The sequence below is a fragment of the Lepidochelys olivacea genome (genome assembly GCF_965140295.1).
Source record: "Lepidochelys olivacea isolate rLepOli2 genome assembly, chromosome: 2".
Taxonomy (NCBI): domain Eukaryota; kingdom Metazoa; phylum Chordata; order Testudines; family Cheloniidae; genus Lepidochelys; species Lepidochelys olivacea.
In genome coordinates, this window is record NC_140412.1 from 193868665 (window position 1) to 194005599 (window position 136935).

Sequence of the window (136935 nt, forward strand, 5' to 3'; positions counted from 1 at the left end):
CTAGGTTTTGCCATCCCCGCAACAGCAGCATTTTAGGGCTGCTGGCAACTACAAACTAATAATAACATTGCACTTGCATAGCGTCTTGCAGCAAGGTTCTGACAGTGTTTTACTGACATTGCACCTGTGAGGTGGTGGTGAAAAAACTTTATTTTACAGAGGAGGCCAGGGAGGCACAGACAGCTTAAATGGCCTGGAAGCAAGTTATTGGGAAAGCCAGGATTGGCACTCAGGAGTAGAGCTGGACAAAATTTTTCAGCTGAAACTATTTCACAGAAAGAAAGAAAGAAAAAATGCAGATTTGGGTCAATTGCAACATTTTGTGACTTGTGTTGACTTCTAATTGTTTGGGTCAAAATGAAAAAAAAGAAGAAAAAATTGGAAATATCAAAATGAAACAATTTGATTTCTTGGGCTATATTCACAATGGAATTCCAAAAATGGTGCTGGTGGTTCCCCCTTACCCCCAAATCCAATAGTCCAGCTGCTAGCAGACTCCCCTGGGCTGTGGGAGACCCAGGTTTGACTCCCCATTCTGGAGCAGGGGCTTGACTGCAGGTCTCTGCATTGTAGTGGAGTGTCCTGACCACCAGGCTACAGGATATTCTGGGGTGGGGCACTCTCAGTCTTGCCTCCTGAAGCCGTTCCACCTTGTAATAGATACTTGAATAGTCACTAGGCCAGAGAGAGAGCATGAGATTGTGCTATTGCTTGTTTGTTAGGGCTCTCCTGTAAGAGGCAGACACCTGAGTTCCAGTCCCTACTCCAGTGACCATATAATTATTTAACCCACATCCCAGGTGTGTGCCCTCTGACCACCACCATCACCACGGCCTCCTCCACTTTTGTGACTCTAGCCCTTTATTTCATTTGCTTTTATTAAACATCAGCCCAAAGGACACATTTTGTTTGCGCTGAAATGAATTTTTTTTTTCAATTTTTTTGTGAAGCTGAAAATTCCAAAAAGGTTTGGTTTTGGTTTGACCCGAACTGACATTTTTCCCCCTGATATTCTTGGAACGGCCAGTGAACTGAAAAATCAGTTAGTCACAAGCTTTCTTCTGCGTCACAATTCACCCCTCTAACCTCGAGACACCACTCCTCACACCTATAACAGCCGAGCTGTCAGGAGGCATTCATGAGCCTGTATGTTTGTAAGATTTTTTCCTAGACCTGATCAGATCTTTGGGGTTAAGTACCACTGTACAGTTGGGTCAGTGCCTATATTTTTTTCTGTCCTGCCATAGTGCTGACAAGGAGGTTTTTTGCCCTCATTTTCCTAGTGGTATCATGTAAAATATAGCAGCTCTGAGGTCAAAACCCTAGCTTATGCTAATGGCCGCCTTCCAGACCAGGATTTCAAAAAGAAATAGACCACTTAGTTTTTTCTCTCCCTTTTGTATTTAAAATGTTATTAAAAGGTGTTTATTTTCCCTCTGTTATGTACAATCCCACTGATTGGAGCTGGAGACTTGCTGAGATGCATGGGAAGTGTGTTCTTGCCTGGTGCTTACTTGGCAGCGGGGCTATTGCATTAGAAGTGAACTTTCCACTGTTCTTTTGCACACACAAGCATTTAGCGGCAGCATGGTGTCTCTGAAATTTAAAAGGCCGTTGAGACCAGCAGGTCACTCTCACCTTCTAGAGAGGCAGAGCATGAAGCCAATGAAAACCACTGTGCCATCTGTGATGCTTTTTGAAATCTGGGAGACACTTTAGGATATTACGAATACCAATATTGTAAAATTGCAATGAGTTGTGCCAGATATGCCATGTAAGGTATCTGCAAAAAATGTTATAATTTGCCAGGCATGATAATCTTGTCTATATGTGTTGTGACAAGATGTCTGATGTTAGTCTGGTGGGTCCTGTGCTTTTCTTGGCGGGGAGCTAAGATGCTACCCCTTGCCCCTGTTCTTGGGGCATCAATGGCTCCACTAGTGGCCCAGGAAGGTGGTAAAGGAGGGAAGGGTCTGGGTTTGCTCCTCACTCTGAGCCCCAGCCCCTCTCAACCCCTGTGGGTTCTTACCCTCTTCCCCCTTGGGTGGGGTACCTGCAGTCCTTAGATGCTGGGGAAGGGAGTCTCCCTCCCCTACTGGGGCAGGGTCCCCCTTACTTTCGTTTTCTGATTTTCCAAGTCTCACAGCACACATCCGAGCTCCGGTCTTTCTTTCTTTCTTTCTTTCTTTCTTTCTTTCTTTCTTTCTTTCTTTCTTTCTTTCTTTCTTTCTTTCTTTCTTTCTTTCTTTCTTTCTTTCTTTCTTTCTCCTCTCCTGTCTGCCTGAAGCAGGGTGGTTTATTAGGTTCCTAACAGGGCCTTAATTGACTGCAGGTGCTCCAATTAACTTGCAGCCACCTTCCCTAGTCTACAGGGAATCATGCCTTAGTTAGCCTTGATCTTATATATTTCCCCTCTAGCACTCTCCCACTGCCCTGTATCACAGTGTGTATCACTTTTTTATGATAAGTTATAGATATGTATTTCCAAACTTGTGCTATGTCTCTGGGTGACACCCCCAGAATGGCATCAGCACTAGGCCTGCTTGATGGCCCATCAAGGGACATCAACTGCACAACAAACCCATTGAAAGGGCCGGGGACTACATTTTATGACTCAGCCAGGCATGTAGGGACAGAACACTAAGGTTTTTCCATGCCATGTGCTGGACAGCTTGTGTTTGGAACAAAGGATGCACAGGCTGCATGGCAAAATACTATAAAAGGCAGCTGCATCTTCTCCATTTGGTCTTCATTCCTGCTTCTTTTCTTCAAGCTTGCTTCTTGTCTTCATTCTTGCTTCTTACCTCTGGAGTAACTTTTCTACAAATGAAGCTCTGAACAAAGGACTGAATGACCCATCATCAGCTGGACTTTCAAGCCAGCAAATTCACCAATACGGCTAAGAACCTGGTATATGGACTTTGAAGTCTTTGTATGTATGTTACTGCTTTACCATTTAACATCTGTCTGCTTGTTCTGTCTTTTTTCTTTATACTAAACCTTTAGTTTGACACACTAAAGGATTGGCTGGTCGTGTGGTATTTTGGGTAAGATGCAAACCTCTACTGACCTGGTAACGTGGCTGGCCCTTTGGGGAGGAAGGGGAGGTTCCAGCACTCCTGCTGGAGTGTCTGGTTTTTAAATATTACAAAGTTAGCAACCCTAGCTCAACTGGGCTACGCTGAAACTCTTTGGCTGGTTGCTGTGGACGGGGCATTGTTTAAAACGTATTCCAGCCTAGATCGCTGCTTGAACTACAGCCTGGTTTTTAACCCTGTGTGGGACCATCCAAACCCAGTTTAGTGTACTAGCTGGCCAAATGATGTTATAAACTAGTCTGGCTGCAGCTGTGCATGAACCATGCTTTACCCTGGTTGTACATACAGTAGCACCGGAGGGAGCCAGTAGTTATAGCTGTTTCCTGTGGAGCCTGGCCTCATTCCAGGGCATCGTCTAAGGTGTGCATAGAGTCAGAGAAAGCATGTTGCCTCATGCCGGGCCATATCCTCAGCTGGTGCAAACTGGCACAGCTCCATTGACTTCAGTGGAACTACTCTGATTGACGCCAGGGGAGGAGATGGCTGTCAGAGTCCCTTGGCTTCCGCAGTTGAAAACGTGTATGTGCCCTGCTCCGGAGGACGTGGGGAGCCAGAGATTGTATTACATTTCCACTCTCCTGTCATGAGGAACCCCTTGCTTTTTAAAGGGAGCGCCTGGCATGTGACTCTGATGGAGCCAGGCTTTCAGGGAGCAGGGCCAGTGTTGCTGTGGAGGCAAGGGCACTGGAACAATTGGTATAGTGAGGGTGCTGACAGCCATTAAACCCTGAGCATGATGGAAACTGCTTCAAGCCAGGGGGTGCAGCAGCAGACCCAGCACCCCTAGTTCCATCACCTATGTGTGAAGGGGGCAGGCCTAGCATGGATGCCTCTGTGCAGGGTTTGTGGGACAGACCTTGCTTTCTTCTGCAAAGGGGGGGGAGGGGGGAGGGCAGAGGGAGAATGGAACCTTTCCTCCCTTTTCCCAAAGAAGCATGAAAAGAAAATTTACGGAGGGTATTCCCGCATGGGGGTATGAACTAGCTCACAATTACTACACAAATGGATCAGGCAGCTGTGAACAAAAGAGAGGGTGAAAGATTTAGGACTCCCACTTGGGCAAGTTAATATTCTCAGTCAGTGCCTTGGGGAGGTGAGAGCTCATGCTGTCAAAATTTTTCTCTCATAGCAGCTGCCTTATCTGGGTTAAGTGCTGTGGCCCTCAGGCCCTAAAAGCCTTTGACAAGTACTCTCTAGCAACAAGACCATCAATGTCAAGCTGAAGTATAGCCTGGAATGCCAACATGCAGTAATGTTCACAATGAGTTCAAATGTAGTTGAACTTGACCTGTGCAATGCACACTCGAAATAGGGCTAAACTGGGACTTGAATTGTGTAGAGGCCCTCTGCATGGGGTGATTTTCACCCCTTATGATGCATCTGCATAAGAAATACATACAAAATATTTAAGTGCTGTGCTTGGTGCTCTGCTTCTGCCCCAGAGAAAGCACAATCAATGACAGAAGTGGTGAAGGCAGGACACACTAAGAAACCTAGAGGAATAACAGCTCATATTCTGTTCACTTTTTGTGGGCATTGTGAAATAAGTGATGAATAAGGGGCTGGGGACTTAGAAAAGTAGCTTGATACACTGGTGTGGAGATGCCCGGCACAGAGGGGTGGCATGGAGAAGGGCACAAAGGGTTATATATCTTGATTGTGCTGCCTACAATATCTTACAAGAGGCAACCATTTCAAAACTGGTTTCCCAATATGGCAGAAAACATCACACACATGCGATGGGCGAGAATCACTTCTGGATGAAGTTTCAGGTGGTTTCTAAAGTAGCTCACTCACAGGAGGAAAATTTTGCAATGTGATTGAGACAGATATATAAAATCTTGTCATTTTAAAAAATCATACTCATTGACATTGCCACAGCTTGCACCCTGCAAAGACTATTTTGTGGTCAGAAAAGCAGTACAGTGCTTTTAGTATATACTCTAGGTTTGAGCTATAAGAATAAGTAGGTACCCCTGAAAGGCTTAATAACTCTGTTTTGTCCCTTTCTCTGTATGTTTGTGTTTGAGTCATAATGATAACCAGGGGGCAACAGAAACTTGTGGGACATGTAAAAGCTGCAAATGCTGAGAATATATGGCCTTCCCACAGATGTTGCTGTATTCTCCAGAATCTTAGGTTTCATTTAAAAAAGTATTCTAGCCTCTCTGGTTGTAAAGATACCCTTGAGGATGTGAATTCCCCCTCCCCTTTCTTCCGCTTACCCCCCCACTCCCCGGCTGCTTTGTCTAGAGTCCAGATCTGACTGACTGAAACAATAGCATCAAGGGAAATGTGAATTTACACCATTCATCTCAAATGGGATAAGTTCTTCAGCATGTTTATGGAAATTTAATAATTGCTAAAAGTGACTCATAAAGGCAAAAATAAAAATACATTTGTTTGTGATGTATAAAGAAAACCTGGAGAAAAATCTGCCACATGCACAGCAAAATCAAGTTTTTTCTCCTCTTTGTTTTTTACATTAGAAATTCAGGTCCTGTCTGCCGTGAAAAAACCCAGAGAACTTGGTTGGTGGTAGGGTTGGTCAGAATCTGAACCCAGCTTCAGAGCTCAATTTTTGTGACAGGCTGACAATATCCTGTAAAATCCTGAACAAACTATGGAATTAAGCTAAACCTTACTGAATTAGGGTTAATAACTTTGGGGCACATTATATTAAAATGCAATTGTGTATGTGTTATTGTGGCATTGTACATATTCTTCTCTAGTAAGAAAGGGATGCAAACATACTTTCTCTGTTATCTGCCCCTTCAAAGCCACCCTTTGGAGAGATGTGCATACACTAGTTCAAACTAGATTTTCCAGGGAACAGCACAGAAAGGATTTTTGGATAAACAGCCTGGTTTTAAACTGGTTCGGGGCCTTCTTCCTGATCCAGCAAGTGGACAGAATCCCTGCTCCACAGATGGCTCCCAGCATTTGGGAAGGGTTGAAAGGACATGGGTCAGCTGAAGCCCCATAAAACTGTGTGCTTGTGCTAAGCTAAAACTGTGATGGACTTGTAACCATAAGGAAATCCCTGGAGCTGGAGGTGTGAAGAACTTGTAATCACTACTCCTGGGGAAATTCTGTGCCACTGTGCACATGCAGAATTCATGTCCCACACAGATTTTTTTCTTCCACAGAAAATACATTCTGCTGGAGAATTGCTGCAGTTATGCCTTTCACCCACTAAGGGCCATTGTGGTACCAGAACAGAAGGCAGCCACTCACCAGACATAATAGCCAATAGTGAGAGAGCAGAATCTGCATTCCTTACAGTGCCCTGCCTGGGGGCCAGGGGAGTAGGCACATATGGAGGGGACAGACAGAGCAAGGCATGCGGGGCTGCTGTGAGGGCTCACAGACTAGAGTTCAGCAGGGCTAGTTGGGGGGACAGACTGGGGCAGGGGCTGAATGGGAGTGGGGGTGCAGGGCCATATGGGATGGGGTGCATTGGGACAGAGAGGGGTGGAGGGACACATGGGGATGGGGGGTGGGGTTCAGGACACATGGGGACAGAGGGGAGAGGGGTGCAGAGACACACTGAGATGGGGGAGGAGGGGTGGCTGAGCTGGGTGCAGGGACACATGGAGATGGGGGAAGGGGGGTGTAGGGACACATGGGGACAGGGGCAGATGTGCCTGACTGACAGGGAGAGGCAAGGGGTCTGTCAGGGTCTGCAGGGCGAGACTCCCTAACAATCCCTTCCCTGCCAAAAAACCCTGTTCCATACTTCTCCCACCTATACCCAACAACCCTCGAAGTTCACTCTTAGACTCCTTCCCAGCAAATACTTCCCTCTCCTTCAGCTCCTCTGTTATCCCTGACTCCCGCAAGCCTTTGCACTGATTCTAAGTGGTGCGGGAAATGCAGTTCTGTATTATAATTTAAATGTAATTTAAATGTATTAATATGCCTAGTAAGGAAACTATTTGTCAAAAAAAAAATCCTGAATCTTTTCATTGTCTGTATTGTTACAAACATACTTGTTGATAGGTATTTTGAAATAAATTACCAAAATAATTGAAACTGGTGTGATTATATGGTGTTATTTTGACAAATAAAATATGCAGAATTTTGAAGAATTTTAAAATATTGCATGCAGAATTTTTATTTTTTTGGCACAGAATTCCCCCAGTAGTAAACCACAAGGAAACCCCTCGAGGGGGACCAGAGCCCATATTAGAGTTGGGGTGAACTTTAATAAGCTTCTTAGTATGCATGTAGGTTCTTTTATAGTTTTTAATATATTTTTTCAGTAGTACTTTTTACCTTAAAGTAATCTTGCACTGAAAGAACTGTGTGGTTCTTATAACTGTTGACAATCACTCTATCAGTCTGAAGAGAAAGCAAACAGTTGTGCTTGGCAACCTGTCTCTGCTGGGAACAACACAGTTAAGGCAGGAAACTGTGCACTCTGGAAGGGGGAGAAAGACACAAGTCTCCACCCAAGAAAGGTTGGAAAGCTGGAAGTCTGAGAGGTTGTTGGACCACTGAGGGGGGTTGCCCTAAACTGTAGTGGTGGTGGGAAGGGTTGGGGGGGTTGCCACAATCTGAACCAAGATCCAGATCTCAATTTTGCTAATGGAGCAAACTCTGAAGCTGAACACCCCAAACCACTGGGGTGTTTGAAATCCAGAACTAAACTTTGCAAAAGAGACCCAGCTCTAACACTATGTTGCTTCTTCCACTCTTTCCATCTTTCTCTCTTTATTTTGCTTTCTTTCATGCTAAGAAAGGCTGCCATAGCAAGGCTGTTCATACAGCACCAAAAGTTATGATTTAATAAGGAGTCTAGGACCATTACTGACAGATGTCATAGATAACTAAAAAAAATGAGACATTCTAAGAATTTCTAAGCAGCTAATTTGTAAGCAGTGGCTGATAGGCAGTGATTTATGTGGGTAGGGTTCAGGCCTCAAAAATCCATTCAAGCTTATAATTACCTTGGTGGATATGGGAAGCTGCATTCGTAGGCCCCCAAACTCATTATAACCTCACATATTTCCAAATGAAAAAGAATAATTCAACTTTTCTTCTCCTAGAAGCAAAAATGGCTCTCTGTTCTCTGTAGGTTTCTTTGAAGTCTATGCCACCCATTAACTGCCTTAGCCACCCAAGGCAATTAACTGATTCAACTTCACAGTGAAAGAAACAGACCAACGAAGTGTAGTTTGAAAAAATCAACAATATATTTCTCCCTTTTCTGTCTAGCTTTTCCTTTATGGCGAGGTTGAGTGCCAGAGATGAGGGATGAGCCTGTGGCACGAGACAGACTGGGGTTGGGTCTACACTAGACGTTTTTCCGGTAGAGTCACGTGGGATAGGAGTGATTTTTTGGTGATATTGCTACACCAGCAAAAGCTGTAGTACAGAAACACTGCCATAAAAGTCCCTTTGCCAGGTTAGCTTATTTTGTTCAGGGAACTGGTATAAGCTATATTGACAAAAGTGTTTTTTTTTCTGGTATAAGCGGTGTCTGTCCTAGCAGGAATTTGTCAGTATGGCTATGCTGGCTCTCCTGGAAGTGGGGTCTCGGTCTGGGACTCAGGAGGCCTGATTCTCTGTTGCCCTATGTCTTGTTTAGACATTTACGTCAGTGCAAAGAGTGTGTAAAACAGCATTGTACACGGGCTTTGCACTGGTTTAAACAACTTAACCAGGGGCAGGGCAATGGGGAGTCAGGCCCGGGATATTTGCTGTCTAATTCCTGGCTCTGCCACAGACTGGCTGTGTGACCTGGGTCTCAGGTTAGCAAAGGCACACAGGAAAGCGAGGTGCTCAACTTTCATGGAAAGTCAATGGGGTTTGGGAGCTTAACTCCACTTTGTGCCTTTGAAAAGTTCCCTCCTCCTAGATATCTTGCTTTCTGATTTTAACATTCAAAGCTGGGTTTGGGTGTGCTCCTGTTAATTTGGTACAGCGCCTTTTGTGAGAGAACAATCTGCCCTAAGCTTTAGAGAGGTTCCTGTCTGCTTGGCTAACCCTTACTTATGATAATCTGCCTTTGGGTTGTCCATTGTGTGCTATCACCAACCACAAGATGGCAAAAGCAGAGCTGCTCCTCACCTCCCACCCATTGGCATCTCATTGCCACTTTGGTGAATGTTTTTGGTCCTCATTTGAACTGGCTGCTCAGGAAGTCAGTACTGAGAAATGTGTGGATGAACACAGTTCTTCTGCTTAAGTTTGGTGTGCTTTATTGAAAAGTCCTATAGAATTGGCTATGGATGCAACCAACAGAGTTTCATACAGTATTTAATGGCGTCATCCTTCCTGAATAAAATTTAAACCTCCCCGTAGAGTTTGATAGAGAATCTACCCCTGCTATAGAATTCTGCTGGAAGTATATCACGCTCTAGTATATTCTGTCAGACTCAGGAAATAGATCATCTTCCAAATGCTCATAAATTACTTGGGAAAGCTGGGGAGTGGGTGCCCCACCCCCAAACTCAGACCTAAATAAACCTTGAGGCTGGACTGTTGTAGAGCACATTTCCTGCTTACCAAGTGATCCCCCTCTTTGAGCATGTGGGCAGAGAGGGGCTGCGAATGGGTGGAGTCTTTGTTCCAGTTCCCCTGCTTGCTGGTTAGATGCAAGGCGGTGATATAAACTGCTCCCTTTCCAAGGGTTGTTATAACTTATTTCGCCTGCCACATCAAAGGAAAGTGAGTGTGGAATATGGCCCCTCAGAGGGCTGTCTCTGCAGCACAGTGCCTCCTGGGAGACTGCAGCTCATGGCTGTATCTAAAGGAAAATGTAGCTCACCGTGAACAGTGAAACCACTGCAGTGAAGCCAGCAGCAGCAGCTGCTAACAGTTCCAAGCTGTGAGTCTGACGATGCCATTTCTGAGTGCCTCGGCGCATGGAAATAGCTTCGACCCTCTCGTATCACTCAAGAGTGAGTGTGAGACGAGCCTGTTCCTGCAAAGTCAATCTGCCTCGAGGAAAGCAGAAATTAGTTCTATGATAGCTGGTCTGCAGGTGTCAGGAAACTTGATTTACTGTATCCAGTAGATTTATTGAAGGAGGGGTGTGTGTGTCAGGAAATGACTGTTTTCTACATGACTTGCCCTCCATCCACCCAGCACGTACTCAGAGCTGCTGATGGATTTGTGACATATATTCTCAGTGCAGCAACTTCTGAACACCTCTGGTCTATAAAGTGAATGTATCTGGCTACATTCCCAGCGTGCATATCTACCCTTCTAATTTTCAGTTCAAAGGCTGTGATGTTCATAGATCTCCAGGTGGATTTCCTGATAACATTTTCAAGCTATTGTGTAAGAGCTGGGGCCTGTTCCCGTTCCCACAGAAGCCCACAGGAGTGTTGCCAATGGACCGCAGTGGGAGTAAGATAGGAGCCATTGGCATTAGTGGTGGGAGTTTCAAAAGCTGCTAAGAGACTTAGGAGCGCAAAGCTCCTTTGGCCCTGATTCTCTGTTGCCTGGCACATTGTGTAGTTGTTCACAACCATGCAAAGGCATGGCGAAATGATACCAAGTCAGAATGGAGCTGGGCACTGGGGGACTGGGCCCTTGTTTAGTTGGCTTGATAACTATGGGCCATTGCATTCCGCCCACTCATTATTATCTTGTGCAGAGGGGATGACAGGCTCTCACAGGCAGAGTAGGGAAGCCCAAGCAGCATAATCCTTCCTTTTCCATCCATATCTTACAGAAGTCCCTCTGTGTGAACTTCAGGGGTTACAGAATGTGGTGGCTATATCAGTGGTTAGAGCGGAAGATTAGCTGCTCCACACAGCACAATCCACTTCCAGACCTGTGGAGATTCTGGTTGAATTCCCAAGGACAGTTAATCACTATTTCAGCTTGCACCGTTTTAGTGCTAGTGTGGACGGAGGACTCACTGGCATAACAACGGTTTCAATAGTCCTGCCGCCACAGTCCCACAATGCTCTAGGCAATGCTGACATTTCTCACAAATTGTGCTAGGAATTGTGGGATAGGTTCGCTTGTGGCAGAGCAACTGCAACTGTGTGGATGTGGGGCAGAACTGTAGCAGTTCAGACTACGAATCAGCATGACTAGCATGGATGCACCGAATTATGGTCAGAGACTCTGAATACACTCACCAAGAGAAGCTAGTGAATAAACTGCTGAAGTATGATGCCTTTCTTCTTTGCTTTAGAGTCCGTAATTAAACAGAGTCCTCCCATCCTGGGTCTGAGTCTGAACAAATCTGCCAATTCTGCTCTCTGAAGGAGCATGGGGTGGCCAAGGTTAAGGAAAGTCGTTCTATCATCAAGTTCCAATGAAAGTCTTTGATGGTGCTGCATCTGCAGCTCTGCCAGCCACTGCTGGATTACGGGCTGCTATATATCAGCATAGAGCCCAATCTCTGAGCCTCCCTGGGTAGCACCTTTGCAGAAATCTTTATTCTCCTGTATCACTGGATTCTATCTGATTTTTATGCTGCAAACCCAAGTCAAACCTTCCACATAAACAACACAAGCTTTCAAAATACTGGGAACAGACTTTTACTAGGAGCCCAGACCGTCAGGTTTGCCAGACAAGTTCAGCCCAATGATCCCTCAAGTCTGCCATCCTGCTTCCAGCAGTGGTCCGTGCCTAGTGCTGACAGCAAATTCTTCAGATGTCAGGCATGCATTATAAATGGTTATTTGCATGCAGAGGGAAGCTGGAAAGACGAGATGGATCACCTGGCACGTCAATCACAATTCACAATGCCAATCCTCCCCACAGAATAACCGTGTTCTCCCAGCCCGAATCATTGTGATAGGAAATTGCATATAAATAGAAACATTTCAGAAGAAAAAAAAAGGAAAGGCAAGTAATTGAGTCCAAAAGGAAATGAATGGTGAGGCAAACAGATGCAGCTCAGCTAAAATAACACTGCAGACAAATACACTTCTATTTGCCTCCCTCCACCCCCAGATAAGAAATGTGTGGAACTGCCTGTTCTCAGTATAGATGCTGTGGTACCCAAAAGCCAAGGCTGTGGTACCCAAAAACTACCTATCTATCTAGGGCATGGTGAGGGGGGAGGAGTTTCCCAAGGGCCCAGGCCCACCCTCCAGGCCACCTGACTGGAGCTGGAAATTTGTCAGAGGGGCAGCTGGGCCAAGTCTGAGTGGTGGTGTGACCCCATGCACCTGCTTGCTCCCCCCACCTTTGCAGTCTCTCCAGCACCCATGGGCAGTGGGCACCTCCAGCCCCTGGGAAGAAGCAGAGCAGGGAGCACCAGGAAAGCCCGGTCCCTGGGATGGTGGGAGGATTGGAGCCAGGCTTTTGGTGCTTTCTGGGGAAGTGGAGCTGCAGAAGCAAGATGGGGTCTGGGGCTCCCCAAACTGCCTGGACCTTGGTGGGGGAGGTGCTCTCCAGTTTTACTGCCTCTCTGGGTAAGAGCTGGGTGCTGGGTGTGGGGCAGGGAGATCGTTCGGCTGAGTGCAGAAGCGAGAGCTGGGAGAGGGGCAGTGGGTGTGGAGCTGGGTGCAGGATGGAAAGTGTGGGTCTGGGTCTGGGTGCTGGGACAGTGTGGGGAGGAGTGTGTGGAGCTGAGTACAGTGGGAGAGAGCTTGAGGCTGGGTGCAGAGCAGTTGAGGGAAAACACTGGGCCCACTCATTAGGAAAATTATGGTTGTGCTCCTGTTATCCATTCATCCATCCCTCCCTCCCAGTAGTGTCTAAGCACTGTACTCCAGGGGACTTATTTTCTACTGTCTTGCATGTTGTGCATGACTTGACTTCTCTTGATAGAGAGTGCAAGGTTGGTGTGAAAAAATGGTACCATCCTGGTTTGGTAACTTAGTATGCCCATGTTGCACAGGTGTCAAAGACTACACAAGGGGTAAAGTAGTGGAGTATCAGAGCCAATGTTTGTTCTTTATTAGATCCCAGGTAGATAAAATACAGGGAGATAAGACAGACATATCTGGAATAATTTAGGTTTCTGCAAATCCATAGTTTGGGCTTTCTTTCTTTTTTTTCCTGTTGGACCCTTTCTACAGCAGCCAGCAAGTGTTTGCAGGGGGCAATTTGATTGAAAGGGCAATTCATCTAATAACCTGGGGGCCCTCAGCCATTGGAAGGTCATGTACAATGTTAGTGAATATTTAGCTATTTTCTTACTTGAAGGGTGAGAGCTAAAAATCAGAAAGAGCAAAGTGTATGATATTACCCTGCTACGTACTACTGAAGATAGCATCCACCCTACTGCCAGCCATTCTGAACAGTCACTGATCACAACAAGGGCCATGTGGCCTAGGAAAGGTCCCATGAACTCCATGTGTATGCACTATCATGGTAAGCTTGGCCACGCCCATGTGTGGCTTGACGCCTTCTTTGTGTAAACTGTGTATGTTGACAGACTGTACATCCTTTAGCCAACTTTTCAGTGTGGATATTGATGTCTGGCCACCAGACCTAACTTGTTGGCAACGCTTTCATTTTAACCCCCCCTTGATAGTCTCAATGCAGCTCTTCCAGCACTTCTGGTGCAGCTTCCTAGGGATGACTGCTCAAATACTCCATAGTAGGCATCCATCATTAATGGCTAGCTATAGAATGCGGGGAGAATACACTTGTGTTTGGCCCACAATTCTTTCTCAGTAGCCTCATACAGCTGTGCTAGAAGGGGATAGTTCCAGTTGCTTTCTTCAGCATCATACAGGTTATTGGTAAGGTATTGCTTTGAAATATGTTACAAATACATCTTTTGCGTCTGACCTGCAGGTTAATTCTCCACTACCCAGCAACAGTGGAGGTGCTATTAGCAGTTAAAACAGTTCCTGTATTCACTTTACATTGAGGATAAACCCTACTCCTCACCACTAAACCCCGTTTACCTTTTAGGGACAATTTTTAAGGCAGCCTTTACATTTGTACATCCAGTTTTATGTGTTTGTACATGCAAACCCTCTTATTTGGACACACACATATGAAACCATCTACCCATGCAAATAGGTGTGCATAAAAGTTGTGGAACAGATCCGAAGCTAGTGTAAACCAGTGCAGCGCCACTGGCCAACGAAGCCACTCTGAGTTAGACCAGCATAGATGCTGAAACTAGGGGTGCTGGGGTGCTGCTGCACACCTTCCCCCTCTGCCCCTCCCCCCAGCGCCCTCTGGCTTGAAGTAGTGGTTTCCATTCTGTGCAGGGTTTACAGTTTGGTTCAATGGCTCTCAACAGACCCACGATAAAAATTGTTCCCGCATCCCTGGACACCAGCTAAGGATCTGGCCCACATGTGTAGGTTTTAGAGGCTGGTTTGATCACTTCAGCATTTGTATGCACAGTTGCCTTTTTGCACATGCAAATGCAGTTTTTTGAACATGCAAGTGCAGGGAAACCCACTGACTGTTAAGGAAATGAGCACATTGTGGAGGGGACCAAAATATTTACTTGTGCCTCAGGAATGTTGTAAGTTTTAATTAATTAGGTCTCAGTCCTGCTCCTACTGAGGTAAGTGGAAAAATTCCTATTGACTTAAATGGAAGCTGTTCCAGGCCTTAATAAGAATGGTTTTAGGGGTATATCAGTATACAGCTTTACCACTAGATGGCAGTGTAGGCAAGCATCATTACAAGCAATATGGGGCTTCCACTGCCACAAAAGCATCCCAAACATTTAATTAATAAAAATGATGTGATGGGCCAGTAAAAAATAAAACTCCTGCCATATCAGTAATGAAACCAAGAGGCAAAAGGTGACCTAGAGTGTTCTCAGAGCCCAGCTGGCAGAGCTCAGTGCTTGGTTTAGTTGATTTACTTCGCTAGCTGGCTTATGCTAACGTGCGGGTTATAAATCATGCTGCGTGAGTGCAAGTCAGACTCATTTCTTTTATGTCTGACCTTTAATTCACCTCGTATCCTAGTTATTATTTGGAGTTTGAATAGCGATGAGGGATGTTAGGAGCCTCTCTCTCTATATATAAACAAGAGTCCACGAAGGAATTAAAAATCTCTGGGCCTGGAAGGACTAAGTGCAGTGAGAGTCAGGAAGCATTATATTGTGACCTTTACTTATAACTGTCTAACTCTTTGTGTAGCCTTACAAGACATGCCAATGAGGCAGTGTGGTCAGTGAATTGGGCACTAGACAAGGGCTCAGGGAACCTGGGTTTTAATCCCATTGTGTAACATTGGCCATGTCACCTCTGTTTCCTTTTAGCACACATATAGTGCTGGGTGGGAAACCGCTTTCTCATCCCATGAGCGATTTTTGACATTTCAAATTTTCCATCCCAAATTGGGACATTAAATTAAAAATGTCAAACAAATGTCGCAAACCAAAAATCCAAAAAAGGCTTTTGGTTCAGGTCAATCAGAATGGTTCATTTTGATTTCAACCTACCTCCGCCCATTTATCCGTGAAAATTCATTAACATTTCAAAACAAAAAGTAACTTTGACTAAAAAAAAACACCAACATTTTTCCGTTCTACAATCTCAAAACTTGTTTTAAAACCAAAAATGTTTCAATTTGTGAGTTTAATTGAACCAGATACTATTTCACAAACCATTCTGGTTTTGACAAATCAGCATCTTTTGGCTAAAAAAAAAAAAGGTTTAATTGAAAAATTCACGACTGGCTCTGAACACAATCTCAGTTGAGGCCTTCAGATGCTACCGTAATATAAGTAAATAATAATGTGTCTTGATCTTGTTTATTTCACTGGTTGCTCACTGGGGTAGTACGATGTAATAACTATAAGGTGCCTGTGAACGGGGCCGGCTCTAGGCACCAGCAAAACAAGCAGGTGCTTGGGGTGGCACATTTCTAGGGCGCCATTCTGGCGCCGGTCCTGCCGCCCCTAGAAATGTGCCCCCGCCGCCCCAGCTCGCTTCCGCCTGCTCCCCTGAGCGCACCGCCGCTGCTCCACTTCTCCACCCCCACAGGTTTGCCGCGCGAAACAGCTGTTTGGTGCGGCAAGCCTGGGAGGGAGGGAGGGAGGAGAAGCTGAGCTGCGGCGTGCTCAGGGGAGGCGGCGGCGGCGGTGGAGCGGAGGCGAGCTGGGGCGGGGAGCGGTTCCTCTATCCCCTCTCCCCCGTTACTTCCTGCGCTCGCCTGAGAGGGAGGGGGAAGAAGCGGAGTGGCGGCATGTTCAGGGGAGCAGGCGGAGCGGAGGTGAGCGAGGGTGGTGGGGGGAGTGCAGGAAGTAACGGGGGAGGGCGGTAGAGGAACCACAGGAAGCAATGGGGGGGAAATGCGGCACGCCCGGGGGAGCAGGCGGGGCCGGGGATTTGGGGAAGGGGTTGGGAAGGGGCAGAGTTGGGGCGGAGCCAGGGGCGGGGAGGAGGGCACACAAAAAAAGCAGGGGCGGCCAAAATTTTTTTTGCTTGGGTCGGCAAAAATCCTAGAGCCGGCCCTGCCTGTGAAGGTACTGGGGCATCAACCATACAGTCATAGTCCAACACAGCATAAAAGGGCCAAAGAATGGCTGCCCTTCTGTGGCTGTATAAAGGGAAGGGAAAGGAAAGGACATGGGCAGTGGTGAGCTGGAGCCGGTTCGCGCGAACCGGTTGTTAAATTTTGAAGCAGTTTTAGAACCGGTTGTTAACCTGCTTCCTTGCAGGGGGCACTGAGGCTTTGGTGGGCTCCAGCCAGGAAGTGATGTAATTCCTCCTTCGGCCGCCGGGGGCGCTGCGCTGCGGGAGTCATGTGGGCTGCCACCTGGCCCTGGGCACGAGCCCTGGTTCTGCTGCTGCTCCCCCGACCCCTGGCCCTGGGGCTCCCACTGTTCTGCTGGGCCTGGGCTACATCCTGCTGCCCGGGCTGCTCCGAGCCGCTCTCCCCGTGAGTACCCACCACCCTGCCCGCAGCCAACCCGTCTCCAGCCACCCCCCGCACCCCCTGCCCTGCCCAGAGCCAGCCCCACATCCCCTGCCCTGTCTCCAGCCACCCCCACACCCCCTGCCCTGCCTGCAGCCAGCCCCACACCCCCTACCCTGTCCCCAGCCAACCCCTGCCGCATGCACCCCCTGCCCTGCCCGCAGCCAGCCCTGCACCCCCTGCCTCCAGCTAGCTCTGCCCCATGCCCCTCTCTGCAGCTGGCCCCTGCACTGATGCCTTGCAGTTCCCAGGGCAGTAACCCTGCACACCTGCTTCAATGAGGGGTGCAGGGAGCAGCTGGGACCCACACATGTGCACACCCTAGGGTGACCAGACAGCAAGTGTGAAAAATCAGGACAGGGGGTGGCGGGTAATAGGAGCCTATATAAGAAAAAGACCCCACAATCTGGACTGTCCTGGAATTTTAAAAATTTCTCCCGGGAAAATACGGAGGTGTGGTAACCCTATTGATACAAAAAATACATACTGTGGCACATCCCTTAAATCAGAACTTTTTATAGGGAACCGGTTGTTAAGATTTTGGCAGCTCATCACTGGACATGGGGCCTCCTTCCCTCAATGCAACCATATAGGAGACAGACTTATTGCTGGGCAGCAAAATCCACTCCTTCCTCATAAAGCCCAAGAGTTCTGAATTTATGTGGAACACCTTTGTGCCAGTGGCACGGGGTGCTGAGCCACTGTGTCCATCGTAACCTTCTAAACTGAGATGCCGGGCTGGCAGGGACACCCTTTCCACAGGGAACTGGGTCTGTGTGGGCACCCTTCTGTGACCACTGGGTCTGCTGGCTCTTCTTCCCCACTGTGCAAAGTTTAAACAGTGTTGAGAGCCTCGCCCTGTTCCTCTGCACATTGGTGAATTTCACTTCCAAGTTCAACAGAGGGCCCACTAACGGAGCTGGCAATGCTGCAGTCCCCAAAGGGAACATGCAGAGCTCAATGGGTTCCCTCTTGGAAATACCCTCCCTGCCATCTCTAAAACTCCTTCCTCCATGATTTAACTCTGGATTGCACTCTGCTTTCCGCAGTATTCCCCCACACACCCCAGCAGTATCCCCTTCCCTCTGGCCATGCCCCCAGGTTCCTCCACCTCCATTAATACCCCCGTGCTGAAGCGGACAGGTGGATCACTGCTGGTTCACCAGTCCTGCTCTGAGGACTCAGAGGTGGTTCATTGGTATGAGATTGTCAGACTTCAAACTGTGGTGGTGTCATCTCTCCATGAACCATCTGTGGTTCACAGTCTGGGGCTGTAGCAGAAGGAAGGGAGCTGGAAGCTGTTCTTCTCATAGCCCTTCAACTACCAGCTCCCTTCTCCTGCTCCTTCCTAGCCTGACGGGGCAGGAGAGCTGGTAGCCAGGAGTGGTGAGGAATGCAGCGTTCACCAGCTCCCCTCCTGCTACTCCTGTCCCAGCTGGTCATTTGCTCAGTTGCAGAGCAGGGCTATAGCCAGGGCATTGCTGGGCAATTGCAGGGCATGTGGAGGGCTGTAGCTGGTAGAGGGGATACTATAGAGGGCTATAGCTGGAGGGAAGGAGGCAGAGACTGAGTGTCTTGTCCATAGGGTGACCAGATGTCCCAATTTTATAGGGACAGTCCCAATATTTGGGGCTTTGTCTTATATAGGCACCTATTCCCCCCACCCCCCATTCGCTGTCCCGATTTTTCACTCTTGCTGTCTGGTCAACCTACTTGTTCGGGAGTACAGTTAAGGACCTGTGGAGCTGGAGTGGGAGAGTATTTCTGGGGATGGTGATGGGAGGGAATAATGGGCACCAGGGTGGGGGTTTAGGGTGTGGGGCTGAGAGGACAGGGGCACTTCTGGAGAGCAGGCACGTACGGTGGGAGTTCTGGGGGAAGGGAGATACTGTGGTGCATAGGGGGCAGTTTCACCTGGTGAACTCAGGCGTTTGCTGCCTGAGGGAGTTGGCAGAGAGGAGAGCTGCTCCAGCTAACAGCCCACACTTTGGGCCAGCACGTTGCATCCACGCTGGCCCTCAGTCAACCGAGCCTGCACTGACTGGGGCTCTGTTGGGGGTTACCCTACAAATCACAGGAGGGCTAACTAGCACTAATTGTTGGCTCACTGAAAGTTATATGACTGCCAGAGGTATTTCAATTGGCTGAGGGGAAAAAATGCTGTTTACCCTTGCAAATGCCTCCAGTATGGCGCAGGCCGTGCCTCGCTGAACAGGAGTGCGTGTGAAGCGAGCTACTTCTCTGAAGGGGAGGCAGAATCCAGGCTTCAGTGAAATACTGTTTATCAGATGCTTTGAGCTCCTGAGCTGATGAAAGCCGCTACAGTAGCCAGGCCAAAGCATTATTTTTTTGATAATTTTATTATCAGATTGTATAGAAGTTTTGTCCCAATGTCCCAGTATGCTTGAACACGTATAGCACTATATGACACAGCCCTTTGTTATGTCATAATGGAAAGCAAAAATAATTGGATAAAAAGCAAAGGATGTCTTCTCAAGCATCTCTGCAGTTAGTTATCGTTTGCTTTCACTAGTCTGCTATTGAAACTCTAGGATAAATACAATCCCGCAATGTGTTTCCTATGGTCTGTGCCACTGAAGGCCGGGGTAGCTTATTTCTTCTAGCTTTTCTTTACCTGTGTGTTTTTTTGCTAAATGTAGCCTCAGTGTTTAAGAAAGCAGGCAGGGCTTTTATTGTGAAAAGAGCCTCTTCAAAGTAGCTGGCAGCCCCCCCCCCTCTTCTCCCCTCCCCACAGGGAGGTGGGTCTGGACTGCCGGGCTGTTATACACTTTAAAACTAGCAGTTGAAGTTTGCCAGTTGTACACTGTGGATATGCACTAGCTATTGAAGTGCATTTGGGCCCATAATACCAGATTATACTCCTCACACTCGTGCACCCATCCAGCACACGGCTAAGAACAGTTCCAGCAAGGAAAAAATAACACACACTGGACCCTTCTGTAAAGTTTGATGACAACTTACCAGCAAGGATTTATGAAAACCAAACACTCTTTGGAATAATTAGCAGGAGGTAGAAATTGCAAAAAGCCCCGGCTGAGCAGTGCATATTGGTTGGGATAGGCACCCTGGAGTGACAACATCTGGTTGTAATTAAAAAGGAGATAAAAATGGAGAGAGGAGACATTGATTAGTAGATGAAGTTTTTTTTAAAATTTTTGTGTGTGTGTGTGTGGTTTCTTCTGCAAACCCCGTGCAAAAGCCCTGCAAATGGATTATGCCTAAGAACCGCAGGGTTTAGTTTCTGAAAAGGACAAGACTACAGTGTGCAGTGTCTTCTGCAGGAGATGAACATAGAAGGTGGCTAAGGAAGAAGAGGAGGAGCCCCTCTGTCTGCATTGCAAAGATATGGTATGATTTACATGCTTTACTGCAAAGCTTGTGGCGTAAAAAGGTGTTCGGGCTGTTAAGAAGCATTAGCCATTCAGGATAGTCATAGAATCAGCCAGGCAGGTCATTTTATTGTCCAAGGTGGTACTGAGAAAATTGGGCTTAGACCTGTTTAGATGGTTTGGTGCACAGGTAGGCAAACAAGAAGCTCATCTTCCCCCTGTTAAATAAACGTTGTCTGGATTCATTCTTTATAATTTTATGGCTGGACAGTCAAGAAACTGCAAAGAGGCTTTGAAATACAATTCCCCAGAGATCAGTGGATAATGCTAGTCTGGTATATCTGGTTATTCAGAAGCACGCTTGCGCCAGTTTGCTCTGTTGGTCAGCTAGGTGAAACAGGGAACATGTCAGCAGAGAGGGTTTAAAAAAATAAGTGTATAAAGAAATAAACTATGCAATCTCTGGTGACATAGTAATAAATAATGAACTGAATAATTGTTGGCTATACAGACTGAAAGGGGATGGATAATGAGCCTGGATAGTGAATAATGGAACTCTGCTACCGTTATCATATCTGTATGTACAAATTGATGAAAGGAGTGGGAAAAGAAATCTAAATTGAAATTCCTAAGGCCACACAATCAGCTAGTTTGCTGGCTTTTCCCTCTCCAGACTTCCAATTATAACCCCTCATGATCCTCGTTTTCTTTCTCCCACTCTGATGTGCCTACTTGAAAGGATGGGGCAAACTTAGAGCCATATGAAAATACAACATTCCTGTGGTGAAATGTTCTACCATTGTGTTTTGTCTGTTTTCACACTCATGACACACTGTTTCCATTACAGTTTCACCAAAAAATTTTTAATTTGGCTGCATAAAAAGTGCAAAATTGAGAAATGCCACACAGTAAACCCAACTTTTCTACAAATGGTCCTGTTTTAACATGAAGATTTCCTGAAAACCAGACTAGTTTTAACTTGCAAAAAAAAATTGCTCAGATTTGTGGCAAATATTTTGTTACCCACTAGTACAAACATGTGAGCCTGATATGGAATGAAACCAGTTTTCTTTTCTCCCCTCAGTATTGGGTTTCATGTTAAAGGTGAAGTGTCTGTCTCTGTTCAAGATATTTGTGGTTCCTGTAAAACCTGCTACTTGTGGAGATACCCAGCACACATTACAGAACATGTCAATTGTCAAAGTCTTAGACTCCCTGTCCACTGCATGGATTTGTAAACTATTATAAATCAAACCCTTCGTTTCTGTTCTGCCAGTCAACACCGTTTATTCCCAACTAGCCTGAGGGCATCATAGGATGGCGCTGATGGTAACAGTGCCTCAAAAACCCTGGCACTAGCTAGCCACTGACTAGAGAATTATATAATCAACAGCTATGCAAGAGTCTTTTGGAGATCAAGAATGCAGAGCTTTGTGTTTTTAAGGTGAGAGAACAATAGGACTTCAAAAAATGTGAAGTATTGCTGAGTTGTGCATTGACAAGTGCACATACTGAATAAACCCATACAGTTCATGGTGCAGCTGCATGGAACTACTGCTGTGGTATGATCTGTGTAGCTGAATGGTTTTGGTTAGTAGAGAGCTCAGCTGTGAATCTGACCAGTTCTGTTATTTTCAGCATCCAAGAGGTGATACTCTTAAGGTCTGATTCTGCAAACTCTTGGCATATGAGTAGTCCCACTTTTAGCCATGACAAATCACATGAGTAAAGTTACTCATTGGTGTAAGGGATGGCAGGACCGGGCACTCCATCATGAATGATCCAGATGGGAAAGTTCTACATGGTAACAAATGAGGATTAGGCACTGATTTCTCATTTTTTAACTAATTAAATTTAGCAGCACTGGTGAGATGTTCAGGATTGTCAGCCCTGGAGCTGCTGTGTGCCAAAGAGAAGTTCCTCATGCACAATGTGGGGACAGACATCACTGATCTGTTCAGGCGATATATTAAGATACACCCACAACCGTGTATTTTATCAGTTAAGGCTTGTGTCTTGGCACCTGAAATGAAAAAAAGGCAACCTACTTCTCTAACAACAGCATTTCTCCAGTGGCCGTACTGTCATGTCTTATGCGTTAGTCTAGAGGGTTGTTATTTTTTTTTTATATAAAGCAAATAGCAAATCCGCCTCCCCACCCCAACCATCAGGAAGAATATGGATCAGTCTGTTTCCTCTCCTTCCCTGTAATCTCACAGGTGCTGGTTGTTACCATGGAGAACTTTCCCCTCTGGATCATTCATGATGGAGGACCAGATCCTGCCATCCCTTACACAAGTGAGTGACTTTACTCATGTGAGTAGTCTCATTGACTTCAATGAGACTTCCCCTTCTGTGTCTCTTTGCCTGTGTCCTCTTGCTCCCTCCCAGTCACATGAAGAGAATAGAGCATTGGACCTTTGGAACCTGTCTCCTTTTGTATCAGAGTCTCAACTATAGTTAGGTGAGAGCAGTCTCCCTGAGGAGTTTCACTGACTTCAATGGGACGATTCACACAACGAGAGTCATCCCTGTGTAAGTGTTAGCAGCACTGGGTTCTAAGATGGCTGGGTGTTTCAGCCAGGACCTCCATGACAACCAACACTTCTAGTTTCTGTTTCCAGTCAAATGGCGTTGGGTTTGCCCTGCTGGACCGCTCAATACCAAGCAAGCCTCCCCCAGGAATTTGCACAGTACTGTATAGCTGTGGCACGGGCTTTTTTTAAATATTAGGTATGGATCATCCTTAATAAAGGATGCTTGACTTCTCACACAGCTACTTAGAATAGTAATTATAATCTCATGAGCCTTGAATTTGCCTTTTTATTAACACTCCCTTCCCCCCCCCCCCCCAAAAAAAAAAGCTGATTTCCCATGACAAGCAGCCAGACACATTGCTGAGACAAGGTTGGGTTCCGGAATGGCTAGGCTGGGCGCTACATGAGGAGGTGGTCCGAGCTGCCAAAGGACTTGCAGGCAGAAACCATGTGCCTGGGGGCTTGGCTTGTTTCACATTTATGGCTCCTCCACTGATGAGTTGTCATTTGGGAGCATTGTGGAACAGGAAGCTCCCGGGGACACTTACCCTAACTGAAGTAGAGCCTAATAAAAGTGGAGCCTGGTTCTAAAAGGTAAAGGGTCTGATGCATGTTCTTCACTCTGGTGAATGGCTGGGGGCTGGAAGATGGGGTGGGGGGGGTTGCACAGGTGCAGCATGCTGCTGGGTAAGGCGAGGGGCCAACCCAGCACTGCGAAGGAACAGGAACACTGAGTTGATGCCCACCCTTTCTCCTAGAGCTCCAGAACTGCTGGGTTTGGAGGCTGTGGTTACATGTTCTAAGGAACCTCCGGGTATATCCTAAACCCTCTGCCACCTGTGGGGGCAGGGGAGGGGGTTATTGCCACAGGAGGCTGGGATAGAAATTGTCCTCCATTTTCAGCATAAAAAGCATTTACTGGTATTTCAGTTTAGAAGCTATGGTAAGATGAGCTTCATCAGGGTCATAAGAACCTAGGATCCACCACGACAGTTCAGACCAATCGTGTGACCAGTCTGTTACCCTGCCCTACCCAGTGGGTGGCCTATTCTGAATGCTTAAGAAGGTAACTTCTCACTTGCACCCCCCGTACCCCTCCCCAATAATGTATGTGGAAAGTGGGAGCTCGGGGCTGGCCTCTAGCCTTACTTCAACCATCTGAAACCATGGAGCGTGATTACCCCTAAAACACCAGGTCAGACTACAAATGTAATTACGAATCACAACATTATAGCCAGACACTTAAAATCCGGCCACCGTATGTGACTCTCTGACCTCCAGCAGCAGTGAATTCCATAGGAGGACTATGTTCAGACTTATTTCCTTTCTTATGGTTTTAAGTTTACCAGCCTTTAATTACAAGTGACTCACTTATTCTCTTATTGGGAGACAGTGTGAATAGGAGGGGCGATCAGATATTATTAATACTTGTACATCCCCAAATACTTCAATAAACTCCTCTCCTTCCTAGACTAAATAATCCCAGGATGCAGTTTAATCCCAGCACTGGACAGGTTTTTGCCTTTTTTTTTTTTGAGGGCTGGAGGAGTGATTTAAACTGGGGAGGAGGATACCTTTCTGAAATCCATACGGAAACAATTCTGTCTGCTTTCAATAAAGTCATCTGCGATGCAGGGCCTTCCGTATTAATTCCCTCCCTTTTCATCTGGGGTGCCTTGGAATGCTATGAATGTACTTCCTTGTTGTCCAGGAAGAAAAGATTGAAGAGATCTTTGCCAAACTGCTTTTGAGGGAACCTGACACTGTCCTCATTAGGCGAGAACTCTGTCGAAATGAGTGCACTGCAAGCCCTTTTGGAAACCGAATGATTGCTCTAAATTTTTTGTATTAATCTGGTGGTTAAAAACTAAAACTGAAAATAGGCAAATAAAAAAAATACCCCACAGAAAAATAAATAAAACTACTGCCTCATTGGATTGGGAGCCAAAATCTTAAATGATACTTAGCGGCTTTTCAGGCATTCATAGCAGAGGCTGGTAATCCCATCAAGATGGAAAAATATAAAAGAGGATATGGTTTTATGTAGTGCCCCTCACACACTGTCTACCCCAAAGTGCTTTGCAAAAAGTGCAGGCAGTGATTTTCTGCTACCTTGAAACTTTGTTCTGTGTCGTACAGACAGATGGCTGTCAGTTGGCTGCCTTGCAGTAGAGCAAAGATTTGAGTGGGATGAAGACAAAGGTACAAGCAGGAGTGTCTGTTCAGGGTGGGAGATGCTGAGAGAAAGGGAACCTTTCCAGGGTGGATCCAAGGCCCACTTAACCTGTTAGTTCACCAGGTGTGGGATCCTGGCTTTGATTGGTTTTGTGAGAAAAACTGAGGAGATGCCACCTATTGTACTTGGAAACGTATCATGTGGCCATTCAACATCTTGAAAGATGAAAGGAAGCACGACGAAGTCAGCCAGTCAGTCAGTCAATAGTGCTTGATAGTGGTGTGAGAGAAGATCCCAATGCGCGAGCGGCAGACTTTCCACAGTGGCACCAGGCCCGCGCGGCAGATGGAGGTTGGAGCACACTCTGCTTTCTGGCTCACCTGTGGGCCTCAGCCTGGGCTCTCTGATGGTTCTCCATGATGACTGCACCAGCCTTGACTCTTTTTCTCCAGACTGAGCAGTTGTGGGCAGGCTTCTCCCAGCTGTCAGTGGGAATGCTGAACTTCTTGAGATCTTGCTTGACCGTGTTGCTGTATCGGAGCTATGGCCTTCCTCTGTGCTGCGAGTAGTTCTTGAGTTGGCCATAAAGCACAGCCTTCCACAGACAATCTTGAGGCATATGCTCCAAGTGTACTAGCCAGTGAAGCCTGCGAGCATCCAGCATGGTCTGCATAGACTGTAGGCCGCTTCTCTAAAGGATCTTGTTGTTAGTGATCCATGGATCCCAAGTGACTCCAAGGGACAGTGAAGGTGGAAGCTGTTCAATCTCCGCTTCTGCTTGGAGTACCTGACCCAGCTTGCACAGCCATAAAGGAGGGTACTGAGGACACAAGCCTGATAAACGGACACCTTTGTGTTCAGGGTTAGCAGCTTGTTCCAGACATGTGAGGTACGTTTTCCAAAGGTGACAGAGGCTTTGCCAATAGTTGCATGAAGTTCTCTATCAAGGCTTACTGAGCTGGTTTAAGCTGAGCCAAGATAGCAAGAAGTGTCCAGAGTTTCATTACTGACATAGAGGTTAGGTGGGATGTTGGTACCCTGTGACATGACAACTGTTTTCTTGCTACTGATGACCATGCCAAACTTGATACATGCATCAGCGAATTTATTCATCATGATCTGCAGTTCATCAGGTGAGTTAGAGATGAATGCAGCGTCATCTGCGAAGAGCAGATCCCAATAGTGCGCTGGGTGACATTCCTTTTGCTCTGAAATCGTCTGATGTTGAACAAGCTGCTGTCTCTCCTCGATTCAATTAGTGTGCCAGATTGGTCATTTCCAAAAGTGTACTGAAGAAGAATAAAGAAGATGCCAAAGTCAATAGACACTAAGACGCAGCCTTGCTGCATGCCAGGATCTATGCTAAACTCAGACAATGTTTCATTTTCATACTGGATAGTTGCCTTCATTCCCTCATGGAACTCCTTAAATAGGAAGAGCACTTCTTGTGGACAGCCAGTTTTTGACAGGATCTTGTATATGCCATTCCTGCTAATTGTGTCAAAGGCCTTTTGTAGGTCAACAAATGCTACATAGAGAGGTGCCTGTTGTTCACACCTTTTTTCTTGCAACAAGCGCATTGTGAAGGACACATAGACAAGTCGTAGAATGTCCTGCTCTGAACCCACACTGGCTCTCAGGATAAACTCTCTGAGCAAGCACTTGGAGTCTTTTCAGCAGGACCCTTGCAAGCACCTTGCCCACCATGCTGAGCAGAGATATCCCTGGGTAGTTGTTGCAGTCTGCTCTGTCCCCTTTATTTTTGTACAAAGTAATTATGTTTGCATTTTTCAGATCCAGGTATGTGGCTTTCTTCCCAGCAGGTGCAGAGAAGTGCATGGATGTTGCTCACAAGCTTTCTCCCCCCTGTCTTTCCGAGCTCCGGAGGGATCTGATAATTGCCTACTGCTTTCCCAGATACAATCTCTTTGATACCCTTCTCTACATCTTTGAGAGTCGGTGTTTGATCCAGCTCCTGCATCGTTGGAAGCTGGGGAATGACAGCTAAGGAGGTATCACAGATAATGGCATCCTTTGAGTAGAGTTCTTTGTAATGCTCAGTCCGTTGGTCAGGATGGTACCATCTTTCGCTTTGAAATGTACTAACAGGGAAGCAGATTCTTGATTCCTGTGTGGTGGGAAAAGTCTGCCTATCCTCACAAAAGAAAAGCAGACATTTAGTGGCAGGTTGAGAAGAATTAGAAGCAAAATCTGGTGAGCTGCCAAATATTCCCCTTCCCCCTCAGGCAACTTCAGTGTAACTCATCACAAACAAAGGGAATATTGTTGAGTGCAAATGAAAGCAGGAGACACAGATGCTACACAAAGGAAAGAAGCATGTTTCTTTGGGGCGGGGGCCTGTTATTCCTTCCTCTTCCAGACAAATATAAAGGCTGATCTGAAAACATCTCGAGGTAAGCACACCGGGCAGGCAGGAAAGTGGTGGTGGGAATAACAAGACCATTCAGAGATCTGCAGAGCAGAAACAGAGAGAGGAGAACCTGAATGATAATGGATGTAACTGTCACTGGAGTGAGAAGTTGGACTGACATGCGCTGGTGTCCCAAGTCCCACTGCACTCTTGGAAGATGCTTGTATAGGAAAACATTCCCCAGGCAGGCACACACTCGTCAGAGCACTGATTTACGTCCTTCTTGGCAGAGGAAATAGGGAAAGGTTTTGAGAAAAATCCATGTACATTCTGAATACTCAGATTGAAGGATTCGGCCTGTAAACCATTGCTATGTTTCTAGACTTCGCTGTTTGGTGTTTCCAGATTCTGCCCTTCTTAAAGGGCTCAGGGGCAACTGAAAAAGCCAGGCTGGGCTGGTTATGGGGGGAGAGAGCTGGGGGACAGGACTATCCCCTTCCTTCCACCTGGATGATGGTTTTAGTTTCGTAGTTACCCTTTCAGGGATGTTTGGATGAGTTGATGCCTAACAATTGTGAAGTGCTGATTTGGTCTGCAAAGCCGTAAATTGTGTGCGTCCAGGTTATGGGATCTGGTCACCTCACTCTTCATCTGAGGCATGGTGGCAACAGAAATCAGCTCAAGTGCTGGTTTGAACAGACCTTCTCAGTAAAGACTCCTTCACTGTGGAACTTCTGCTTCCCACCATCCCTGTTCAGTGGGCCAAAACATGTAGTTTTGGGTCTTCAGGGCATGCTGCCACAAGACACCTGTTCTCGTAGGCTTTTCCTGCAGAGGGGCGGGCCAATTGTGATTTAGGAGTGGGGGATGGGAGGACAGAAGAATCCTTCTGTGATTTCTTTGGCCTATTCAGTTACTTTTAATCTTTGTGTAGAGCAGCGTTTCTCAAACTGGAGTCCATGGAACCCTGGGGGTCTTCGAGGGTACTCCAGGGGGTCCGCGGGTCCCACTGATCAACTCCTCTCCCTCCCTCCCTCTCTCAACTCCTCCCCCTTCCTCCCAGTGCCTCCTGCACACTGGGGAACAGCTGTTCAGCAGTGTGCAGAAGGCACTGGGAGGGAGGGAGAGGAAGGGGGATGGGGCGCGCTCAGAGGAGGGGGCAGATAGAGGCGGGAAAGAGGAGGGGCAGGAAGAGGTGAGGTGGGGCCTTGGGGGAAGGTTAAGGAATTGACAGGTCTAAAGATTTAAATATCCATCAGAAAATCCCTCAATAGAAAAACTATCATCTGCTGAAGCACAGATCTCACACCCCATTTGTTTAAATTCATGACTGACTATTGGTGTTTCTGAGGAAATCCCAACCAAGGTGGGTTACTGAAAAGGCAAGCCCACTGCTTCCAGGAACTCTGATTACACATGTGATCCTGGAACAGAAGATGTTTGCTTGTTATGTTTGCTTATTTGCTTATTATTTCAGAAGAATACAACCCACAAATAAACTGCCAGAATATGCAGCCTCCGCAAATGGGTCAGCATGGATTGCTCGAATTGTTGGCTGAGTCAAACTGTCCCCATCCAACCCCACTAATGCTCTCGAGTGTCACCTGTCATGAATCCATATAGCCACATGCACAGAGACTTCATGGTCATCTGCTAAACTGCACAGGGAATAGAACCCTGCACATTCTTATCCAAAATCAGCAGCCCGTGCCCTTTGCTCTCAAGGAGACACTCCACTAGTTGCCACTGTCAGTAGTAGTGGGGCTTATAGGTTCTTTGAAGGCCAGCCACTAGAGAATGACATAAGCACATAGCTGAGCCCATCCAGGAGACAATTGTGTTGCATATACACATGCACACCACCCGTCAAACAAATCTGGTTTGTACTGGCCCAGGAAGGAGAAGATTCCTGAGATGGCTTCTTATCCTGGGATTTTCTGCATAGCAGCCTGCTGTTGCTGAACTGGAATCAAGATTCCTAGATTTCAGAGCATCTTATCCGGCTACTCTCCATGTAGCCTGTGAATTCAGTGCTTCTCAGTGTTGTTTGCATGAAGCATTTGCTGCAACATTTTACCTAAAATAATCTCTCTCTGTGAAATAGACAGACGGCAAAGCTAGTCTCCACAGCCCATGTAAAGATCCTAACCCTGCATTTGGGAAAGAGGGCGAGAGGGCATCTTAAAGCTATTAATGTCAAAGTATGGCATGCAGGAGACAGTTTATTTCTGTAAGTGATTTATATTAACTTCCGGGATTAAATCTGTGGTTTTTAAGTTGAAGTATACATAGCATCTGAATGAAAAGTGCCCTTTCCATGAATCACAGGCATCACTATGAACTCCCTACAAGCTGAAAGATTTATATAGCAGGGGTGAGGAGAGTTAGGGAGTATTATGAATTCTTTATTTTCATAAGCCAAAGTCACAAAATTAACTGGTTAGGCCACTCTACAATCACCAGCTAGGAGCAACCTATAGCATTTGAGCTGAACAGAACTCTTATGACTAATATTTATGCTCTCATTATCTGTTTCCCAATACAATTCTATAATTAAAATACATCCCAAGTGATGTTTTCCAGCAAACATATCTAGGTATTTATACCGTGCTTATCGCCATGGTATCTGAAGGCCTAAGCCATGGTCTACTGAACTCAGTGGAAAGACTCACAGAGACTTCAATGAACTTTGGATCTGGCCCACAGTGGTTTATGACTTTACAGAAACAATAGAGCTACTCATGTCACTGACTGAATGTTTCTTCAACCTGCTCCAGTTTACAAATAGCCAAAGTGCTGCCCTTTGGGAGGAAAAAAAAAGTGTCTTCTCTGCAGATTTCTACTGATCTATGGTCCCAATTCCCATGCTTAACATAAGGCACATTCTTAAGTTCCACCGACTTCAATGGAATTAAACAGCTTCTTAACTGGGAGGGGCTGCTGAATCAGGCCTACAATGGGAGCAGAATGCCTGCCATGCTGAGGCAGTGCTTTGTTTGGGAAACGCATAGAGCGGTGAGCAATCATGCAAACAACTTGACCAGAGCAGGGCAAACTATTCCTGGTGACCAATCTAGTAGGCAATTAACCCTTTTTTCTTTTAGGAAATCAGCAAGCAGATGTCACGCTATGAATTTTGTCATTATTCAAAATTATTCATCTGATGTTTAATGAGAATGTATTTCAGCCTCTGGCATGCTTATGAACTATTTGTTCATATTAAGGTTATAATGAAATCCCATCATGGAATTTGGATGACATAAACAAATGATTTGAGGTGTACTTGTTTGGTTTATAATGTAATCAGAACCAGTCAATGTAATGGCAGCCTTATTATTATGTACAATTGCTGGAATTTTCTTGCTGACATAAAGCAGTTTTTTAACTTTGGAAAATGAGGACTTGGGCAGATTTTGTTTTAAACTTTCTTCTTAGTAAAGGAATGTGCCATACGGTATACAGCCCATCATTCAGCAATGATGTACCTAGAATGGGAGGGACATCATAGGAAATATGTGAAACAGACCTGTGACTGCGAGGTGACAATAAGCATGAGAAATGTGATTCCCTGTCTTCAGAAACAGAAAACCCAGGGTGAGTGGAACCCTGACATGAAATCAATGACATAGTAGATTAATAGTAACGAGGATCCTGTCAAGATAAGAAGGTGCAGAATTTGCTTCTTCTTTCTCCTCCTTCTTACACCATTTTGTAAAGCCTATATCATTTTTTGTATGTACTGTATTTACTCCCCCCCGCCAAATGAATAAATACTTCAGGCCCAGTGATGGGAGGGGGGGAGAGAAGGGGAAGGATGGGGGCACTCATATCTTGAGAGCTTCCTAGCAGCTGGGTGTGGTACTGCACTCTTCTTCCTGCTCCTGGCACCCCCTGTAGGTTGCCAACCTTGCTAGCAGATTTTCAGCAGCTCAGCCCTCTGATCAAGTCTCACAGTCAACTGGACGAACCCTTCCCGGGATAGCAAAGGGTTCAACAAACTGTCAGCACTTATCAAGGTCTTCAACCCTGTTTCTAGGCCCTTTAAATCCCACCCCTCACTCAGGCTTCCCAAAAGAGCCTTGTCCCCTTCTTGGGACTTAGGCCACTTTCCCAAGGGGGAACGCAGGCCTGCCTACTGCTCCAGGTCCCAACCCAGGGACCCTATAAACAGCAGCCACAACTGCTTCTTTTAATTAGTTGCTGCTATTCCCTGCATAGGCACTAACTTCCCCTCTTTCCTCAGGTGCTCGACCCCCCCCCCTGCCCCTAGCCCCATCCCCACTCCACCCCTTCCATGAGGCCCCACTCCTTTGCACCCCTTCCCTAAAGTCCCTGCCCCAACTCCACCCCCTCCTTGCCAATATTCCAACTCCTTCCCCAAATTCTCGCCCCGGCCCCACCTCTTCCTCGCCTCCTCCCCTGAGTGCGCCACATTCCTGCTCCTCCCCCAACTCCCGGAGCGTGTTAATGCTGCCAAACAGGTGTTTGACAGCGGCGTGCGGGAAGCACTGGGAGGTAGGTGGAAGAGCAGGGACGAGGTGTGGTCAGGGTGGGGAGAAGGAGGTGGGGTGAGGGGGAAGGGAGCTTGGCTGCTGGTGGGTGCAGAGCACCCACTAATTTTTCCCCGTGGGTGTTCCAGCCCCGGAGCACCCACAGAGTCAGCGCCTATGATTTCCTGGGTAGGGTGACCCTATTTCCCAAAGGGAAAACAGGACACTGTGCGGGGCTGGCCCAAGACCCCCCTTCCCCTCTGTGGGGCTGGCCTGAGCTGCTTGCCCGAGCCCTCTCCCCACCGGGAATGGGCCTGAGCTGCTCGCCCAGCCCATCTCCCTACACGAGACTGGGGCTGGCGTTGCTGCTCACCCAAGCCTTGCCTGCCTTCCGGGTGAGGTGGGTGCTAGTGTTACTGCTCGCTTGAGCCCTGTCTGCTCCCCCGCCTGAGCCCAGCCTCCCTTTCCGCATGGGGCTGGCATAGCCACTCCCCCCTCCCATGGTCCTCTGCATCCCGCTTTTCTGACAGAAGTGGGCATTTGTCCTGTTTGCTTTTGCTTAAAAAAAGGACTGTCCCAGCCAAAACGGGCCTTCTCCCCTATAGCCCCTTTCTCTTCACCCTTATCTCAGGGCTGAAGTTCTCAGATCCTCTTCTACCTCACTGAATGCACAGGCCGCCAGAACCTGTCTTCTGGTTCTTCTCTGCTTCCAGCCAAGAACTGAGCCCCAGCAACTCCTTTTATCTGATCCTGCTGGGCTCTGATTGGCTGCTTCTATGCAGCCTCTCTAGGCAACGCTGGAGGACCCAACCTTCACTGCTCCTTTCTTGGGGCAGGGTGTGATAGGATCACAGATCCTCCAGTAGAGAGCCTTGAAGGGCTGGGTACACCCTGTACACCCTGTTCAGAAAAAGCATATCAGCACGTGCTTAACTCTGAGCATGTGCCTAAATCCGATTGAAGCCAATGGGATATTAGCATAAGCTTAACTTCAAGCACATGTGTAAGTGTTTTGCTGAATTGGAGCCTCAGTGATATTTTCTAAACCTAAATAAGTAAAAGAATCCTGCCAAAAACAATGCCAGCCGCTCAGCACATGAGTAAGGCAATCAGAGTTCAGTTTCAAGCTCCCAAGAGGACATTCCCTCCTTTGGGCTTCTTAGGGCATTCTGTCTTTACTGTCACTGTATTTTGCAAACTTTTGGGAGCAAAGTCTGTGTCCATATCACATGCAGCTCCAGGCTTGTTGTGTTTAGCCAATAATTCATACACTGAAACATGTCTGAAGTGACTACTCATGTGGCCAACCAAAATCAGTTGCTCAACAGGGGTGGCTTTCTAACAAAGATGGAGAAGGATCGCGTTCAATATGTATCTGTATTAAAAAGCTGTACAGTGCTTTGCACAATAGGGTCCTGGTCCACCTAGGTGCTACTACACTACAAATAATAATCATAATAATATATTTGGGGATGTTCTGCAGTGATGTCTCAAAGCAGAAACTTCCTGAATAAGGCTTCAGTCCTGCAAACACTTACATATTGGAGTAAATATACACATCTGAGTAGTCCTGTTGAGTTCAGTGAGATTCCTCACATGTGTTTTCAGGATCAGAGGTTTAGCTGTCTTTTTACATCTCACAAAAATAGCTGAAAGGTATTTCGAGCTTTCATCAGCAATGAAAAAAAATCACCGTTGAGCAGGATATACTCATGGATAATTCCAGTTTGAAAGGAGGTTTTGGGGGGAAATTTGTAACACCCAAAAAGAGGGAGTTAGAATTAATTTTAAAACTTCTTGGAACCTTAACTATAGCATTCCATACTTGTCACGGTTCCTCCCCCACTCTGAACTCTAGGGTACAGATGTGGGGACCTGCATGAAAAACCTCCTAAGCTTATCTTTACCAGCTTAGGTCAAAACTTCCCCAAGGTACAAAATATTACACCTTGGACAGGCCGCTACCACCACCAAACTAATACTGGTTACTGGGGAAGAGCTGTTTGGACGCGTCCTTCCCCCCAAAATACTTCCCAAAACCTTGCACCCCACTTCCTGGACAAGGTTTGGTAAAAAGCCTCACCAATTTGCCTAGGTGACTACAGACCCAGACCCTTGGATCTTAAGAACAATGAACAATCCTCCCAACACTTGCACCCCCCCTTTCCTGGGAAATGTTGGATAAAAAGCCTCACCAATTTGCATAGGTGACCACAAACCCAAACCCTTGGATCTGAGAACAATGAAAAAGCATTCAGTGTTTTACAAGAAGACTTTTAATAAAAAATAGAAGTAAATAGAAATAAAGAAATCCCCCCTGTAAAATCAGGATGGTATATATCTTACAGGGTAATTAGATTCAAAAACATAGAGAACCCCTCTAGGCAAAACCTTAAGTTACAAAAAAGATACACAGACAGAAATAGTTATTCTATTCAGCACAATTCTTTTCTCAGCCATTTAAAGAAATCATAATCTAACACATACCTCGCTAGATTACTTACTAAAAGTTCTAAGACTCCATTCCTGTTCTGTCCCTGGCAAGCGCAGCATACAGACAGACACAGACCCTTTGTTTCTCTCCCTCCTCCCAGCTTTTGAAAGTATCTTGTCTCCTCATTGGTCATTTTGGTCAGGTGCCAGCGAGGTTACCTTTAGCTTCTTAACCCTTTACAGGTGAGAGGAGCTTTCCCCTGGCCAGGAGGGATTTCAAAGGGGTTTACCCTTCCCTTTATATTTATGACACGCCCCCCAAATCTCAGCTAGGGTGAAACACTGGCTGGGATTTCTTCCTGGAGCTCTAGGAAAAACAGAGTTAATAAGACACATGCATCTCTAAATATACTACCAAGTACATAAAGACTAACAATATTTTCCACATCTCAAGGACGATTTTAACCAGTTGATTCTGGGAAACTTTCACGGGAGAGTGCATCAGCCCCTTTGTTAGAAGCTCCTGAGATGTGTTGGATGTCGAAATCAAAATCTTGGAGAGCTAAACTCCACCGAAGAAGTTTTTTGTTAGTTTCCTTGACGGTGTGAAGCCACTTCAGTGCAGCATGGTCGGTTTGCAGGTGGAAACGCCGTCCCCAAACATATGGGCGTAGCTTTTCCAGAGCGTAGACAATGGCGTAACATTCTTTTTCAGTGACTGACCAGTTGCTTTCCCTCTCAGACAGTTTTTTGCTGAGAAACACTACAGGGTGGAATTCTTGATCAGGTCCTTTCTGCATTAAAACTGCTCCCACACCACGCTCGGATGCATCTGTGGTTACTAGGAACGGTTTGTCAAAGTCTGGGGCCCTTAGTACAGGGTCAGACATGAGTGTCGCTTTAAGCTTGTTAAAGGCCTTCTGACACTTTCCGGTCCACTGAACAGCATTTGGCTGTTTCTTTTTGGTTAGGTCTGTCAGTGGGGCAGCGATTTGGCTGTAGTGCGGTACAAATCGTCTGTAATAACCGGCCAAGCCTAAGAAGGATTGAACCTGTTTCTTTGACTTTGGGACAGGCCACTTTTGGATAGCATCCACTTTGGCCTGTAGGGGGCTGATAGTTCCTTGACCCACCTGGTGTCCAAGGTAAGTCACTCTGTTTAGGCCTATTTGACACTTCTTAGCCTTAACAGTTAGTCCTGCCTCCCTTATGCGCTCAAGGACTTTTTGTAGATGTTCCAGGTGGTCTGCCCAGGAATCCGAAAATATGGCCACATCGTCAAGGTAGGCGACTGCATATTCTCCTAATCCCGCTAGGAGACCATCTACAAGTCTTTGGAAAGTGGCGGGTGCATTTCGCAGCCCGAAAGGGAGTACATTAAATTCATACAGCCCGAGATGTGTGATGAAGGCTGACCTTTCCTTGGCAGATTCATCTAGCGGTACCTGCCAGTACCCCTTGGTTAAGTCCAAGGTAGAGATGAACTGGGCCCTTCCCAGTTTCTCTAATAGTTCATCTGTGCGTGGCATGGGATAGTTGTCTGGGCGAGTTACAGCATTTAGCTTACGGTAGTCCACGCAAAAACGTATTTCCCCATCTGGTTTGGGAACTAGAACCACTGGAGATGCCCATGCACTTTCAGAGGGGCGGATTACACCCATCTGTAACATATCCTGGATCTCCCGTTCTATAGCAGTTTTAGCTTGAGGAGACACCCGGTAAGGGTGGACCCTAATTGGGTGAGCATTACCTGTGTCAATGGAGTGGTATGCCCGTTCAGTCAGTCCTGGGGTGGCTGAGAACGTTGGCGCGTAGCTAATGCACAGCTCCTGGATCTGCTGTCGCTGCATACGCCCAAGGGTCATGGAGAGGTTCACCTCTTCCACACCACCAGCACATTTCCCTTCGTAATAGACACCTTCAGGCCACTCAGCGTCGTCTCCTCCCTGGGCTGTAAACTGACAAACCTTTAATTCTCTGGAATAAAAGGGCTTTAGAGAATTAATATGATACACCTTAGGCTTTCGGTTGGAGGTGGGGAATGCTATGAGATAATTAACAGCTCCCAGGCGCTCTTGGACCACGAATGGCCCTTCCCACGATGCTTCCATTTTATGGGCCTGGAGCGCCTTTAAGACCATGACCTGGTCTCCTACTTTGAAGGAACGCTCTCTGGCATGTTTATCATACCAGGCTTTTTGCTCTTTTTGAGCAACCTGTAAGTTCTCTCTAGCAAGGGCTAAAGAGGTTCGGAGGGTGTTTTGTAGGTTGGTTACAAAGTCCAGAATGTTAGTTCCTGGAGAAGGTGTAAATCCCTCCCATTGCTGCTTCACCAACTGCAATGGCCCCTTAACCTCACGGCCATATACAAGTTCAAATGGGGAAAACCCTAAACTGGGATGTGGTACAGCTCTGTAGGCAAAGAGCAACTGCTGCAATACTAGGTCCCAATCATTGGAGTGCTCATTTACGAATTTACGTATCATGGCCCCCAAAGTTCCATTAAACTTCTCCACCATGCCATTTGATGATGGTAAGGAGTGGCAACCAAGTGATTTACCCCCATGAGCTTCCCAAAGGTTTTTCATAGTTCCTGCCAGGAAATTAGTCCCTGCATCTGTGAGGATGTCGGAGGGCCAACCTACCCTGGCAAAAATGTCTGCTAGTGCCTGGCACACACTTTTAGCCCTGGTGTTGCTTAGAGCTACTGCTTCCGGCCATCGGGTGGCAAAATCCATGAAAGTCAGTATGTACTGCTTTCCTCTGGGTGTCTTTTTCGGAAAAGGACCCAGAATATCCACAGCTACTCGCTGAAATGGAACTTCAATGATGGGGAGTGGCTGGAGAGGAGCTTTGACCTGGTCTTGGGGTTTTCCCACTCTTTGGCACACCTCACAAGACTGGACATAGGTAGAAACATCCTTGCCCATTCCCTCCCAGTGGAATGACCCCCCCAAACGGTCTTTGGTCTTGTTCACCCCAGCATGGCCACTAGGGTGATCATGGGCTAAGCTCAAGAGCTTGGCCCGGTATTTAGTTGGAACTACCAACTGTCTCTGAGGATGCCAGTCTTCCTGGTGTCCCCCAGAAAGAGTTTCCTTGTATAAAAGTCCTCTTTCTACAACAAACCTGGATCGATTAGAAGAGCTGAGAGGCGGTGGGTTGCTCCGTGCCGCCGTCCAAGCTCTCTGGAGGCTTTCATCTGCTTCCTGTTCGGTCTGGAACTGTTCCCTTGATGCTGGAGACATCAGTTCCTCATGGGATTGTGGACCTAGGCTTGGTCCCTCTGGAAGCGATATAGGGGATGGAGCTGTTTCTGTTGACTGTGAACCGCTCTCCGCTGGTGCACTATGTTGGGATTCAGGCTCCGGCTGAGCCTCTTGTGTAGGGTTATCGGCTGCTGCCAGTTCAGGTTCGGTGGGGCCCTCTGGTGTTGAGGTTGCAAGTACTGGATTCAGTGCTGACACGGGGTCTGGTGTTGGTTGTTCGGCTGGTTCCGGTTCTGGGACTGGTTCCGTCTGGGTCTCTGGGACTGGATCCACTACTGCTGTTGCAGACATTGGCCTGGGGTCCAGGTCCATCACCTCTGACTGGGTCCTGATAGAAGTTTCCGGAACAGAGCTAGGCCTCACGGCTTGTTTAGCCTGGTTGCGGGTGACCATTCCCACCCTCTTGGCCTGCTTCACATGATTGGCCAAGTCTTCCCCCAACAGCATGGGGATGGGATAATCATCATAGACTGCAAAAGTCCACATTCCTGACCAGCCCTTGTACTGGACAGGCAACTTGGCTGTAGGCAAATTGAAAGAGTTGGACTTGAAGGGTTGAATCGTCACTTGGATCTCTGGGTTGATTAAATTGGGGTCCACTAAGGAAGCATGGATAGCTGACACTTGTGCTCCGGTGTCCCTCCACGCGGTGACCTTCTTCCCACCCACACTCACAGTTTCCCTCCGCTCCAAGGGTATCTGGGAGGTATCTGGGCCTGTGGACCTCTGGTGTGATTCCGGTGCAATGAACTGTAATCTGTTGGGGTTCTTGGGGCAGTTGGCCTTTACATGCCCCAGCTCGTTACACTTAAAACATCGTCCAGCTGACGGGTCACTGGGGCGAGTAGGGTTGCTGGAGAACGGGGTGGTGGGACGATAAGGGGTCTGGAGGGTTCTTTGGGAGGTAGGTGGGGCTTTGGGCGGCCCCCGGTAATAGGGTGTGGTCTGGGGTGGTCCCTTCTGGTCTCCGCTCCAACTGCGACCAGTTTTCTTCTTCTCTGCCACCTCCACCCATCTGGCTCCAATCTCTCCTGCCTCAATTACAGTTTTGGGTTTCCCATCTAGGATGTATCTTTCTATTTCCTCAGGAACACCCTCTAAGAATTGTTCCATTTGCATTAGGAAGGGCAAATTTACTGGAGATTCAACACTTGCTCCTGATATCTAGGCATCCCAATGTTTTACAATGTGGTAGGCATGTCGGGTAAATGACATGTCTGGTTTCCACCTTAGGGCTCTGAACCTCCGACGAGACTGCTCGGGTGTTATCCCCATTCTGACTCTCGCCTTGGATTTAAACAGTTCATACTTGTTCATGTGTTCTTTAGGCATTTCAGCTGCCACCTCAGCTAAGGGTCCACTGAGCTGCGGCCTCAGCTCTACCATGTATTGGTCAGTAGAGATGTTGTACCCAAGGCAGGCCCTTTCGAAGTTTTCTAAGAAGGCCTCAGTATCATCACCTGCCTTGTAGGTGGGGAACCTTCTGGGATGGGAAGTGGTACCTGGAGAAGGATTGCTAGGGTTTGTTGGTATATTCTGCTGGGCCTTTATCCTCTCCATCTCCTCCACATGCTTCCTCTCTTTTTCCTTCTCCTCCTCCACATGCTTCCTCTCTTCTTCCTTCTCCTCCTTCTTCAGCCGCATGAGTTCTATCTGTCTTTCATGTTCCCTTTGTTTTTCCTCAGCCTGAAATTTGGCTAATTCCAGCTGTAGTCGAGCTGAGGATTTGGCCATTCTAACCTCTTTGTTTTTAACTAACTTTACACCCGAGGTTTAGAAATAAACAAACAAAACTTGGCTGTAAAATTTTGCTGTGCTGGAATAGAATACCTATTCTCTGATAGTGATTGTCAGCCTACAGAAAAAGACAATTCCCTTGTCTCTGCTCTGGGCCCAAATTAAAGCAAAAAACCTCCAACTACTTGGAAACCTGCTTACCCAGCCCAAAGAAGAAAAAAAAATTTCTTTTCAAACCTGTGCTCCTTGTAAAACAAAAAAAAAATCAAAATCCTAAAAAAAAAACCCCTGCCACTTTTGTCTCCAGGCAAATGGGTAGAGCACACCCCCCCTATTTACTTTTAGGAAGAAAAGAAAAAACCTCTGGGTTGGAAGACTGTGAATTTCCCTGCAGGAGTTAAGTACCCTGCCTCCAGGCAAAGAAAACCTGCAATTCACAAGATAATCCCCTTTTGTCTCTGCTTGGCCACAAAGCAGAGAGAAACCAAGCTGCTTTCAGTTTCAAAGCTGCCTTCTGGACTTCCTAAAAATTCCTTTTTAAAATCTGTATTTCTAGTTCAAAAAATCTCAACTGGATCTCAAAATGATTTCAGGTTAATCCCACCACTCTGCCACCATGTCACGGTTCCTCCCCCACTCTGAACTCTAGGGTACAGATGTGGGGACCTGCATGAAAAACCTCCTAAGCTTATCTTTACCAGCTTAGGTCAAAACTTCCCCAAGGTACAAAATATTACACCTTGGACAGGCCGCTACCACCACCAAACTAATACTGGTTACTGGGGAAGAGCTGTTTGGACGCGTCCTTCCCCCCAAAATACTTCCCAAAACCTTGCACCCCACTTCCTGGACAAGGTTTGGTAAAAAGCCTCACCAATTTGCCTAGGTGACTACAGACCCAGACCCTTGGATCTTAAGAACAATGAACAATCCTCCCAACACTTGCACCCCCCCTTTCCTGGGAAATGTTGGATAAAAAGCCTCACCAATTTGCATAGGTGACCACAAACCCAAACCCTTGGATCTGAGAACAATGAAAAAGCATTCAGTGTTTTACAAGAAGACTTTTAATAAAAAATAGAAGTAAATAGAAATAAAGAAATCCCCCCTGTAAAATCAGGATGGTATATATCTTACAGGGTAATTAGATTCAAAAACATAGAGAACCCCTCTAGGCAAAACCTTAAGTTACAAAAAAGATACACAGACAGAAATAGTTATTCTATTCAGCACAATTCTTTTCTCAGCCATTTAAAGAAATCATAATCTAACACATACCTCGCTAGATTACTTACTAAAAGTTCTAAGACTCCATTCCTGTTCTGTCCCTGGCAAGCGCAGCATACAGACAGACACAGACCCTTTGTTTCTCTCCCTCCTCCCAGCTTTTGAAAGTATCTTGTCTCCTCATTGGTCATTTTGGTCAGGTGCCAGCGAGGTTACCTTTAGCTTCTTAACCCTTTACAGGTGAGAGGAGCTTTCCCCTGGCCAGGAGGGATTTCAAAGGGGTTTACCCTTCCCTTTATATTTATGACAATACTAAATGAGAATATTAATATATAGTTCAAAAGCTGCATGGTTATCTTCTTTTTTCATCAAATATGATTCACTAGGCCATGACAAATGGAGGCTGGGTATGTTGTCTAGTTCCGCATCTAATCTTAAAATCTATGAATCCACACACAGGGTAAGAAGGATGTGTTCTAGGAATTATTTTGGGGAAGTTCTATGGCTTGTGTTATACAGGCGGTCAGACTAGATGCTCACAATGGTCCCGTCTGGCCTTGGAATCTATGAACCTATGAAAGCTGACTCAGACTCCAGACAACAAGGTATTCAATACTTCATAAAACAAGCAGTAGTGTTTCAAGCCAGGGCTACCTTTGACTCTGGCAGTCTTAATTTAATAGCCAGCTGTACTACATTCCCTCTGTACAAGTCATCCATCTTTTCACAGCAGAATGATATAGCAGGACACTGAGTACTTGGCTCACAGAAGATGGACTCTGCCAAGGATTTCTACCAGTACACATGCTCAGAGAACCTGTCTGAAAGGTATTGAATTAGGTTTGAAGAAAGGGAACCTTATTGTGTGTAACAAACCTCAGTTTCCACACCCCTGCGCCTTGGGGCACCGTTCAAGGATCAGGGCCGTAGGCGTGCAGTAAAGAGACAGTCCCTGCCCTAAAGAGCAAACACTTCATAGTTTTAGCAGAAAATGCCACTAAATTTGAGAGTCCCCATCGCTAAAGAGATGCATGGAGCAGATGTTTATTTTTCTGAAAGGGTGTGATTTTCAATGCATAGTAATAGCTGCTGATTGTTGACTCCGAGTTAGGCCAGTGCAAGCTTGACTGTGACGCTGAATAGACACTGATTACCATTGTTACTGAGCATCATGGTGTATTCTCTTTCGTTTCTTCGATTCCTCTCTCTTGGGATAAGCTAGGAAATTTAGTGCAAAAATGACTGAATGAACCAAGAAAGAAAGAAAGAAAAAGACATTCACATGCCACATTATGGTTGCATTGGAAAAATTCAGGAAAGGCGAAAGGTGAGAGCCTGGATCCTGCCCTGTGTCAGGGCAGTCTAATGGCACTCTGCTGGTGCAAAGCAGCCCTAAAGATGGCTTACCTAGGCCCTGGAGGATTTCCTCAGCATTTGGGGATCCTCAGGTTGTGTAGAGTTGCTTTAGTGGGTCCCATGTCAAGTCCCCACCCCCACCCCCACTTTGGCTCCTAGCATGAGGGGTGTAGCTGAGGGAAATCAACATGGTCAGGGCTTCCTTAGGTCAGCTGATTCCCCCAGCTGATGGAATGGTCCCTGGGGGCTGTCAGCAGCTATTGGAACTAACAGAATATCTGCACTGGGGCTGGAAGGTGTAATTCCCAGCTCACAGAGACATACTCGCACTAGCTCTATCAGTGCTAGCCTGCTAAAAATAGAAGGGCAGTTGAGGCAGCACAGGCGAGCTGTACCCAGTATGATCCTGCCAGAGATGCTTGATGTGTACTTAGGGCAGCTAGCCCCTCGCACCTCCACAACTACACTTTAACATGCTGGCTTGGTCAGAGCTAATGTGAGTGTGTCTCCTTGAAGACATACTCTGTGAGCAGCGCTGATGTTGCTCTAATGTATTCCAGGCATCAGTCCAGTGCCAGGATTGCGGGAACAGAAAGATGGCTCCTCCTGAGCTGCATCAAGGTCTCATCAGCCACAGCTCTGGATCTGGGCTGAGTATGTTTCCCTCACAATCTTAACTCTGCCATGTTATCATTTATAATTTATTGTCATTGTGCCCAGGGGCCTTCTGAGAAGAGGGGGCCCATTGTTCTAGGCTCTGTACAAACATAGAATTAGAGACAGTCCCTGCCCTGAATTGTTTACAATCTAAATAGACAACATAACTAAAAGGGTAGGGGAAAGGCATAGAACATACAAGCAGAGCGAACAATACAGTGGCTACAAACATTATGTTCATTTCACAATTTTGTATTCATTTTTTTGCATTCGTTTTGTTATTTAAATACTTGATGGGCTTCTGGCCATGCAGCAAATGCTATTTATTGGACAAGGCTTTGGAGAAAGTTAAGTGTATGTTCCCAGAATGGTAGGGGGTGGAATGAGCTTTTCAGCTGTTTTGTTTTACCGGCTAGCTGAGTTAATTTGTTAACCTCTATGGTTGTCTAATGCTATGGGTGAGCTAAGTTGGTGTTATCCATATGGATTTATTTTTAATGCTGCTGGGTGGTCATTATTGTGTTTTTGTGAGGCAAATTAATTGTCAGATTGCCTAGAGCTTTTTGCATAGGTGTTTTTTCACTATGATTTGAATCATACTCTTAATCTGTTTACCCAGTGGGCTTCATCTGAGCTGGAGTCCTCTGAGCAGGGAGGAAACTGTCCACTTATTTCCATGGAAATCTTTAGTGGCGAGGGCTTTTGCCCATTATACTTCAGGACTGTGGAGTTCTCTCTGTTGAGCTACCAACAATGCCAAATTGTTAAATTTGGTTTTAAGAGAGAAATTGAAAACATACTTCTTTTTTAGTTTGAATTCTGCCAAAGTTCAAGCCCCCTAGGAGTTAAATTTCAAAGATAAAAACTCTGAGCCACACTTGAAAAAATGCAACCCTAGTGATCAAACTGCATTCACAGCTCTTCAAGATGCTTTGTGTGAGCCGTGTTCTATCATATTTGCAGTTGATCGGTGAGAATTCATAGTGTTGTCTTATGGTTATAAAAGTCTCTTTTGAAAAACCAATACAACTTTTCACATCTTTTATTGGTTTTGTTGGTAGTATGCCTGCTGAGAACTGAACTTAATTTCCAAGAAGGACACACTGTACCTGCCAGTTTGTCAAACTGGCAATACAGAGCTGTATGTATGGTTTTCATTTCAGACTGAATTGAAGCCATAGCATAAACTGGAGCAGTTTTACAGCATGGACCTGAAGCACGTATCTTTGGAAAACTATTTACACTGGGCTTGTAAATACACTCTTCCTGTAGCATTATATTTATTATCATCATCCCCTGTTAAGTATGCAATATTCAGCTGCCAGAAATAACATAAAGAGTATAATGAAATGATGGGTTCCACCCTGTATTTGGCTGTGACACTCTGAGTACCTGTAGAAGAGCTCTGAGGAGCTCAAAAGCGTGTCTCTCTCTCACCAACAGAAGTTGGTCCAGTAAAAGATAGTACCTCACCCACCTTGTCTCTCTCATAAAGAATGTACTTTCTTCCAGTTTGTTGTTGTTGAGGTGGAAGGGAAAACTTGTCTCCCTGGTTAAAGCTGGGAAAGGGAAACTGGGAGAACTCTTGTTTTGATTCCCAGTGCATGATTCTGAGCCTAGAGCAGGAGTGAAATAAAGCCAGACTGTGCATGCCCAAACCAGCGCTTGCTGACAGAAAAGACAAAGTGGTTTTGGAAACAAACAACGCTCCGACTGTTTGGTCAGTAAACCAACTCAAGGGGGAAAAAATGGCTCCCGTCTATGTCCATCTGGCTCCCACTGGATTTCTGTGTCTAGCTGTTCTACTACCCCAGATGAAATGAAACTTTTCAGACAGTACTAAAGCTATTTAGAGAATAAAACCAAGTATGGCTTGGCTTGATCTTTTTAAAGCCACACATATGATACATGGATTTTGTTGGCTATGCTCTTCACACACAGCATTTTCATCCTTGACCAAGGCCGGTAACAGCAATCCAATGAAGTAACTATAGTACTGTGCATTTCAAGAAATGCTCTGGGCCAGATTCTCAGCCCACCTGTGCCAGGTGATGGAGGGCTGCTTTCGTGACCCATAAGATGGCCATGTTCCTGCTGCCGAGACAGCACTATAAACAGACAAGATACAACCAAAGAACGGGGGAAGGAGACAATGAAAAGAAATAAAGTAGTGCTGGAGTTTGGTGTGTATCAAACCTGTTAGTTCCAGATTTTTGTGGGTGTCTTTTCTCTGTGGAGGTGAATAGTTCACGGCTGGTTCCATGGAAGAAGCGTGTTTCAAGAAGGGACCTGAAGGAGTACATGTGGGGAAGCTGAGACTTATGGGCTGATTCGGATCCCACTTAGACAAGCATAACTCAGGAGTAACGGCATGGGCAGCAGTAATATTGCACGGATGTTTCTGAGCTCACAGGGCCAGACTTTGAAGCCCATACTCCCACTGGTGAGCTGCTATTCAGTGTCAGGACCACAGGACAACTCATGTGAGTAACTGCTCAACAGACTGAGTAAGGGGTTGGGGCCAGATGCAAACACTCGTACTCACACTGAGCAGCAGCTTACCCCACAAGAGGTCCCACTGAAGTCAATGAGACTGTCTGTGGAGTAAGATGCTACCCAAACGGAGAGAGGGGATCAGAATCTTAATACCAAGCCTTAGTTTTTTTAGTAAGGGTTAGACTGTGACTCTGGGAGTAAGAACTTGCAAGCCTGTGCAGACATCCAAAGCTTGGGTCTCGGTGCATGGGAGTAAACACGTGCTGTGTGCCCGCTTCTCACCCACCTGCTCCAGGTAGGGGGTCATAGGCAGAGCTTTGGCTCTGCCCTTCCTGTGTCTCAATGGCCAGGGCATCTAAGCCAGCACAGTGTGTGTTGGGTATAGGCCTGCAGAAAATTCCTGCCCCACTGGAGCAAGAGAGAAGCAGGGCAGAAACTGTGAACAGAGCACAGAGGTGTATTTGAGTCATACTGCATCCTGGGGTACTTTTGGGCTCTGGCGGTGTATGCATTGTTCCTTGCTCCAGACTGTGCTCACATCACAATATAGGCCTTTAATACCAAGTTTTGGGCAATTAATTCAAGAAGCTGCCAGTAATCTAGGACGTTACGTTCTACTTTCCAAAGCGATGCGCTCTGGAATGGCTTACCCTGAGCCATATTCCTCTTGGAAAGGACAGGGCAGAGATTCATCTCTGGAACGAGTCATAAGCATTTTGCTTCTTAAGCTCTGTCTGCCCTCCAGCTTATGTCGGCAGAACTTGTTGCTCCGGGGTGTGAATAAACCACCCCCCTGAGTGACATAAGTTACACCAACAAAAGCGCTCGTTTGTACAGCTGTATGTCGGCGTAGCCATGCCCTTATTTTCACACAATAGGTAGATCCCCAACTGACGTGAACTGGTGTCACTACATTGTAATAGAGCTATGCTGATTTATTGGACCAGATCCTCAGTCGGTGCAACTTTGCTTTCCTTTATTTTCCACTCCTCCATCCCAACTACTGCTTCAAACAAAAAATAAAAGCCCATATTCAGATCTGATATGAGTACAGGCAACTCCGTTCAGGTCACGGGAACTTTACCCCCTTGCAACAAGTTTCAGATATTAAGGTGATGAGTGCTGTACAACCCCCAAAGATAAATGGGTCTGCGTGTGGTCTAGGAACTCTCTTCATATGCAGTTGTTGTTCCTGTTCCTGGCAGCTTTAAAAAACTGAGTTTGGAGCTCAAAAGGAGCTGAGAAATGCAGGTGTTTTCATTTTTATATTTAAGTTTTTCTGAGGGTTCTGAAACGCACCAAACAACATCTGCTTTTCCTAGTAGAAAGTGCGTGGAGCTACTAAAACTGTCTCCTTGTCCTGTTCCCTTCAGACTGAGGGCCTGTTTTTGCATTCAGAGGAGGACAGGAATTTCTGGAATGCATATAGTAGGCCCAGTCCTGCAAAGTGCTGAGCCTCTCTTTGCAGGATGCTGAGTGCCTCTATTCTATTCTATTGGGGGTTGGACTAGATGACCTCCTGAGGTCCCTTCCAACCATGATATTCTATGATATTCTATGATTCCCTTTAGGAGCTGAGCGCACTCAGCACCTTGCAGGATCAGGTTTGCTGTGTGTGTTGCTGTTTCTGTGTAAGGGCTGTAACAGCAGGAGAGTTATGAGATAGAACTCAGACACTAGGACTGCATCAAAACCAAGAATCAGCTGTTTCTATTCAGCCTGATTTGTGCAGCAGAAAAACAGATGGTTCTTACCTTCAAAAGGCTTTTTTATTTTCCCGTTGTTCCAGATCTTTTCCATGTGTGATTGTAAAGGTGGGGCTTGGGTATAGCATTGAGGCAGCCTTGCATCTGGGCCTCTTCCCTTCTTTCCTGAAAAAGTACACTACTTTTCGTCTTTGTTCTCCAAGTAAGGGGATTGGTCCTGCTTTTGGGGATTGGTCCTGCTTTGAGCAGGGGGTTGGACTTGATGACCTCCTCAGGTCCCTTCCAACCCTGATATTCTATGATTCTAAACGACTTACAGATGGGAACCCAGAAGGATTCTGATTGAAGGGTCAATAGCACCAGGTCCTGCCAGGTCCTGGAGACTTCTCTGCCCCACTTTGTGTGTGGGTCTCTATGTGGAAATAATCATTCATTGATAATTGCATGGCTCTTTCTAAAGAGTGGGCCTGATTCGCCTCTCACTTGCACTGGTGGAAATCAGACTGAAGTCAGTGGAATTACACTTACGTCAGACTAACGGAAATGAGCGAAGAACCAGGCTCCACAAGTACCTTTTGCTGAACTAAATGATATTTCTATACGAGAAGCCAGGGGCAAGGCCAAAATTTGCCTAAGTAGGGAGACCAAGAAGTGCTGATTTTTTTTTTTGGCGCCTGGGGGCTTGTCTCCCTGGAACCAAGCACATGATGGGTGGGCTCAATGGCACCTAGGAGGCACTCCCATCCCCAGGGGCACAGATGGAAGCTCCCTCCATTGCACACAGGCATGGGGTCTTCCCCTTCTAAGGAACATCATCTCCTCAAGACCCCACAGCCCTGGCCTCCTCCCACCTCACCCAGACCAGGGGCCCTGCCTTGGGCTGGGTGGTCCCCAAGCTGGATCAGCGACCTGTAATGCCTCAGCAGCTCTGTGTTGCAGACTCAGCCACGCTCGCAGCCACGGAGGAAGCTCAACAGGTTGGCCTGGCTCTATGGCTTCATGCTGGACTGAGGCAGATCCTGCACACACCAGCCACCCAGCTGGGGGAGTAACTGGGGGGTTGCTGAAGGGAAAGGGGATGTTCTCTGCAGCCCCTTGTGGCGTGTAGCTCTCAGGGGTTCAAACCCTGGACATGCAGGCCGGGGGGGGGGTGAGGAGGATGGACTGGGCCCCCTTATTGCACCCCGAGAGAAGCAATTAAGTAAGAGCTCTAAGGTTTAATCACTCCAACTGTGCTCTCACTTGTTCTTGTCAGCAGCAGGAAGTCTGCCTAGTTCTTGGTACGGAGACGTCCAAGGAAAACTCATGGTGCTGCTGGAAGTGGTGGTGGTGATTCTGTAGCTCCTGGAGGTGAGCACTGATCCCATGCCCCAGGATAGCATGAAAGGGTGATGTGCTGTCCTTTGGGTGTGACGTAAAACTGAGGGCCTAAGTGCTTGTGTTCAGTGAAGCTTCCACACTACTTTTCATATGAGTAGGGTTACATTAGCCCCAGGACCCTTACCAGAGTCCAGCTTGAGGAATTACGAGTGCAGAACAGCAGCTTCATTCCACCCCAGAAGTGGCTGCAATTCAGAAACGAGTGCTTTCCTAAATGGAGAGTACTTTTAACATAGCTTTGCGTGAACATTTCAGCTTTTTGCCACATGAACGCCTAGAAGCAGAGCCAGCTGCTGTCTCCAATGCCCTTAGCTTATTAGCTCCGATTTCAAGCTTTTCTTCATATAAACCGTTTCTTATCTCTACTCTGGCTCTGTCATGCTGTTATGTTTGCCGCGATAGGATTGTGTTTCCAAAATAAATAGTTCCAAAGACAGAATACAACCAAAACCCATTTTCTGTCCATGTTATGCCATGTCACATCACAGTAAGAATTCTTTGTCCCAAGCTTTATAATTTGGCCTTGTATCATTTCTTTGCCTAGAGTGCTGATCCCTGGCTTCAATATCAGATTTATGTGAAAGTTTGGCTGAATATGCGAAAGCATGTTTGTTTTAAAGTTGATTTTGTTTCCAGTATAGCAATTTGTTTCAAACTGTCTAACTTTTCCCAGGCAAATTGAGTCAGGCTCTCTTTTACTGTAACAACACATCTAAACATATTAGACTGTTTCAAATGTCCGGATTTCAATGGCTGCCCTAGTAGGGTGACCAGATGTTCGATTTTATAGGGACAGTCCCGATTTTTGTGTCTTTTTTCTTATATAGGCTCCTATTATCCTCCCACCCCCTGTCCCGATTTTTCACATTTGCTGTCTGGTCACCCTATGCCCTAGCAACAGTTCATAGTGTTGCCTGCTTAAAGAGTGTTGGAATCACTGCCATGCTACCTACAGGCTTGTATGTACATTGCTTCCCTCTGTTCATTGGAACCAAAGGTGCTCAAGTGTCTCTGAGTGCCCAGCTCTCTAGTGGCTAGCCTATGAAAAGGCTATTTATGCGCACTGGTTTTGAGTCACAGGGGTCCATGCAAACCTTTAAAAAATGTTGGTTTCTATATGTTTTCACTCGCCCACCCCTTGTACTCCGAGATTCATTTGTTGCTGTCGTGTTTTGTCTGTTTTTTTGCACTCCCCATGCAGACCCATTGAGTTTTGCTTGATCTCCATTCAAAACCATATACGAACTCAGATTCATTTGAAATGTAGACCTTGGTTTGCCAAAAGGTTTGCTGAACATGGACCAGCTCCAATTGTTAGCCCTACTCCTAGTAACAACAATGGAAATTCTCACTGATCTCCTATGTGAGAGGTCTGTGTTTGGAACAGTGAGTTTTGAGTTCTATGCCACGTGGATGTGGTTTAGCTAACAGCTGTGGTTTCTTTCACACAAAGTAATATGGTTTTCTTTTGCATGTTTTCCATATAGCGATGGCTTTGTAGAACTGTAAGAATTTCTGCAGTTCATTTGAGTTCTCAGTGGATTTCAGGGGTTGTTTTAGATTATTATTATATTTTGGAATTCACTTCTGAACCATTCCCAGGACCTATAGGTTGAGATTTTCAAACGAATTTCAGTGGGGTTTGCTTAACTCTTTTATAGTCTTTTGGAAATCATTGCCACAATACCAGTGCGCTGAGCTACTCCTAGAAAATCTTTCTTTCTGTAGGAGGGAGAAATATGGTGATAAATGGGGACAGAAAGTTATAAAATGTACCAACCTTTCATACCAGGAAAGTTCAAGTCCAATGCAAATGAGACCGTGGTCTCAGCTTAGGCCCCCGTGAATATTTCTGTGCACTGCAGCATGAGACAAATGCACAGCTAGCATAGATAAAGGAGGCCCAGTGCTGTAATACAAGGGGTTATTTCAGGCCAAGGCCGAGCTGCGTAAGCTAAGCAATGAAGAGTAATGTGCATAGCATCTGCTCACAATATTCCTATCTCCAGCTTACACTTTTTATCAATCTCTTATGAGCCTAGAAAACATGGCTACAAAGAAAAAAGATCTGTCTTTGTACATAAAGATGCATAAAACAAAAGTTGGTAGTCTCCCTCCATACACAATTCCCTGCTGTTGGTAAAGCAGCGATTTTTCAGGCTCCAAATATAGTAGATCAGCCTTGAATCCCTGCTGCGTACAAGACAGATCAACTCCCAGTCTTTCCCTTGCATATCCCAAACAAACAATGCACCACTAAGAAGCTCTAGCAAAATCATGCCAAGTCAAACTGAACTGTGAAATATATTTCAAGTGTGGAAATGCCAATGGTTTAATCAACACTTTGTGGCAATCTCTGTTCCTGTCGTCTTAGGGGACTTGTTGACAGAGTTTTTGTACTACTTGAATTAAATTAGTTTAAAACTGATACACTTAAAGCAGTGCAACCCTCTAGTTTGGATGCAGCTATCGTGGTATAAAAGTACTTCTAGTGGTATAGATTTTTCCTATAAATTGTGTGTAGACCAGCCCTAAAGGCAGGGCTGGCTCCAGGCACCAGCGAAGGAAGCAGGTGCCTGGGGTGGCCAATAGAAAGGGGGGGACTGTGTCCATGATTGGGGCAGCATGTCCGCGTCTTCGGCGGCAATTCGGTGGCGGGCCCTTCACTCCCTCTCTCCCTCTTCAGCGGCAATTAGGCAGCAGGTCCTGCTTCTTTTTTTCTTTGCCGCTTGGGGCAGCAAAAAAGCTGGAGCTGGCCCTGCCTAAGGGTATAGTCCATTCAGCAGAGGACTAATTTGGAAGAGGTAGTTTGCTGGGGAAAAGAAAGAAGGGAAAAGAACTTAAGATTCTGGAAAGAAGGAGTTAAGGCAGAGGAGAAAAGTGTTAGTGTCTTTCAGACTCTCAGGAGTGAAAACCATATTGTGAAATAAAACAACAGCAAAATGCTTTTCATGTGTGGATACCTTTATAATAACTGACATGTGGCTATACAGCAAACTCCAGCATTCCCTGTGCGCACTGTTGTTGTCCCTGGCTGCATCTTGGCTTTTCACAAGACAGCTTGTGGTGTAGTCTTAGGCAGCGAGCCCTGCCAACTCCGCAGCCTTTAGGTCAGGAGGCGAAAAGAAACAGTGCATTGTAGGAATGTGACTGGCGAGACTCAGCTCACGAGAAATGGCCAAACGAGATGTGCTCCTGGATATGACTTTCAGTTTGCTTGGCGGAAAGGGGCATCTTTCATTTTATTTGGAGCCATATATTCCCATATCTACTAGGCAATAATAAAGAAATGTAAAATGATTGTTGCACTGCTAATTCTGTTCCTCAAAATACCAACTTGTATCATCTGAGAAGTGCCTGGTAACTGTTGTAACACTGCAAAAATCTTGTGATACTCTTGTCACCCCATTAGTCATATAGAAGTGCTCCAGTTAATGCCCAGGACTCACTCTCTGACTGTGTAAACACAAAGGCTGCGATTCTGTGCTACAGCTCCAGGAGATGCAGTACAGCAATGTTCAGCCCAGGGTGCAGCCCCCTAAGTAGAGCAGGGCATATGGGAACAGCTGTACTTCACAGCACTGCCCTCATGTAGGCACTCCTGCTCCCAACACACCCCTTCCTGCCCTTGGCTCTGGCCTGACACACCCCGAGGCTGGAGTTTGTGAGGGGGCCTATGCAGGTCAGCCTTCATCAGTCCTATACTGTGCAGTGTCCAAAGAATTCTCCCAGCCAGCTTACGGACTTTTTATAGCCTCTGTTCAATAACCAAAGTGGAAGGAAAGGAGTACTTGTGGCACCTTAGAGACTAACCAATTTATTTGAGCATGAGCTTTCGTGAGCTACAGCTCACTTCATCGGAGAAGCCCTCCCCGTGGCTTCAGATTGCAGTCTGAATACCAATGCCCCCAGGCCCATAATGAATGTACCTTCCTTTCAGAACTGAATTTACAAGAAAGTTATGCTAGGCAAAATTCCTGTTTGCCTAGCCCCTGCAGTGTATGCTGCATAACTATATATGTAATAATATTCAAACACAAACTAGCGATGGACAAACCTTAAGTGGCAACAGCTAGTTTCTCATGGTCTGAGGGTGCTCACACATGGGTTGTGAGTTAAGCCTGTAACAAAGATATGAGCTATCGACAAAATTTGGATCCAGATCCAAACTTCCTCACCGCTTGAGAGTGTTCATAGCCAGGGATTTAATTCAGGCACCTCTACTCACCACAAACACAACATGTACTCTATGTAAATATACCCCTTACTGTGTATACATGTGCAGAAATCTGAAACCAAGAATTCTGCTTACTTGCCCTGTTCCAATTCCTGATTTCCTCCAGTGCTTATTCAGCTAAATAGTCATAAACATAATGAGGATCCAATTCCATGAGTACTGGAAGTCAGTGCTTTTCCTCAGCCTAAGGCAGGGGTTCTCAAACTGGGGGTCAGCACCCCTCAGGGGGTTGCGAGGTTATTACATGGGGGCGTCACAAGCTGTCAGCCTCTACCCCAAACCCCGCTTTGCCTCCAGCATTTATAACGGTGGTAAGTATATAAAAAAGTGTTTTTAATTTATAAAGGGGGTCACACTCAGAAGCTTTCTATGTGAAAGGGGTCACCAGTACAAAAGTTTGAGAACCACTGGCCTAAGGCATGTTGATGTGGCTTGACCAGTAGAAATATAGAGTTATCGGCAGAGATAGCCACACCAATTTATACGGAACTGCCCAGATTTTCAGCAAGTGGGAATAATGGATCATCACCATGGGAACTTGTGATGGGTTGTCCTCCCCACATAAGGCCTGAAGCAATTAAGGTGGCTAGGTGGGTCAATTAACTGCCTTGGCTACACCTGTTGGTACCACAGGAGGCACTTTTTCCACAATGACAGGAAGAAATTGGCAACTAAAAGCAGAGAAGTTGAGAGGCTGCTGGGTACAGCTGCTGTGTATTTATCATTTAACAAGATGTACGTGAGGTCGTTTCGGAAAAACATCTATACTAAGAGGGAGTTAAGATTGAGAGTATGTATCAGTAAGATAAGGGTAAAAATCATTACATGGATGTTGTAATATCACTAAACCAAACATTACTCACCCAGGAAATTCAGAGTTAAGGTTACACTTAAAAGAAATCCAACCATGATAAAGTGAGGAATGCATAGGCATTCAGAGCATCTAGACAACCGTAATTCTGCCCTGTAGTGACACCATGCAATAACCATATGATTATAAATTTTTAGTGTGCGATCCCAGATCGAACTGGCTTTTAAAGACACATCAGCTATTTTACTTATTTTCCCCTCATGATGCACCAGCAGCAGAAGGAAATAAGTTATTTCCTTATTAGAACACGGAATCATCAGCTGCTTTGAACGATGTATGTGTATTGGGGAGTGTTGTGTGGGGTGTCTCAGTGCTGATCTATAATGTGGCCAGAAGGAGCAGCACAAAATGCAGTCTCATTGATCTCAGTGCAGCCCTGATTTAGGCCCCAATCCTGCTGGCACATGGGCATGCTTAACTCTACTCCTATGAATGATGGTCCCATTAAGATCAATGTGACTGCTTACAGCAGTAAAGTTAAGCATGTGCATATATGTTTGCATGATCAGGGCCTTAGATACATGCATTGCACTAAAATGAAATGGGGCTATTATTCTGGTGAAAGGACAAGTGCCACTGAATCTGAAAAGGGTCACTTTTATGTTGAATAACCTGTCCCCATCAAAGTCACTGCCAAAACTCTCAGAGGCTTGAAGGCTAGGGCGGGGGGGGGGGGGGAGAGGCAGGATTTCACCCCATGCCAGAGGATAGGAGTGGGAAGTGTTGACTGGTGGAATGCAACAAAACACACTGCATTGCACAAGGAAAGTCAGAGGAGCCCTTTCTACTGCTTTTCTCATCATGGCAAAATAAGAATAATTTCTCGGTTTCTGATTCAGTTCTTTCTTGGACCTCCACCAACCTAACATTCCTCAGTCTGAGCTTATTCTCCGGGTCACTGACAAACAGATGCCTACAATCTGGGCACACAAGACACCTGTTTTACCATTTTTTAAAATATAAGAATTCATTTACTGCACAATTACAATCAGTGACTAACGGCAATGACATCTTTAATCCTTTCTTTATTGTTCTCCAATTTTCTAAGTGAATTCTGTGCCACATTTCCAGCCCTGGAGTGGGACATCCTCTATTCACAGAGTAGGAACAGCACAGATGGAGGCAATACACTTCTGAAGCCCTTAGAGGAGAGGAAAGTGATCAGGAACAGTCAGCATGGATTCACCAAGGGCAAGTCATGCCTGACTAATCTAATTGCCTTCTATGACCAGATAACTGGCTCTGTGGATGACGGGAAAGCAGTGGATGTGTTATTCCTTGACTTTAGCAAAGCTTTTGATATGGTCTCCCACAGTATTCTTGCCAGCAAGTTAAAGAAGTATGGGCTGGATGAATGAACTATAAGGTGGATAGAAAACTGGCTAGATCGTTGGGCTCAACGGGTAGTGATCAATGGCTCCATGTCTAGTTGGCAGCCGGTATCAAGCGGAGTGCCCCAAGGGTCGGTTCTGGGACCAGTTTTGTTTAATATTTTCATTAATGATCTGGAGGATGGTTTGGACTGCACCCTCGGCAAGTTTGCAGATGACACTAAACTGGGAGGAGTGGTAGATATGCTGGAGGGGATACAGAGGGACAGGATAGGGATAGGATACAGAGGGACCTAGACAAATTAGAGGATTGGGCCAAACGAAATCTGATGAGGTCCTGCACTTAGACGGAAGAATCCCATGCACTGCTACAGACTAGGGACCAAATGGCTTGGCAGCAGTTCTGCAGAAAAGGACCTAGGGGTTACAGTGGACGAGAAGCTGGATATGAGTCAACAGTGTGCCCTTGTTGCCAAGAAGGCTAACAGCATTTTGGGATGTATAAGTAGGGGCATTGCCAGCAGATTGAGGGCCATGATCATTCCCCTCTATTTGACATTGGTGAGGCCTCATCTGGAGTACTGTGTCCAGTTTTGGGCCCCACACTACAAGAAGGATGTGGATAAATTGGAGAGAGTCCAGCGGAGGGCAACAAAAATGATTAGGGGGCTGGCGCACATGACTTATGAGGAGAGGCTGAGGGAACTGGGATTGTTGAGTCTGCAGAAGAGAAGAATGAGGGGGGATTTGATAGCTGCTTTCAACTGCCTGAAGGGGGGTTCCAAAGAGGATGGATCTAGACTGTTCTCAGTGGTAGCAGATGACAGAACAAGGAGTAATAGTCTCAAGTTAAAGTGGGGGAGGTTTAGGTTGGGTGTTAGGAAAAACTTCACCTTCACTAGGAGGGTGGTGAGGCACTGGAATGGGTTACCTAGGGAGGTGGTGGAATCTCCTTCCTTAGAGGTTTTCAAGGTCAGGCTTGACAAAGCCCTGGCTGAGATGATTTAGTTGGGGACTGGTCCTGCTTTGAGCAGGGGGTTGGACTAAATGACCTCCTAAGGTCCCTTCCAACCCTGAGATTCTATGATTCTATGAATGCAACTCCCCACGCTGCCCAGCCTCCCATGGAGGAACTACCTCTAGAGATAGGAAGGTAGATCATTCTCCATGCCCATTCAGTCCTTGGTCTGTTGGCTGGGATTGCCAGTTAGGGGACCCATATTACTATTGGGCTCTGCCTACACTACGAGCTGGGGATGGAATTCCCCTGCTTGTGTACAAGTACTCTCATCGAGCTAGCTGTCGTATAACTAGCAGCATAGCCGCAGTAGCCCAGGTAGAGACAGTGGAGGCATGTCTGAGCCATGCTGAGTACAAGCCCGCATGAAACCAGTGGGCACGTGCTTTGCATGGCGCAGCTGTGTCCCTGCTGTTGGAACCAGTGCTACCATGGCTACACAGCCATTTATACGTGTGCTACTTTGATGAGAGCTACCCCGCGTATGTGCACATGAACAGGGTAATCCCAGTCCTAGCCCATAATGTAGACATAGCCTTAGTGTCAAATGTGATGTGGGAACTGGGCAAACACCACCTTTCATATGGGCCAAAGACAGTCTCTAGGAACCCGGGCAAGGTGTAAACAAGCACTAAGTCATCTAAGAATTTCTATTTCATCAGTGACTGACTCAACCAAAAAGGCGAGGTGAATAAAATTCATTTTAATGATCATTAATTTTTGTTGTTTAAGCTTTTAATATTAAACGTTTACCATGAAAAATGCATCAACAGTAATGTTTTTCTACTTTGATTCAGTTATACGGCTAAACAAATGCCTGAAAATCTGTAACAGGTCAGCTTCTGCTCTGACTGGATTCTTTTTAGGATGCCTGTCAGGAGCCACTTGACATAAATCACACTGCAAGCATTTTTTAATCTTAGCAATCCTTCTTGTGCCAAAGGAGGCCCCAAAGCTGCAAACCAGCTAGCTGTGACAGAACTAGACCTTTCGAGAGAACACATGGAAGTGGGAGTTGAGTGCATTGCTCACCAAACCAGGCATATTCAGAAACACAATGAAGCTTTGATAAGTGTAAGCCTGCTACAGGAATATATCAGACCTGCTAAGCAGATGGAGACCCTGTACTTAGAGACATCGGGCGGAGCTCTCCTGCTCCACATACCCCCATCCCATCTGAAGTGCAGCAGTTCTGCATTGCATTTTGATGTTGTGTCACATTGTCCCAAAGGAGGGGGTTACAACTGTCACTTGTTACCTTACAAAACCAATTGGTGAGAGAGCCTATACAATTATTAGTGTCCCTTCCTCAATACACACTTGGCAGGTGTGTCCATTTCCATTGCACCAAAAGTAAACTACAATAGGAAGTTGGCTTGGTAACACTTCGGGCTCAATCATGGGCCCCGCTCTGCATCCATGCAGGTGAGCTTGGGGTTTGAGATACCCCCTTCCGTTTCTGTGTTGGCTATCAGCGTTGGAGTCACAACAGCAGCCTCCCGGGGTCCCCTACTCCCCCTCTCATACACATCATGGTGGTCATCCCAGTGTGGAGTGGGGAGCATGCTTCTCCAGGAAACGGACTGCCATAGTTTACTACTCCTATGGAGCCGGACTGAGTTGTGACTGAGTCACTGTCTGGTTCCTGCTATGCTGCCCCTTCATCTGGACAACTGTGGGACTAAATACAGCACTCAGGGAGAGACACTGTCAGTAAATCGGTGGGTGTGAGCTTTCCTCCTGATTTACTGTATGGGGTATGATGAGCAGAGAGGGGCCAGCTTGCTAAAGAGGCTGCTGAAGGGACCCAGGGCTGAATAAAAAACACACGTCATTGAGGACTTCATTGCTGTCGCCAACTTGCTGCACAGCTCACAGAGGGAAACCAGTATGAGGAGATGTGATACTTTGCTTGGTAAGGGGCAGGGAATATCTGGGCACAGAACAAAAGACTCAAAGTTAAATGCAGTAGAAATCTGCCTAGGGAGTAAGTAGTAGAATTGCTCAATTGCTTGGTTTCAGAGTAGCAGCCGTGTTAGTCTGTATTCGCAAAAAGAAAAGGAGGACTTGTGGCACCTTAGAGACTAACCAATTTATTAGAGCATAAGCTTTCGTGAGCTACAGCTCACTTCCTCAGATGCATATCGTGGAAACTGCAGCAGGCTTTATATATACACAGAGAATATGAAACAATACCTATTCCCACCCCACTGTCCTGCTGGTAATAGCTTATCTAAAGTGATTTCCAGCACAAATCCAGGTTTTCTCACCCTCCACCCCCCCACACAAATTCACTCTCCTGCTGGTGATAGCCCATCCAAAGTGACAACTCTTTACACAATGTGCATGACAATCAAGCTGGGCTATTTCCTGCATAAATCCAGGTTCTCACATCCCCCCACCCCCATACACACAGAAACTCACTCTCCTGCTGGTAATAGCTCATCCAAACTGACCACTCTTCAATTGCTTGGGTTAATTTTCTGAGATCCCTACGCAAACATTTTTAGGCTGTTCACAATTTATTGAGCCTTTTTGTTTTGTGTTCGTACAGTGCCTAGTGCAATGGGCTCCCGGTCCACAACTGGGGCTCCGAAGTGCTAACATATTACTAAGTATAATAGAAGTATTATTTGTGCAAACAAATACAGATGCAATGTCTCTTTCCTTTAGGCTAACAGTACATACAGTTTTAAATTCACCACCCCTTGCTTGTTATTTAAAGGGTGCCATAAGCAGGAGTGCATGGCATTTTGCAGGCAAGTAAAAATGTGACATGCTCTTTATTACATGCCCATCCTATTTGTTCCTTTTTATTCATTTTTTTGAACACATATTTATTTGATATTTATTTAATGATACTAAAAATTGAGCCAGGAAAGAGGATGAGAGTGGAGATGAGCAAAGGAAGGCTCAGAAGAGTATTTTTAGGTGGTGTTTGAAGGAAGGGGGTGAGGTTATGAGGCACAGAGGCCAGAGAGGATGTTCAGATGTGAAAGACAGCATAAAAAATAAAGGTGTGGGGCTTCTTGTGGGAGAAGACTTTAACAGGGACAAGAAGGTGAGCCAACTTAGCAGAACATAGGGTGTGCGCTGGAACATGGGGCAACATGAAATTTTGATTAAAAAACTAGAAAGATATAAAATTAACAGGGTACACATTACATGGATTAACAGTTGGCTGATTGACAGGTCTCAAAATGTAATTGTTAATGGGTTATTATAATCAAATAGATGTGCTGCCTGGTCCGACAGAGAACATAAGTATGGCTCTACTGGGTCAGACCAAAGGTCCAGCTAGCCCAATATCCTGTCTTCCGACAGTGCCCACTGCCAGGTGCCCCAGAGGGAATGAACAGAACGGGTAATCATCAAATGATCGATCCCCTGTCACTCATTCCCAGCTTCTGGCAAACAGAGGCTAGGAACGCCGTTCCTGCCCATCCTGGCTAATAACCATTGATGGACCTATCCTCCATGAATTTATCTAGTTCTTTTTTTAACCCTGTTATGGTCTTGGCCTTCACAATGTCCTCTGGCAAGGAGTTCCACAGGTTGACTGTGCGTTGTGTGAAGAAATACTTCCTTTTATTTGTTTTAAACCTGCTGCCTATTAATTTCATTTGGTGGCCCCTAGTTCTTGTGTTATGAGAAGTAGTAAACAACACTTCCTTATCGACTTTCTCTACACCAGTCATGATTTTATAAACCTCAATCATATCTCCCCTTAGCTGTCTCTTTTCCAAGCTTCCTTATACAGAAGCCATTCCATAGCCCTAATCATGTTTGTTGCCCTTTTCTGAACCTTTTCCAATTCCAGTATATCTTTCTAGAGAATGGGTGACCACATCTGCACACAGTATTCAAGATGTGGGTGTACCATGGATTTATATAGAGGCAACATGATGTTTTCTGTCCTATTTTCTATCCCCTTCTTAATTATTCCCAGCATTCAGTTTGCTTTGACTGCCGCTGCACATTGAGTGGATGTTTTCAGAGAACTATCCATAATGATTCCAAGATCTCTTTCTTGAGTGGTAACAGCTAATTTAGACCCAATCATTTTATATGTCTAGTTGGGATTATGCTTTCCAATGTGCACTACTTTGCATTTATCTCCATTAAATTTAATCTGCCATTTTGTTACCCAGTCACCCAGTTTTGAGAAATCCTTTTGTAGCTCTTCGCAGTCTGCCTGGATCTTAACTATCTTTAGAAATTTTGCATCATCTGCAAATCTTGCCACCTCACTGTTTACCCCTTTTTCCAGATCATTTATGAATATGTTGAATAGGACTGGTCTTAGAACAGACCCCTGGGGGACACCACTATTTACCTCTCTCCAGTCTGAAAACTGACCTACCCTTTGTTTCCTATCTTTTATCCAGTTACCAATCCATGAGAGCACCTTCCTTCTTATTCCAGAGCAGTCCCACAGGCCCTAGACTATTTAACATTTTTACTGATGGCCTGGAAGTAAACATAAAATCATCACTGAAAGTTTGCAGATGACACAAAAGTTGGGGGAGGGTTAAATAATGAAGAGGACAGGTCACTGATACGAAGTGATTTGGTTTTCTTGGTAAACTGGGCACAAGCAAACAATGCATTTTAATATGGCTAAATGTAAATGTATATCTCTAACGACAAAGAATGCTGGCCATACTTATAGGATGACGGACTCTATCCTGGGAAACAGTGACTTTGAAAAAGATTTGGGGATCATGGTGGATAACCAGCTGAATGTGAGCTCCAGAGTGATGCTGTGGCTGAAGGAGCTAATGCAATTGTTGGTTGCATAAACAGGGGAATCTCGACTAGGAGTAGAGAGGTTATTTTACCTCTGTATTTGGCACTGCTGTGACTGTTGCTGGAATACTGTGTCCAGTTCTGGTATCCATAATTCAAGAAGGATGTTGAAAAATTGGAAAGGGTTCAGAGAAGAGCCACAAGAATGATTACAGGATGAGAAAACATGCCTTGGAGTGATAGACTCCAGGAGCTCAGTCTACTTAGCACAACAAAGAGAAGGTGAAGGGGTAACTTGATAGCAGTCTATGAGTATCTACTTGAAGAACAAATATTTAATAATGGGCTCTTCAATCTAGGTACAACTTTCAGTGTCTGGAAGTTGAAGTAGACAATTTCAGACTGGAAATAAGGTGCCCAGTTTTTAACAGTGAGAGTAATTAACCATTGGAACAACTTACAAAGGGTCATTCTCCATCTCTGACAATTTTAAAGTCAAGATTGGATGTTTTTCAAAAAGATCTGCTCTAGGAATTATTTTGGGTCAGTTCTATAGTTTGTGTTACACACGACGTCAAACTAGGTGATCACGATGGTCCCTTCTGGCCTTGGGATGTATGAATCTATACAAAACAAGAATGAGACAGAGGCAAAGCAGAGATATAGAGGGATATGGTAAATACAGATCAAAGTCCTGCAATATTAGCAAATCCACCACTGAGGAGCATTCCTTATACAGTGGTAATCTATGTCTGTTCAGATGTTCCTTTAAACTCTCCTGCTCTTCCACTGTCCCCAATAATAAGACATTATCAGTCTGCTGGTGGTTCAGTGAGGCATGTTTTGCAATGGCCAGGATGCTGCACAATTGCCTTTTTAATTAAAGTCTCTGCCTTTTTCACTTTCTTCTACTCTTCAGGCCAAATTCAGCCTGGGTGAAGCCCATGGAATTACATCACAGCCCAGTCCTGTTCCCATTGATATCACTGGGGGTTTTCTACTGGCATTACTGGGAGCTGAACTGGAGCCTTAGCGAGTGCTAACACAATATGATCTAAGGATACCATTTGCACTGATCAACCCAACTCCCTGCAGGATAATACATTTCATGGAGACAGCTTCTGCCCTAGCTCTAGCTATCCCCCATGATGCGATCAATAAGGTTGTCCTTTCTGACTCCACAGGCTCAGAGATCCTGGAGAAGAATGAGGCTGAAGAGACCACCTGTGGCTGGATTCTGCTTCTTGCTTGCCTTCTCTGTGGTGGCATTTACCAGTTTTCCTCTGCTGCTTCCAAACAGCTACGGGGAGTCCGATCTCCAGTTCTTGGCACTGGCTGAGCCACATGGGAAAGTCATCCGGCCCAGGCGTCTGTGGACAAACACCACTGCCTCTGTCCCCCAGTGGGCCAGGAGCTTTGACCACAGAGAATGGGAACCCTCTCCCCCTGGCACCAATCAGGAAAGGCAATCCTCACACCATCCCCAGTCTGCCCGCAAGCCAAAGAACCAGCCAAGTATCCTGCGCCGACAAAACCACACACTGCTGAAAGCAAAGAGAAAGCATAAAGGAGAGATTAGGAAACATAACATTGTTGTGAAAAGCTCTGAAGCCAGCAGTAAATTACAGCATGAAAACATTCCCCGCAGGACCAGTGGTGAGAAGAAAAGGGAGCTTAATACTCATTTTTCTCTAAATAATTCAGGGAGCAATATTCATTTCTATAAGCTGACAGGGAAGAAGGCAGATATGAAACCACAAATGGAGGAGGCCCCTTTCTTTTCTCCTTCACTCAGCAATAAAAGGGGTTTTCAGGAAGGAAAGCCAGAGGTTGCTTTATGTCTTAAGAACCCTTTTGCAAGCCAGCCAGCTGTGGCACAGGACCGATACAAACCAGATGTGCAGGCAGCCGGCGCTGAGCCGCAGCATTCAAATTCAATTAAAGCCTTTATCTCGGAAGCAGATAGCAGGCAGCCCTTCAGAGGTGCAGCAGGCATGCAGAGACAGACAGGCAGTTACTCCCAGGAGCCTGGAGAACCAGGAGATCATTTCTGGGTGGGTGTGGCCATGCAGTTACAGACATCTGAATGGTGTATGAAGACTCCAGAAGATGCCCTTTCTGCCAAAGGGGAGGGCCACCTGAGGTTTGGTGAGAGGATCCCACCTTGGTTTACTGCAGATGATGTGCAGAAGATGAAATGGCTGGCAAATAGCAAAGTGGTGACCAAAACCAGAATTCCTGCTCATGGACAAATCCTCAGAGTCAGCCTTTTGGCCAGACAAGACACTTCCCCATCTGACCCTAAACGAGACTGTTCAGATGGGCTCTGTGGATTAATAAAGCGACCCAGTGACCTCTATGAGGTGCTAGCTTTCCACTTGGACAGAGTGTTGGGGCTGAATAGGAGTCTGCCTGCAGTGGCCCGCAAATTCAACAGTCCCCTGCTGCCCTACAAATACACCAATGGTGCAGTGAGGCCCATCGTATGGTGGGTGCCAGATATCCAGCACCTAGCTGATGCCAACAACGACCAGAACTCTTTTGCAGTGGGGTGGCTACAGTACCAGTCTCTGCTGCAGCAGCGGTGTGGCATGGTGGATTCCAGGGCAGCTCTCGGAATAGCTCCATGTTTGAGTGTCCTGCACACAGAGTGGGCCAAACTGGCGCTCTTTGATTTTCTCCTACAGGTATGCTTGGTGGTGGAACAATCCCCGTCTCTCTTTTTTCTTCTCTTTAGTGTGTGTGTGTATTGGGCATAGCTATAAGGCTTGTTTCTGTTAAAGTCTTGTTTCACAAAGTTGGGGAGAGGGGAAACCTGGGAAGGTCTCCAACTCTGGAGTGTAAAAAAAAAAGTGAGCCAAACAAACCCAGCAGAAGTGCACATTATTACTCTCATAATTCTATGTGTATGCAGTGTTTGTTGTGGATGTGTCGGTTCCAGGGTATTAGAAAGCCCAGGTGAGCGAGGTAATATCTTATATTAGACCAACTTCCATTGATGAGAGAGGTAAGCTTTCAAGCTTATGCAAAGTTCTTCAGGTCTGGGAAACATACTCAAAGGGCCACCGCTTAATACAAGGTGGAACAGATTGTTTAGCGTAAGTAGTTAAAACATGGTAAACAATCTGTTCCACTTTGTATTTAGCAGTGACACTCTGAGTTAGTTTCCCACACCTGAAGAAGAGCTGTGTATCTCAAATGCTTGTCTTGCTCACCAACAGAATTTGTTCCAGTAAAAGATATTACCTCACCCACCTTGTCTCTATAATTATACTTGGCATTAATAAAAGACTTTCCATAGTCAAAATGCTTTAGAAATATTAATTAACCCTCACAAAACTCCTGGGCAGCAGACAGGTAACCATTATTATTCTGATTTTATGAATGGGGAATCTAAGGCACAAAGCCAAATGACTTGCCCCAGGTCACACAGCATATCAGTGACAGAGCCAGGATTAAAACTCAAGAATGCCTGGCTTCCAGAATAGTCAAAGTAGCCTATGCAAAGGTGTGTGTCTCCATCGAAGCTCATGGAGTCCTTCTTCAGACACTTCGCTGAACAGAACACATCACAGCACAGTGAAAGCAAATGGGAGGTTGAAAGAGAAAGCAGAACGTAGGTCCCAATTGTTTGGTTTCCAAACCCAAATTAACATCTGAAATGAAAACTCACTGATTTTGTTTGTTTTCAAGGTAGGAAACAGTGTTTTTTTCCATGCAGATTTGTGGTTAAAATAGATCCTGGACGAATGTGCAAAAGTTTTTTTTAAATAGTCCTTTTCATATTCAAGTGGCATTCTCCAATTAGGATGATTTTGTAGTCTGTGTTATAGTAGGTTTATGAGGTCATAACCACTGTACCACTACCCCATGGCTGTGAGTCATTTTGAATCAGATTAGTGGAGTTCACAACACCATTTGATAATCAACCTGTGACACAGGGCTCAGTCCTGCAATCCTTACTCAGTCAAATCATCCTATGCACTGAAATGGCACTACTTACCTGAGGAAAGGTTGCCTGACTGAGCCTTGAAGAGCAAAGGCGGGGGGTGAGGGAGAGGAGGCAGGCTGGATACTGGGGCCAGAGCTCTTGCTGGAATAAATCAGTGTAGATTCATTGACATGAAAGGTACTGTGGTGACTTACACCACAAGTGTAGTTCACCATCTGTAAGCACTGTTACCATAAGACTTCACTCAGCCTCAGGACAACCCTGTATTCCTAGCAGGAACACAGAATGCCTGCAGTCTGGACTCATTCATGTTTTCCTTAGCTTTTCAGTTTGTCATGATCATCTAACCTTATTTGAATTCTCAAACTGCAGATAAAGAACAGAAAGCCTGGATCATCAATCAGTAGAACTTTGTACAAGGATTTCTCACACAGATGACTGATTCAGTCAGAAGCCTGAAACTGACACCAAACCAGGGGAATTCTGCCTTTAGCAGGGATATGCTGGATTGCTGCCTTATTACCAGGGGAGCTGTCGCTATCATTTGTTTTAATTTTTCAGGTTTCAGAGTGTCTGGGACTTGACACTGGAAAAGACTGAAACCGTACACAGTAGCTTTCCATTCCGAACAAACCTTCAGTGTCACAGTTGCTGGATCAAGTGTGGCAAGCTTCTTAAACCACCAGCCCCAGTCTGTTTGCAGAATGAACTACCCTTCAAGTAGAGAATTGTGCAGCAAAGCAAGGAGCTTCACTACTTTTGCTGGGTCTTTGCCACTCGTTTCCTGGTTAGCATTACGCCAACCAAGTCAAACAGTGATGCCTGAAGTACTCCAGGCTTCCTCAAAAATGTTGGCATGGGGTTATGGGCAGAGGATTAGGGTTCCTAGAAAAGGAGATGTCAAGAACTCTTTGACTTACCAGTGGGTAAAAGCAGCCTAGTAGAAGCATCTTGTGAGAAACAGCAACTTGTAATTACAAAATACACACTTGTCCCTCGAACATTAACCCCATTCTGTCCTGGCAAATCTGTACGTTTGCTATTACGTACAGTATTGTCCTAGCTCTGCAAGCTTTTGGTCCTCATTAACCTCCTGATCCTGAGAGTGGCTGACTTCAGTGGTAGTTGGGGACACTCAGCATCTCTCATGGTTGGCCACCAGAGAAGCTTGAGTAACTCCGGATCCTTTGGTACACATTTTATAAGGCAATTATTGGTTATTGGTAAAAGAGAACATTGCTTAGTAAAACATATTGGTTGAATGTCAGTGAGTGTGTGTAATACGTGCCATTCATTATGTTTAGGAAATATGCTGAATAATCTCCCACTATTTAAAGAGTTATAACAAAAAGTATTGGACATACATTCTCAAAAGTCATTCCCACCATATGGCTGTTCAGTGATCTATTGTTTGGGCAAGGTGGAGTTGGAGATCGCAGTCCAGTTCCTAGTGGACCAGTGTCCACAATACAAAAATTCTTATCACAAATAATGGGCACCCTTGTTAACAGGCTCAGCAGCGAGACAGATGACTGAATGTGTAGCGAGGGCGAATTACCCCTTTGATCTAGAGGATGTCCAAATATAGGTCAAAGTTTAGATATACTGCAGTGGGTGGAAGTGTGCACCTCGTCTACCCAGGCTGTCTCTGTTGTGTCAATAAATAGCAGGCTCCAGGCTCCAGAGCTGTCAATTTGCGACCTATCATTAGGACTAAAAGAAGAAGAAAAAATATGCATTATGCTAAAGGGAGTCTTGACTATTGTCACTCGCACTGAGGTAGTCCACACAGTGAGAAGCATTTCTTCCCCCGCATGGCCTCCTCTCTAGGAATCCAACAAAACTAAAGCAGTGATACCCTTAGAAATATCTCATTGAAAAGTCTTTCTATTTTGATTCAAAGAAGAGAGATGGGGACCCGACTCTCCATTGCCCTGCAGCTTGTGTCATCACTTACACCAGTGCGGCTCATTACCATTCAGATGTAGCAGCATTCTGCACCCACTTTGTCCAGGTGGAAATGACTACAGGAAATGCAGAGCAACAGGGAATCTGGCCCAAGGCCGTTTATGTTTTAGACCTGCCATTAGGCTGTATCACTCAAAGAGACCTACCAAGGATATTTTAAAAACTCAGCTTGTGCCCCTCTTTTAATCTTTGTGCTGTATAAAGAACGCTGGAAAGGTGGGGATTTTATCTCCTGTTCAGCCTTTATCCTCTGGGCTCCTCTGATGTCACCACTTCATTCGCCCTTGTAGTGTCTTCCAGCCGAGACAGGACCTGGTTTTCTAATTTGAAAACCCCCCCAACCAACCAAATATGACACAAGCACATTTTCAAACACCAAAAGCCCTTCCAACCTGCTTTATGTATCAGAGAGACACACAAAAAGGCCTTTTTTTGTCATTTACAACACACATTTAAACAAAAATGTCTTTACTTTCACAAATCACTGTTGGAGTAGCTGTCAATCTTCAGTAAGCGTGTTTAATAATCAATGTGTGTGGAAGGGAGAGGCGGCTGGTTTATCACCTCTCAACATGCTGTGCAGTTGGAAGCTCAGGGTAAAAGTTGTGCTTTTGTATAGTTTGTGCATGCTGGACTTGAAGGGGAACATGGATCCACAGGCAAGCTTCAGACACATCTGACCTGATTCTGATCTCACTTATTCTAGTTTTATCCTGGTGTAACCTCACTAGTTTGGGTGGAGTTACTCCTGATTCACACTGGTGTGAGGTCATGCTCATTTAAAAGAATCTTATGTCAGTCTCATGTTATCCAGACTCTTTTGTTCCTGGGTGTCTTTTTGTTGCTGAAAATCAGCTTTTGTTCCCTCCAACCAGGATCCTTTTCCCATCATGGAGATTTTCCTTCTCTTCTGTGTGTGGATTAAGAGTGCTTAATCTTACATCTGGAAAATCAGAACTTGCTGCTATGGGGGATTATTACAGTTTCTCTGAACAGAGAATTGTGAGTTTAATTAGGGGCAACTGAGAGGAAGAAGAGATGGTTTATATGGGAGATGGAGCCTTGTTTATACACCTCAGGGGTATTACTTACCACTGCAGGGACAAGCATTAGCGAGAAAAAACTATCTGAAAGGTTTTAAAAAATCTCTGCTAAAATATGTGTTCCCATTACTTTTTTTTTTTTTTTTTTTGGCAGAGCTTAACTATTAATCTTAATAACCTCAAAGTATGGCTGGCAGAAGGGGTCAATCACGACTAGATGTAACAAATCCAGTCATGACTGGAATATGTTACATTAAAACGATTAACATTCATATTTAAAGCTAATCTAGCAGGAAATAAAATAAGTGTTTAAAGAGCAGAAATGAAAATTCTGGGATTGGGTTTTTTGGGTGTGACTGTTACTTTAGAACTTACTAATAAACACATCCGGGTTTGAGTTAGTGGCGTTATGGGGTGAAATCCTAGCCCGAATGAAATCAATGGGAAAATTCTCTTGACTTCAATGGGACCAAGACGTCACCCTTTTTACTTAAAAACCGTATCGTCAAATCCTCACCTGGTGTAAATCAGCATAGAAGTCAGTGGAGCTACACTGATTTACACCATTTTTCCATTCTGTGCCCCCCTCATTCCAGTACCACCACTTCCCATCTCCTGGCCACGAGCATATCCTTGTGTGATGTCAGGCCTCGATAGTGAGGGTTATTTGGTCCCCTACCCCCCGCCAGGAAAAAGCTGTCCAGCATGGATTCCCTCTTTGATTCATAATCCTCCACAACTCCAGAGTAGCAATTTATCTCTGTGCCAGGAGGCTTTGGAAAGTAACTCTCTTATAGGATAACACAAATGCCCCTTTGTGGACTGATTGCCAGGGCACTATGTGAACAGTTACTGCCTCTCCTCCCACGTAGAGATATGGCAGATCTCAGATTCAACCACAGCAGTGATGGGGAGACTACAGTGGGCCATGGGCATACCAGACAGAAACCAGGCAGTGACTCAAAAATACAAGGAAGAGGAAGATTTGGGACAAGTTTATTCTCTTTTCCATTTCCTTGCCCCACCACTCGGAATACTTCAAGGGCCTGATCCAGCTCCCACTGGGAAAATTGGGCCCCACAGCAAAAATCTCATTGGATTAAATGCGAAGGTTGGGCCTTCAATGAAAAGGATGATGTTTGAGAGAGACTTTTACCCAAGCAGACCAAATGGTTAAGCAGACCAAATGACAAAAACAACCCACAGAGTTTTTTAATAGCTCCAAAGAGATCACCACTAATGGAAAAGTACTATCAAGCTAACTAGGGATGAAGCTAGCAGGATATTATAGAAATGAAACAAAGTTCTTCAGAAATGACTCAAAAACCCTATAAGATTTAATAGAGAATGAAATCCTTTGGATCCTGAACCATTCTGTAGAATTTGGGATCATGGATAGAATTCAGTAGTGAATTCTATAGGATGATCCAAAAACTCCATGCCGGGGTTATCATTCTGTATTACGTTCTGTGGGGCTTTCCCCTAAGGGAGTGCCTTTCTAATATACAGTTGTTTCACACTGGCTCCCAAAGGCCAGCTGCACTGATCAAAATCCTTTATAAACACCTCACAGAGACTACTCCTATTTTTCATACTGTAGCTCACTAACATGATTCAAACCGCTCTCTATGAACCTCTCTCCACAGGCAAAAAGTTTGCTGCCAAGAAAAATCTCCAGAAGAGAGAGTGCAGTGTATTGTGAACACTGCTGTTCACTCGTGGAGCACTGCTGCTAGAAAGCAGGATTAGAACACCTCTGTTTCAGTTATCTCCCAGTTTGGCAATGTCTGCAGCATTCATCTCTTAGGTAGTGATTTTTAGCTTTGAGTTGGCTGGTCACTTCACATACCATCTCTCTCTTGATTTGGCTCAATAATACTGCCTTTGTCTACACTTTCCTGCCTCAACTGGCAACATTGATCTCCTGGTAAACATGGCAGGAATCCATCAAAATACAATAGGTTAAATCAATCCAAATCCTAGTCCCTTTTGATGTCAACAGCAAAACTCCCATTAACTTCAGTGGAGATAGAATTAGGCCCAAATGACCCAGTTCCATGTGATTAAAGTCTCCTAGGGATGTTGTAAGAACCACGGTTGGTAGAGATGTATGAACCTTAGATAGCAAAACCCCACTTTATGCAAAACTCAGATGGTGTCACAGGAAGGAAACTGGCCACGTTTTGTCCAAAATTTTATATATGGATCCGATTCTCATTTACTCTGAGGCCCCTTTGCACACCCCTGCAATGTAAAGGGGATGGAAAATGCATGCATATATGATGTGTGCCCTCATTAAGGCTCCTTTACATTTGCCAGGACAATGTGAAGGAGCTTCAGTGTAAATAAGAATCAGCCACACAAGGAATTGCCCATACAAACCAACCTAGAGAAAATACAGCATTTCTCTGGTAAAATAAAATCAAATCTAGAATAACCATCCCCGACCTGAGCACCCCCCATCCCTCAACCCATCATCCTTCAAGAAATGTAGGAGAAAATAGGTAAGGGTTTCAGAATGTCCTCAAAGTCAACAAATGCCAGGTCTATCAGACCAAGGCAGGGAGTGAGTTCCAGAGCCAAGTGACAGCCATTATCAGTGTGTCTCCGACATGCTCTTTTGTTTTTTCTTCCAAGCTGTTCCCAGTCCAAATCCAGAGAAAGTTCTCCTCTTCTGTAATGCAGATAGCAAACTACAATCGGCTGAGGGCTAGGTACGTGGAGAGCTGTGATCACTGCTCCTGACTGGCTAAGAATTGCACACACCGTCATTGCTGTTACCCCATCTCCCTCGCCCTCCCCACCACAACCCACTCATTTTCATCATTGTACTGATGGGTCTTGTCTTCTAAACAGCAAGCTCTTTGGGGCAAGGATGGTCATTTACCGTATATGTTTGTACAACACCTATCACGACCGGGGCCCTGAACTGGTTGGCCTCTAGGCAGTCAAGCCGTCCAAAGTTAGAAAATGCTAGAATGAAGGTTGCCTGTGCAACATTAACCCAGCCCCCTTCAGCATATGTGTTATGAGACAGCCTTTAAGCACATGATCGCAGACTAGTTTTTCCACAGAACAAAGGCCCACAGTTAGCTACTTGCTGCTAACAAAGGAATGTAAAAGGCCACGACTCAATTCCAGAATCTGGAGGGGAGTGTGTTGTAGTGCTTATAGACCCGTCTGTCCTTGTACCCGCAGCCTTCCCCTGTCTCCCTCTGCTTCTCTCCATCCCACCCTCCCACATCCTCGTCCTACCCACCTCCCCCTCTCCCCTTCCCCACACCATGGTTCCTGCCCCCACCTATCTTCATTCCACTCAGTGCAAGAATCAGAGTGAAATTCTATGGTATGTTATGCAGGAAGTCACACTATACGATGGCCATAATGGTCCTTTTGGCTATACTGTCAAACTATATACACTGCTCCTAGAGAGTGACTTGCTACCATTTTGGAAGGCTGGAAACTTATTTAAACTTTTTTGGAGTGTTTGGCAAGGCATGAATTTTTCCAGATGGTGCTTTGTTCTTTTGGTATGAAACCTGCAATATGTTGTAACATGGTAACTCTTCCAGGCTGGATGAAGCCTTGCAAACCCCAAATATAATATAATAGAGCTTAACTAAACTCAACGTGCCTTCACTATCATTGGTTAGAATCAACTCAACTTGTAACGAGCAAGTCAGAGGGGTGAGTAGTGAGAAACTAAGAGAGCCAAAAGTGATGACAAAGTTCTCTGACACCCATGCAGGCCAAAACCAGCCAGTTATGCACAGCTCTGAGTCTGATCACCTTTGCCAGCATCCAACCGCTAGTAGTAGTATAGTATAAAAAACTTCCCCATCTGTGGTTTAACCATCCATACACCTGCTATTTCTTTCTCCCTTGGGCTTCAGGGGACCCAGGTTTTTCTAAACTGTTTCAGTTCTTGTAAAAAATATGAACTAGAAAGTTTCCTGAGAAGAAATATTTGTTTGCACAGTATCATTTTATTAACTTTTGGCAATGTAACCAAGTGTTTTTGGAAGCTCAAATAACAATTTATTATGTCATTCCAGCAATTTCCTATCAACTGTGTACAAGTCAAATTCAAGACCTTCCCTTTTTTCTCCTACACCTGCCAGAAAAAGGCTTAGATTTCCATTACAAGCAGGAACCCCTCAAGCACTTTACAAAATCAGGCCTCATATTTTGTGACTTAAGTGGTCCAGATAAGTCATATTCTCTCCCTGCACATTAAAGCGCTCTGCAGTATAAGGCAGCCCCTAATATATGGGCTGTTGTATTGTAACTACCCGTGCCATTGAAATCCCTTACAAACACCTCCTTTCCAACAGGACATTTACAATAAATAGTCTCATTCCTAAATCGTAGACGTTCGAGTTGGGAGACCTGCGTTCTATTCCCGGTACTGCTCTAGACAGTCTCTGGGGCGTTGGCTAAGTCACTGAAATTCTCTGCTTCCGTTTCCTCATCTGTACAAGGGGTATAAAGCTACTTACCTCCTTCACAGGGTGGTTGAGAGGCTCAAATCATTAATGCTTAGAAAGCATTTGAGATCATTAGATGGATGGTATGTGTCTGTTTCTATTACAGAAATGTACACGATGTAATAAACTGTACAGGTAAAGCCTACATGGAATATGGTCTTCCCTGGGCTCTACCTATACTGTAAATAAAGACACAGACTATCCAGGGGAGCAGATGTCAAACGAGAGTAGGTGTGTCAACCCTGCACTGCGCATCACAACTGTTCTGCAAGATCATCATCGTCAGCCAGGGACAATTAGCCAAACCAGCTCCTGGAGAGATACTTAAGTCAGATGTCAGACTCAGCCTGTACCTTATAACTTCTGTTATTCTAATATACATTTATTCCTTGGTTTCCTAAAAACAGTCTCCCATCAACATGCTAAAAGATACGGCCTCCCAAATTCCAGTGGGTGGAGCATAGGCAAAACGTTCCTATCCAGATGGGCACACATAACAGTTACCACAAGTACCGAGTAAAGGAGGTTTTTTAATGAAAACCCAATGTGGGCTGGGGTCAGCCTTCAGCAAAGGAGGAGAGGGGATAGAAAGGTAGGTATTCTATAGTAGGATGGGTCTGAGTATGCTAATAAAATGATATAATAGAACAGTTCTCAAACTGTGGGTCATGACCCTTCTTTAATGGGGTTGCCAGGGCCTGCATTAGACACACTGGGCTCCAGGGCTGAAGTTGAAGCCTGAGCTCTGCCACCCAAGGCTAAAGCCCTGAAGCCTGAGGGCTTCAGCCCCCCTGCCCAGGCCGTCTTGGTTCGGGCTATGGCTTCAGCCCCACATGGAGTTGTGTAGTAATTTTTGTTGTCAGAAGGGGGTCATGCTGCAATGACGTTTGAGAACCGCTGTAATAGAACCATGAGACTGATGATATTAATGCATGTCTCAAGCCTCTGAGCATGCCCAGTATGAGTTGGCTGTTTCTAGACACCTGAGCAGACTCAGACTCAGTTGAATACTTTACTTGTGCAGTTAATAAAAGGGCTGTTCCCTCCTGAGGCAGGACATAGGAATCTGATGTAATATATTTCATGGGAGTTTTTCAGATGACACCTGTAAAATCTAGGTCTTGTCTGATCTGCATGAACATTAAGGATCCCAGGCCTTTTGTCATAAGAGTATTTCCATGATGCTCATTATCCAAACTGACCCTCTGTCTCACTGGCATACATGCTGTTGGCTGCCATCTTCCCCCCCCAGAGTGGTGGGAGGGAAGTCACAAGATGTTATTGCCCATTCTCATGGGCAATTTCCCAGTTTGCAAAGCTGCATTTGTGGACATAAGTACCCATCCAAACTGGAATGCAGTTACCTTTGAAAATGTGGCCAGTGTCTCCTCCTGTGCATGACAACTGGAGGATTTTTTTCGTAGTCTCCTGGTAAGTATGCCGAGTCAAACTTCTGGCTAGTGCACAAGCACACTGAGTCTCTCTGTAAATCAGCTGAGATTTTCTTTATGTTCTGCACAGTCCATTAATTCTGCTATCATGGAAAATGATGTAAAAGGTGGGAGAAATCAGCGTGCTGCACTTTCAGGCACCTAGATGTAGGATGTGCATGGAATAAGTGTGACATTTTCCTGAGTTCAAATGCGTTTGGTTTCAGAAAATACTTTAGCTCTTGGGTTTCCTGAAAGGAGAAATATTGCCTGGAGTGCCTCATTAAACATCAGCTGATGGGCCTGTGTTAAGAAATACTAGCAGGGCATCAAATTAATTAATATGGGATCTAAGAGGGCTAGGAATATAATGGTCACGTGAATCAAACTGTGCATTCCTTATATCACCTTATTCCTCTGTGCTTTGATTTGAGTTTGGGGTTCAGACAAAACACAATTCAGCTAAAATTTTTGGTAGGTGTTAAGTTGAAATGGTGGAAATCACCTAGTATCACATTGTTTCCACTGAAAATCAGAAATCCCTCCTTGGCACCTGAAACTCAGGTCAGGTTCACTTGAAATTTGGCCCAGCGTGACCAAATGGTTCACGAACCTTAGCAAACCTGACCTGAGTTACAGGTTCATAACCCAAAACCAGGCTATATAGATTCACAGGTCTCTGGTTTGAACCAGATTCCTTGGCAACCTCATGCAAAATCAGTCAGTTTCTCTACCGACTCTGGAAATTCTGCCTGCCTCAGCAGCACTGGTCCCGTTTCAGGAAAGTGTGATGTGTTTGCAGGAGCTGATTTATGTGGCTGTGCTCTGGCCAGGCCTCTTTCGGAGAAAGCAGTGAGTCAGTCTCCTGTATGCAGCCCTGGCACTTTTGCACACCTCTGGGGTGATTATTATATAACCGAGACAGCAGACTGGCTGCCTTGTACAAAGCAGCATAAAAACCAATAGCTTATTGTGACAAAGCTAACAGCGTGGGGCATGAAAAATTAGAAAGGGATTATGGCTTCTGGGTTTCACTGGATAGTGATAACTTTAATCTTGAAGGAGAATCAAATCCTATTTCTTCCTCCAAGGATATGGAGTGTCATGCGTGCAGCACAAGTGAGGTGGTTCCACTCTTTAGGAGTGGAGTAGAGACAAAGACAGGGGCCCATGCTCATGTAGAAAGTCTATGCACACGTAGGTGTCATGCAGCCCAATACCTTCTGCCTGGGTTTAGTAAATGGAGCAGGTCAGAGGGGAGTGATGGTAAGACCAGCCCGTCTGCCATTAGGGGCATCCACCAGCCATTACCTCTATGGGGCAAGTATACAGCAGGAGGGCAATGGACTAAAGTAGCGACCCCATAACAGCCCATGAAAGGACTCCTTTTCCCCTGTGCCAAACCATATGCTCAGGGGAGGATTTGACCCTAAGGATTTGGATGACAATTTCAGACATGCCAGTTGCTGCCAGAGGTGGCTCCTTCCTAGCGGTGGTGGTTCTAACATTGGGTCACTCACCTACCAAAAATCAGGGGAATAAACCCAAAGTCAAATAGCTTCATCCCTATGTCAGGCTAAATTCAAAGATGTTAAATTAAAATCTCGACATTGGATTAAGGATCCACAAGAGGACAGTTGTTTCTGTGCCCCGGACTGTATAATGCACACTCCAGTAAAGGCTCCAGAGCAGGAGCAGGACTTCAGGGAGGGCATCAGCGTTTCATTGAATGGGCTGTCAGGAGTGAGGAGGAGCACGTTCAAAAGTGCCCATGAATTACTAAACACAGATGCAGCAAAAGCAAGTTACAGTGCCCCACCTGGAGTATCCACCTGGGTCTGCAAACTGCACGCAGGACAAATCCCGCACTATGCAGGTGTTAAGAATGCACCAACGGGCCAAGCAAGTATAAAACAATTCCCCACGCTCCCTTCTCCCTTCTTCTCATTTCTATCAAGAGTTGTTTAGATTATTATTAGGGAAGGGTGAAATGGTTCATATAAAACAGGAACCAATCTAAACCTTCATCCAGCATTTGAATTTGCCTGAGAAAATCCCTTTCTGAGGTTCAAAAAAATCAATTAACTTATTTTTTTTGTTTTGCCTTAGTTTTTATATGCATCTCCTCTTTGTTTCAGATAGAAACAGAATCTATTCAATCCATGCAAACATCGCCTACTGAAATACTGCAAGCAGGAAGTGTCTGAAATCTTGCAGGAAAGCCTGTTATTGGGAGCTTTGCAGTCCACTTTCCAGACTAAAATGGTTTAGTTAGAGTACAGAAAAGCAACTAAATTTCTGAATGGGTTTCTGAACCCCCACCAATCTTTTATATAAACAGCTCTTTCAGTAACGAATAATCTGGATTTTTCTCTACATTTTATCAAGCTTTTTTCTTCCAGGCATGAAAAGTTCCCTGTTAAACTACAATTTAAGATCTCCATCCTGAAATTCCTGAAGCCTCTAAATACTTCAGATGTCACCCACAGGTTCATGACCGACTGGACCGTTACTGCTGTGGATTTCAGCCAGACCCTGAAGAACCCTGCATGGAGGAAATGCTTCATGAAAAGTGTAGGAATCCTGCAGAGCTGGTCCTGGTCCACATCCTGGTATGATATTGCCAGACATTGTGTTTGCCTCCATCCTTTCAGTTTCTAACGTCTACATTTTCTATAGCAGGCCAGACTGGTTCTCTGTTATTGACTCTTGTTATGTTTTTACCCCCACCGCAAAGAGCAAAATATGTCTAGGTAAATTTTATTTCAGGGTAAGAGAAAATAAAGAACAAGTAAAATGTCTGCAGGTTAGATTCTTATATGTATAACTAAGTCAATGGGACAATTGGTGGAGTAATTTGTTGCTCAGTGTAAGTAAAAGTATAGTAAGTATAAGTGTATCTGAATCTGGTCCTGAGAGTCGGTGAGGGTGAGCGAGCAGCAAGCATAGTGTGTGATCCTCTTTGTAACATTCTGCGTCTGAAATGAAAAGCAGTGTGACAGCATGAGGCAGGGAGACCTCTCTCCATTTAAAGTTACAGCCTTAAAAAACAGAATGACATGATCTCCCTCTGGCTGCATAGCCGCGTACACACTTCTGAAGTAAAAGTTCAGCATGACATAGCAGTCAGACAGTGGCTGTATTCCTTCAACAATACACACATTTTATTCTGCCAGAATATTAAACAAATGAAATTCAATCTACATGTCTTCTCACCATGAAATTAAATAGCGTGCTGATAATAAATATTGTCCCTGGATAATAATAAATAAAATAGGCAGTTAAGAATGAAGTGTGATATTGAGGTTGCTCAGTAACGTTAGATAATGACAATCTGACTTTCATCTTAGAAATCTACAGACCAATTTAATCCTTGGGGACAAGATGAGTTTAACTTTAGGGACCTGGCCATGGCGACTCTCTGCCTTTTATTTGGCGCAGATAGTACATATGTTCAGCAACTTAAGACTTTTGGGTTAAATTGTGGTTTTGCTATCAGCTCCAAGGTAAAGGGCAATGCATCGTCACACTGGCCTGGGTGCAGACAAGAAGCTAGTCTCTAAGAGTTAATACGTGATCCCTGGTTCCACCGTTGCTATGGACTGTCGTTGCTGCCAACCCTAAATGTTCCAAAATTACTCTTTGCATACAAATTACCCTTCCTCCCAAAATGTCAGCTCAAAGAACCACCCCCCAAATTTGAACTTCTTGCTTTTTTCCTACCAGATCCGGGGAAGTGAGCCTTCTCGCTTGGTGTTCATTGACAATGCAGGCAGACCTCACCATCCGGAAGCAAAACTCAACTTCAGGCTACTGGAAGGCATAGATGGGTAAGAAGGGCAACAGAAGCAATTCTAGCTAACAGTACCGGAGGGTCACAGCCCAGGCCACTGGAACATTCCTTTCCTTTCAGAATATATAAGGCAGAACAGTTAAGGTTCTTCAATAAAAACAGATGTGTCTCTAGAGAAAATAAATTGGACTGGATGGGGCTTGCCTGTGTTTGTGAAGTTTTCTTCTAGACAGTGATTCTTAGGGCTCACCACCAGTAGAAAGACTGAGTCCTTTACATTCGCATATACCTCGTTGATATCTACACCCCCGCCACAACCATGTTTGTTCCACATATACCATGACTGAAAGCTCGTGCAATCCCACATTCGTATATCTTAGTTTCTTGGATTGCCTTTTTGCTCAAGCCTCAATATGGGGGGGCTGAGACAGGTCGCCGTCAAGATAGTGGAAAGACTCCCATTGACTTCAGTGGGGTTTGGATAAGGTCCAACCTGCACAGATATCAGAAACACAAATATAGGGCCTCAGTCTGAGCTAACATGCACCAGTGTAAATCAGGAGTGGCTCTACTGAAATTAATGGAGATACAGTGGTATAAAATTAGAGTGAGATCAGAATCAGGCCCTATGTGTGCATATTTCACACTGAGGTGAATATTTATATCTCACACTGGGGGTGGCTGATGACTATCTCAGAAACTATAAAGCATATTATTTTCCCTGTAACTGGCAGCTGCCCAAAATAGCAAACAAACAGGTATTTCAGTATTTCATGTGTCATTGCATATCCAGCTTTCACATGTTATCAGTCTTTTGATTTGAGACCATTTGGATTCATTTCTGATTGCACTGTTGGGGAAGCAGCTTGCCTATTACAAGCAGAGTTTTATATAGTTTACATCCATTGTCATTTGTTAGCAGAAATGGGAACCACTCAATCCCCTGGACCAGAATAATCCTGGACTTTGAGTAATTTGAAATCTGGACATAGCTCCAATTCTTGCCACTTGAGTCCCTTTCTATGTGCTAAGGAATAACTTGTCCCAAGACACTTGGGCAACTTGTGTCCCCTAAAGCATATGCCTGGAACCTATTGGGTTAGCAGGGCAATAGCCCTTTAATATCAGGGTATATTTCTCACACTGAATTGCTCTCGTGCATCCTCGCAAGAGCTGGACATAGACCTAAACTGAGGATCTAACCCATCCCTCCCCCCCGAACACTGAAGGGTTGAAAATCCAGATTCAAATGTTCTTGGTGAGGGCCAGCTCTCTCACTCTGTGCTTATTAAACTGTTATAGCTTTCAACATCTCTGCAGCCAAGAAAAATAGTTAGCACCAAAACAATCTCTGCTTTGCATAAAATATGAACAGAACAGAACTCTGACTACTTCCAGGGACAGAGACAGAAATGGAGCAAACACTATTCTCCTGCCCTAACCACTTAGCTATATGATTTTATCTTTCCAACTCCTTTTCTTTCCCTCTTCTGATTTTCTTCATCAGGTTTCCTGAGACAGCTGTGACCGTGCTCAAATCGGGATGTTTACAGAACATGCTTCTGAAGTCACTGTACATGGATCAGGAATTCTGGGAAAGCCAGGGTGGATACCAAGGACTTAGACACTTGCTTCAAGTCATTAACAGAAGAGGACAGATCCTACTGCAGTACATTCAGGAACACAATCTGACAATCTTTAAGGATTCATCACTTTAAAACATGCCCCTACAAGAGCAACACACGCCTGATATAAAGTGCAAGGTTGCAACCATGGGTACACCTCGGTACTCTAAAGCTTTTATGATCAGAAGCTGCTCTTGAGTGCTTGGTTCTTCAGAATCAAATTCAGCAGCACATCCTGAAGAAGTACAATAGATCCCAGGAAGAGACAGATGGGGGAAAGAAAATTTCTGACACATTACAGAAAGGCTGGGAAAATGAATTTACCAAGTATTTTATTGAGCACTGACTCCAGCTTGGATTTTCAGAGGAGTTGAATCGCATTGAGATTTTGGGCACCTAACTCCCTGAGGTTCCTTCAAAAATCTTATCTTGAATGTTATGGCAAAATACTAAGGAAAACATGAGAAATATTAACTCAACAGTTTGAGAGTCTGACCAAAGCTTATAGAAGCCAGTGGGAGTCTTTTAATTGACTTCAACAGGCTTTTGATTAAGCCTTAACTGCTTCAGAAGTAGTCTATATATGACCAGTTTGGTTTGACATAAGCAAAAAGGGTGGCACCTCCAAAGTGAATTATATATATAATGAAATAGCATGTGAGCGAAGATAGGTCTTCCTCAGTCTAATGAATGATGTGCCTATGGATACTGGATGTAGATCAATTAATGCCAGCTGAGAATCTGGCCCATAATGCATTTCAGCAAGCATCTGGCAGCAATTGCTATAATTAAGATTGAAAACACTTTCTAGCCTAACTTGCTGTTTTCATACACTCAATGCTTCCTGAAACATTCACCTTTTGAGCTGCAATTTTCCATGGTAGGTCCAGAGTGAATTTTTATTTTATTTGGATAAGTTTGAACTAAATCACTTCTGTCATGTTTTGAGCTATGGGAGAATTAAGCAAAAATGCCTCCTACTAAAGATCTTTTAAATACCCTTTTTTGGACATGGCAGCAGCAAAAACAGCTGTCCGAAACTTGAAACCTTCCTTGGTTTGTAGAAAAATATTTTTTAAAATGATAAGCACCTGCAAAATGACTTCTGAGCATGCTATCTGCTAAGAATTTTGGCACAGCCTACTTGAGTCCTGTCTTATTTTTGTCATCACTGTACATCTGCCTGGCTGCTCAGACAGTGAGTGTGATTGTGGCTCTCTGACTAGTGCTGAGACAATAGAGATGTCAGAAATTGTAAATGTCTCACTGAAAAATGCACAGCAAAATCCTCCAAAAATACTTACTTAAACATCACAGCCAGGAAAAAATTGCAAGTGCAAAATAAAAAAAAAAAAATAATTGGGGAATCTGATATTTTAGGGTCTCTTTGAAGTTTTCATTCTACAGTAGTCCTGACATTCTAATTGCATAGTTAGTATTTGCTATATAATCTAAGGCCAAGCTTTTCAGAAGTGACTAGTGAGTTCAGGTGCCCAGCTTGAGACACTTTATAGGTATTTGATTTTCAGAAAGTGTTAAGCACCCATTCTCTGAAAATCAGGTCCCTTCAAGGTGTCCCAAGTCAGACACTCAATAACTGAGGCCCCTGAAATCACCAGTCACTTTTGAAGGATTGGCCTGTATTGTTTTCTATTACAAAAATCCACCACGGTGTAAACAAATGTGCTGCTACCCTACGAACCTGTTTTACAGAAAATGATCTCCAGGCAAATAACAGGAGCAGAAGAGGTTGGAACTCACCCCTCTCCCACCATATTCCCCTCAGTGAGGTGTGAGCTTCAAAAACTAAAGGGGATCATTTAAAAAGCAACCATCCGATTGCACAAGCAATTTCCTTTTCTCTCATTTCTTTTGAAGAGAAAGATTAAACGATACAAGTGATGTTAGTGCCATGTTCATCAAGTCAAAACAACTGCTATTACCATAAAAAAATTGTAACCACCAAGATACTACATTGGCCTCCAGAGTGACCACATCATTTTATTGTGTGAAATCCTGTCCCGCTGAAATCAATGGGCATTTTACCACTGACTTCATTGAGGGCAGGATTAATCCATTGCTTTCATCTTTCTCCCACTCCTTCCCCATCTTCACCATGTGTTGTCACCTCCTGTGTTGTCCTGGCACTGAGCTGCACAGGTGGACCGCTGTGCCCATGTGGAGTCCAAAAGAAGTCCATGACATCACAGAGATGCCTCATAATTGTAAGCGCTACGCTCAGCAGTAAGTAGAAAGAACAGGAGGACTTGTGGCACCTTAGAGACTAACCAATTTATTTGAGCATAAGCTCAAATATGCATCCGATGAAGTGAGCTGTAGCTCACGAAAGCTTATGCTCAAATAAATTGGTTAGTCGCTAAGGTGCCACAAGTACTCCTGTTCTTTTTGCGAATACAGACTAACACGGCTGTTACTCTGAAACCAGCAGTAAGTGTTTGCCGACCGGGCCCGACATAAGACTGTAAACTCTTATGAGCACAGAGTAAGTCATTGCTCGTTCTGTGAAATGCTATGCACAGCTAAAGAGCTACATGAATAAATAAATAATAACAAGCACAATAATACTGCATAATTAAATCCACAAAATGTACTGCAAAAGTTGAAGTCCTAACAGCAACAGTCATTTGGCCATCTACCATATGTGTGATATGTTCCATTCTTGTTTTTTCTGGCTGATGTATTTATGTTAATTTCAAACAATACCACAAAACACATATGTTGGACAATGGGGCTGAGTTAATGTTGCTTTTAGAACCAAAAACTTTGCGTTTCCTGACTTCTTGTGGTTTTTGTCTGTTCAAATTTAACACGGCAGAACATGCAGTTTTTTGCATTTTCTCATGTATATGTGTGTGTTGGGTGGTTAAACTTGGAAGATGTCACTTCTGTATGTGTAATAAATGAAAAAAAATCCTAAAACAACACTAAGATCTGCTACTGATTAATACATATCTGTGTGTTCTGAGTGGACACTAGATGGGGAGGGCTCTCAGTTATTATAGAGAATTCTTTCCCAGGTGTCTGGCTGGTGGGTCTCACCCACAAACTCAGGATCTAACTGATCACCATATTTGGGGTTAGGAAGGAATATTCCCGCAGGTGACATTGGCAGAGACACGGGAGAGTTTTCGCCTTCCTCTGCAGCCTGAGGCACGAGGGTCACATGCTGGTTTAAGCTAGAGTAAATGTGGATTCTCTGTAACGTGACATCTTTACATCAAGATTTGAGGGCTTCAGTAGCTCAACCAAAGATTATGGGCCTACTACAGTAGTGTGTGGGTGAGGTTCTGTGGCCTGTGATGTGCAGGTCAGCCTAAATCAATGGTCCCCAAACTTTTGAAAGTCATGCCCAACCTTCCCCCTGTCTGCCCCCCCCCCCCGCCCGCCACGCTCCTCAGAGCCAGGGCAAGGAGTGGGGCTGTGGCTTGGGGTTGGGGGAATGCAGACAGGGATAAGAGGGGCAAGGCTGGGGCTGCAGCTGGGAGTGGGTCTGGGGCCAAGTGCAGAGCTGTGGCCGAGGCTGGGGGTGGAAGCAGAGTTGCGGTGGGGGCCAGCAGCTGGGCCCCCAGCTGGGTGCAAGGTACACTGAGGCTGGGATCAGGGAGGTGCAGGTCACGGAGCCAGGGCCACAACTGGGGGCAGGGCTGGAGCAGAGCAGGGGCCAAGATGTGGCTAGGTGGCGCACCCTCCCTGCCCCTGTGGGAGCTTGCCTGACCGGCCACCCCCACAAAGGGTTCTTCCATGCCCACTTAGTGGTGTGTGCCCCACAGATTGGGCACTTCTGGACTAGATGATCATGATGGTCCCTTAAAATTTATGAGAATGTTTAAATTGTATATGCAGATAAATATACGTTAAGTTTTTCAAAGCAGTCCATGAGATTTAGCCATTAAAATTAGTGGAAGATGTGTGGCTAAATCCTCTGAACTTCTCTGAACATTTCAGTGTATGCTGTATACGTTACAGCAGTGTCTTCACGCTGCTTCTGTTCAGGATGTGTCAGGTTTCCCATTAACCCAATTTTAGGGTTTGATAACTTGATCAGAAAAATTCACTCTAGCTTGACACAGGGCCGGCTCTACCTTTTTTGCAGCCGCAAGCGGCGAAGCAAAGAAAAAGGGGAAAAAAAGCAGCTGCCGACTAAGAAGAGGAAAGGATGATATCCGAGTGCCACCGCAAGAACGGCCGGAGCGCCGCCCCTTCAGATTTGCCGCCCCAGGCACCTGCTTCCTTAGCTGGTGCCTAGAGCCGGCCCTGGCTTGACAAAGTCTCGTCTGAGGGGCGCGTCTTTCTTTAACCCAATTTCACTGGGCATTTATAGCTTCCATGTATGCAAAAAGACAATACAAGCGGACGCTTCGGGGCGCTTGTCTATGCTTACATAACTCAAACACAGCTTTGGTCTGGCAAGAACCCAGTGACATCCCTGTGAATATGTCTGAGACAGGCAAGTAAAGAGGAGGAGCTATAGGGCTAGACTGGGTTGGGCCCGATGTGGGTGTGCAAGAAGGATGGGCAGGAAAGAGGTTTCAAGGAGGCTTTATACCACCTCTGCTACTGTGCCGCTGAGCAGGAATTCAGAGCAGCAGCCGTGTTAGTCTATAGCCGTAAAAAGAAAAGGAGGACTTGTGGCACCTTATCCGATGAAGTGAGCTGTAGCTCAGGAAAGCTAATGCTCTAATAAATTTGTTAGTCTCTAAGGTGCCACAAGTCCTCCTGTTCTTTTTGAGCAGGAATTGTCACCATTTGGATAGTTGCGTTTTGGGACTGGAAACATTGGGGCAACTGTAGAACTGACAATGATGGTGAAAACCATATAGCTAGGGCTCTACCAAATTCACGGCCATGAAAAATGCATCACGGGCTGTGAAATATGGTCTCCCTCCATGAAATATGGTCTTTTGTGTACTTTTACCCCATACTGTACAGATTTCACAGGGGAGACCAGCGTTTCTCAAATTGGGGGTCCTGACCCAAAGGGAGTTGTAGGGATATCGCAAGGCTATTTGAGGGGGGTAGCAGTATTGCCACCCTTACTTCTGCACTGCCTTCAGAGCTGGATGGCCAGAGAGCGGTGGCTGTTAGCCGGGCACCTAGCTCGGAAGGCAGCGCCTCGCCCGCAGCAGTGTAGAAGTAAGGGTGGCAACACCATCCCATGCAGCTGTTACTTCTGCACTGCTGCCTTCAGAGCGGGGCGGTCGGAGAGTGGTGGAGAGGGTCCAACTCTGCAAGCAACAGCGCAGAAGTAAGGGTGGCAATTCCAGACCATGCCACCCTTCCTTCTGCGCTGCTGCTGGCGGCGGCTCTGCCTTCAGAGACGGGGTCCCAGCCAGCAGCTGTCGCTCTCCATTGCCCAGCTCTGAAGGCAGGGCCGCTGTCAGCAGCAGCGCAGAAGGAAGGGTAGCAATACCGCAACCCCAACCAAGTCCGTTCTGGGTCAGGATGCTACAATTAAAACACCATGAACAGCACCATGAAATCATGACATTTACGATTTAAAAAAGCCTATGACTGTGAAATTGACCAAAATGCACCATGAATTTGGTAGGGCCCTATGTATAGGTCTAGGTGGCCTCTCCCCTTCACCAGTTGGCTGCACCTTGTCAAAGGGGAGTTGAGCCAGCTGCCACGTGAGCTCCTTAGAGTGTCTGGAGGCACAATGTTTCTGGAGCTATTGCTGGCATAGTGCACCTTTGCATTCCTCCTACTATAGACTGTGGTTTAAAAAGCCACATAAGAATGTAAGAATGGCCCTACTGGGTCAGACCAAAGGTCTATCTCGCCCAGTATCCTCTCTTCCGATGGTAGCCAATGCCTGGTGTCCCAGAGGGAATGAACAGAACAGGTAATCACCAAGTGATCCATGCCCTGTCACCCATTCCCAGCTTCCGGCAAACAGAGGCTAGGGAACACAGCTAGGATCACAGGGATGAAAGGGATCACAGCTGCAGTTCTGATCATCATCCAGCAGTCTGGAGGTTTATCCAAATGTGTTTGATACAGAAATTGGTGGGAAATCTGAGGCTAGAAATACCATTGGCCGCAGCCTTTGCAATGTCATGTAGGAAGAAACCTTGAAAATAGTGGGATTTAAATCAAAGACTAAATGAGTACCCAACTCAGGTTCATCAGGTGTTGCCAGGTAATGTTCATATTACCCAGGATACTATACTTTTGGATCATATGGTTTAACAAAGCTCTTTGATGCACACGCCACATGATTATCGGTGTAGCTCCTGTTGAATCGCAGCATCTTTTTGTCTGTCTTCTTGGGAGTTAAAGAGCAGTGACACACACCACAGACTTTAAAAACTCCCATAACAAGTGCATCTGCCTTTCTTCAGCCACAATTGATTATCATGGAAAATGATTTCAGGACAACTTAGGATGGAGAGCAGTCCTCAAGAGCAGCAAGAAAGATCCTACTTTCCTACAAATGTTCCTAGTAATAAAGAATCAGAGGAGAGAAACAGAGACAGAATTGTTGTTAAAGTGATGGTTTTCCAAAGTTATCCATTGCACATCAGCTAAGGGCCCAATCCACCCCTGTACTGCCCAATCGACTGTACTGCATTGCCTTTAATAGGGCACAGGATCAGACTGTATCATAGTTTTAGTCATTTTAAAACAACACAAATGCCAAAGATAGATAGATAGATAGATTTTCCATGTACAGATGGAAATCTAGCACCCCAGAGTACTTGGTTAATCAGAAAAGTTTGGTTAGCTCAAATGAGCTAAACAAAAATGAATAAGTTAACTATAATTGCCTTTAGAGTCTGATTTTTTTTCATTCAAGCAGAATCTAACCATCTAAACCGTGAAATCTGTAAAGGCATGTCACTGTAGAAGTCTTAAGTCTAGAATTTTATCTCAGATGTTTTAGGGCCATATCTTGTCGTAACCTACACATAGGCAGACCCCATTGACTCTCCACCTGTCCAAATGCAGGAAATAAAATTTGAGAGCTTTCATAAAATGCACTTTGGTATGCTTCTCTGTGTGTAAGCCAGTGGTTTCCCCCCTTTTAATGAAACAGGCATGACTTATAGAAATGGATTCATAGCCACGTACCTATAAGTAAGAACAGATCTCCTCATTGGAACCAACGTAGAGAGCTGCTTAAAAACAAACGGTGTGAGATAGCCCTTGGTAAATTATATCCCACGGGCAGCAGCAACCAAGAGAACAGTTATGGAACTTAGAAGCCAAACATTACTAATGACTTGTGAACCTCAAGAGGTTCAATGGTGCAGTTTGGATAGGAATAAATGTGTTTATCACTCCCCGAGTGTAGTCTTTTCTCTGTTGATATGTGCCGATGTGTCAATAGCGGATCAGTATGAGCCCCTAAAGCCAGGGCCGGCTCTCGGCTCCCGCAGAGCAAGCACGTGCTTGGGGTGGCACATTTCCAGGGGCGGCTTTCCGGCCATCCCTTTTTTTCCCCCTAGCCCCACTCAGTCAACCAATGAGCCCCTGTGTGGGGCGCGGCGGCAGGCTCAGCACGGGGGTCCCAGCCCGGGGGCGGTCCCTGCCCTGGCCCCCCACCGCCAGGGGAGCAGGGCGATGCAGCTCCTCCACCCCTGCCCGCCCCTGCCACACGTGTCACAAGCAGCGGAGGAGCTGCGAGCCGAGTGGAGCAGAGCCCAGGATCGGGGCAGGACTCGCAGCCAGTAAGTTGCCCTGGGTGGCTCGGTGCTGGGCGGGTGCCCCTGATCTGCCTCCCTCCCCGTGGCTGACCCGCCCCCAGCCGCTCTGTCAGTTACTGTCCCCTCTGCGGGAGTGGGGCCGGGTCTGAGATCGGGCTGGGGGCCCACGGGCGGGATGTACAGCCCCAAGTACCTAACTCCAAACACTGCTCTAGCATTACGCATTCTTTTAACATTGCCAGGATCAGTGGCTTCTGGTGAGCGCAGTTTCTCAAAACTGAAATTACTAAAAAATTATTTGAGGTCCACCATGTCTCAAAATCGTTTGTCAGGACTCGCATTAATTTCAGTTGAAAGGACCACTGCAAAACATTTAGATTTCACTGAATTATTAAAAGACTACACAAGTATAAAAACCAGAAACATTCAGTTCATATAAATTCTTTTAATTTATTAGAAACTGGGCGTACCGGAAGACACTAACATTTTTCATTACCGTGTATAGTTGAACCCAAATTGTTTGTAATTGTGATTTTGTTAAAATTAAATGAATACTGTAGCAGAGTGGTCACCCCGCTCCTGCCCGGAAGGGTTAAAAGCAGCCCTGGGGGAGGGTTGTGGCTGGGGAAGGCTGAATGGAGAAGCAGTCTCAGCTGTGGCCACTCCCCAATCAGGGCCCAGCTGGCCCTTATAAGAGGGCAGAGGGCCAGGAGCAGACAGCCCCTCTCTCTGCCCTGGTCTACACTAGGACTTTAGGTCGAATTTAGCAGCATTAAATCGATGTAAACCTGCACCCGTCCACATGATGAAGCCCTTTATTTTAACTTAAAGGGCTCTTAAAATCAATTTCCATACTCCACCCCTGACAAGTGGATTAGCGCTTAAATCCTTGCCGGGTCGAATTTGGGGTACTGTGGACACAATTTGACGGTATTGGCCTCCGGGAGCTATCCGAGAGTGCTCCATTGTGACCGCTCTGGACAGCACTCTCAACTCAGATGCACTGGCCAGGTAGACAGGAAAAGAACTGTGAACTTTTGAATCTCATTTCCTGTTTGGCCAGCGTGGCAAGCTGCAGGTGACCATACAGAGCTCATCAGCAGAGGTGACCATGATGGAGTCCCAGAATCACAAAAGAGCTCCAGCATGGACTGAACGGGAGGTACGGGATCTGATCGCTGTATGGGGAGAGGAATCCGTGCTATCAGAACTCCGTTCCAGTTTTCGAAATGCCAAAACCTTTGTCAAAATCTCACAGGGCATGAAGGACAGAGGCCATAACAGGGACCTGAAGCAGTGCCACGTGAAACTTAAGGAGCTGAGGCAAGTCTACCAGAAAAACAGAGGGGCGAACGGCCGCTCTAGGTCAGAGCCCCAAACATGCCGCTTCTATGATGAGCTGCATGCCATTTTAGGGGGTTCAGCCACCACTACCCCAGTCGTGTTGTTTGACTCCTTCAATGGAGATGGAGGCAACATGGAAGCACGTTTTGGGGACGAAGAAGATGATGATGATGATGATGAGGTTGTAGATAGCTCACACCAAGCAAGCGGAGAAACCGGTTTTCCCGACAGCCAGGAACTGTTTCTCACCCTGGACCTGGAGCCAGTACCCCCCGAACCCACTCAAGGCTGCCTCCTGGACCCAGCAGGCGGAGAAGGGACCTCCGGTGAGTGTACCTTTTAAAATACTATACATGGTTTAAAAGCAACCATGTGAAAGGATTAATTTGCCCTGGCATTCACGGCTCTCCTGGATGTACTCCCAAAGCCTTTGCAAAAGGTTTCTGGGGAGGGCAGCCTTATTGCGTCCTTCATGGTAGGACACTTTACCACTCCAGGCCAGTAACACGTACTCGGGAATCATTGTACAACAAAGCATTGCAATGTATGTTTGCTGGCGTTCAAACAACATCCGTTCTTTATCTCTCTGTGTTATCCTCAGGAGAGTGAGACATCATTCATGGTCACCTGGTTGAAATAGGGTGCTTTTCTTCAGGGGACACTCAGAGGAGCCCGTTCCTGTTGGGCTGTTTGCCTGCGGCCGAACAGAAATGTTCCCCGCTGTTAGCCACGGGGAGGGGTGAGGGTTGAGGGGGTAGCCACGCGGTGGTGGTGGGGGGGCAAAATGCGACCTTGTAACGAAAGCACATGTGCTGTGTATGTAATGTTAACAGCAAGGTTTACCCTGAAAGACTGTAGCCACTATTTTATAAAATGTGTCTTTTTAAATACTACTGTCCCTTTTTTTTTCTCCATCAGCTGCATGTGTTTCAATGATCACAGGATCTTCTCCTTCCCAGAGGCTAGTGAAGCTTAGAAAGAAAAAAAAACTCACTCGTGATGAAATGTTCTCTGAGCTCATGCTGTCCTCCCACATTGACAGAGCACAGACGAATGCGTGGAGGCAAATAATGTCAGAGTGCAGGAAAGCACAAAATGACCAGGAGGAGTAAGTGGCGGGCTGAAGAGAGTAAGTGGCGGGCTGAAGAGAGTAAGTGGCGGGCTGAAGACAGGGCTGAAGCTCAAATGTGGCGGCAGCGTGATGAGAGGAGGCAGGATTCAATGCTGAGGCTGCTGGAGGATCAAACCAGTATGCTCCAGTGTATGGTTGAGCTGCAGCAAAGGCAGCTGGAGCACAGACTGCCACTACAGCCCCTGTGTAACCAACCGCCCTCCTCCCCAAGTTCCATAGCCTCCACACCCAGACGCCCAAGAATGCAGTGGGGGGGCCACCGGCCAACCAGCCACTCCACCACAGAGGATTGCCCAAAAAAAAGAAGGCTGGCATTCAATAAATTTTAAAGTTGTAAACTTTTAAAGTGCTGTGTGGCATTTTCCTTCCCTCCTCCACCACCCCTCCTGGGCTACCTTGGTAGTCATCCCCCTGTTTGTGTGATGAATGAATAAAGAATGCATGAATGTGAAGCAACAATGACTTTATTGCCTCTGCAAACGGTGATCGAAGGGAGGAGGGGAGGGTGGTTAGCTTACAGGGAAGTAGAGTGAACCAAGGGGCAGGGGGTTTCATCAAGGAGAAACAAAGAGAACTTTCACACCGTAGCCTGGCCAGTCATGAAACTGGTTTTCAAAGCTTCTCTGATGCGTACTGCGCCCTCCTGTGCTCTTCTAACCGCCCTGGTGTCTGGCTGCGCGTAACCAGCAGCCAGGCGATTTGCCTCAACCTCCCACCCCACCATAAATGTCTCCCCCTTACTCTCACAGATACTGTGGAGCACACAGCAAGCAGTAATAACAGTGGGAATATTGGTTTCGCTGAGGTCTAAGCGAGTCAGTAAACTGCGCCAGCGCGCCTTTAAACGTCCAAATGCACATTCTATCACCATTCTGCACTTGCTCAGCCTGTAGTTGAACAGCTCCTGACTACTGTCCAGGCTGCCTGTGTACGGCTTCATGAGCCATGGCATTAAGGGGTAGGCTGGGTCCCCAAGGATAACTATAGGCACTTCAACATCCCCAACAGTTATTTTCTGGTCTGGGAATAAAGTCCCTTCCTGCAGCTTTTGAAACAGACCAGAGTTCCTGAAGATGCGAGCGTCATGTACCTTTCCCGGCCATCCCACGTTGATGTTGGTGAAACGTCCCTTGTGATCTACCAGAGCTTGCAGCACTATTGAAAAGTACCCCTTGCGGTTTATGTACTCGCCGGCTTGGTGCTCCAGTGCCAAGATAGGGATATGAGTTCCCTCTATGACCCCACCACAGTTAGGGAATCCCATTGCAGCAAAACCATCCACTATGACCTGCACATTTCCCAGGGTCACTACCCTTGATATCAGCAGATCTTTGATTGCGTGGGCTACTTGCATCACAGCAGCCCCCACAGTAGATTTGCCCACTCCAAATTGATTCCCAACTGACCGGTAGCTGTCTGGCGTTGCAAGCTTCCACAGGGCTATCGCCACTCACTTCTCAACTGTGAGGGCTGCTCTCATCTTGGTATTCATGCACTTCAGGGCAGGGGAAAGCAAGTCACAAAGTTCCATGAAAGTGCCCTTACGCATGCAAAAGTTTTGCAGCCACTGGGAAACATCCCAGACCTGCAACACTATGCGGTCCCACCAGTCTGTGCTTGTTTCCCGAGCCCAGAACCTGCCCCATTAGCACCATGATGCATGCACTGGCAGGGCCCATGCTTTCAGAGAAATCTGTGTCCATGTCCTGATCACTCACATGACCGCGCTGACGTCGCCTCCTCGCCCGGTATCGCTCTGCCAGGTTCTGGTGCTGCATATACTGCTGGATAATGCGTGTGGTGTTTAATGTGCTCCTAATTGCCAAAGTGAGCTGAGCGGCCTCCATGCTTGCCTTGGTATGGCGTCCGCACAGAAAAAAGGCGCGGAACGATTGTCTGCCATTGCTCTGATGGAGGGAGGGGCAACTGATGACACGGCTTACAGGGTTGGCTTCAGGGAGCTAAAATCAACAAAGGGGGTGCCTGTACATCAAGGAGTATTTCAGGCAGGACTTCATGGAGGGTTCCAATAAGAAATGGTGCACCTAAGTTATTGTTCTTATTGGAACAAGGATGTTAGTCTGGCCTCTGATTGATACGTGGCTAGATTTACCTCGCTGCACCTTCCCTGTGAGTGACTGCAGTGTGACCTAGAGGAATGAGTCCCCTAGAGGAATGAGTCCCCTAGACGGGCGGGGGGGGGGGGGAAGCAAATGAGTACAAAACAAATCTGGTCTATTTCTTGTTTTGATCTACTCCATCTATCTTTTACATCTTTGGCTGGCAGCAGACAGTGCAGAAGGACTGCAAGCCATCCACATCTCATGGCTGCCCGGCAGAAGATGATGCAGTAGGACTGCTAGTAATCCGTATCGCCTGCCTGTTCACCATAAGATGGTTCAATAGGACTGACTGCAGGACTAAAGAGAATGACTTGATTAAGTCACTCCAAATTTAGTCCCTGCGCCCATGTCTGTCCAGGCGCTCCCAGCCGACGCGGCCAGGAGCACCTCAGACATGACGACGACGGCTACCAGTCCTATTGCACCGTCTGCTGCCACAAGGCAATGGGTTGCTGCTACTGTGTAGCAATGCAATACCATGTCTGCCAGCACCCAGGAGACATACGGTGATGGTTAGCTGAGCGGGCTCCATGCTTGCCGTGGTATGGCATCTGCACAGGTAACTCAGGAAAAAAGGCGCAAAATGATTGTCTGCCCTTGCTTTCATGGAGGGAGGGAGGGAACGGGGGCCTGATGATATGTACCCAGAACCACGCGCGGCAATGTTTTAGCCCCATCAGGCATTGGGATCTCAACCCAGAATTCCAATGGGCAGCGGAGACTGTGGGAACTGTGGGATAGCTACCCACAGTGCAACGCTCCGGAAGTCGACTCTAGCCTTGGTACTGTGGAAGCGCTCCGCCGAGTTAATGCACTTAATGCACTTAGAGCATTTTCTGTGGAGACACACACACTCGAATATATAAAACCGACTAAAAAACCGACTTCTATACATTTGACCTAATTTCGTAGTGTAGACATACCCTCTGTCTCTAGAGGGAGAAGTGCCTGGCTGCTGGGAAGCTGAACAGAGTACCTGAGGGGAGGAGGGCTGGGGAATAGGGTAAGAGAGCTCCCGCCTAGAAAAGCCCCAGGCTGCGGCCTTGTCAAAGGCCAGAAAGGTGCAAGGGTGCAGCCCAGGGTAGGCAGAGGCAGCTGGTCCAAACTCCCCTTGCCTGTGATGATTGGCTTATACAGACTGCAGTCAGCCCCAGTAAAAGGGGGCTAGATGGTGACTGGCAGTAGCCACTGAGGAGAGGTGGGGATAGGGGGTGGAGGCCCCCCTGGGTGGGGAGACCCAGAGAGCAGGTGTACTGCTAGGGGGCAGTGTCCAAGGACAAAGGGCACTGGGTCTGGGAGGGACACGGGGGGCCAGTGGCAGCGAGGCATCAACCTGCAGAGGGCACTCTGGGTCAAAAGAGCTAATTCCCAGGATGACCAACAGGAGGCGCTGCAGGGGTGAGTCTTGCCCCATTACAATACACTAGTAGGAAATTGTTTTATTTCACTAACCACAAATTCTCTGTTTTCATTTTTTAAAATTTTAAACAGTCAAATCCCCCCCAACCAAAAAAAAAAAATTGCAAAGTGCAAACGTGTAAAAGCCAAAATAAAAAAAGGGGCGGGGGCAATTTTTTTTTTTTTTTTGCTTGGGGAGGCAAAAAACCTAGAGCCGGCCCTGCCTAAAGCATTCCCATGCCCTGAGTAGGAAAGCATAGCTACCTACCGTGGGAACTGCAAAATCTAGCAGATGAATCCACATTTATCACTAAATCACCAGATATCAAAATAATCTGTTTTTTAGAAGGTAATTTGATTGATTTATATTCTTTGATACTTGTTTAAATATTTATGCTGAACAAGCAAAACCCACACCAATATGAGAAGAGTATTGTGGCAGTAGCCTTTCAGATTTTTGAAGGTAAATTAGTTTGACATTTTATTTACAGCCAATGAAGAAACAGAGAAACTCTCCCTGTGATGGATTTTCCTCATTAGTTTGGAGAATGCCTCAAGTAGAGCTTCTGACATTGTTTCTTTCAAACGGTTAGACAAACAGTTTATCAAAAGGGTATAAAATTGTCAGGAGATGAAGCAGATTAATGATCAGTAACAGGAAGATCCCTGAATTTATGGTATAAGTAGCAGAATTGTTGGAGCTTCAGAAACAGTTTATTAGATAACTTGTGCGCACACACACACGTATGCAGAATCTGAAGACTTCAACATGCAGAATGGATTTACAGTTTGTGTAACAATAAACAGTTCTTTTAAAAGATGATTATTATCAATTTAACTGCAGATGGTGCTGAACTGGAATTTCTTTGTATTGATCTTCTGAGGGAGCACCCAACAAATACTGCACCTAATACATGAAGCAGGCTTCCACCAACCTAATGTGGTCTGTTTCAGAGTAGCAGCCGTGTTAGTCTGTATTCGGAAAAAGAAAAGGAGTACTTGTGGCACCTTAGAGACTAACCAATTTATTTGAGCATAAGCTTTCGTGAGCTACAGCTCACTTCATCGGATGCATACTGTGGAAAGTGTAGAAGATCTTTTTATACACACAAAGCATGAAAAAATACCTCCCCCCACCCCACTCTCCTGCTGGTAATAGCTTATCTAAAGTGATCACTCTTCTTACAATGTGTATGATAATCAAGTTGGGCCATTTCCAGCACAAATCCAAGTTTTCTCCCCCCCTCCTCCCCCCACACAAACCCACTCTCCTGTTGGTAATAGCTTATCTAAAGTGACCACTCTCCTTACAATGTGTATGATAATCGAGGTGGGCCATTTCCAGCACAAATCCAGGGTTTAACAAGAACGTCTGAGGAGCGGGGTGGGGGCGTAGGAAAAAACAAGGGGAAATAGGATACCTTTTAACATCCTTTGACCACAAGGACCAAGGTTTTCAAAAGAGACTAAGTGATTCCGGTGCCTCAATTATTGGGTGCCCAATCTGAGACACCTTAAAGGAGCCTGGTTTTCAGAGGTTGGGTGCTCAGCACTCTTGGAAAAATCAGATCTCTTTAAGGTATCTCAAATTGGGCACCCAGAATCTCTAATTACATTTCAAGATTTTAGCCAAGGTGTTTTGGTGTTATAATGGGAACCAGTTGCAGACTTCTCCGTTTGGATCACCTCTATATTTGCATATCGGCTGTCATCTAGAGAACATTTTCTCCAAACTGAGCCCTGCTGGGGAAGGTATGCGCTTGCCAAGAGTTCTTTTCTCCCACCCGCCCTTCGGGTCATCTTATTTTTTAACTCTCTCATGAAAGTCTGTTAGCTTACGGGTTCTTGTCCTTTTTCTTTCTGAGCCCCTGCCCCCACCCCCATGCTATAAAAGCTCCATGTCCCACCTGTGCCACAACAACTGTCACTCTGCATATAAAAGCCAGGGCCGGGGTTAGGGGATAGCAAGCAGGGCAATTGCCCCAGGCTCCATGCCACAGGGGGCTCCACAAAGCTAAGTTACTCAGGCTTCAGCTTCAGCCCCAGGGGGCCCCCGGATCTCTGGTTGAGAACTGCTGTGATGACTTATTATTTCTTACCAGTTCAGAAACACTTAGATTGAAAATTCAATCCCCCGCCCCCAGCACAGAACTGGCAATGGCGTAACTACATGATGTTTTTATACTTAGGTTAAGGAAGTTTGAGAAACACTGGTTTAAAAGCTGCTATAAATCTTAGTCTCCACTTGTCTCTACCAGGTGGCATCAGTTTAACAGGGTGACTATTTTCTAGGCTTGCCAAGAACATCTTAAAACTTGTATCATTGCCCTGGCAAATTTCAAGCCCTTAGCACATCATTAACTCTCCAGGAGATTAATCCACAGAGCCGAACTTTACACAAAAAGAACGAGGAGTATTTGTGGCACCTTAGAGACACAAGGACTCCTCGTTCTTTTTGTTGATCCAGACTAAGACGGCTACCACTGGAACTTTACACAGGCAAGCACTCTTCCCCCGCAGTGTCATTCGCTTCCTGGTTAAAATGTAGATTTACACGAGTCACCCAAGCAAACAAACCGTTCAGGGCTAAAGTGTCACAGAGAAGGGGGATGGATGCTTTTAGCAATACAATACTATAGTAGCTAGGGCTGTGCTTAAATCAAAACTTGGACCCCATATTCTCCCAAATTTAGGTGGGTTCAGAATCCATACCCAGGGCTGGCCCCTCTTGGATCCAAAAGCTTAGGCAAGGCTATCTGATTCAAATTTCCTATCTGATTCTTGGGCCTGTCAATAACTTTTGCTAAAAGTAAGTGTAGCAGTCACCAGTCTTCTGTCTTCCTCCTTCCAAAATATACAAGTAGCAGCTTTTGAGTTCAGACTGATGCAAAGGGAGAATTCCATTTGTCCCCGTGATAGTCACTGAAGCACTAATCTGTTTTGCTAATTAAAGACAGCCTCCTAAGAAAAATCTCTCCTCTATGGGCTGCTGATGCCACATCACTCCTACAAAGAAAGGAAGCAATTATTATACAGACAGAAGAACCACAAAGCTAGACTGACACTTAGCAGCCATAATGGAAAATGAAATTTCACACACATGGCAGAAGGTGTTTAAAATGTGCTACAAAAATTATGCGGAGGTTCAGAAATTGAAGCTCCAAATCGGCTCACCGTCAGGTACAGATGCGAAGACATTAAGAAAGACACCAGACATGGCACATTGAAAACATATAGTATGCATCTGTCTTGAATATTTCATTGTGTGTCTTGTCTAGCAGAGTGCTCACCGAGAGATTAAAATCTTACCTCCCGTGCTCCACAGCCAGCTTTAACATGGCTCAGCCTTCTTCATCGCACCAGTATAGGATTAAATAGTTATCCTTGTGCGCCTGAAGGTAATCTCCCCCTGCTCAAAGAAAGCGAGTGGCTTCCATTGAGCGGCAAGAGCTTCTGACATTAAGCTGATATTTGGAAATCAAGAATATCTTTTCAAATGACTTGGGAACGTGCTTCTCAACCTATCAGTTCCCAGAGGTGTGGGACCCAAAATGATGAGAGAGAGAGGCAGAAGAGAGAGAGACATGGGGCGATTTCTCTGATATGTATCATGTTTTCTATAACCTCAGTTTTAAGATTTAGCATTTCAATATGTCAACAAATCACACAAGCAGTGAGAAGCGAGGCCACACTGGGTTTGTTTGGGTTGGAGGTAAATTTAGGTCTAAGGTGAGTAACATGTCTGCTGGCAAAGTACTGTTTAGAAGTTTATTTGGAATTCTTTAGGACAGGGCAAGGAAAGGGCTCAGGCATGAAGCAGCTCTGTTGTTAGGAGCCTGTCGTACCTTAAATACAAATGGGACAAAAGCCACAAGCATTCTGGAATTATCATCAGCCCGGCCTAATGTTGATGTGGTTCGATGCGGTCAGAAAGCGTTTAGTGCAGATAAGGACGGGGATGTAAGAAACTGACATATTACCATTAATGCATCGAAAGCCAGTTCTGAAGTCCCTTGAAGTCAAGTCCTAAAGGTCTATTGTATGGAAAGATACACCAGCTACAGAATGATTTCCTCACTATCAGAGCCGGCGCTAGGCATAAGCTTAGGGCCCTGAGCCCCCTCTTTGCTTTTTATGTGTTGGGGGGGCGGTTTCAAACAAATATTCCTGCTTAGGGCCCCCAATGGGCTAGCACCACCTCTGACGTTAAGCTGATATTTGGAAATCAACATACCAGTGTGTGATGGAACTGGGACCCTCACTGTTGAAACCGCAATGCAGTAACTCCACCTTTATACCAAGGAGTTGAAGTCTGTGAGTCAAAAGTTAAACAAACACCTGCACCAGTTTTTCTGCCAACAACTCTGCTATTCATTCCAAGGGGGAATGTCTTCAGTTAATTAAATACAATCCTATGTTGAATTGAATTGTGACTTTAAAAGGCAACAGGAGGTTAAAGATTTCAGCAGAATTAAGGTTCTCAGCTCTTTAGCTCACCCTGCTGACAGCAGCACATAGATAAAAGTACAGATTAATTTGTATGACATATAACACTAAGCTCTGAGCCTAAACCTCCTAACACACAGGTAAACCTGAGTGAGTTAAAGACAGGGAAGAGCTGATCCCGCAGTCCTGACTTAGGCAAGACTCCTGTTCAAGTGGACGGGAGTTTTGTTTGACTCAGCATGACATTCAGGCCAGGTCTACACCACGCATTTTTGCTGATGTAGCTATGTTGGTCAGGGGTGTGATGAGGTGTGATTTGTGACAGGTACAGCTGTGCTAGCAAACCCCTGGGGTAGATGCAGTTCTATCAGTAAATCTGCGCTGTCACCAGGACAGCTTGTTTCGCTCGGTTGGTGTAGGGTATGCAGAAAAAGTGTACTGGCAAAAACAGAGCTTTGCCAGTAGAAGCTGCATCCACACTAGCAGCGTTCTGCTGGTATTTACCAGGAAAGCCTGACCAGTATAGACCTGGCCTCAAAGGCTGAACTGCCATTTCACTCTAGATGACCCCCTTGGGATAAAACTGAGATACATTGGCAGGGCAGCATGAGAGAGCATGTACTTCCACTTTGTGTGCAGTATCTGTTCTAGGGATACACTCTGGAGACTCTGGGACTGACCAGCCACATCTCCTCCATGTAGGTTTTAAGCTTTTTGGGGCAGGGACCATCTTTTGTTATGTGTTTGTATCACGCCTAGCACAATGGGGTCTCTAGGTGCTACTGTGACGCAACTAATAATTATTATTGCTTATTAGCTCTTAGTATCATAAAGAGTCACTGAAGCTGTTTTTCAGTAGGTTTCAACTCTCAAATTGGCATTGGCAGCCTCTATAAAAACGTTTGTAAGTCAGACAAGCATAACAGTTTATCGTCTGTGAAACATTTAAAAAAAAGAAATGAGCCCAGGCAGATTCTCTCAATGCATTTCCCCCTCCACCTCCCCACACTAGCAGTAGCATGACACTGAGACAGGACTTTTGAATAATATTTACAGTAGGTAGCACTAAAATTCTTATGAGCCAATAGACTTGAGAACAACCCCCAGCCCTCTGATCTGCCAGCATGGGAGCCACAAGCTACAGAGAGAGCGAAACAAAGGCTCAAAGACTTCACGAAAAGTTTGCTCATTTACTGTTGCAAAATAATGAAAGCTGGAATGTAAAAGGTGCTGTTCAGGTGTAACTATAATGAGAGCTAGCATCTGAGGCCTTACATCTAGCATGCTACCTGGAGGTGACAGTGTCTTTTAAATTAAATTAGCAGAAAAACATACAGATTCACACTTCCAGAAGCTGTGACCCCACTCCTGCTCTGACGGAGGGCTCCGGAGATCCTCCTAAAATATACTCAGATTGAGTGAAGCTGACGCAACTAGGAGACCTTTGCAACATGGACAATAACCCTGTATTAACAAAGCTCTCTTTCTTTCCCATGTATTTTATTGGGCCATTCCCCTCTTTGTGTAGCTGATCAGCCCTTTCTCGAGTTATGCTCTCCCACCAGCACAGAATGGCTACACAGGAAACCTTCCAGCAGGGCAGCTGTACCGCTGTGCCATGGTAAGGTCCATAGCCTACACATAACCTCACTTCTGCTCTGCTCTCTGCAGAGGGCTCTGACACCCACGTCCCCTTACTGCACTCACAAGTAGCCTCCTATCACACTTGCACTGGCGTGCAACGGCCTGGTACTCCCTGCTGTGCACCACCCACAGACTTGCAGGACAAGGTCCAAACCTGGAGCGAGTTGACCCGACTTAGACCAATGAAGCAGCACTGCGCCCTGTGAATGGCACAACCCCCCGCTTGGCATCAGCTAATGATTATTAATCACATAATTAATTATTAACATCCAACTCAGCAGCATCCGTGGAGAGCTGTGGTTTTCACCTTCCCTCCCACCCAGCTCGCCTGAGTGCTAAGTCCCCATGTGCATGCATCGCACAGCTAAAAGTCCCCCCATAAACAAAGCTAAGCAGCAAGCTCTATATCTCTTTGTGCACGGTAATTGCCCAAGGCGCCTCAAAGCTGACAAGGCTCAGTGGGGCTTGCTCAGCCTGTGGGTTGCACTAACACATTGTCTCCTTCAGCCGGCCTGGGGTGTTAATAATGTGCTCTCTGATAGCACTGGTAGTCTCACAGCCTCTCTGTGTCAGCATATGCACTGCAATGGACCTCCCAGAAGTCATTAGGCCTGTAGTTGCCCTGGGAGAAAGGGAAATGTAGCACCACGATGGCCTACTGCTAATATCACAGGGCAGGCTGACAGGTGACAGCTGGGAAGAAAGTGATCCTGCTGCCATTTCAGTAGGGGGGTTTATTACATCGGGGGCAAATCAGGACAAAGTGCTCAGGTCGGCCAGAGAGAACAGAGCCGGAATAAAGAAGAGGGAGGAGATACTGGTATTTCTTAGTGCTCATCTCTTCTCCCCTTTTCTATATTCAATAGTGGAAGAGCGCTGCTCGTCACTGTGCACGATCTGTATTCCATGCACACCTCTTCCCGACGAGACAGCGAGCCTTAGCAGCCAAGCCATCAGAGTGTTATTAAGATGACGCTATTCACAGTGCAGGAGATGTTTATGAAGAATCATAATGCACACAGGAGTCTGGCAAGCCTTTTTAACAGAGCCATGTTGACCACAGATACATCTCATCAGGCTATCCAACAAGGATAATATTTCCCTCTCTACTTTTTTTAGCCTGTGAACAAACAATCTCTCTCTCTCTGTGTGTGTGTAATGAATTCTGAACCTGCATGTTATTCGTCACAGGGAACAATGTTTTATCCAACCTGGCTATGCCCAATATCTCCATTCTGAATTATTACCCTAATGCAATTATTACCCCCTATTAATTGGCACCGAGGCATTGTCCACTCCACCATCCAGAAAAATGGTTACAAGGGGGTATGTAGTTTCCGAAAGGTTAAACTTTCACTGTTTGCTGCATGCACTTTTCCCCCCACCTCTTATCCTGGCAAAATTCCAATTTAGATCAATCTATTTAGCTAAAAAATCTCCTGCTGTTTCAGCTGAATAGCATTTTTCTTTACTTCCTGACCTTAACTCTTACACAGTGGCACTGCGAGCTGCTAAACTCCCATGCCAGAGATGGCTGCCTTTCAGTGTGAGAGGAAGCGATTCAGATGGACAGGAGCTGCGCCAGAATGAGGACTGCACATACATTGTAAAGTACTTTGGGATCCCTCTGGATGAAAGGGGCTGTCATCACTTGCCAATGACATAACATCCAGCATTCTGAGCAGTGCTTATTCTGCCTGCCTCTGCCTCTTCTCCCCCTCTTTTCTCTTATTGCTAATCTGCTCTCACAAAGAGAGTCCATTTTATTTTGGACACGCGGTTGCGTCAGTTTCATCTGCAACACCTTGTGCCTGATATCTGTGGACAGCCATACCTATAAAAGCTGTTTCCCCGGCGCACACACACACACTATACTGGGTGTACTTTAAACACACACGCTCTTCAAGATATGGGAAGAACCAGAAAGCTTGCAAAAAAAGATTTGCTCAGATCTGGAAACGTGAGACCCCCCGATACTAATGAATCTAAAGGACTGGATGTAACCTGCATGCCCTGTACTAAACAGGACACTATTCCCAACATACCTGGACACACTTTCTCTCCCTCCCTTTTTCCCCCCTAAGTAATGTCAGTACTTCCATGATCCTGGGGGGGTGGGGGAATCTACCAGCTCCCCAAGTGAAGGTCTGCAAAACTGTGAAAATCCTATTTATTTTCTGTTTACACACAGGACTACTGGTCTTTTTATGACCATGGCTTGATCAGTTTTCCTCTGCCTGCATTTTTGTAAGCAGGCTAGTGACTGAAACTTACAAGACATGTCCTCTGGAATGGTGCTCTAAGCACAAAGGGACATACCAATGTTTAGCGTATTTGGCACATAAATACCTTGCAATGCCAGCTACAACAGTGCCAATCAAATGCCTGTTCTCTCCTTCAGGTGACATTGTAAATAAGAAGTGGGCAGCATTATCACCCATAAATGTAAACAAACTTGTTTGCCTTAGTGAGTGGCTGAACAAGAAGTAGGACTGAGTGGATTTGCAGGCTCTAAAGTTTTACATTGTTTTATTCTGGAGTGCAGTTATGTAAAAAAAAAGTCTATATTTGTAAGTTGCGCTTTTAAGATAAAGAGATTGCATTACAGTATGTGTATGAGGTGAATTGAAAAACAGTTATCTTTTTTACATTTTAAATATTTGTAATAAATAAAATGAGCACTGTACACTTTGCTGTAATTAAAATCAATATATTTTAAAATATAGAAAACATCCACAATATTTAAATAAATGGTATTCTATTATTAACTGCGATTAAAACTAAAAATATAATCACGATTAAGAAAATAATCGTTTGACATCCCTAATGAAAACGTATCCTGCAGGGAGATATTCAGAGAGTCAGGGCTCAGATTGTTAGTCCATTTGGTCAGGTCTTAATCCACAGTGATGGTGCCAGGGCCCGCTTGGTGAATTGAGCCTGCTGACCATTTGGATAACAGGAGGGTTGCTGCAGTTCCAAGCTTCCTTTTTCTTATTTTGCACAAACTACTTTTCTGGAAAAACATGTAACTATGTGTATTAGATCCTTTGATACAGTCTCTCTCATTTGAAACTTTCTTCAAAAGAATGTTGATGGCTGAATTATAAACTCAAAATGAAAACAGTAGAATTCCAAATTCCCATCCTGCTTTTTGGAGAAGTTCTTTTCTTTTAATATTTTTGGCCAAATTTTACGAGAGTGGGAGTTTTCATTGCATTGTTAGAGGATTAATATAATGGATGCAATGGCACAGCTTTTACTTAAAGTGTCACTATGTTTATGCAGGTGTTGAATTGCAATTGACAACTCTGGCTGAATCTCAAAGATCTCAGATTAAAAGGAATGGCCCAAGTCCTAGGGCATTTACGTACATAATCAGATCATGATTTTCTCTTCCTGACCTGCCATAAAACTAGTTACTGGCTCCTCTGTTTTAACTAACTATTAGTCAACCTAAGTATAAAAGCTGAAGGGGACATATTTCTGGCAGCTAGCGACTCCATTAACCTGCTCTTCTCTACATGCATGTAACGCTCATTGATATTGATGGGATATTCACTCACATAGTGAAGACTCTTGCAGCTGGGATACTATATACAGATCTGATAAGAGAAACTTGGTTTAGAAATGGGGACAGTCCTCCATAATTCTGGCCAGCCACATAGACTCATGACAAAAAACAACTTCTCTTTGCACACACAGATCTGGAACTCTGATATTTTGCAACAGACAGGAACTGTAGGGTAGTGTCATCACAAACCAAGAATTCCAAATGTGTATTCTGTCCCCTCATTATCCATGGCTGGGGCATTATCCATGGGGCATACTAATTCTCCCCTGGTGCTGCTGAGACAAAAAACACAAAAACTGACTTGGAGGAATGTCAGAATGCCAAGGAGGTTTGTTCATAGAACAAGCTCTAGAAAAGAACCTGGTGTTTTTGCTCTACTGACTCTAGGAATTGTAACCCCCAACTGGAAGTCTTTATGAACTAATTTGAACATCATATCCCAGCATGCTTTTCCCAGCTCATGGCTATGCCATAGCAGTGCTGGTATCAGAACTCTGGGCATGAAATGAAAAAGCTAACACTAGTTATTCAGGAAGTCTTAGCCTATAAGAATACCAGCAAGTGAACTAATCCTATCTGACTCTGAAATGATGGAGGAAAATAGGACAGATGCATGTACATAGTGTACTGCATAGTCCTTTGCAACCAGGAATCACTACGGAAAGAGAACCTCTAATCTAACATAAGTAAACTTCAACATGACCTAAACGATGGATTTTTCTGGAAGAAATCTATTAGCACCAGTGGAGAGATGAGTTGCTATTTTTATTATAGTTACAGCTGCTATTGCTGGAGCCATTTGCAGGCAGGATGTTTGAGCCTTGTCTCTGTTGCAGTGCTCAGCCAGGAGCACACAGCACCACTCATACTGAGGGCTGCTTTTCTCTTCTGCCAACTCAAGAATGAGAATGGGTGAGCCACCACTTTTCTCAGCTTGACTTGCTGAAAAGGTACTAAAGGCACAATTCCACCTTGCTTGCATAGAAGCTTTGCCTTTGTTTTAATCCTTTGGAGACGGCTTTCCAAAAATCTTCCGTGGTGAATTATCAGCACTATCATTTGTGTCAAAATCTAATGAAATGTGAATGTTCCCAAGCAAACAAATTTACAGGCTTTAGGGAGTTCAGCTCGCAGCAGCTGAAAGAGACTATATATATTGTACTTTTTGGTCTTAAAGAGAAACATTAGTCATTACCTCCAGCTGGGCCTAAATAATTGACTCTACAAATCCAACAGCTTCAGAATAAGAATTTGCAAATAAGTTTCCTTATATGATTGTAGCTCCAGGCTGTGGTACAGCAGAGATAGTTGGCAGAAGGCCACTGGTGCCCCACTCTCACTCTGAAGCCAGCAGGTTTCCACCCTATGCACAGACCTCATGACTGGTCTTGCTTTCTCCTGCTGCAGGAGGTGAGGAGAATCTTCTTCCCATTGGGCTGGTCTTCACTAGAAAATTAGGTCATGTTAGAACACGACCACAAGCGGTCATGTTAACCAACACAATGTTACATATGACTTTACAGACAGGCAGGGGCAAGTCGTATTTAACATCAGGTAATTAACCCTATAGTTCCAGTGGTGTTTGCCCATGACCACTTAAACCTGATGGCTGTGCTGCCTGCTAAATTGAGTTTAACATGGTGTTAGCTAATGAATCCTCAAGGTTGTGTATTAACATGTCCCAATTTTGTAGTTAAGACAGGCTACTGAATGAAATTCATCCCTGCGCAGAGGAGAGGTATAAGGCATATACACCACTTACCTCCCATTTAAATTCCCAAAAGAGGTTGTCTTCCATTGTGAGTTTTATTTTTAATTGAACTGAACTTGATGCAAGTCTTTTGATATGATTAATGAGACAATATTTGTTCAATTTTCTGTTTCAGTAGAACACAGGATTAGAATATCAGAAAACTCTGCTGCTTTATGTTTGTTTGAAGGGACTATAAAAAAATGTGGAAGAACATAGTCCCAAAAGCAAGACACACTGTATGAATAGAAGTGTTAAAAAGAAAATACTGCAGTAACAGAGTGTAGCTGAGCACGGGTGATCATGTTTCCCTCTCATTGTCCTCAGAGAGGGACAGGACCGGCTCTTGGCACCAGCAAAGCAAGCACGTGCTTGGGGTGGCATATTTCCAGGGGTGGCATTTTGGCCATCCTTTCTTTTCAGGGCAGTTGCACTCTCGGAGCTGCACCACTTAGATGGGGCAAGGGTGCCGTGCCCCCGGCCGCAGCAGGAAGGGGAAGCCCCAGCCCCGGGATGCTGAGCTGCCAGGGCCCAGCCGCTACCTGGGGAGGAGAGGGCGAGTCCTGCAGGGGAGCCAGGGCTGCAACACCTCATCTGCGCACTGGCTGCTGTGCTGCCTTGTGCCACCCCTAATATCAGGGCTTCTCTGCACAGCCGGGTGGGGGAGGGGGTAAAGCCCCTGCAGGCGCTGGGAGAAGGTGACATTACTCCCTCCGCTTCCAGCACCGCCTGCGAGCCCCAGCCGCACCTGAGCGTGGGACGGCAAAAACCTAGAGGAGGCTATGTTTTCACTGACCATAAAAGGTATGTTTTTATAATGAGAGAGCTAGATCAGTGTGAAATCCAAGCGGAGATAAGGGACTGTAGTTTTTACCTAGATGTAGATGGCCGTTACGACAGCCTCTAACAGCCAGTTTCTCATGGCTGAAGCCCAGCTTGAGCTTGAGTGATTAGACAACTGTTCCTCGGGGCCCAGTTCACCAAGACACTTAAGCACATGCCTCACTTTACATGTATGAATAAACCCCTGGGAATGTACTTGATTAAAGTGAGGCACATGCTTAAATACCTGGCTGAATTGGATCTTTGGTGCTGAAGGTTTCTGGCTTCATATATAGCCTTCAATATATATCTACAGGTAAGATAGGTATTGATTAACGCTGTAATGCAAGTAGAGAACCAACAGGCCCAAGGCCTAAAAGGTAGTTTGCTTAGCATAACTAATTAAGGCCTAGGTTTATCTTGACATGAGGAACTGACAGGAAGGTGACAGCAAATCACAAGATTAAGCCAGTCATAAGAAAATTAGCTGATAGGAAGTATGAAACTACAAAGTAAAGGTTATTGGTATTTTAGGATAAGTTTAAAGATTAAGTTTAACTGACACTTATACATGAACTCCAGGAATACCACAAAAATACCATACAACTAATTGACAAATAATAATGAGAATGAAGTAAATAAACAACTAATTAACAGCGTGAACTCCCAAAGATATGGGGTGTACAAACTTAGATAAGGAAATGAGGGTGACGCACATGAATTTGCATGAAATCAAGGAGTCGTCAGCATAACCTACTATAAAGGATAATTCTTAGTGACCAATGTGCTGACGACCACTCACTGTGTGTCGCATATGTTCACAGGCAATTGTATAAGTAACCCAAGCACTGGTTGTATGGCATTATCTTTCAATTCTCTTCTGTATTGTAGAAGGGTTTTATTAGTCAACCAAGCAAATACAAGTGTGATGTCCCTGTTTGTGCACCACAGGATCCTCATTCTAATAGACTACAATTGAGAAGTTATCTGGGGGCTGAATCTACCCGGACCACTATAGCATAGATCCTCACAACTTGGGGTGGGCAATCAATCCAGAGTAATTTAAAACTACAGATAAGGCTACAATTGCCATTGGATTACCATGTTGTCTGACTACAGCCTCATTTCATTACATTGTGTCCCGCAACAGAGCCCACAAGGATTTTCATACAGATCTTTACCTTTTTAGTGGGTTTTGTGGAAATAAAGAGAGGGCAGCAGGGAAGAGATGGCTGATATATTTAGAAGGGATTAGAAGCTGAAAAATCAGTAAGGATAAAAGAATAGAACAGTGCTTAGAATTCATTAGGTGACAATATTCCATTAGAGTCGGCTGCATTGTGTTTTTGCTTAGAACTAAATAGGAAACCCAGTGTAACAAATAATGTGAACACAAGTTGTCTCTGCTTCAGCTGATCATAGACATTTTATGACGTATCACAGTTCAATGAACACAGGAAGATATGCACAGCCCAAAACCTTGTATTTTTCTGTCACGGTAGCTTAGTGACATCTAAGTGTCTGATTACACAGGAAAGAAAGCAGGAAAAGCAAAGCAGAATATTTTTTTTTTTACCGTCTCAGCCTGAATTTTGTTTTTTCTGGGGGGTGGGGAGCTCAAGGGCCGGGCAGGGCAGGACAGTCCCGCGGTCCGGATGTGGCCCGCAGACTGTAGTTGGCTAGACCAGAGGTGGCAATTACTATGAATCTGAGGGTATGTCCACACGGCAAAGTGAGCCTGCACTCAAGCCTAACCCTCCTTGCATCTGCACAGCAATTGTGCTAACTTCGGGTCCCAGAACCCTACAGGGCTGGAGGACCTGAGCCCTATTGCTTTGCAGTACAGATGCAGCCCACTTGACTCAGGTCCCAGGTGTCTGCCAGAAGTATCCCACAATACCATGGGACAACTTCCTGTGTCCTCTCTATCCCAACAATCTGCAATCCACTGTATTGAAAACGGAAGCCACCCTGCTCCCCTCCCCCAAACAGCAGCAGCTCAGGTCAACGTTAACTCATTCTCTTCTGATCACTCATCTCCAAGCACAGTATCAGAGAGCCTCCTGGGTTCACCATGGAGAGCGAACTGATCAAGCCTTTTGCAAAGCAAGCTGCCTCCTGGTCACAGGAGCACAGCCAGATTTTGATGACTCTCTGGTGCAAAGCAAGTAAAATGGTGGACTTCAGCAAAAGCGTCAGGAATGACCATGTGTACCAGTAGATAGTTAAAAAGCTGGCAGCTCTGCAGATTTTCTGGACAGGAGCCGTGCAGAGTGACTGTGAAGAGGGATACTGGAAGACAGGAACAAGAACCGCGCCTTGTACAACTCTCCAACAACATGCCCATTTTATGATGACTTTGACTGGGTTCTGGGCACTGTGCCCAGCATGGAGCCAACTGTGCTTCACGACAACCTGGTCAGGAAGAATGGTGCCTGCTGGGCCCTGAATCCAGCACGTGGACTGATGGGAGCCAGCAGCAGGCTCCCAGCCAGAAGCATGAAGTGAGTCCTTTAATGAAACCAGTCCCAGAGCAGCCCTGGATCAGGATCAACAGCAAATTCCCAATCCCACTTGGCAGAGTTGTTTGATTCCCCCATCCCCCACATAGAACAGCCTGTTGTGGAGCTTGCAGAAAACCCAATAGAGACAGAAGCCGCCTCAGAGCTTGGTAAGTTGTATGACTCAAATTTCAGTTTATTATTACAATGATGGGAGGGATTCCTGCCATATGAAGCAATGCAAAAATGATAAGCCCTTACTCCCAGTGTATGGCCACTAACGGCGGATTGTATCACAGCACCTTGGGATCCTCCCCTCCTTCCCTCCACCCTGTGGAGTTCAAAATGGCACCTTGGAATTTCAAACATTCATAAACAGCTGTGAATTTAACTGTTGTGTCCCAAATGGTTGCCAGGGCCATTCATGTTTTCCTTTCAATAAATCACTCCTCCTGGGACTATGGAGCCACCTGTAAACATGAACTGTGTGTGTGTGTTTGGGAAACAGTATCCTATTGCCAAATCTAGTCCATGCTAGTTAGAGGTAATCCATGCCATCTGCAAGTCAACAAATAATTTCTCCAAATTATGGGAGGGTGTGAATTTTCCCCCCAGAACTGTGCTGGGTGTGGGGTGGAGGAAATCTGCAGATTTCAGAGTGTTTGCGTGCAGCAGAAACAGGGTAGGCTATGTGTGAGCTAACACAGCATCATGTTAATTCCCTCATGGATTCTGACCCTATCCTGGCTGCTGATAGCTGTCAACTTTTCCTGAAGCGGGAAACTCCAGATAGTCAGTTGCACTGTAGGGAAGGGAGTATTTTCCAGGCCACACTGTATAGCTGACTAGTCCACTCCACTCACAGATGTGCTGTTTGGTCACTATACATTTGAATACTGCATACACTGCAGGTATCCCTCCAGCAGCTTGGAATAACATCCCCCTCTGCCTGTAGGGCACCACAAGAACAGTGATAGGTTTCAGAGTAGCAGCTGGGAGTGGATGGGTCATTACACAAAGTAAAACTATTTCCCCATGTTTATTTCCCCCCTGCACCCCCGACTGTTCCTCAGACGTTCCTGTTAACTGCTGGAAATAGCCCCCCTTGATTTTCACTACTAAAGGTTTTCTTCCCCCCCCCCCACACCCCCTGCTCGCCTGCTGGTAATAGCTCATCTTAAGTGATCATTCTCCTTACAGTGTGTATGATAACACCCATTTTTTCATGTTCTGTGTATATATAAATCTTCTCACTGTATTTTCCACTGAATGCATCCGATGAAGTGAGCTGTAGCTCACGAAAGCTTATGATAAGATAAACTGGTTAGTCTCTAAGGTGCCACTAGTACTCCTTTTCTTTTTAAGGACAGTGATGTCTCCCAAAATTTGAAAGGCCTGAAATGCTGCAAAAGGGTTTTTTCTGTCAAGAGCACTTATACACACCTGCCGCACCCTCCATATGGCAATTAGTTATGACACTTATTAAACCAAAAGGTTACAATTTTAAAGTTAACGTTATGTCTGCACTTCTGTAACCGCAATTAACAAGGCTGTGTCCAGAGACAGAGGAGGACTGAAGCATCCTAGTCCCAATATGTGTTGGCTCACTTCAGAAACATTACATTTTATGTCCTTGAGATTCGACAATAATTAAGTCTGTGCCCCTCCGCTGAGCTAGTGTAGACAATAACCCTATTCTTGTCCTATTTCAGAACCCTTTACCTGTACTCTGGGCTGGATTTACACCTTATGTGCAGAGCATCTTCAGCGCCCCCCTCTTTCCCCTTGTGGCCCTGCCTGGAGTCCCCCTCCCGTGTCCCCAGGTGGCCTTGTGACCCCCCAAGCAGCCCTGTGTGGCCTACTCTGCCTCCTTTCCTGGCTCCAAGAAGGCTGCTGTGACTTTTCACTTGAGAAAAAACATGCACCCGCCTGCTAGCTATTTGCCGCCTGGTGCCACAGTAGCCTCTGGTGGGCAAAAGGCAGAACTGCAGCACGTTTTCGGAAGGAAAAGAATTCTGCCTCCCTCGGACAAGAATTCCGTGCATGCTGCAAACATCACCTTGTCCCAAGACATGAGACAAGTGGTGTGTGGGACATCTGGGCAGGGCAGATTAAGAGGCGCCCTCCCTCCCAAGAACTCCCAAGCAGCCAGCGGCAGCAGGGCAGCAAAATAGCCCAAAATACTGCAACTCACCCCCCCGGCAACTGACAGCTAAATATAGCCTAATTGGGCTAGAAAAATCACATACACTTGGTAACCTTTGCGCCCCTGGAACGCCAGCGCCACTATGCATGTGCCTACTGTGCCTCACTGGAACTCCAGCCCTGCCTATGCTGGGTGCTGGTTTTCAGGAACTCAATCTTTGGCCCAACGTACCTTCATGGACCGCTCCAAAAGGAAGCATTTCCTTGATGAAGTTATAGTTAAGGCTGCAATTTGGTCACGGAGGTCACAAAATCCATGACTTCCAGCAGCCTCCGTGACTGTAACCTGCAGAGGTTGGAAGTTGTAGGCTCCCCCACTACCCGCTGGTGCGGGAAGCTGTGGGGTACCCCCACCGCCTCTGGCGGCCCTCACAGCTCCCTGTTGCCGGGGGAACCCCCCAGCTCCTGGCAGGCGGTGGCAGGGAACCTCTAGCTCTCTGCCGCCAGGGGCAGCACTGTGAGGGAACCCCTGAGCTCCGGGCCGCTGGGAGTGGCAGGGAACCCCTGAACTCCCGGCCGCTGGGAGTGGTGGGCAGCTGCAGGCTGCTGCGAAGGAACCCAAGCTCCTGGCCCCCATGGGTGGTGGGGAATCCCCAAGCTTCCAGCTCCCAGGGGCAGCGGGGGACGCCTGGAGCTGTAGGCGGCAATGGTACCTCGCAGCCCCAGCTGCTACAGGGAGCTCCTAGTCCCTGCAGCTGCCTCGCTTGAAGTAGTGTGGGGACCCACTGATCCCCATTTTGTCAGGGTTATTTTTAGTAAAAGTTAGGGACGGATCACAGCTTCTGTGAATTTTTCTGTTTTGCCCATGACCTATCCGTGACTTATACTAAAAATACCTGTGACAAAAATCCTCACCTTAGTTATGGTTGATGTTCTTGAGAGGACAGACGAGGATGTCCAGTACCAGAAGAAGAGGGACGAAAGACTGGAACAGCAGCATGCTGACAGGCAGGAGGAAAGGCTGAGGCTGGCTACTCAGGTGAAGGCCAAGGTTTTACTGAGGCAGCAGGCACGTGCAAAGCTAGGGACTTACCAGTTGGAAGCGACAGAGGAGGAGAAAGACCTGGATGTATTGGATGATCACAGACTATAGCTGACAATGAGATGCAGCTGTAAAAAGGACTAGTGCAATCCTAGGATTCATTAGGGAGGTATTTCCAGTAGAGATAGGGAAGCGTTATTAACATTGTACCAGGCACTGATCAGACCTCATCTGTGTGCAATTCTGGTCTCCCATGTTTAAGTCAGATGAATTCAAACTGGAACAGGTGCAGAGAAGGGCTACTAGAATGATCTGAGGAATGAAGAACCTACCTTACAAGAGAAGACTTAAGGAGCTGGGCTTGTTTAGACTAACAAAATGAAGGCTGAAGGGGAGATGATTGCTCCCTATAAATATAAAAGAGGGATAAATACCAGGGAGAGAGAGGTTACGTACCAACATTGGCACAAGAACAAATGGATATAAACCGGCCATCAACAAATTTAGGCCTGAAATTAGATGAAGGTTTCTAACCATCAGAGGAGTGAAGTTCTGTAACAGCCTTCCCAGGGGAGTAGTGGGGGCAAAAAACCCTAAATGGCTTCAAGACTGAGCTTGATAAGCTTATGGAGGGGATGGTGTGATGACATTGCCTATAATGACATGTAACTGATCTGCGACTGCTAGCAGCAAATCTCTCTAGTGGCCAGTGATGGGACACTAGATGGGGAGGGCTCTGAATTACTACAGAGAATTCTTTCCCAGGTGTCTGGCTGGTGGGGCTCACCCACATGCTTAGGGTCTAACTGATCACCATATTTGGGTTCGGAAAGGAATTTGCCCCCCGGCAGAGACCCTGGCGGGGGGTTTCATCTTCCTCTGCAGTGTGGGATACAAGTCTCTTGATGGTCTGAACTAGAGTAAATGGTAGATTCTCTGTAACTTGAAGTCTTTAAATCAAGATTTGAGGACTTCAGTAACTCCGCCACCAGTGTTGCTGGGAGGCTGAAAATCTGCCTATTTCTAAATAAGGGATCAATGATTACAATAAAATAATCTGTTGGTTGCTCACAGGCTGCTCACCTCTATTAAAACAAAACAATTAAATCATGTCATAATATTAAAAAGATTTTCCCCGAGAACAAGAGTGCATCATAGGTGACAAAGTTGATAGCTACATCTGCCCAAAGGCAAACTGCTACCTTAACTAAGGACTGGATGGGCTTTATCTTCAAAAGGGACTTCTAACTAGGCCTCGAAAACTGATTGCAATTTTGTGTGCCCAAGTTTTGATCTGCATAACATGCATTTGCAGGCAAAAGCAGATACAGGCTGGAAGCTTGAAAACAAAAATCAGTTTCTTCCCCACAGCCTTTACCCTCCATCGTGCAGTACATATGGCGATCTGTCACACAGAATTGCTCATGATAGCTGGGCTACAGCTGATTCTGATTTTTTACTGCGTTAGCAAAAAGCAATTTATTTTCTTATGTTAATTATCATAAAACAGTGTCTAAAGAGCTCTTAGCACAAACACATACAGGTCCCCAAATACATGCAGAGTCCTGACAGCTTATCACATTCCAGAGTCCAGCCATAGAGAAAAACATGTTAGGGAATTTTCACCTGGGGAAGGGGGGGGGAGTGAATCACTGAAGGGTTTGAATTGTAAAACAATCCAATCCATTTCATTATTTTAAAAATATGGTGTCAATTTTAAATTTCAAAAATTTTACTTTAAAAACAAAGACGTTCGCATCTTTTCACCTGTTGCAGGAGCAAACACGGCATCTACAATGTCTCCTCCTCGGTTTTAAAGAGAAAGAGAAAAAAAGTTGTCAATTTTGCATGAAATCTGTATTTCCACACCTCTGCAGTGCAGTAATGTTTGTAGCTGGGCCAAACTTTAATTAACTAGATGGGGTAGAGGGCACAAAGAGAATATGGTTTGTAACAGAGCTCACTGAATAGAGAATCACTTTTAAAAAAACGTTTCCCTCCTCCTAAGGCTTGTTTCTACAACATACACCAGTGGAGGTCATGGAAGAGTTCCTCAAAATACATTTGTGGTGAGATCCCTGTCCAAGTCTGAAGATAGCCCAAAGGCTGATACAAGATGGGTGATGTGGAGCTTTTGAGCAAAAGTGTATCAAAAAGGTGTATTCAAAAATCAAATGTGTTAACAAGGAAGGACATACTATACAGCCAACAGGGGGAGCACAATATATTGCTTTTTCATGGGACCCACAAAAAGCGTGGTTTTAATAAATTTAAGCTCTCTGAGATGTTGTAGCAAATTTAAAACCAACAATTAGATCACTGAAAAAGATTTTTCTGCCTACCCCGTCAGAATGTGGCAAATTGTTTCCCCCAATCTCCTTGACAGTCCACCTGATCAGTAGACATGCATATTCACAAATTAAAACCTTAATATACCTTAAAGTTTTGTTTTTTAAAAAAAACCCATCTGTTTTGCCGGTTGCTGCGTCCTGAAGCAGGCCTGTCCGAGCAAGACTGTCTTGGTCAGGCTCTTGGGGACCAATGGCATTCGGCAGATCTGTGTTGGGTACCCAGTGATCCATGCCTCATGTTACTTGACCGGTACCGGGACATCAAACAGGACCGGGAGTTACTATGAGCCGGTTGCCGGGAGCATCTTCCTGAGTAGAGCGACCTTCCTTTTGGAGATGGGCAATGATGGCCCGGTGATCAGCAGCCTCTGGTGCCCAATCGATCCTGGGATCAGTACCGGGCCGTTGAAGATGGTCGGGGCTGGTCCCGGAGTTCTTTCCAGGTGGAGCGTGTCTGAGAGGCTCTGTGCCAATCTACTGGCGAGGTACGCCTCGAGTCCCTCGATTGGTGCCCCAGGTGCGGGGACCGAAGAGGGCTCCACTGAGCCTGCCTCTCCCGTCCTGAGGCGCGACGGCTGCGGCGGGCAAACGCTGGTGGGATGTCCCTCTCAGTGGGGAATGGTACCGCTGAGGTGGGGGACACATGCATAGGTCCAAACACGGGTTTTCCCCGAGACCAGGATACTGCTGGAGCTACTGTGGGTGGCACCAGGAGCATCAGGATCTCCTGAGCTGCTTGAAGGGCTTTGACAGCACCTGAAGCTGGCTAGGGCCTGCACCGCTATCTGGAGTCACAGGCAAAGCATGGGATGGGCTGCACCACTCAACTTGAGCTGGGGCCTGACTTCCTGAGTGAGATGTTGAGCTGCCAATGGCTTGCCCCCTGCCCTCTTCTTTCCCTTGTGGGAGGTAGGAAATCTTCCTTTCACAGTCTTTTTCGGCTTCTTGACTGGAGCCGTGAAGGGAGACGGGTGCCGGCTGATGGACAGCACCGGGGGAGCACTGTGCACGGAGGCCACGGTGCTCAGTGTGGAGTCAGACCACTGCTCCAGTGCTGGAGTGAGTGCCGACTCTATTAGGAGCACTTTCAGACAGATATCATGCGCCTTCTTCGTCCTAGGTTTAAAGGACTTGCAGATATGGCACTTGTCACTTACGTGCCCCTCGCCTAAGCACCTTAGGCAGCTGGTATGTGGATCACTGATGGGCATAGGCCATTTGCAGCGATCGCAGGGCTTAAAGCCTGGGGACCAGGGCATGCCCTGACCAGGTCCCATTCGGGACTAATGAAGAGTTTGAGACTACTACTACTACTAAGGACAACTAAGAAAACTATTAACTATGTATAACTATTTTACAGGATTTCAAAGTTTGCAAGAACAGAGGAGGAATCAAAGCTAGCAGAAGTGGCAGACGTTCCAGCACTGACACTGATGGGAAGAAGGAACTGAGGGTGTGGGGAGCCGGTGTCACCCCTTATACTGCACCATGCATGCGCCACTCCAAAGGGCGCCATAGCTGGTCCCCTACAGATACTGCTAAAGGAAAAGCTTCTGGCACCAGTGCACGTGGCAAGCACACACACCTAATATGGAATGGACATGAGCAAGCACTTAACTACAAATTCAGGGAGACCACAGACTACTCTTGGACCCTATTTACATAACCATAACCCTGCTGCAACATGGTTAAAACCCCTGTTTGTCCAGTCTTCTAACTTAGTTACAAGCACACAGTGAAGGTTCCTGGCTAAGCAATGGCTGTTAACTGTGTTTCAACCGGCTCCCCAACTTGGTTCTAGCTGAAGCATAGACATAGGCTTTAGACAGCAAAAAGATACAGAAGTTTGCACCCAGATGTGGAGATCAGAGATGGAGAGAGAAAAGAGCTGATATTAAGTGAACAAGGACTGGTCTACACTTACACTTTAGGTTGACATAGCTATGTCTGTCAAAAGGTGTGAAAAATCAACACCCCTGACTGATATAGCTATGCCAACCTAACCTCAAGTGTAGACACAGCTAGGTCAATGGAAGAATGCTTCTGTTGGCATATCTACCAATGTTCAGGGAGGTGGTTTTCTTACACAGAGGGAAAAACCCCTTCCATCAACATAGGTTGTGTCTATTTTATGGGGTTCTACTAGTATAGTCCCCCCATAGTGTAGATATAACTTTAGATAATTGAGGAATTACTGAATATATGACTAAACATACTGATTTGATTCTAATACAGTTGACAACTCTCTAGGCATATCAATGCAATAATAATCCCAGAAATGTCACAGAAACAGTGACAATTAACCTCATCACAAAATCACCCCACAAAACAGCAACCTCCTTCCTACTCAACTCAGGTTCTCCAAAAAGGCCTAGCAAGTGAGCCCTGTCCCTTACTCTGAAGGTCAGAAAACTTGGACTTTCCTAGTGTCTAGCCGAGCCCAACAACCACATCATCCAGATTTAGTTACATGGAACAACAGAGCAAGAGTTATTAACATACTGGTGGCATTACAGCCCAAACCAACTCGCTTATCTCCCCTGGCAGATACCCCTCATTCAACAAATGTATGTATGTGCGACAGAAGAGATACTTGTAGTACCCCACACAGGCAATCCTTGAGGCAGATGAACAATCACCCAATACTGCCCACTAAGTCCTATTAAAAAGGAAAAACAAAAGCACAAAGGCCAGCTATCCCTGCCAGGGACCACACACCAACATTAGTCAATGAATCAAAGGCTGCTGACAGATCTAATAGCACAGTCATGGGACTCCTTGCCTTTGTCCATTGTTAAAGGAACATTTACTAAAGAGACTAATGCAGTCTATACCGAGACCAAAAGCAGACTGATAAGAATCAGGGAAATGAGAGGATTCCAGACCAACTTTGTGACAATCTTCTCAATAGATTTCCCTAATGAAATGGAAAGATTTTATCAGCCAGGATGGATAAAGGTCCAATTCTCTGATCACCACCCACAGTTCCCTTAAACACACCTGGCACCTCAGTGAGCAACGCTGGCCAAAACTCATGCAGAGCAGACTGCACATTTATATACCTCAGACACTGAAAAAGCCAAGCCAGGCCAAATCAGATCCCTCTTTCCCACAAGGTAGCTGAAAAATCCAGTGTGTGTCTGGGGTTACTGTGTGTGCTGATTTCAGGGGTGGTTTTGAAGAACTATGGCAGTTCGGTGATCCAACATCGGTGCCTCTCCCTCGTACAACCAATGAAATTGTTGCATGCAAATTAGCTGTAGAGTAAGCTCAGTGATTGGATGAGTTACATCTGATATTACAATGATCATGGCAGGGCAGAGATACATGCCCTACTGTGGCTGTACACAGTGTAATTCATAGAGTCAAAATGGCGGAGAACTTAAAAATTGAATGGTAACAGACTGTGAATCCCAGTGATGGTTCAACCTGGTGACATTCTGAACAAAGAGCGATCGACCATGCCTGTAGCTGTTTCCATCACTTCATACGGACTCTACAGACATTCTAAGTTTCAGAGTGGCTCACAAAATGCCAATTCTGGAATTTTATTATATACGATCAAACAGATCCATTACTGTGATGGGAACAAAGTGTGCCCTGCCCTGAAACTGCAAGAGATAGTTGTCAGGTCATGACCTCTCAATCTCCACTCCATAAGATGCAGAGCGTGCAATGAGCATTGAATTTATATGACTGGAACTAGAGATCACCTGAAATCACTCCATGATTGCTATGAAACTGAGCCTGTGGCCACCAGAGTCTAATAATAACCCGTGCAAGACTAGTTGAAGTAGCGGTATGCTTTGTGCCAACAAACAGAGACAAGATGGGTGAGGTAATATCTTTCATTGGACCAACTTCTGTTGGTGAAAGAGACAAGCTTTTGAGCCCTTTCCGGCTCAAAAGCTTGTCTCTCACGCCAATAGAAATTGGGCCAGTAAAAGATATTACATAATCTACCTTGTCTCTCTAATATCCTGTGTTCGACACGGGCTACAACTCCACAGCCAACAAACTTGTCATTTAAGGTTTAGAGAGGGCACAAGTATCAATATGCCCGCTACAGGGCTTCCACTTCTTGGTTAAAGTTATGAGGTGACAAATTGTTTTTGAGGGGAGTCAGGGGTCTAAAGTTAGCTCTCAGTTTAAAGATTATGAGGACTCTCCTCCTTGAACTAGCTGGATTTGCTCTAACGTAATTGGAGAGAGATTGTGCATTACAGCTATAATCCCAGTCTTTGTTTAAAAGCACACTTTGATTCTAGGAGAGGACAGAATGGGCCAAATTCATCCCTGGTGTAACTTCACTCAAGCCAACAGAGTTACACTAGGGATGAATTCGTTCGGCAGTATTTAAAAAAAACATTTAAGTTTTACATGTCTGTTTTTCCCCTTCATTCTCCAGCAGCAAAGAATGAGAATTTAATAATTAAATATAGCTGACAAATAAAAATCATAGATCCCTGCAGACACATATTACATTTACTACCTAAGGTGAGACGTGCAGAAACAACACTTCTACACATGAAGAGGGAGGTTTGACAGGTAGGAAAATATATTTCTGGGCTGCACATTCTGCCTCTAGTTGGGATTAATTGCCTGGTTGTGGATCTGTGTAGAAAATGTTTTTTCCCCTTATATCAAATCAAATTTAAAACTTAATCAACCAGAGAGAAAAATGTAGGTTTTTAAAGGAATCCCTACCAGGTCTTTTCTTAGTTCTTAATTCTTTGCATCTCTGAAACCTCTCTTCTTTAAAACAGCTCTAACTTCCTCTCTCTTTCTGGTCTCTCTATATATGAATATATTATGTATTTACATAGTGGATACAATTTATACACTGCTTTCAGCAGACACTTGTACTAATGAGCAGGGTGAAGTGTTTCCAAAAACAACTTATTTCTATCTGTGAATTATCCATGCAAAGGTCTTGATTTTTTTACTAATTTGTTTGTTCAAAATTATTTACAAGGGGGGGGAAGGGATAGCTCAGTGGTTTGAGCATTGGCCTGCTAAACCCAGGGTTGTGAATTCAATCCTTGAGGAGGCCATTTACAGATTTGGGGCAAAAATTGGGGATTGATCCTGCTTTGAGCAGGGGGTTGGACTAGATGACCTCCTGAGGTCCCTTCCAATCCTGATATTCTATGATTCTATGACAAATAATTTATGTGAATGTATTTCAGCCAGTGAAGTATTCATATGGATGATGATGGTGGCCACGCAAACACATTTGGTATTTGAAAAAAAACAAACCACATTTGCACAAGAATCCAAAACACCTTTTAGGAACATTCTTACATACAAGATTTTTGCTACCTGAATTCAGGTTTTTTTGTCTGAACTAAACATTTGCAAACATTTTTTCAGTATTCAACTCTAGTGATGACTCTTAGCTTGTGATTAAAGCTTCACTGTAATCTTATATTGGGTAGTGATAATGAACACATTGCTAATACATCTTGTATTTTACTGAGAACAGTGAGTGTTTTTCAAAAGGTCTTCAGAGGTAAAAGAGCAACTAATAAAATACTCACATACTCCTCCCCACCACAAAACTTACAACAGTCTCATAGGGTAATTTAAATTCACACACTGACCCTTATTTTTAAATGTGAGAATCTTAAGACTATGTCCATTTTGATGTTCAAATTGGCAATTAAGTATGCAAATGTCCAATATTTTGTGGCAAATGTTGGATCTGCATATCCCGCTAAAGAGCTTACCATTGAAAATTGAGCTTATTATCTGTAGTAGTAAAGTAATAAACCGTTTTTAAGTCCAGCTGTTGCACATGTCTGGAAAAGCATCCTCTACATGCTAGACATGGATTTGTATTCCATAGTCATTTATACATTACATATAAACAAAATGTGCACACATGGTAACCCTTTGGCAGATATCCTTTGCTACTTACTATAGGACCTTTTCAGACTAGGGGATGGGAGAAGTTTCCAAGTGTCTCTTCTTCGAACACATTTACATTGTATGGAAAATCGGAACATTTCTCAAGAGTCAGGAGAATTAATCCACCATGGCTCTTGTAAGCAGATGGCTACTTACTTGCACTCAAAATTTTAACAGAATTTCCAAAATAGTAAGTGGAAGCTGCAAAATCCCACATCTGACTTTAGCCGAGATGTGGTGTAACATGTGTGACGTTGCTCTCTATATGATTTTACGAAAGTATGCTGATGAGTGTGAATATAATGTAATTAAAATATGCTTCATGCAAAAGGTCTCATGTAAGGTATCATTACAAAGCTTATAATCTACTGAGTGTGATCATCCTATTTGTATAAATGTATCACTCTCGTATCTAAAACTAGAAATATGAAATATAACTGAGGGCCTACTGTAATTATGCAAAGTGTGGGCCATTAATGGTGGTTTGGAATCTTGATGGCTCCCATCAACCAGGACAGTTAACTGAGGATGGCTCTGTTTACAGGCAGGCCTTCCTGTGAGTCAGGCTGGGAGGAATGAAGGCTTGGGGTCTCACAGGACATGCAATCATGTCACCTGAACTGGAATCCATCTTTAACCTAGTGTTTTTCCATTAGAAGGAGGGGTGGGAACCCAGAGGGACAAAGGATTCCCGCCCTATGCAAAAGATATCTAAGTGGAACAGAACAAAGGGGGCAGCCATCATGAGGAATCCCCCAGCTGCCACCTGAGCTGGAACAAGGGCTGTACCGGGGAAAGGATTGTGCCCAGACTAGGAAGATGTCCAGTCTGTGAAAGAAACTTATTGATGCATCACTAAGGGTGAGATTTTCTATATTCAGTTTTATTACTGTACTAGACTTAGACTTGCGTGTTTTATTTTACTTTGCTTTGCTTGGTAATTCACTTTGTTCTGTCTGTTACTACCTGGAACCACTTAAATCCTACTTTCTGTACTTAATAAAAATCACTTTTTACTTATTAATTAACCCAGAGTATGTATTAATACCTGGGGAGGGGGGCAAACAGCTGTGCATACCTCTCTATCAGTATTACAGAGGGCAAACAATTTATGAGTTTACCCTGTATAAGCTTTATACAGGGTAAAACGGATCTATTTAGGGTTTGGACCCCATTGGGAATTGGGCATCTGAGCGATGAAGACAGGAACACTTCTGTAAGCTGCTTTCAGTTAAGCCTACAGCTGTTAGGGGACGTGGTTCAGACCTGGGTCTGGGTTTGCAGCAGGCTAGCGGGTCTGGCTCAAACCAGGCAGGGCACTGAAGTCCTAAGCTGACAGGACAGGAAAGCAGGAGCAGAAGTACTCTTGGCACATCAGGTGGCAGTCCCAAGGGGGTTTCTGTGATCCAACCAGTCAGAACATGCTCCTGTTTATAAGTCAGTTGGCAGAAGAAAAAAGACATTCAAATTTTTCAGCTATAGTAAAAATGTCCCATCCAAGTTGCAAAATGGGGTGGGGTGTGGGTAGCTTTCTAGACTCTTGCTCTGGGTGTCTCTTTCCCAAACACATTGGCCTTAATGACAGGTGCATCAGCTCTGCCAGGTACAGTGGGGAGCAGACTAAATGCTACTGTAATTGCAGAATTGTAGCTACTTGCCCTATTTCCCCTACATTTTACATCCATCAAGCAATGTGGCTTGTACATTTTGAATGCTGTACACGAGCCACAATATTTTGCCGTCTCTCTTCCTATTTTGATGTGTTAAATCTCTAGCTCAACCTTTCATCACAACTGCCACTGAACCTGTTCTCTCAAGTGCAAAGAGAAAGGAACTGTCAAAACACTGGTGGTGGACAAACTATGAAGCATTCTGCTCTCAGGGAAATGCACAGTTTCTATGCAATAGCATCAGTGGTGGCAAAATGCTACAGCTTCTCTTTTTGGGAGGAGAGCACAGTGCCAGGTCCTCAAATGCTAGGCTAACCTGATGGGGAGCGAGGGCTAAGAGAGAGAATGAATTACCCCCGACAGACACACTGGTTATTATTGCAGCTTTCTAAAGCTGTTCACTTTCCCAACCAACCATTTAGTGAAGGCCGTGAAGCCACCCTCACAAATATTTGTGTTTGCTGCACCACGCTCAGGCTGTGTCTACACTACAAGCTAGAGGTGTGATTCCTCCCCTCATGTATACATGCTGGCAGTAGGTCTCCTTGAGCTGGTACAAGTATAAATAGCAATTTAACATGGGACAGTGGCAGAGGATGCATGGCTTAGCTGTGCGGAGTGAAAACCTGCCTGAAACCGGTGGGTAGATACAGCTTACCTGCTACTGTGGCTACACTGCTGTTTGTACTGCCTCTCATCACACTAGAGTGAGTGTGAGTACAGGTATGTGAGCAGGGGACTTGCACCCCTATCTTATAGTTTATGCATAGCCTATGATTCTTAAACTCATGTCTACTACTGTCTTTGCAGTACACGTTGCACACTAGATAAGCTATATTCCCTGCGGCACGTCACCATATCCAAATCTAGTCTCAGCCATTCTAGTCAAGCTTTGGTCTTGTATCAAATAGGGTTCGTAATGTACAGTGTGTTTAATCACTGTTAAACAACTTGGACCTGAAATACAGTTGCAAGAAGGATGTGCATTTTGTTCAGTAGGAGTAATGTGTCATTTTGCCCCGCAGTAGGGATGTTGTACATGTCATTCGGCATGTATGATGAATCTGATCTTCCTTTGGCCCAGTTTATCACATATTTGGAATTAAGTCCACTCCATCCTTGAACTATTCAGATAGAACGTTTTGTGCTCTGATGTGACTTTGGCTCATTATGCAACCAAAGCATGAAGAAACCACATGGACCCAGCCGGGTCCAAAATGACCATGTTTACTAGCTATGCATTAACATGCAAGGCCCACTTACAAACATACTGCTGCTCTTGCTGGTTTCTGGTGGCTTCTAAATCAGAATGTAGTGAGTGCCACTAGAGGACTCACAATATTTTAAAAGGATACTACTTTGTACCTGCACTCTCCAAAATCCCTTTCTCCATCTAAATTGCCAAAGACAACTAGCCTTTATTCCTCCATTAACTCAGCCTTCCCTCAGCCCTTCCAATTTAGAAGGTAAGACTACTTGCTAGTTGGTACTGCTCCCATAGCCTGACAGTTCCAGTGAGCAAGATGATTAATGCTGGCAAAAGCCTAAACATGAGTCTGAAACGTAGACAGAAATGGGAAAGACATGGCATTAATTACTATGGCTTGGGACCAGCTGGAGCCGTCACATGGCTCTTATCTGCAGAGTTAACCATGTAGAAAATAGCTCATGCTTCAGGGATTAGGGAGCCTAAGGACTTGAACAGACAATAGAAAACATCTCACATAAGGAACACCCGATTAAAAAAAAATAACCAAACTCTAAACCATCTCTCATTTGCCCCCTTCCCAGGTCCAGCCTTCCAAATGATTTCAAGCTCTACACAGACTGCATCTAAAACAATGTCATTAGATAGAATGGATGCACGAAAGCCACTTTTGTCCTTCGTCCCAGCATCATACAGGGCAGCCCAAACTAGCAACATTCAAACTGCCCTGTAAAGTAGAATTTGAAGATTAATGATTCCAAATCATTCCTCCAAGTAACTACAGTCTGCTTGTCTCCTAGCTTTGACTGACTACAGCAAGATGCCAAAATTAGTACAGTCTCTTGATAATCCATCAGAATATATTAAGTATCTCCCCTTTTATTTTGTTATTCAAGGTGAATACATGAAGCAAGACTGGAAAAAAATATTTTATATGGAAACCTAGGTTTCAGATTTGATAGTAGTGCTCACATAGCTTTGAATAATAAAAAGCCACCAGGCAATCTACAACAAACTAGAATTTTAATAATTGAGAAGGAGCTTAAAAATAAAGCTAATCAGGTACAATTCCAGAGTTCACCAGTAAGATACAATAAGTTGAAATATGCCAGGTCTGAACACCCCTGGTTGACAGATACAGGCTTATCAGACAGTCTTAATGATTCTGGGTTAAGCCACAAGATCAGCTCTTGGCTCCCTCAAGATAAATCAGTGCACAACATAACCCATGTTATTCTAATTCCTTTCTTATCAGCATAGCTTCCTCTGCTCCTTTTACAGGCTCAGAGCAAAATCCTGGCTTCACTAAAGTCAACGGTAAAACTGCCATCAAGTCCATTGGAGCCAGGATTTTGCCCCCAGTCTGTATTTAGACTGTTACAGTTCTCCAATGCTATACGTTTTTGAATCCTGTAGGTGTGAAGTCTGCCAGTTCCCACTTGCCGCTATTCTTCTCAGCCCCACATTCCAGTACTGCCAACTTCACCCATCAGGAGTCAGACCTGAAAAAAAAGTCATGAGGAATTTTCTTTTTTTAAAAAATCTGATGATTTTTAAGACAAAATCAAACAAGTAAATTTTTGAACCTTTTTCTTTGCCTTCTGGTCTGTGAGCCTTTGGGCTATTTTCAAGCTTATCTCTTCTACCAGGAGGACTAGACATTCCCCCAAACTCCCCTCCCCTTTTTTTAAGCCAAATGCTGAGACCCTCATGCAATCTCTTGATTCCAACAGCAGGGGCTTTAAAAAAAAAAATCACAAGACTTGCAATAAAATCAAAAGAATTGACAACATGCTGCAGGAGACGTTTGGAGTGTTTAGTATTTGGGAGCCAGTCTGGAATTGTAGGGGAAACACAGTAGCTGGATGCTTCTGCTAAAGTGACTAGTAATATAGTAGCTGCCATTTCAATTGTTCATCTTTAGGGTTAAATGTTAACCTATTCAGATGTACAGGGCAGTTTATGCCTCTCAGATCTATTCTGCAGATGCAGGAAGACAGTGGTACATTGATTTACACTTGGTACACATTTGCAGACCTTTCTGCAACCACAAATTCTAGGTAAAAAACAATTAAGTGAAAGCCTAGTTTCTGTAGGAAGTGGGGGAGGGTGGATTCCACGGCAAATTCTACAGTTTTGGAGTCACAGAATACATGGGGCCCTGATTATAAACGCCCCCCCCCCGCCCCAAAACGATTTGGGAGAGCCAGGGGAGAGAAAAGAAAACTGTTGAGATAGAAAAGCTCCATAAACTTCTGGCACTATTTCAATGATCCCAGTGAGTCTAGTTCTAAGCCTGATTATGGCACACAAATTACACTCCTTGCAGCTGGTGGTTTTTCTGATGATGGATGAAGTTCAAAGCTTGATTCTCTGTTACTCTGCACCTTATATAGTCATTTACAACAATGCACAGTGAGTGTAAAAGTGCTACTAGATCAGAACAGAAAATCAGACCCCAGTTGACCATGTTGAATCTTTTAGATCTATCAGCTGCTTCTGAAACTGTTGACCACATGATGTTGATATCCCTGTGGACCTTATCTGGCCCAAAGAATGTTAAATTAAAGCCCATTACTGCGTTTGCTGAAAACTGTATAATCACCCAGCATATCCCTCAGCCCGCGCTGCTTCCTGCAGCCCCCATTGGCCTGGAGCGGCAAACCGCAGCCAGTGGGAGCCACGACTGGCCGAACCTGTGGACGCGGCAGGTAAACAAACTGGCCCAGCCTGCCAGGGGTCTTACCTGGGCGGGCCGCGGGCCAAAGGTTGCCCATCCCTGGTCTACAGCTTTGTAAGCCCTACTGATGAACACAAACCAGCTGCCACATTTATCTACAGAATCTCTGCACATCCCCATTATTCATAGATTGTAAGGGCCAGAAGGGACCATTGCAGTAGTCTAGTCTGACTTCCAGAATAAACAATGCCATCGGACTTCCCGGATATTAATTCCTTTTTAAACTAGAGCATATCTACAGCAACTCAATATTTTGTAAAGCTGCAATGCACCTAGAGAATGAAAGAGGATATCAACAACCAAAACAAATTCTATTGGTCAATGTACCTTAAAATATCCAGCTGTAAATCTACAAGCATGGGTTACTAATGGAGCATCCTGGTGGTGACAAGCTTCAGTACTACATGGGAAATCCCCAGTGCTCGTCTCTGGCTGCCTAGACCTAGGGTTCTCAAACTTCATTGCACCGTGACACCCTTATGACAATAAAAATTTCCTCAACCCCAGGAGGGGGACCGAAACCTGAGCCCCTCCATCCCAGACAGGGGTCCAAATCCCAAGGGCTTCAGCCCCAGGTAGGGGGCCTGTAACCTGAGCCCCACCACCCAGGACTGAAGCCCTGGGGCATCTGCTTTGGCCCCAGGCAGTGGGGTTCGGGCTTTGGCCCTGTGCCTCAACAAGTCTAAGTCAACCCTGGTGACCCCATTAAAATGGAGTTGTGACCCACTTTGGGGTCCTGACTGACACTTTGAGAACCGCTGTCCCAGACCAATGTGTGGGTGGGCAGGTGGGGGGAGGTGCTGTACTCTCCTTGGGAGAAAGGAGAGCCTTGCAATTTTCAGCAACAACCACACAAGAGGATTAAGGAGTTTTGTGATTGAGGTTTTCCCCAGTCCAGACACTAGAGGGTGGGCTGTAGGGAAAAGAAACTTTAGGAAATGTAAACTGCAATTGTAGGTAGGCTAGTAAAAAGAGACTCCATTTAAATTCTTTTCAACAAAAGAATTGGGATTTCGAGTAAAGGAAATGTTGTGCAAAACAGGTCACTGCTTTTTAGAAAAAAATAATTTCTTGTGGGGGGAGGAAATGAATGTTTGAGAACTGAAACATGCTGGTTGAAAACCAAAATGTTTAATTTCAGATATACTGCCGCAATGCTGCATGGGAGCTGTAGATTAGTTGTCTCAATGTCCTCTTTCTGCTTTATAGGCCAGGCTCCCCAGCCAGTCTACAGCTCCCATGATGCACCAGGGCCAGGGGCTCCCATGCTGCATTGCCTCTCCTCGTCAAGGTGTAGTCTAGCCAAGGAGGAGGAAGGGAGCAGGACCATGAGGCACCTGAACTGCAACGCCCATGAAGCACTGCAGTGGCATTTCTGAATTGCTCCTTTGGTTTTGAGATGAAATATTTCACTTTTCCTCTTTTGTCTAAAGAATCTAACCTACCATGGGGATAACATGCTTTTAAATTATACACAGCAGAGCATTCTGTTAGGATGAACCAATCTTGCATGGTTGGCAGACAAAGCGCCTTCCCCCTCCATCTCCTATCAAAACAAAAAAGAATTTAGGCCTCAGGGGGAGAGGGAATATTAAATCAATACTTATTTCAATATCAAAAGAAAATAGATAGTAAAAGTTATCTGTAAAATATAAGGAGTACTTGTGGCACCTTAGAGACTAACCAATTTATTTGAGCATGAGCTTTCGTGAGCTACAGCTCACTTCATCGGATGCATGCCGTGGAAACTGCAGCAGACTTTATATATGCACAGCTGTAGCTCACGAAAGCTCATGCTCAAATAAATTGGTTAGTCTCTAAGGTGCCACAAGTACTCCTTTTCTTTTTGCGAATACAGACTAACACGGCTGTTACTCTGAAACCTGTAAAATATAGATGCGTATGAGACACAGGTCTCCTTTCTCATATTAAGGCTATTTCCTCTTGCATCCCTAGTGTGGCATATGCACTCAGTCTCACAGCACCATTCTTGCATAAGGACATACAAAGCAACACTTGAACTAGCAAGCAATGCTGTCAGAGGCTCCTTGATTTAAATCAGAAATGAGTATGTTTTTCAGGGCATATTTCTCTCCTATGGAGTCCATCCAAAATTTCCTTCCTATAAAAGCAAAAAAGCAAGTGGATTCTTTAAAGGGGCCAATAAAAAGGTAAGTTTGTAGGTAGGATACATCCTTTAATACTGAAGAGAGAGCAGATCAGGAAGATTGCCTCTACAAATGGCAAATCTTAAAAATGCAAGTTTCCTGTGTGCCCGTTCAAATGGTGGGATTGAATTCACAATGTTGCATTGGTCTGTGATCAAAAAAAAAAAAAAGACAACACCACATCCCAGATGGCAACGTTCCATCTGCCCCCCCTTCTTTCCCATCCCCTTTTCAGTAAGAATCCCATAAAAAACAGACATTTCATTAAGCTTTTGCGGGAAATCTGCCAATCCCTCTACCCTGCTAGGCAGTTTAAACAGCAGCCTCATCCACTATTTTCTAATCCAGATCTGTTACATATTGTCACTAACAAGACATGCACAGCACTAGGACATCTTGTAAAGTGCTTGCAGTGTAATTACAGAAGGTCTTTCTTTGAGCCATAAATCTAAAATCTTGGCTAGGAAAATAAAATCTAATATTAAAAGCTTTATCAAGCAAGGAGCAGGGATGTCTCTAACCAGACGACGACTATGAAGGCGTCAAAGATACATTGCCAGTGCCAATCCGCTCAGCATGATTGCTCGGCGCTTATATAATGCGCCATCATTTTGGGGGTTGCTCTGCACATGCTCCCTTTCAGGGATCAGAGTTCTTAATATTACTGCAGTGATGGGCACATTAGCAACAGGAAAATGTGAAGAGGATGTTCCACTGCAGTGCATGGAAAGTAGTGTGGTAATAAACTGTACATGTAACAAAATCAGAAAGAGGCAACTCTGATCAGTGATTGATTGTATTGTGGTGGTGTCTAGGGATCCCAGTCATAGACCAGGAGCTCATTGTGCCAGGCACTAGTACAAAACACAGAACACTTTACGTGAGGAAAGATTTCCTTTAGAGAAGGGCCTGAATCAAAACCCCAGCTCAAAACCACTCTGGGCCAGATGCTGCCACCCTTACCCCCATTGAGAAGCGCCTCACTTCATGAATAGTCCCATGGAAATCCAGGGGACTACTGGGATATAAGGAACAACTGAGCAAGAGCAAAGGAGGCAGAATCTGACTGCACAAGTGGCAGGGTTGGGGGAATGTTGAAATCGAAATAAAAATTCTCTTTGGTTTTCATTCAACATTTTTAAAAGCACCTTGGTTTAAAATGTCCGTATCAACAACTGAATTAGACTTGAGCTGTTGTGTGAATAGCTACTCATAAAAATAAATGAGGAACTGACAGGTTTTATTATTACTTAAGGAGCAGTAGAAACTAATTCATCATGGAAGTGCTGTGAATATTCCTCCTATCAAGGCCCTCAGTTCTCTGCAGCAACGTGTGTCAAATTCTAGTGCAATCTGTAGGAATAGAGGGAGAGGCACACTACCAATTACCCCCTCCCAGGATCTGCTGGAAGCGTCAGATAGGAGCAGGTCCCATCTATGCACTACTCCAACTCCTGCAGCTGAGCCCCAGATCCTGTGCTGGTTAAAACAGCCACATAACTGCCTACAGTTAATCCAAGTCATCTGCAGACTGGCCGCTTTACATATTCTCTGCTAATTTCAAGTTTCTGTTGCATCTTTCATCTGACTTGCTACCCCCTGCCTTATTTGCCTATTCCAGATTGGTGACTGAGCCAGGATATTACCAAAGAGAGTGCTTGGGAACAGGCAAATGTACTATTGAACCCAAGACATGGAGAAACCCTCCTGGGTACCCTTTGCAAATGACTTCTCACAGAAGCATTCATTTTCTAAGGTGATAGAGCTATCCTGTCTTGTTACAGTGCTCTTGTGAGGCAGTGTAAGATATGGGGAACTCTTTCCACTTGACCAACTTCCAGGTGAGTGATGCTGTCACTCAGCAAAGCTTCCTTTTACAACACCTTCTGAGCCTGAAAATGCTCACACGTTCTATTAATCCAATATCCACTCTACGTGGGTATGTGGTAACACCTCAGATGAAAAAATACTGTGTACCAATGACCAGCAGCTGAAAGAAAGCAAAACCACAGTGCACACTAGGCCTAACTACATGACCACCCATGAAAAGCTATATTTTGAGAAAGCTACAGTTGGAGATGGTTGTTTGGGGCACAGGCAAGAGTTTATTCCAGATGACCATTGTACAATAGGGACAACCCAGCACAGATTCTGTAAGGAAAATCATGCCTTTCTAATCTACTGATATTCTTTGAACAGGATACCTATATAATAGGCAAAAGGAGAAACACTGGATATAAGTTTATTTGGCTTTTCCAAAGGCCTTTGCCAAAATTCTACACTAGCAGCTATTAAGGAAAGACAGAAAATAAAACGGTCAAATTTTCAGCATGGCTAAAGGTTAATAAGGCTTGCCTCAATGTTTCCTGATAGGACCAGTTTTGTTTAAAATATTTATATTAAAACCAATATATTTACACACACACACTGACATATATATTTATACCCGTGTAGTTTAGTCAATACTACAGAAAGCTCTGAGGGACTTCAAACAAAATTCAATGGCATGTGCAAAGCAACACCCATGGCAAGCAATAAATTTGAATAATCTGAACCACTCAGACACTTTGCTAAATTAGCCATAAACTCAAGAAGATGACCATTGTGGAAAGCTCAGTGAAAGCCTCTGGCTCAATCTGAGGCAGCAATTGAAAAAAAGCAAACAGAAGTTTGGGAGCATATGGGATAGGAAAGGAAACAACACTGACAATATCACATTGCCATTATATGAGTCAATGGAATGCCCTCATCTGGAGTACTGTTCTGGTCACCCTAGCTCAAAAATGATACAGAAGAAACTGGGGTTTAGAGATAGGTGACAAATGATCAGACGCATAGGAAGCCTTCATAGATACTAAGGTCAGAAGGGACCATTATGATCTAGTCTGACCTCCTGCACAACGCAGGCCACAGAATTTCAACCAACCAATCCTGCGAAAAAATCTCTCACCTATTTCTGAGCTATTTAAGTCCTCAAATCATGGTTTAAAGACTTCAAGGAGCAGAGAATCCTCCAGCAAGTGATCCGTGCCCCATGCTACAGAGGAAGGCGAAAAACCTCCAGGGCCTCTTCCAATCTGCCCTGGAGGAAAATTCCCTCCCAACCCCAAATATGGCAATCAGCTAAACCCTGAGCATATGGGCAAGATTCACCTGCCAGATACTACAGAAAATTCTTTCCTGGGTAACTCAGATCCCACCCCATCTAACATCCCATCACAGGCCATATGAAGAGACTGAAACAAGTGGGACTGTTCTTCAGAAAGGCGAAAAAGAGGAGGGGAGGAGATACAATAATGAATGTTAAAGAGAGGGGAAATCCAACACTTCTAGTTATCTATTCAGATAATGCAAGGACAAGGGGATATTCAATTATACTGAAAAGCAACAAATTTAAAAATGACAGAAAACAGACTACTCAATTTATCTGGCTTTTGAATGTGCAATAATTAATTTAGTAGTAAGCACTTCTGGTAGAGACAACTGGAGATGGTAAAGACAAAGGGCCAGATGCTCAGCTGGTATAAATTTGCATAGATTAATTGACTTGAATGGAGCCACACTAATTTGCCCCTGCTGAGAATCTAGCCCAAACTCCATTACAAGACATTTTGGAGGAGATGACTTATCTCATTGACATAAGGATGCCTGATACAGAGCTGGCAATGCTTTTCATACCACCCACAGCCCAGATGGATTATCAGTCATTACATTGTAAGTATTTCCAAGAGTGCTTCTATCCCAGATCCATCAGGGAAAAATTAAATGTTGTTTTATCCCATAAACTTATAAAATCTCACAATGCACAAACCCACCAGAAGCAAAAATATTTTAGAAATAAAACCTGCTATTTATATAGCTCAACAGCTGAGTGTTAACAGTAATTTAAAAAACCTTCAAAATCCTCATGTTTGTTATAAATTAAATAATTGTGTTTATATAGAGTCTCATTTGAAGACATCAAAAGGCTTTATAAAGCTGGGAATGTGTCATTCTCCCCATTTCACAAGTGGGATAAATTCAAGCAGACAGGTTAAGCTCTCAGGCCCTGAACCCAACTGAATTCAATAGGACTGTGCACAGGTCCAGGGGGTCTACTCATAAAACACAGCAAGCAGGTTTGGGCATATTATATATTATATTATATTATATACACACACACACACACACACACACACACACTTTTTTTAAAAAAAGAGTGTCCCCTATATTTGCTTGCCCAGCTCGAGACGCCAAAGCCCAATTTTCAAGGGTGTGGAGCACCAGCTGTTCTAGTTGACATCAGCTGGGGTTGGGGGTTTTGAGCATCTCCAAAAATCAGGCAGTAAGTGGCTCAAATTGGGTGTCAACAATAAAATTGGTGAAAACTTTTGAAAATGTATGCCTTTGTGGTGTGTTCAAGATGACAAAAGTCAGTGAGTGCGAGACTCAGGGGCAGAACCTGGCCTCTCGACTCAAAGGACCCAGTTGCAACCAGATATCATTGCCTCAAGAGTGACAGAGCTGGATTCTCCAGTCTGTTCTGGCCTTTTTGCATCATTCTGCTTGTGGAAGTGAGTTCCCTGCTAGCATAAAGCTGCAGGTGATGGAGCTGGCTCCTGTATTCAGCCGCTGCATTCCCACCTTGGTATAGGGAGCGGGCATGCTGTGGAGAGTATGTGTACCTCAACTATGCCAATTAGCTACTGACATAAGGTCCCTTTCAATTCTTCTCATGTATTCAGTTGCTGCTTTGGAGATCCTTAAAACAGTTCCTCTTCATTAATTTTTGCAGTATTTGTGTAGTTCCTCTTCGACAGTCATTGTGTGTGTCTGGTAACACTGTAATAAGAGCATTTTAAAGTGTCAGAATATGCAAATGGAAGTATCAAAAATGTGAACTTGAATCTTTCCTACTGAAGTGAGATGTTCTGGCACAATTCACTAACATCATAGATACTTTAACCCAGTAACTGCTAGAGTCATGCTGATCAACCTGTACCTAATCTTGCAATAAGAATTTACCTTTTAACTTTTTTTTAAAAAATCTAGGGGTTATCTCCATTAATTTCCTCCCACAAGAATACTTTGATGGATGTTCTCCAGGGTGCAGAAGGATCTTGCTATTTCAGCAGCTTTGTGCCATGACTGTGGAGCTCTGCTTTCTAATACCAGTACGGTCACCATGTTGTTAATTTGCATGACAGCTTATGCAAACTCCCCACACATCACATTTACAGCTCCCTGATTTTCAATGCCTGGGAGCAAGCAGCATGGCCCTTTCAGGAGAGAGATTCCCAGTCTGGAATTTGCTTTCCCCTTTGCTTTTCCCTTTGGTCCAATAAATAGAGCTAGTCAAAATTTTGACATAAAATTACACACACACACACACACCCACCCCAATTTGGCTACCACCTGTGCGGCCAAAGCACCAGTTTAAGTTTTGTAAACACTGCAAATCCCATTTGGATAGTCAGGCTTTTGCTTGAAATTGCTTGGTGAGGAAAGGTACCTCTTAGGACGGCCCTGACTATTGGTTGGGGACATTGCCATTACTTTTGGTCTGGCTTGGGTTAAAAGGATGGAGTTTATAAACAAACACTTTGTTTTACAACTCTGACCAGACTAGCTGCTCCATAGTGCCAGGGGCATTTATTTCTCCAATTTGACTGTAAGGCACCCTCAAAAAGCTCTTGCTAGTGCATACGCCTATTCAGGGCCCCTCTCCAATCCATGCATAAGACAACTTCCAAAAAGTAGGCCTGAAATTCTGGCCTATGTGTCAGTTTATATGCAGATATATGGTATTTTGTAGGGACTAATGGCTACTGGAGTACAGGTCACCCCAATGTACATACTTCAAAAGGGAGTGACACACACACACCCCTTTCTAGTCGCATATTACGTGCGGAAATGTGGAGAATGAAGTGATTAAAACTCATTTGCAGAGCAGGTCAACATTTTTTGGATGAAAATTTTCATTTAAAATGGCTTTTGTTCAAAATGAAAAATTGTTCATTTTCAACATTTGTGGGTATGTTTCATATTTAGTGTTTGCCTCTTTTCCATTCTTCCCCTCTGCTCCCAGTCATTTTCAGAAATCCAAAAGTGACTGGAAAAAAAATGAAAAAAAAAAATCAAAATCAACTTTGAAAGAAAAATAGAGGTTTATTTTTAACCCTACAAAATGAAAACCTGGATATCACAATTATTTTTCCAGTGTTTTGACAAGTTCTAGTCATTTTGAAGACATAAAATTTGCCACAGATTGCTAGTCCATGAGTCTAGTTTTACCAAGGGGATGCTATCCATCATTTTGGGGGTGGGGGGAAGGGGAATATATGTGCGGTAGCTACATAGAGAAGCCAAAAGAATGAATAGGTTTGTAGGCCCAATTAAAGAAAAAAAAAAAAGAGCACAATAAATCTGCTACAAAATATAGCAACTCGTATTTGATGGTAGATGCAGGCCTGATCAGATTAGGTTTACCCTTCTATATTTTCAACTTGACAGCTAATGGTGCTGGGGTAAGCTACAATAGAGTTTTATTGGCAGTGCAATACAGCTAGTTGCTGGTACAACTAAATAGTAGCTGGCTACCAACTCACTCCCCCAGCACGGCATCTGTCCAACGGGTTCAGCAGGCTTTCCTTCAGCAGAGAATAGGAGTTTCGGCCTCTCAGTGGAATCTGAATTTCATCAATATAAAAGTATCATTCACCCAAGACCAATATCACAGGTCTTGATTTATAGCCTGATGGTCTGCCTTCATCCCGTATGCCACTGTGGGAGCAATCTAAGTCACGTAACTATAAATCACCTAAACTCCAAATGGTAGCCTATGTGTCTCTTACACAGAGCAAGGATATCAAAAGCCATTCAATGAACACAGCTAACCACGCAGTAGGATTAAGAACAGCTCAAATGATTTCATTCAATAAATATAATCAAATAATACAGAAATATTAAACTTTAAATGTTAATACTTTCCAATACACCAGGTCCCTGGAAAGCTGCTGTTAGTCAGTGTCATACCAATAAGAACTCTAGTAATTTCCTCAAACACAGCTTCCAGCCGCCAATCACCCCAAAAGCATTCAGTCAAGTTGCCCTGGGATTGGTCCCTCCCTTCATGAACAATTCTGGCTCGCCTTGAGAGAGCTCATCTGACCCAATTTTTTTTTTTTTTTCATTCCTTACCTTGTGCAACTGCTTCAAATCCTCTCAGGTTCTTCAGAGATCTCTCCACTGCAGCGACTGTTTTCCCAATCACGTTGAGCAAAAGATGACTGCATTGCTCTTCTTTATGGAAAGGCCCCGCTAGACATGCTTCATTCACAGGTCTCCATCTCCAACCAGGTATAAATTCTGGTAACTAGTTTGGGTAACAAATGCTTCCCAGGAAATTCGCTTCAGGTCAGATTACAGAAAAAGCAGGACATTTCATTACAGGATGGAATTTTCAAAAGCATACAAATAACTTGGGAACACAAGCTCCATTAAAAGAAGAAAAAAAAAATCACCACTGGGACCTCATCTAAGTCACTTGTGTGTTTTTGAAAATCCCACCCATAAACAATAGTGCCACTTCAATCCCTTTTCACATGCAATCTGATAAATATTCCATTCCATTTTCCTCCACCCAATTCTTCCTGGGAGAGTGGAAGACAAGGAGGCCCTGTGCTCCTAGCATTTACATCAATTAAAATAAGAATATTTCTTTATCATATCCTAGACCAGCGGTTCTCAAACCTTGCGTCAGGACCCCAAAGTGGGTCACAATCATTTTAATGAGATTACCAAGGCTGGCGTTACACTTGCTGGGGCTGAAGCCTGAGCCCCACCCCCCAGGGCCAAAGCCCAAAGGCTTCAGTCCCAGATGGTGGGGCTCTGGTTACAGGCCTCCCGCCTGGGGCGGGCATTCTTGGGCTTCAGCTTTTGCCCCTCCCGGCCCAGGGCAGCGAAGCTCAAGTGGGCTAAGGCTTTAGATCCTCCTGGGGTCGTGTAGTAATTTTTGTTGTCAGAGGAGAGGTGTGGTGCAACGAAGTTTGAGAAACCTGTCCCAGACAATTAGGCATTGTAAATGTATTCAAGCTAGCTAAAGGCCTTTTCTAAGATGGCTTGAGAATCTGCTTTTAGTGTTTTGTACTGTCAAGAGAGCATCTGGGATTTAAACTCCTTCCATTTCTCATGCTCCCGGACAGCAGTGTCTACACTTACCGGCAGAGTGCTCTTCCATCGACTGCGGTACTCCAGCTCTCCAAGAAGAGTAAGGTAAGTCAGCGGGACAGCATCTCGTGTAGACACCGTGGTAAGTTGACCTAAGTTACGTCGACTTCAGTTACGCTACTTTAGTTATGTGGATAATGTAACGTAGGTTGGCTTGAGAGTGCCACAGAGGCACTACTGTTCGTCTGTGTGTGCGCATGAGGGAGCGATGTTGCCATGTAGTGGCAGCCTACTAGGGACTTACAGCTGCTCCTACTACTTTTTGAAAGGAGCTCCCTTTGGCTGAATTGGTAGACGCCTATGGTTTGGAACGAAAGCGCCTATGCATGTTAGGGATCCAGACAGTTACTGCATATGTAGCATACAAATTCATTACAAGGCATTGCTATTAAATGCAAAGCAATCCTTTTGGCTTAATTAAGAAGCAGCATTGACAGAATCAAGCCCCGTCAAGTTCTCTTCAGCCTGAAAGATGGAGGCTGTGTCATAAGCCATCAAGGACAATGGGAAGTAAAACAGATGGATTTTGGTCGACAGAAGAGAAAATGGAGTGGAACCTCAGAGCTTTGGTGGAAATGCCAAAAAAAAAAAAACAACACACCCACAAACCCAAAAAAACCCAACAAAAACAATCAACTACAGAGGCAAGGCTAAAACTCCATGCCAGATCTTCAGCTGGCATAAATCAGCATAGCACCATTGCAGTCAATGGATCTTTGCTGAATTGCAACAGCTATGGATCAGGGTCTGGGCCTTGACATTGAATGGATTCATTGCAACCTGGTAGATACAAGGTGAGCTCAGGATGGGATAGTGAAGCCCTATTGCAGACATTCTTGTATTGGGGTGAGGGCTAGTAAGATCTCTACAGTTTCAATCAAGAGGTCTGTAGTTTAGCTTCCCTTCTTTTACACTTTAGTAGTGAGAGAAAAAAAATGTTTACCCTTTGCGTTCATTACTATCTTATATAAATATGCACCACATCGGTTGAGGAACTAGCACCTGAACATACACGTTTGCAAAGCACAGAATCAAGTTCAAGGTCAGAAAGGACCGTCATCGAGTCTGACCCCCTGTATATTACAGGCCACTGCCACCTGGACCCACAAACTAAACCCAACATGTTTGATCTTCTGGGAAAAGGCGCTTATACAAATGTAAGGCGATAAATTGTGCAAGTGTTAAGTCAATAGAATGTAAGGGTTCAAAAAATTAGGTCCATATCTACTGTAAGCAGTCTTGGTTTTTTACAGACAATTATGTTTAGAGACATTAGGATGCCACTGTGGATATGTGAAGACAATAAGTTAATGTGATGTAACCAATTTGCAAACGTTAGGAAGTTAGCTACAATAGAAAACTAATTAAATTAAAAGGGTTTGTCCACATTTGGGTGAAGGGGTGGCAAAATGGCATTCTAAAAATGAATCTGTTACAAAAAGTGCAGCTAAGCAACACGCACACACGTAGATGTATGTGTCTCACAACAGCAGAGTTTGTTATCAGAACACATAGAGCTTAACACCCAAAGAGATTTTTTTCTGAATACTTGTAAGAACAAATTCAAAGTTCAGCCCTTTGAAGGCCCATTTCAGATGGAGGTCTTGCAGATCTAGGGGCCAGAAACAGCCACCATTACGAGTCAGGTACTACCAATCATCAAGTAGTTCATCTAGTCCTAGGAACATACAAGATGATAGAAATATCAATAGTCCCCTTTAAACTAGATCATTCATCCAGGATGACAGAACTGTGAAGCAAATGTGACTTCATAATAAAACCCCCCCACGCTTGAAAACAAAACCAAACATAATGGAAACGCATTCACAGAATACGTGCCAGCCTCAACACCTACTTTTGTACATCATTTTATTTGTTTTCCAGCCCTCCTTTTATTCCACACATTTTTAGTATTTCAAAAGCCGTATCATAATCTTGCCTGAAGACTCATCTCTCAGGTGGTATCCCATTAATGGATTGAGATCTATTCCACTACACAGCTGCTCGTGCAGAACTGGAAAGAAGCACTTCCCAGTTTCTTTAACCTTAGTTATAAATTAAATTCTTCAAGTACCTTACCCAATAAGACATTAAGTACAGCATAGGCCAAATCCCCTTGATTTCTCTGCAGCAGGCTAATTTACACCCCCAGAGGTCTGACCCTACATGGTTTTACAAAAGCAACATAATTAAGGGCCCAATCCTGGAAATACTCATTTGAATAATTGCAGGATAGAGCCTTAGCTGACCCTTTTCAGAGCCCCAGAAATCCATCAAATTAAGAGGATAAAACCATAGCACCAGATCCTGGTTACATTGAGCCACAGTGTAAATCTTTAATAATTCCACTGACCACCAGAACCAGAAGTGGGTGGGGATGGGGGGCAAGGGGCCATGGCCTTCCCAAACTGCAAGCCTCGGGAAGGTACATAGCGGCGCTGACAGGGACTATGCTTCGCAGCGGGGGAGTTGCTCACCGTGC

At 45.1% G+C, this 136935-nt stretch overlaps 1 protein-coding gene and 2 long non-coding RNA genes across 7 annotated transcripts; 1 reads left to right on the forward strand and 2 right to left on the reverse strand.

Moving 5' to 3' along the window:
- Positions 1-19716: 19716 nt before the first annotated feature.
- GASK1A (golgi associated kinase 1A) lies at positions 19717-85915 on the forward strand. Of its 4 annotated transcripts, XM_084619747.1 has the most exons (6): positions 19717-20288; positions 22489-22567; positions 61495-62997; positions 75680-75802; positions 76917-77020; positions 78491-85915. In XM_084619747.1, the coding sequence occupies exons 2-6, from the start codon at positions 22532-22534 to the stop codon at positions 78699-78701; spliced, it is 1977 nt and encodes a 658-aa protein (XP_084475873.1). In that variant the 5' UTR covers positions 19717-20288; positions 22489-22531; the 3' UTR covers positions 78702-85915. The 4 variants fall into 4 exon arrangements, with proteins under 4 accessions (XP_084475873.1, XP_084475874.1, XP_084475876.1 ...); XM_084619748.1 differs by lacking the exon at positions 22489-22567; XM_084619749.1 differs by lacking the exons at positions 19717-20288; positions 22489-22567 and adding an exon at positions 27268-27396.
- On the reverse strand, positions 41468-46883 carry LOC311515188. The gene is made up of 3 exons (XR_014710075.1): positions 46773-46883; positions 44719-44811; positions 41468-41727 (listed from the first exon to the last, which is right to left on the reverse strand). It is a non-coding gene; the product is annotated as an uncharacterized lncRNA (long non-coding RNA).
- A 36490-nt stretch (positions 85916-122405) lies between the features above and the next one.
- LOC311516457 lies at positions 122406-135009 on the reverse strand. Of its 2 annotated transcripts, none has more exons than XR_014710420.1 (3): positions 133425-135009; positions 130910-131066; positions 122406-122839 (listed from the first exon to the last, which is right to left on the reverse strand). It is a non-coding gene; the product is annotated as an uncharacterized lncRNA (long non-coding RNA). The 2 variants fall into 2 exon arrangements; XR_014710421.1 differs by lacking the exon at positions 122406-122839 and having other exon boundaries at positions 130456-131066; positions 133425-133634; positions 134445-135009.
- Positions 135010-136935: the final 1926 nt, after the last annotated feature.

Bases quoted from the DNA above. Each gene is read 5' to 3' on its own strand.
- GASK1A (XM_084619747.1), top strand. From the start codon at position 22,532: ATGATGGAGGACCAGATCCTGCCATCCCTTACACAA. The intron at 22,568-61,494 runs GTGAGTGACTTT...CTGACTCCACAG, and splicing joins TCCTGCCATCCCTTACACAA to GCTCAGAGATCCTGGAGAAG. The intron at 77,021-78,490 runs GTAAGAAGGGCA...TTTCTTCATCAG, and splicing joins CTACTGGAAGGCATAGATGG to GTTTCCTGAGACAGCTGTGA.